The 144,179-nt window shown below is 43.0% G+C and overlaps 1 protein-coding gene and 2 pseudogenes across 8 annotated transcripts; 1 reads left to right on the forward strand and 2 right to left on the reverse strand.

Annotated features, from left to right (window-relative positions):
- Positions 1-26,684: 26,684 nt before the first annotated feature.
- TAB3 (TGF-beta activated kinase 1 (MAP3K7) binding protein 3) lies at positions 26,685-114,580 on the reverse strand. Of its 8 annotated transcripts, none has more exons than XM_047076043.1 (11): positions 114,423-114,579; positions 84,817-84,927; positions 79,295-79,371; positions 78,923-79,051; positions 56,718-56,909; positions 51,519-52,980; positions 50,261-50,421; positions 45,325-45,418; positions 42,432-42,515; positions 35,181-35,282; positions 26,685-30,877 (listed from the first exon to the last, which is right to left on the reverse strand). In XM_047076043.1, exons 5-11 carry the CDS (start codon positions 56,817-56,819, stop codon positions 30,729-30,731), a joined length of 2,154 nt encoding a protein of 717 aa, XP_046931999.1. In that variant the 5' UTR covers positions 56,820-56,909; positions 78,923-79,051; positions 79,295-79,371; positions 84,817-84,927; positions 114,423-114,579; the 3' UTR covers positions 26,685-30,728. The 8 variants fall into 8 exon arrangements, 6 of the variants coding, with proteins under 6 accessions (XP_046931999.1, XP_046932000.1, XP_046932001.1 ...); XM_047076044.1 differs by lacking the exon at positions 114,423-114,579 and adding an exon at positions 113,998-114,370; XM_047076045.1 differs by lacking the exon at positions 114,423-114,579 and adding an exon at positions 93,001-93,016.
- Positions 80,933-82,288, reverse strand: LOC124509217 (B-cell CLL/lymphoma 7 protein family member C-like; annotated as a pseudogene).
- LOC124509218 (PAT complex subunit Asterix-like) lies at positions 84,764-86,277 on the forward strand (annotated as a pseudogene).
- Positions 114,581-144,179: the final 29,599 nt, after the last annotated feature.

Raw genomic sequence — 144,179 nt, forward strand, 5'->3', positions numbered from 1 at the left:
TTAACTCGCTGAGCCACCCAGTTGCCGCTCTCTTGCTGCCCTGAAAATTCTCCCTTTATCACTACCTTTTGCCCTTTTAATTATTACGTGTCTTGCTGTGGACCTGTTTGGTTTTAATCTTGTTAAGGGCTTCTCTGTGCTTCCTGGCCGTGAATGTCTGTTTTCTTCCCCCGATGAGGGAAATTTTCAGCTACGAATGGTCTTCACATAGGTCGTCACCTATGTTGGCCACCCTTCCCCCCTTTCTCCTCTGGGGTCCCTAAATGCGAATGTTACTTGGCTGGTTGATGTTGCTGAGTTCCCTTAACCTCTTCTCATTTTGAGATGCTTTTCTTGCTGTTTAACTCCGTTGCTTTCCACTACTTGGTCGTCCAGATCACCGATGATGTTCTACATCATCGAGGCTGCTGGTGGTTCCCTCTAGGGTATTTTTTTACTTCAGTTACTGAACTCTTCCTCTCTGATTGTTTTTTTTTTTTCTTTTTCTTTCTCTTTGTTGAAGGTATCCTCCACTTTTTTCTCAAGTCTATTAAGTGTCTTTACGACCATTGCTTTGAATTCTTTAAAATAAATTTGTTTAATAGCTCTTTATTTTTTTTTAATGTTTATTTATTTTTGAGACAGAGAGAGACAGAGCATGAACGGGGGAGGGTCAGAGAGAGGGAGACACAGAATCGGAAACAGGCTCCAGGCTCTGAGCTGTCGGCACAGAGCCCGACGCGGGGCTCGAACTCACGGCCCGCGAGATCATGACCCGAGCCGAAGTCGGACGTTTAACCGACTGAGCCACCCAGGCGCCCCAATAGCTCTTTATTTTTGAGAGAGAGACAGAGACAGAGTGTGAGCAGGGGAAGGGGCAGAGAGAGAAGGAGACACAGAGTCCAAATCAGGCTCCAGGCTCCGAGCTGTCCGCGCAGAGCCCGATGCGGGGCTCGAACTCCCCAACTGGGAGCTCGTGACCTGAGCCGAAGTCGGACGCTCAACCGACTGAGCCACCCAGGCGCCCCTGCCTTGAATTCTTTATCAGGTCTATTGCTTCTCTGTATTTCCTTTTAGCTTCTTTTGTTGGGATTTTGTCCTGTTCTTTTATTGGGAAAAACAAAACAAAACAAAACAAAACTCCTCTGTGTCCTCAGCTTGTCTAACCCCGTGTGTGTTGCTCTCTGTTGCCGGGCCCTTTAGGGGTGTCTCCTCTGTGGGCTGCGTGGTTCCTGCGACCATGGCTGAGCCCCATTCGTCTCCAGTCTGCTTTGCTGACTCGCTTTGTGCCCTGAACGGCAGGGCGCTACCCCTACTCGCCCTCCCCAGAGGCTTTCGTCGGTGGCAGTCACCTCAGTGTCTGTCATCGGCCTCTGCACGACACCTGCAGGTGCCCGGCCGAGAGGCGGGGCTGCTGGAACTGTGGCCGCAGTGGGGTGTGTGGTTATCCCCACCTCTCCCCAGGTTGGGAGTCAGTCTGGAATGACACCGGTCCCCGCCCTGGCGCCTTGCGGGGTGTGGCTGGGCAGCGTTGCTTTGGAGGGACACGTGCCCGTATGGGTGGATCGGACCCGGCGTCTCCACGGGGGCCCTGGGGGCGGTCCCACGGTGCTCGCGAGGTAGGTGGAGAGTTTGCACTGGTTCTGGACGGGAAACACATGGGCACCTGCCCGCACTTTCGTTCCTGGAAGTTTCTCCTGGAAATCCCTGCCCCTCCTGGGCATGTTCTAAGGCAATGAAGTGTCCTCCACATAAACCCCAGGTACTTGTGAAAAACGTTTTTTTTTTTTTTTTAAAGTTTGTTTACTTGGAGAGAGAGAGCATGTGGAAGGTACAGAGAGACAGAGAGAATACGAAGTAGGTTCTACGCTGTCAGGAGAGGGCCTGAGCTGAAACCAGGAGCCGGTCGCTTAATGCACCGAGCCCCCCAGGCACCCTTACCCTGAGTACCTTTTAAAGGGCTCTTCTAGTGTTGTGCTGAGTGAAATAAGTCCGTCCGAGAAAGACAGATACCTTACGTTTTCACTCACGTGTGGATCTTGAGAAACTTAACAGAAGACCATGGGGCAGGGGAAGGGGGAGAAAAGAGGGAGGGAGGCAAAGCACAAGAGACTCTTAAATAAAGACAACAAAGTGAGGGTTGATGGCAGGTGGGGGAGAGGGGAAGCTGGGTGATGGGCAGGGAGGAGGGCACCTGTCGGGATGAGCGCTGGTGTCGGAGGTAAGCCAATTGGACAATAAATCACATTCATAAACCAATAAATTGTGGCTTCTAGGACGTTTCTCTGCTGGTTTATCTATCATCCTGTGATTAATTGTGGAAGCTCCTTCCCCCCCCCACCCCAGTCTTCAGGTCATTTTTAGAATTAGTTGTGTAGTCGAGCCCCTCCCTAAGGAACGTGGTGGAGGTTTTCTCAGCACAAAGGAAGGCAACGTGCACTTGGCCCCATCAGCTCCTATACACGATGGCGTAACTCCGACACAACCCTGACTTGGACCGTGTCTACTCAGACGACATGTGTCACCGTATAGGGGAGACAAAGAGGTAGACATTGCGTAAAAGGCTACGCCCTGGCTGCATCCGGGGCTCAGCCTTTTTTGGGGTCTTAACCTGCTGAGCGGGTTCCAGCACGAATAAGGCTGCTTCCTGGAAAGAAGAGCCTTGGTGGCCCATCTCGGTATCGCTGTTCCCTTGTGTCTGTGGGACGAGCTGAGCTCGGGGACCTTCTTTTCTACCATCTTCCTCCCTTCGGTCACCAAGAATCGCTTTAAACCCTTGGGACCCGTCAGTGCAGACTGGGCATTCTGATCATAAAAGCTTCCGGTCTCTAGTCACAACTCAGAGCAACTGTCTTAATGACTCTAGCTTGTATCCCATTTATTTCTGCAGATACATCCGTATCCCCCTGAAATATTAAAAAGTCGCTTTCGGCCGATGAGCCTATAGTTGTAACTAAATCCCTCTTTTCAACTAAGCAGAGTGTCTTCCTTACCTGCTATGAGAAGGGTTTTGGGGGGAATTTTTTAAATCCCAGTTAGGGAGGCTACAGTGTCCTATTGGTTTCACGAGTGAAATTCATTCATTCGTAACTCGCAGTGCCCAACATAAAAAGTGCCCTCCTTACTACCCATCACCCGCCTAGCCCATGTCATGTCCTCTGGGCTACAGTATTCTTAGCTAAAACTGTCCTCTCCACAATGGGGGGCCTGGGTGGCTCGGTCGGTTAAGCGGCCGACTTCGGCTCAGGTCATGATCTCGCGGTTCATGAGTTCGAGCCCCGCGTCGGGCTCTGTGCTGACAGCTCAGAGCCTGGAGCCTGTTTCAGATTCTGTGTCTCCCTCTCTCTGACCCTCCCCATTCATGCTCTGTCTCTCTCTGTCTCAAAAATAAATAAACGTTAAAAAAAAACAAAAAACTGTCCTCTCCACAAAACAAAGCAAAACAAAACACACACCCAATCCGTATCATTTCTTCATATGAAGTTCAAAATGGGAAAGATCGATCGATGATAATAAAATAATGATGACCCTTGGGGGAGAACGAACAGAAAAAGGTCACAAAGGAGCCTCGTAGGTGCCGGAAACGTTCCGTCTCTTGATGTGGTTGGTGATGATCTGAATGCCTATATATGTAGAATTGTTCCAATTGTACACTGAAGATTTATGTACTTTTACATACCATCATTAACATAAATCGGCCAACGGGCCGAAAATATTAAAATATTTTCTTACTAGTTGTGATATTTTGATTTAGCGTGAGAACTACGTATTTGGTCTTTGTCCCTTTCTGGGTACAGAGCTCCTAAAAGCATTGGACTTTCCTGTGATAAGAGCACTTTGGGCGAAGCAACCAGGCGATGGGAGAGTTGAATCTTTCAATCTGACCCCCTGATCTCTGGGGAGAGGAGAAAGGCTGGAGATTGAAGTTCAGTGGCCAATGAGTGAATCATTCCTGCCTATGTAAAGAAGCCCCCGTAAAGACCGGAAAGGTGGGGTTGAGAGAGGTTTTGAACTGGTGAAAAGCTGGACCTTAAGGGAAAGTCGTGTGCTGGCCGGAGCGTCTCCTCCGTCCAGCTGGTGCCGAGTCCTGTCCTTATTTAACACACTGCTCGTGTGGGAAGGAAGATGTCTGAGTTCTGGGAGCTGCTCTGGCGAACTAATTGAATCTCCGAAGCGGGTCGTGGGAACCTCCGACGGCCGGCCGGTCGTGCGTGAAGAGTTGGACTTGGGACAGGTGTCTGAAGGGGCAGGGCATCGTTTCGGGACGGAGCTCTTGATCTGTGGGACCCTCTGCTGTCTTTGGGTAGATAGTGTCCGAATTGTGCCTACTGGTCTTTCTCGAGGGTTGTTCCACTTAATCTTGTGTTTATTTACCTGTGCACGTTTGTTTTCAAATCAAGACTGACATCAAAACCTTTTCTTCAGCTTTGCATTATAGCACACTAGTAAAATCCCTGATATGGTAATATGGTAGAAATTCTGAAGTAGGTGGGAATGGTGCGGAGAAAAAAAAAATCTCTTTTAGACGATAAAACCCCTGGTACCTACCACAAACAGAAGATATCCACTTTTTTTTTTTTTTTTTTTTTTTTTTTTGCCATAAACTTGAACTCGGGGGGTTTCTGTAACCATGGAAGAGATAGAAAATGAATCCGGTGGGACCGTTACCGGGCGCTAGCCGACCACATGTTTGTGGAAATGGTCAAGACCCCTCCCGAGGATCCACAGTTCCGCCAGGTAACTTAAACATTGCTCCCACCATTGAGTTTCTGGAAAAAAAAGGCACAGGACACTCTCTGTGTCTGTGTTTTGCTCAGTAGGAGGGTGACCCCATACGAGGGTGCCCGCACCTGAAAACATTGCTGTTAGTTTAGTTCACGCGTGCCCCCTTCGTTGTCAGGGGACAGCATACCTCCTTGGTGGCTTAGTCCAGGGCTGCCCTGGGCCTGCCTTTCAGCCCGAGGGTCAAGGCCATCGCTTCCTTTCAACCCTTATCTGCAACCAGCTTGGTGATCCCAAGCTTCTGTGTCCCTCGTGATACAGTCTCTCCGTGGTCTTTGATGTTCCTTCATAAACTATGGTTATTGTACGTTCCCTACCCCCACTCCCGGAAGCCGGCTACACTCATTAACCCAAATATCCTTGACAGTCTTTGACCCGAGTCTTTATTAAGCATCTCTTGGTTGCCGGGCACTGTGCACAGGTATATGTGTCTATAAAACACCTCTGGGGACCCTGGTTGAGTTTTTCTTTAGTCCTGAGTTGTTCCCTCTGCAGTATGTAAATCAGGGCCTGAAATTAGGCGGTAGAGAGATGTTGCTTAAATCTACCTAACCAGGAGAAGCTTGAAGGCCTAGCCCCAAGGTAGCCCAAATGCTCAGTTACGTTTTCATGTAAGGGAGAGAAAATCTAGAATGTTCGCCCCTGGAGAGCTTGTTCATTGCTTCAACGTAACGTGTTTATAGCAGTCCCAATAACTGATGATCAAAAACCAAGCCAGGATTCTGAAGGTAAAATTAAAAACGGTGTGTGTGTGTGTGTGTGTGTGTGTGTGTGTGTGTGTGTACATGAAACAAAAGGGAGAAAGAAGGAGTGCTCTGAATTTGACCCTTTCTTGTGCCAAAAACAGCAGAATTTGTCACAGTTGAAAAAGAGACTTAATGGTTTAAAGGTACTTTGGGCCAAATATGTTCTGATGAGCCTGTGATTCAACCAAGTCAATGACTTATTTCCGATGAAGATACACTTAAGTCTCGCAGGGAGTAAGCCTCACTCGCACAGAAGCGGCGAAGTCAAATTATCGAGACCGTTGCTTCGTGCACACAGGATCTCTGATATTTCACTAGGTCTCAGGTATTTGAGATACGCGATGTATCGGGAGGATAAAATGCTGGTGCTCAGACTTTCTAAATAGGCTAGCCTGGTCTAGTCGTTTCTTATCCTTGGCTGGAAAGTAGAACTACCCTTGGAGTTTTGTTAAAATGCTGACTTCTGGGCCCGACCATTCATAACTTCTGGTTCACGCACACTAGGGTGTTCCTGGAGAACAGCACTGTGACTTCTATGACTGCGGAATAAATCAGAGTTGTCTACATTCGTTTAAAAAGCTAATAAGGGCGCCTGGGTGGCTCAGTCGGTTGAGCGTCCGACTTGGGCTCAAGTCACGATCTCACGGTTCGTGGGTTTGAGACCCACGTCGGGCTCTGTGCTGACAGCTCAGGGCCTGGAGCCTGCTTCGGATTCTGTGTCCCCCTCTCTCTCGGCCCCACCCCTGCTTGTGCTCTGTCTCCCTCTGTCTTTCAAAAATGACTAAACATTAAAAAAAAATTTTAATAATAAAAAAATAATAAAAGGAATAAAACAATCCATTCATCACTTGAAATTCCCTAAGTCCAGCAATCTTAGGAGACATAATCATTAGCTATCATGCTCCAGGCAGACATCCTTAAAGACCCCACCAAGGACAAAGGTCATCTGCGCAAAGTAGACGGGGCAAAACTTAATCTCGTCAAGTTCATAGAGGCTAGATGAGCCAGTTCTATTCCACTGCTGGAGATGAGACATGGGGCTCCCTCAGAGGAGACCTAGAGAGCAGAAATGACATCAGTAGATGGTTTTGTCAAAATACTCACGTGTGAGAGTTAGATCGAACTCAGAAACCTGAAAAAGCAGTCCATTGGATAGTCCTAACTTCACACATTTGTGAAGTCATCTGCCAGTCCCCCTCCTGTAAACAATTATAATCCTTTTTTGCCTGGTTTTTAAACCATGGACTTCAGCCAAGGTTTAGAATTAGAAACTTTGGGGGGGGGGGTGAAACAATTCAAAGGCCCTAAAAATCCAGACACATTTTAAGTGAGGACAGTGGCTTCATTCCGATTTCACTTCCCCGGGATGGAGCGTGTGAAAGAATGAATTGCCAAGTGGGGAAGTAAGGCATAGTCTGTAAGAATTTTTAGCAGGGGGCACTCGGGTGGCTCAGTCATTTAAACATCTCACTTAAGCTTGGGTCATGATCTCACGGTTTGTGAGTTCGAGTCCCACATCGGGTGACTTGAGTCCCACCTCCGGTGAGCTCAAGACCTGCCTTGAGTGAGTCCCCCTTGCCCCTTGCTCACTTGTGCCCCGCCCCACTCTCAAAAAGATTTTTTTATCAGGGTAGGTACAATTAATGATTCAATATTTATATACGTTTTGCAGTGATCACCATAAGTTCAGTTCACCACGCATAATAACAGATTTTTTTTTTCTTGAGAATTACTAAGATCTGCTCTCTTGGCAGTTTTCAAATACGCAATACAGTATTAAGTATAGTTGCCTTTGTGTACTTTACATCCCCATGAATTACTTTAAAGTGGAAGTTTGTGCCTTTTCACTGCCCTTACCCGTTTGCCTCCCCGACCCTGTTACAGCCACCAATCTGTCGTCTGTATGTGAGCTTTTTTTTTCCTTTCGTAATTCCACATGTGAGATCACACGGTATTTGTCTTTCTCTGACTTAATTGCGCTCCGCGTAATGCTTCCAAGGTTCATACATGCTATTGCAAATGGGAAGACTTCCTTTTTTATGGCTGAGTAATATTTCATTGTACATATACATCACATTTTCTTCACCCGTCTGTCGGTGAGCGCTAAGATTATTCTCCTGTCTTGGATCTTGTAAATAATGCTGCAACGAACATGGAGGGACGGAGCTATCTTACAGTTAGTGTTTTCATTTTCTTTGCGTAAATGCCCGGAAGGGGAGTTGCCGGGTCGTATATGGTAGTTCTGTTTTTTAAGTTTTGGACGAAGCTTCATACTGTTTTCCGCGGTGGTTATACCCACTTACATTGCTGCCAACAGCACGCGAGGGTTCCCTTTTCTCCACACCCTCACAAACCCTTGTTATTTCTTGTCCTTTTGATTCTAGCCGTCCGGACAGGTGTACGGTAAGTTCTCGTTGCGGTTTGGATTGACATTGCCCTGATGATGAGCGGCAGCGAGCGTCTTTTCGTGGATTGCTGGCCATCTGCGTGTTTTCTGTGGGAAAATGTCTCTTCACGTGTGCCCGTTTTTAACTTGGATTAATGACTTTCCGTTGACTTGAAGGAGTTCTTTATATATATTGGTTATTGACCCATCACCAAATACATGATTGGCGAATATTTTCTCCCGCTCAGTAGGTTGCCTTTTCATTTTGTTGGTGGCTCCCTTTTTTGTCTGAGGCGGGTCCCACTTTGCTTTTGGTGTCAGATCCAAAAAATCATCACCGAGACGGACGTCCAGGAGCTTATCTCCTCTTTGCCTCTAGGAGTTTTATGGTTAAAGGTCTTATGTTCACATCTTTAAATCATTTTTAAAAAATGTTTCATGTTTACTTACTTTTGAGAGAGCACGAACAGGGAAAGGGCAGAGAGAAAGACAAACGCAGAGTTCGAAGCAGGCTCTGGTCTCTGATACATTTACTTACATTTACTTTGATACATTTACATATAGTAATAAGACTGCTCTTGTAGTGGTACATAATTTTTCTTTGTTTTTACTGGTGGGATTAAGCACCTTAGTTGAAAAAAACCGTTAGAACTGACAAAGGAGTAATGAAATAATTTTAGTATGTCGTTTAGTAGGAAATATCTGTTATTAACTTTAGAAATTGGAGTGGAGGGGCACCTGGGTGGCTCAGTCAGTTAAGCGTCCAACTCTTGGTTTCAGCTCAGCTCATGATCTCGCAGTTTGGTGAGTTCGAGCCCCGCGTCCAGCTCTGCACTACGTGGGGCCTGCTTGGGATTCTCTCTCTCTCTCTCTCTCTCTCTCTCTCTCTCTCTCTCTCTCTGCCCCGCCCCCGATCGCACTGTGTCTTTCTCTCTCAAAATAAGTGAAAATTTTTTTTTAAATTGGCATGGAAATTTTTATGATTCCCTGTATTAACATGAAATTCACTTGGGTCTAATTAAGAGTTTTGAAAGTCAGCATTACAGAGCATTCTGTTTCCTTTTTTTTTTCTTTTTAAGCTTTTCTTTGTTTTGTTTGGTTTTGAGAGAGAGAACAAGCAGGGAGGGACAGAGGGAGAGGGAGACAGATCCCAACCAGGCTCCGCACTGCCAGCACAGAGCCCGATGCAGGGCTCGAACTCAGGAATCACAAGATCATGACCTGAGCTGAAGTCACGAGTTGGAGGCTTAACAGACTAAGCTATCCAGGTGCCCCTGTCCTCAGAATTTTAGTTGAATGTCTTCTATATCCGGTTGCCTATAATTAACGTGATAATGCTTAAGTCATGTCATAAGACATTGAATTCTGTAGAATAAACTGTGCTCTTCTAAGATGATGTGACAGTTTAAAACCTAATGACACTCCTATAGATTAATATTTCAGTATGAATAATCATTATATTCACTACTTGATATCGGCTTCATTGAGGTATATATATTTTGGCAAAGCAACCTATCCACAAGATGGGTGAAAAGAGGTAAGATTTCCAGTATCTTAGTTTATAATCTATTCTGTAGACATCTTAAATTTGCCTTTTACGGATGCTGAGACCTTATTGATAGGGACCAGAAAAGTTAAAGAGAAACTGACAACCATCAAGGTCCTAGGGAAGCATGTTTCCATTTTTAAATCCATGGTTTTCCATAACTTGAACCTTTAAACGTGTTGGTATGACCTGTGCATTTATTTTGCAAGAGGAGGAAGAAAAACCCTACTAATTGGCAGAAAAAAAATGTCCCCAGTTTAGGACCCATCATTTGCTTTACCTTTTTATGTAACCAAGAGAGTTCGAGGTAATTCCAACCATATTTTATTTTATTATTTTTTTTATACGGTAAGGATGCAGTGAACTTGGTTTTCATTCACTGCTATTTTTTTTTACCATTTATTTATTTTTGAGAGACAGAGCATGAGCCGGGGAGGGGCAGAGAGAGAGGAGACAGAGAATCTGAAGCAGGCTCCAGGCTCTGAGCAAGCTGTTAGCACAGAGCCCGACGCGGGGCTTAAACCCACAAACTGTAAGATCGTGACCTGAGCCGAAGTCAGATGCTCAACCGACTGAGCCACCCAGGCGCCCCTCCAACCATATTTTAAAGACACATCTTTTACATCGGGGATTTTCACGGAGCTGATGTCAGCATTTTATGGATGGTGGTATGCCAACTCCTCTGGCTGGGGTTTGGGACATAGTCTGGATCAAGGGGAAAAAAAAATACTTTCATAGGACAGAGGAAATCTCTTCTGATGAAAAGAAATCATGGTATTGACTTATTTTGGACTGTATCAAAGCCTGCTTTTATATATATATATTATATATATATAATATATATATAATGCGTATATATAATATATATATATAATGCATATATATATACGCATTATATATATATATATATATTGCTTTCCTTAGCATTTTAAAATGTATCACCTGAAATAGTTATTGCTAGAGATAAGTTGAATTTGCCAGGAAAGAAAGAAATGCTAGATAATAAAAGTTTAAACGCTCTGAAATGAGTATTTCAGAAATTGTAGCATTGCAGCTGGAAACGGCAACCACTGGAGTGACACCAACCAAAAGTTATTTCATCGAGGCAGTTAGATGCTCACATGCGCATTGGGAGAGCTGGAAGTGTGGAAGTCCAGAGAGTCTGCATCATCTTCTAGATCAACTGCGCGCCAGAAATGAAAGTCCAGGAGATGCCAAATAAGCATCTAGATTTCACAGCCTGCTCCCCGCACAGCTGGTGTGTAAACAGTGATGCGTGGCATCTGGCCACTGCAAAAACTCACACGCGCTGGAAACTCTGAGCCACCCCGCTGCAAGATTTCTCTCTCCTCAGCCATCCAAATGCCACATGAATTTGCTAAAGGGGAATTGCATCCACTGCCTTAATGGAAGGCTATCTGTTGAATAAAAATTCAAGTTCTTATAAGAGAAGAAGGGATAGAGAAGGGACGGAAAAAATGCCGAGTGCTATCTGGCAATATCTGGGACAGAAGTAACGCATATACCCTTGGAAATACCATATGTGTATACGATACTTGGTTTAGCCTGTCCCAAAGAGTAATTCATGGAACACTGATTCTGTGCATATCAATCAGGAAGAAATAGGACTCATGATCCAGAAGTCTTTAGAGATCCCCACGTCCCCATCTTTTGGAGAATCCTGGTGCAAATTAGCACATTCAATACTGTGAGAAGGCCTGCAGCAGAGGACTTTCCTTTTCTTCTCTGGAGGACACACCATATATTGTAACAGTGGTGATCTCTGGGAAGTGGAAAAGGGCATCAAAAGACCATTATTGGTTACTCTCTACTCTTTTAAACAAATAGAACTTGGTAGAATGTTAAGAAATTATCATCTCTGATAAAAATAAGGTACGGGGGCACCTGGGTGGCTCAGTCGGTACAGGGTCCGACTTCGGCTCAGGTCATGATCTCGTTGTTCATGAGTTCGAGCCCCACATCAGGCTCTCTGCTGACAGCTCAGAGCTGGGAGCCCACTTCTGATCCTGTGTCTCCCTCTGTTTCTCCTCTTCCCATCCCCTGCTCACGCTCCGTGTCTCTGCCTCCGAAAAATAAATCAATATTAAAAAAATACGTTTTCCTCCTTTTTAACATTGAAATAAGAAGTTTCGGTAGAAGAGGCAAAGGTACGAGTCCCATGGGCGAAGGGACTCAGCTGCTATTTACGACAGAGGAAATAGTAGCGTGTTTCCCGGTGAGATCTTTGTGCTCCCTGGATCAGAATCGCTTGGGGAAGAGTGGCTTCCTAAAATGAACATTCTGGGCCCTTCTTGAGATCTACTCAGTCAGCCTTCTTGACAGTGGGACCTGATTATTTGCATTTTTAATTTTTTTTTCATCTTTTATCGTGATAAAAGTAACAAAATTGACCTTGTTAGCCATTTTTTAAGCTTTTATTTTTAAGTAATCTCTACACCCGACGTGGGGCTCGAACTCACAACCCTGTGATCATGCTCCTCTGACTGAGCTAGCCAGGTGCCTCTTGTTAACCATGTTAAAGTGTACCATTAAGGGACATTAATAATATTGACACTGCTGTGCAGCCATCATCACTGTTTCCAAAAATTCTCCTCACTTTTAATGGAGACTCTGTAATCCTTGAGCATTCCCCCGGTAGCATGAAGTCTACTTTGTGTCTTGATTAATTTGGCCTACGCTAGGTATTTCATGTAATTGGAACGATACGATATTTGCCGTTTTGTTTGGCTTATTTCAGTTAGCATAACGTTTTCCAGGTTCATCGATGTTGTAGAATGTATCAGAACTTCATTCCTTTAAAAACAAAACAAAACGGGTGAGTTGGTGCCTGGGTGGCTCAGTCACTTCAGCGTCTGACCTTGGCTCAGGTCATGATCTCGCGGTTAGTGAATTCGAGCCCCGCGTCGGGCTCTGTGCTGACAGCTCAGGGCCTGGAGCCTGCTTCGGATTCCGTGTCTCCCTCTCCTCCTTCACGCTCTGTCTCTCAAAAACAAAGAAACGTTTAAAAAAATTTTGTAAATAAACAATAAAAACCTTAAAAAATTTTTTTAAAACAATGGGCGAAGTATCTGTTGAATGGATACACCACATTCCTCTGCTGGTGTTTCCGTGTTTTTGGCCGTTGTGAATAATGCCGCACGGATCATTGGTGTGCAAGTAACTGTTTGAGTGTCTCTTCAATTCCTTTGGAGTGCGTGCCCAGGACTGGATTTGGTGGGTCATGGTGTATTTGATGTGTTTTCCTTTTTCTTTTAGAGAGAGAACAAGTAGGGGAAAGGGGCAGAGGGAGAAAGAGAACCTTAGGCAGGCTGCACACTCAGTGCAGAGCCCGATGCGCAGGGCTCGACCTCACCGTCGGAGGCTCATGACCTGAGCCAAAATCAAGAGTCGGCTGCTCAACCAGCTGAACCCCCCAGGTGCCTCCATGTTTTGCTTTCCGAGGACCCACCAGACGGTTTCCCAGCACGGCTGCACCGGTGGACATTTGCTGGCAAACGCAAGTGCTCCAATTTCTCCTTATTCTCAGCAGCACTTGGTATTTTCTGGGGTTTTTTTGTTTTTGTTTTTGTTTTGTTTTTCGTAAATAGCCATCCTAGTAGGTTTGAGGGTTGTATCTTCGCTGTGATTTTAGTTTGCATTTCCCTAATAATCAGTAACGTCGGACATCTTTTCATGTGCTTCCTGGCCATTTGTCTCTTTTCTTTGTAGAAAGGTTTATTCAAGGGGCGCCTGGCTGGCTAAGTTGGGAGAGCATGCAACTTTAAGTTTTCTTTGTCTTTTTCTTTGTTTTTTGAGAGTCAGAGAGAGAGAGCCCCAAGCAGGCTCCACTGACAGGGCAGAGCCAGACGCAGGGTTCGAACTCACGAACCGTGAGATCGTGACCTGAGCGGGAGACTCAGACGCTTCATGGACTGAGCCACCCAGGTGCCCTGTTTTAACCGGGCCTCTGTTGTTGTAGAATAATTGATCATATAAGCATGGGGTTATTTCTGGCCTTTTTATTCTGTTCCTTTGATCTACGTGTCTCTTTTTTGTGCCCGTATCATACTGTTTTGATGACTACAGCTTTGTAGTATATCGTGAAATCTGGGATTGTGATGCTCCCAGCTTTGTTCTGTCTTAAGTTTGCTTTAGCTCTTTGGGGTCTTTATGGGTCCCATACCGATTGTGGCATTATTTCTTCTAGTTCTGTTGCAAATGTCGGCATGTGGATAGGGATTTAATTGAAAGTGGAGGTGGCTTTGGGTAGTACGGACACGTTAATGATGGTAATTCTTCCAGTCCGTGAGCATGGAATGTCTTTGCGTTAGTTTGTGTGTCTTTAATGTCTTCGTTTACGTACTTGGATTTCTTTCCTTTCCTTTGTTGTTACACCTAAAGGTTTCTGAAGTTTATTTTTCTTTTCAGAGCGCCAAATTTTGGTCTCGTTGTTTCGCGTATTTTTGTATTCTCTACTTGGTTTATCTCTGCTTCGGTCTGTATTATTTACTTTCTTCTGCAAGCTTTTCATCTAGTTTGTTCTTCTTATATTCCTGAAAGTGGAAATTTAGCTTACTGACTTGAGATCTTGGCAAGGTTTTTTTTTCCTAAGACAGGTACTGATGGCTCTAACTTCCTCCAAATCCTTAAAGATGAATCAAAAAGAAAATACAACTACCAAGTCACTGTATCGGCTTTGGCTGCTTAACCCAAAACCCCCAAATCTTAATTGTTAAAAAAAAAAAAAGCTTTGGTAGTTGTATTTTCTCTTCGATTCATCTCTAAGGATTTCCTCTTTTCCGTTGTGATTTCTTCTTTGATGCGCTGGTTGTTGAAGAGTGTGCATTTCCACATACTTGTGAATTTTCCAGTTTTCCTTTTTTTTTTTTTTAAATGTAATGACTAATTTTACTCCATCGTGGTTGGAGAAGATACTCTCTGTGGTTTCAGTCTTTTAAAATTTATTGAGACTTGTTGTGTGGCCTCACATATGATCCATCCTGGAGAAGGTTCCATGTGCACCTGTGAAGACCGTATTTTCCAGGACTGTTGGATGGAGTGTTCTTTGTGTCTGTCGAGTGTAGATAGTTGATAATGTTGTTCCTTTTCTCGATTTCTTTATTGAGTTTCTGTCTGGATGTTTTATCCATAACGTACGATGTTGGACTGAAGTCTCCAACTGTTTGCTGAACGATTTCTCCCTTCGGTTCTGAAAGTTTGCTTCATAGGTTTCATAATAAGAATAGCGTTTTTTTTTTTTAATTTTTTTTCAACATTTATTTATTTTTGGGACAGAGAGAGACAGAGCATGAACCGGGGAGGGGCAGAGAGAGAGGGAGACACAGAATCGGAAACAGGCTCCAGGCTCCGAGCCATCAGCCCAGAGCCTGACGCGGGGCTCGAACTCTCGGACCGCGAGATCGTGACCTGGCTGAAGTCGGACGCCCAACCGACTGCGCCACCCAGGCGCCCCAAGAATAGCGTTTTTAAAGTAAAAATGACATAATGATAATAGCCAACAGCTTTTGAGGATTTAGATTATACTAGGAACTATTCTGTGGGCCTCAAATACAGTAATTCATTTTCTCTTCGCAACAACCCAAGGAAATGGAGTGCTGTTACTATGCATATTTCACAGATGAGGTGACTGAGCTTGAAAGAACCAAAGCAGTTTGGAGAAGATCCTCTAACAAAGACAAAACACCGTTGGGAGAAATTGTGTGGCATCAAATCGATATATACAGTTTGTGTGCTTATAAGTCGAGGACTATGGTTATTTTAGAGAGTAAACACAAACGGAGGCATGAATGCGATGCTTGATTCATCATAGCTGTTCGGCGGGTACGCTTCGGTTCTTTGTACCTAAACGTTAATCCTAAGGGTAATTCGTATTTGCTCTTGGAAACTAGCATGTTGACTCACTTCTGAGATGAAAATGTTCTGGGATAGATCGTCAGAAACTGTAACTTTCTGGGCCCTAGAGAACTACCCTATCGCATTAAAAATAAAATGGACGAGATTTGGTAAGGTAGGAAAGGTACCATATTTGCTTGATCATCTGGGTAGGTCCTGTAATGGTGTCTCACAGATTCCTAAACGAGGACAGTCCCATCCCACATCACCTCTTCATTTTTCTGTACACTTCTTGATACTAATTAGAATGAAACTCTGAAATGCCCATTAAAAATAACAACAGTTCCGGTATGGACTTGATTACATTAAGGCGCGGTCCCTCTAAACTCATTTTGCTCAGAGTTTGTGTCATAAGTACATGTTGGATTTTGTCAAGTGGTTTTTCTGCATCTATTGAGACGATTAGATGGTTTTCATCTTTCCTCTTGCTAATGCGATGCGTCACATTCGTTGATTTATCAATTTTGAACCACCTTAGTATCTCTGGAATGAATCCTGCTTGATCTTGGTGAATGATGATTTAATGTATTGCTGAATTCAGTTTGCTACTATTTCAAGGAGGATTCTTGCATCTGTGTTTATCAGGCATATTGGTCTGTAGTTTTCCTCTTTGTAATGTCTTTGGTTTTGGTATTAGAGTAATGCTGACCTTACACAACGAATTTAGCTATTTTCCTTCCTCTTTAATTTTTTGGAGGAGTTTGAAGAGAATAGGTATTCTTTTTTACATGTTGGCTAGAATTTACCTTTGAAACCATGTGATCCTAAACTTATGTTTGTTGGGAGTTTTTTTATTCCCGTTCAGTTTCATTACTAGCAATTGGTCTGTTGAAATTTTCTATTGCTCCCTGATTGACTTTTGAAGGAGTGTACATTCCTAGGAATTTATCCACTTCTTCTAGGCTGTCCAATCTGTTTGCATATAATTTTTCATAACATCCTCTTACAATTCTTTGTATTTCTTGGTAGCCATTGTTATTTATTTCTCCACATTTATTTCGTTTTTTTCAAAGCCTATCTTTTTTTTATTTTTTAATGTTTCTTTTTTTTTAACGTTTATTTATTTTTGAGAGAGAAGAGAGAGAAAGAGCTTGAGTCGGGGAGGGGCACAGAGAGAGGGAGAACCCACAAGCTGTGAGATCTTGACCTAAGCCAACATTGGACGGTTAACCCAATGAGCCACCCAGGTGCCCCTACTTATTTTCTTTTTGAGAGAGAGAGAGAGAGAGAGAGAGAGAGTGTGTGTGAGCAGGGGAGTGGCAGAGAGATGCAGGGAGAATCCCAAGCAGGCTTTGCATTGTCAGTACAGAGCCTGACTTGGGGCTTGACCTCATAAACCATGAGATCATGACCTGAGCCAGAATCAGGAGTCAGACACCCAAACAACTGAGCCACCCAGGCACCCCTCTCCACCTTCATTTCATTTATTTCAGTCCTCTCTCTCTCTTTCTTGATGAGCCTGGCTAAAGGTTTATCAGTCATTCATTTATCAAAAGAACTAGCTCTTGGTTTCATTGCTCTTCTGTATTGTTTTTTTTAGTCTGTATTTATTTCCGCTCGATCTTCATTATTTCCTTCCTTATACTAGCTCTGGGCGTTATTCTTCTTTTTCCAGGTCCTTCAGGTGTAAGGTTAGCTTGTTGGAGGTTTTTCTCGTTTCTTAAAGTAGACCTGTCTCGCCATAAAGTTTCCTCTTAAAACAGCGTGTGCTACATCCCAAATATTTTGGACACTTATGTTTTCGTTTTCATTTGTCTCCATGTGTTTTGTGAATTCCTTCTTGATCGCATTGTTGGCCTGATTGTTGTTGAGTAGCATGTTTAGTCTGCATGCATTTGTGTTTTCTCCAGATTTTTTCCCCTGTAATCGATTTCTAGTTCCATACTGTTGCAGTTGCCGAAGATGCTTGGTGTGATGGCAGTCTTAAATATATTGAGACTTGTTTTGTGTCCTAACATGTGATCTGTCCTGGAGAATGTTCTACGTGCACTTGAAAAGAATGTGCATTCTATTGCGTTCGGATGGAATATTTCTATATATCTGTTAGCTCCATCTGGTTTAATCTGTCGTTCAAAGCCACCGTTGCCTTGATGTTATATTGGGATGATCTATCCATTGATGTAAGCGGGGTGCGAAGGTCCCCTATTACTACTTTATTACTGTCACTTTCTCCTTCTGTCCTTCTAGATCTGTTAAAAGTTGCTTTATGTATTTAGGTGCTCCTCTGTTCTGTACATGGATTGATATTTCTGTTGTTACATAATGCTCTCCTTTTTTACCTGATGTTAAGTACTGCTACCCCCTTTTTTTTTCCACTCCCATTTGTATGCTATGTTTTTCCAACCTTGCACTTTCAGTCTGTATGTGTCCTTAGGTATGTAGTGAATCTCTTCTAGCCAGCCTATACGTGGGTCTGGTTTTTTTAACCATTCAGTGTTTTGATTGGAGCATTCAGTTGCTTTATGTTTAATGTTTTTAATGTTTGTTTGTGAGAGAGAGAGAGCGTGGGAGCAGGGGAGGGACACAGAGAGAGGGAGACAGAGAATCTGAAGTGGGCTCCAGGCTCTGAGCTGTCAGCACAGAGCCCGACGTGGGGCTCAAACCCCTAACAATGACATCATGACCTGAGCCGAAGTCAGATGCTTAACCAACTGAGCCACCCAGTTGCCCCGAAAAGCACTGCATTGTTACTCCCCCCTCTGACTTTTACCAGTCTGATGTCACGTTTTACATCTTTTCTTGTGTATTCCTTGACTACGTTTTGTAGGGCTTCTTGATTTTGCTACTTTTGTGTTTTATGCTCCCTATCGGCTTTATAAGTGATTACTCGCCTACCTTTATGTTTGCTTTTACGTGTGCAATTTTCTTCCTTGCATAATTTTCTACTTGGGGTTTTTCCCTCAAAGAATCTCCTTTAATATTTCTTACAAGGCTCGTTTAGTGATGATGAACTCTTCATCTTTTTGTTGGGGAAACTTTTTCTCTCTGCTTTTAGTTTGAGTGATAACCTTGCCCGGAAGAGTGTTCTTGGTTGTAGGTGTTTCCCTGTCAGCACAGAGGATATATCTTGCCGCTCCTTTCTGGCTGGCAAAGCGCTGAAAAAAAAGCAGTTGACGGCCTTAGGGGCTTTCCCTTGTATGCGATGGAATTGCCCTTTTCTCTTACCACTTGTCAAGTTTTTTCTCGATCATGGCTCTTTGCCATTTTCATTGTTACGTGTCTTGGTGTGGACCTCCTGGGATTGATTTCATCGAGGGCTCTCTCTCCCCCTTGGATCTGGTGGTCTTTTTCCTTCCGCGGTAATTTGGAAAGTTTTCAGGTATTACTTCTTGAAGCAAGTCTTCTTCCCGCTCCTCTTTTTGGGACCTCTGTAACGCAGACGTGGCTGTGCTGGATGACGTTGCCGACTTCACTCGCCGCGTTCCCGTTTTGCATTCTTGGCCTGGCCTTTGCTCTTGAGCTCGGTTGCTTTCCATTCCCCCGTCTTCCAGATGGCCGCCCGGTTGTTTCTGTATCCTCTGATTTGCTGTCCAGTCCTTCTCGTGTATTGTTTTTAATTGCATTTGGCTCTTCTTTACATTTCCGTCTCGTGGCTGAAGTTGTTGCTGGGATCTCCCAACCTTTTCTCCAGTCCAGTGAGTATCTTGATGACCATTGACCGTTACTCTGAATTGGACCAGGCACATCGGTGATCTCCGTTTCGTTTCGCTCTTTTACTCTGGTTTTGTCTTTGTTCTTTTGTTGTGGAAATACTCCTCCGCCTCTGTGTGGTCTTTCTTTTGGTGTTGGTCTCTTGAAAGCAGTGGCCTTGTTGTTTCTTGTGGCCTACCATCCCCCACCCCCCAGTCGGCAGAATCAGGTGCTCCGTGGGGTATCCGTTCTGTGGGCTACACAGACAATACTGTGGTAGCTGGGCCCTGATCGTCCTCGGCTGAGCCAGCTGCAGTGAGCTCCTTCGACGGCTATGGGTGCACTGCCCTGGCTTTGGCCCCCACGTTGTCGACAGGTCTGAGGCCACCGTGAGCTCTTCGGTGGACAAGGCTGGCAGTCCGCCCCGGTGTCTGTAATTAGCCTCTAGGCCACAGTTACAGATGCACCAACCATCAGGGTTTGCTCCCTGGGCAGCCAGCTAAGAAGCAAGGCTGCAGAAACTTCTGGCGTGTGGGGTTGTACCACCTCTCCGGAGGGCAGGAGTCACTTGGGAGTGGCACTGGTCCGTGCTAGGGCTGCCTGAGGTTGTGGCAGGGCAGGAGCTGCTTTGGAGGGGACATTTACTCTGGCACGTGGGTCGGATGGGATGAGTCCGTGTGGGACCATGGGCTTCCAGCTATCTAGGCTGGGGGAGGAGAAGGAAAATGGTGCCCACTAGCACTTGTCTTCCTGGAGATACTTCCCGAAGATCCCTGCCCCTCCAGCATGTTCTAGGATTAGTCAACACCTCTCCTTCACATAAGCCCCACGCGCTTTTCAAACTGCCGCTTCTGTGCTGTGTCTCGGGGGCAGTTATTTGACTCTCGAAGGGCAGGGACTCCGTTTCTTAGAGCCCTCCTGTTCTGCTGGAGGTAAGCCCTCTGATTTTTAAAGCTCTCAAACCAAACTGGTTTTCCTCCCTCTCTCTCTCTCTCAAAAACAAATAATTAAAAAAAGGAGGGGGATTGGGGCGCCTGGGTGGCGCAGTCGGTTAAGCGTCCGACTTCAGCCAGGTCACGATCTCGCGGTCCGTGAGTTCGAGCCCCGCGTCAGGCTCTGGGCTGATGGCTCGGAGCCTGGAGCCTGTTTCCGATTCTGTGTCTCCCTCTCTCTCTGCCCCTCCCCCGTTCATGCTCTGTCTCTCTCTGTCCCAAAAATAAATAAACGTTGAAAAAAAAAATTAAAAAAAAAAAAAAGGGGGGGGTTGCCTGGGTGGTTCAGTCAGTTGAGCGCCCGACTCTGGCTCAGGCCATGATCTTGCTTTTGTGGGTTCGAGCCCCCACGTCGGGCTCTGTGCTGACAGCTCGGAGCCCGGAGCCCGCTTCAGATTCTGTGTCCCCCTCTCTGTCTCTGTTCCTCCCCTGCTCGTGCTCTCTCTCTCTCTTTCAAAAATAAATTAACGTTTAAAAAAAAAAAACCAACTGTTTTTCAAAGCCAGATGTTAAGGGGAGTCATCTTCCCAGTGTGGGTCCCCAGTGGCGGGGGCACCCCAGGTGTGGGGTCTGCTCTTGGTGGTGTGGGCTTGTGGTGTCTCTCCTGTTGGTGGCTGGTCTTACCGTGGATTGGGTTCCCAGCTGCGTCTCCTCATTCCTGTGTTTTTTGATGTGGCCTCTTCTCTACGATTAACTGGAAGATCTACCAGTCTCCAGGTCATTTGCAGAGTTAGGCGCATACATGGATGTGTCTCGTTGTGTCCATAGGAGGCAATGAGCTGAGGATCCTCCTACTCTGCTATCTTTCCCCGCAGTCTAGCCTTTCTTCTTTTTCCTTTTTCTTCTTTTTCTTTCTTTCTGTTTTTTTTTTTTTCTTTTTAGAAAGAGAAAGAGGACGCGCTGCAAGTGAGCACATGCTGGGGTGCGGGGGGCAAGGAGAGAGAGAGAATCTCGAGCAGGCTCCACCCCCAGCACAGCCCAATGCAGGGTATCAGGCTGTGACGACGCCCTCGGCTGAAACCAAGAGTCGGACGCTTAACCCACGGGGCCCCGAGCCTTTCTTGGCGATGAGATCAGTGGTTTTGGTGGAACTGAAGTTCTTCCACAGATAATCGCCTATTTATGGTTTTTTCCTATATGTGTGTGAGAGGAAAACTAGAGACAACACATGCCTGTCTGTGGGTATGACACACGAAGGGCTTCCGTCTAGTATTCCTGTGACCTGATAGGCCAGTGTGCTGGCGTGGGCATAGTTTTGTCATAGACCTATGGCTTCTTACTGCCATGTGTCCCTGCATGAATTTTGAGATTAGCAGAAGTTGTAAGTTGTAGATAACATACATCATATTTATGGGGTTTTTTTTTCACCCCAATGCTTGGATTCTGGATGAAAAACCAGCTTTTTTTTTTTTTAATTTTTTTTTTACAGTTTCTTTATTTTTTAGACAGCATGAACGGGGGGGAAGGTCAGAGAGAGAGGCAGACACAGAATCCGAAACAGGCTCCAGGCTCTGAGCTGGCAGCACAGAGCCCGACGCGGGGCTCGAACCCACGGACCGCGAGATCATGACCTGAGCCGAAGTTGATCGCTTAACCGACCGAGCCACCCAGGCGCCCCGAAAAACCAGCTTTTTTTAGCAAAGACTTGATCACATAATTCACTTTCGTATGGTTTCTCAAGTGTATGGCTGGCTCGTGACATGACTTTTGAGCTGGTTACATGGGTGACTATCTTTCCACACACGTGGCAGCCATAGAATGTGACTCCTTTGTATTTATTCACATACCTTCTCAAGCTCTGGGCTTGTATAAACACTTTGCCATATGTTATGCATCAGCCTGGCCTTGGAATATGGGGATCGCTGGCTTTTGTGCAATATCCCGCTTCGGTTTTAAAAAATTCATACAGGTTTTTGCTGACCGAAAGAATCAGGAAGAGGACTTGAACTCTGATCAAAAAAAAAAAAAAAGGCAGCACCAAGTGTTCGGCATGCAACCCAAGTGGTGAGAGGGGCCCCACCAAGTCCCCTTCCTGGGAACCACACTCAGCAGCTCAGCGTCGAGCCAACCATAGCTTTAAAGTGGGAGCACCTGTGCTCGATCCCGATTTATTTTGTGCGTCTGTTAGCAAGATGTGTCCGAAAGGTATCAGAAGAACCTTAAAAGATGTTATTTGGGAGACGGTGCCGGGCAGGGCGGGGGGTCTGGGAGGGCTCAAAAACCGTTGCCGAGAAATGCCGCTTCTTTGCTCTCTGCCATCTTGGCTTGCAAAGGTTTTCGTAGGAAAACTGGACTCTGATCTGGCTTTTCCTCAGGATTCCCGACACTGGTCACATTAGATGCAGCGCGTTCTTTCAGAGCGCAGTCGACCTGCGACTTGCCGCATGTCTCCTTGGCTGTTAAGAGTCGCCACCAAGACGCCTTGTGCCGCAAATGTCTTTCACTGAGTTCGGAATGATCGTGTCTTGGTGCGACTGGTTCTGTTACGGGTGTGGACAGTTGATTTGCATGTAGATCTTCAACAGGTGCGTTCTCTGAAACAGAGACGGTGTCATCTTTCATTCTGCCCCGTCTTCTGGGACCTGAAGGCCGCCTTGTCAGTCGGAGACACCATCTGGCCTCACGCCCCTTGTTGAGGATTTGCCTCCTCTAAATCTGGTTTAATTCCAGCTCTTCATCAAGAGCTGGGTAGAATTTTTCGTTTTCTTTCTGGTGGCTTGATTGGTTTTCAGACACCGTGTCTTGCAGTCAGAACCATGGGGCCTGAGTGTTTGAAAGATTGGGGTTCTCTCGATTGAAAAGAATCAGCAAACATTGGAAAGAACATTTAGTTCACGTGAGCTAGGTAATTTTATCGTATGGAGATGGAACTAAGCTGACTCCCATACGTCGTTTTGTCTGTTTTGCACGTCAAACTTCGTCCCGTTCAAGTTGTACCGAAATGTGGGACGATTCTGATACCACGTGCGTTCATCTCTGGAGGTAAGTGTTTGTTTAACTGCCCCACCCCCCCGTTTTTATGTATTGCTTCTTGGTCTGCTGTTCATTCCGTCTTGCGTTTTTAACGACTTCTTCTCCGAGGTCTGGATTTCACATTTGTTGTGGGTCAGCTCTTCATTGCTGTCGATTGTGTTTGGGATTGACGTGAGAAGTTCAGGTTGCCTCTTGGGCTCCGATTCTGGAGGATGAACTCCTTCTTTCAGAGGGCTGTATCTTTCCATACGGTTACTCATTTTTAAGGAGTTTTAGAAAAGATTATGTGGGTCACACTGTTCTAACCTCTTAATCCTTGATGAAAAACGAAGCTCAGAGCTTTCTCCTTTGTTCCTGGGGATTGTCCTTGATGAGAAGGTGCTTGGTTACAGAGTATGGGAAAGTTCAGGAAGTTTCCTGTTCTCCTAGGCACTTGTTTCTAGCCACTCAGTAGGCAAGCAGCACGGGTACCGCGTTAGGTGTTTACTGGGGGGGTTGAAAATTGTTCGCTGGAATCCTTAGCGAGGCCACACCAGGTTTTCCCCCACGTTGGTCGTGGGACCTTGAAGTTACTCAATGCGTCCTGCCCCTTATCTCAGGGACCAAACCACGCCTTTATGGGCCTTGCTGTTTTCTTTTTTTTTTTTTTTTTTTAATGTTTATTTTGAGAGCAAGCATGTGAGCCCAGGAAAGGCAGAGAGAGGGAGGGAGAATCCCAAGCAGTCTCTACGCTGTCAGCACAGAGCCTGACAAGGGGCTTGATCTCACGAGCACGAGATCATCACCTGAGCCGATGCCAAGAGCCGGACGCTTAACCGACTGAGCCACCCAGGGGCCTTGGCTTCTCGAATGAGCCATGCCGCAAGTGAGGGAAAGACAAAAGCGGCTGTCTCCGTGCTTCCTGTCCAGCACAAGCATTCTCCCATTTGTGTGCTGCCCAGGGTTTGGGGGTCTGCACAGGCTCTACTGGGGAATCCCCCGGCCCTGCTTTGCCACTTTTCCTCGATGGCTTTCATCCGTGACCGGAATTGTGGGCTGGCTCATACTCATGGCCTACCACCTTCAGCGTGCCCCCATCTGTGCCTGTCATTTCTGACCCCGACAACCCTTCCCTGTTCTTCAGCCATTAAAGACGTTTTCATTACCTACTTTACAAGGTGGGAAGAACCACTCAAATTGTCATCTTAAGGTCGTTCCCCTGCCCCGTGTGACCATTTGATTCCTTGTCAAAGCGTACAGGGAATGGAAGCGATTTCGGTACGCTTCACCCAATTTTCCCCTCCCAACCCGAAACGCCGTTCAAATAAAGATCTTTTTTTGAATAAATAAACGCAAGGTGGCAGGCCATTCTTAGCGATTTAAAAGAAATCAAAATTGGAGGATGGGCTTTTAAAAAGGCTGTGTTCGTGGTTCTTGAATAGAGGCACCGTACTACCTAAAACAACCTGTGTCCCCAGGAGGGTACATGCACACACAGGTCAGTGAACACCAAGCACAGTAATAGAGAATAATGAGCACTTGGTTGGCAAACCACAATGCAAAACTGGAGGAAGCGAGGCTGTGGAAAAATGACCCGATTTCCCCCCAACATTCTGTATTTCTGAACCAGCAGAAGGTCAGGAAAAGGCGGTCAAAGGCGAGCCGTCACCCTTTAAGGGGCAGAAAAAGGGGAGGTGGTCTGCCTGATGGGAGACCCTGGAACTGGTGAATCAGAATATCATCCACGTATTTATATACCTTTATTAAACCCTATGAAACCCCTATCACAAAACGTGACCGGGGCAGTGTCCTAGGAAATGGCCAAAAGGCCAATGTTAAGTAGAAGTCCTTGGAGGAATGCAGAGGGGAGACGGACACCAGGTGCCCCGTGTCCCTTCTGTGTGGGAAACCAAGCTCCCCCATACCCGGAGAGGCTTGCACCAAGAGTGGGATTACAGTGTAATTCTCACAGATGCCTCTTCATTCCAAAAACGAGCACCGTAAGGAATCAGTGTTGTTAACACATTTGAAGTAATTTTCTATTTCAAAACAAATCCATTATTTATTAAAGCTTGAGAGAAAGAGGAGAGAGAACGAACCAGTGGGGGAGGGGTAGAGAGAAGAATATGGGGGACAGAAGAGCTGAAGCGGGCTCCGTGTTGACAGCCTGATGTGGGGCTCGAACTCACAAACCTCGAGATCATGACCTGAGCCGAAATCGGACATGTAACTGAGCCACCTAGGCACCCCACTAAATCCATTATTTAAAAGGGACAACCTGTGCTGTGGGAAATCATGAGAAAGGGGGATAAAAAAAGTGTATATGCTGCTTTTAAAGTTAACTTTGCTGTTCTTTCTATGCATTACTGTACTGGAAGATGTGGTGGGAAGGTAAGTACATAGTTACAGAAAGTTTCCTTAGGATTTCAGATACGCAGACAAAACACGTATGCAGACTCAAGATGGAAAAGACAATTTCAAGTATTCTACACAAGCCCTAATTTAAATATGCTTGTTGAAAAAACCATTGTGAGGCTCCTTGGAAAACTTAACACTGGATATTTGATAATATTTTGTCAGACATGATAGGAGTATATGGTGCTTCTGTTAAAAAAAAAAAAAGTTTATTTACAGGGGTGCCTGGGTGGCTAAGTCGATTAAGCATCCGACTCTTGGCATTCTGCTCGGGTTATGATCTCGGAGTTGGTGGGATGGAGCCCTGGGTCAGGCTCCTCGCTGACAACGTGCAGCCTGCTTGGGATTTTCTCCGTTCCTTGCTCTCTGACCTGCCCCCAGTGTCTTTCTCAAAATCAATAAACTTAAAAAAAATAACGTGTATTTACAGACGAATTGCTACGATGCCTGGGATATGATTCAAAATAATCTGGGGTTAGAGGGATAAGAATACAGATGAAATAAAATTGCTTTTTATAGGGATAATTTTGGAAGCTGGGTAATGAGCAGAATGAAGGATGATGCTACAGTTCTTCTGTATTTGGGTAGGTTTACACATTTTCATATATTGAAAGAACGTAGTAGAAACTTTTTCAGATATGCTTACTGAAAAGATTAGAATTGATCCGTGATTTCTGTGTAGACGTTGGAAGGTTGACTACAGACTCTAGCACGAGGAGGGTCACGTCCTCTGTGACTGCTGACCTCTGAAAAGCTATCGCTGACCGTTGCACAACATGGGGGCATGGATGCCCTGCATGGTTGTAAATCTTGTGGGTAACGTTGGAGGCTCCCAAAACTTAAACTAATAGTGGATTGTTGACTGGAAACCTTACAGATGGTAAGTCATTTACTGCATCTTTTGCATATATATTATATACTATATTGTTAAAGTAAGCTAGACTAAAGGAAAAAACAGGAAAATCATAAGGAAGACAAAACACATGGGCAGTACTATGCTGGACGTAGGACACAAACCCACATGTAAGAGGACCTGTGCAGATGAAACCCCTAACGTTCAAGGGTCCACTGTAGCTATGGAATGATAAGTTTGTTTAATCTGGATCTTGCAAGTAATATATTGAAGTAGAATGCAAAATGTAAGTTCCTAACATATTCCACTTTATTAAAATAAAGTTGGTTTTTATATACTTCTACCCAATTTCTAAAATTAACGAAATCTAACATTATTACAGGTATTAACGGAGGAATCGGAAGAGGAGGTTTTGCAACAGCCTATTTCAGTCGAGTGTGATACTGTATACTGTAAATCATTTCTAACTACACAGAAAAGAAGCAGAATGTAGTGTTTGCTTTTAGTTTATTAATTTATTTTGCAGGAATCTTTGACTTTCCGAATATGTACTGTTTGGAAGTACGATGCATGCATAGCCTTTTAAAATGCCTTTGTACAATTTCACCTCAAAATAATGATTCACAGCATACACGGAAACCTAAAAGAAACATGGTATTTACAAGATTTAATAGGTTCTTGCTGTTTCAATGAAGAAACTGATCAATTCTTTTACAGTAGGGAACCATGGACATTGGGTCTCATTATAAATAAGAATTCAGAATTGTTCAGTCTCAAAGCAACTTTTCATGGCTTTAGAAACTAAAATCGAGTCATCATCCTATTAATCTCTGAATGCCCAAGCCATGCAAAATTCTACTTGTATTAAATATTTGGGGATGCAAATAATAAAGAAAAAAAAGGCAGGTCTAGTGAATGTGAAAACATCATCAGAATTAACTTTCACACTAAGAAAATTCTGTCAATTCTTTCAAAAAGATACAGTAGTGGTGCAACAGACAGTGCCCAATTTATTGATTTTTTTTTTTTATAGTAACATTTCAGTGGTCATGGTTCTTGCTCGACTGATATACCAATATACCCTTTAACTACGAAGGGACATCTTCACATTCCAGGATACATGACTGATGTTTTCCAAGGACAATTTTTTTATGCCTTATATTCTTGCTTTTTTGTTTATACTGTCAAAGACATTACAGTTACCTTTTAAAATACTATAGAAAACTGAGTTGCCACAGAAAGTTGGATATGAACCCTAGATCATCGGGACAAGACGATGACAAAATTGAAGGAAACGATATTTTTTTTAATAATTAAAAAGTACTAAAACTGAGACCAGCTCCTTAAAAATTAAACTGCCTATCACACTTCCCACTTCATTCAGGGAAATAAACAAATGAGCAACACTTTGCCCCCCTCCTTTTCCTCGTCTAAAACTACCTTTCCTACGACGCAGTTCTTCTGTTTAAAACCCCCTGCCTCTTTGCTCTCCCATACAAGGTCATTATCAATGCAAACATTTTACAATGCTTAGGAAGTTTCTGGCTCCTCTATTACCACTTTAAACTCTTAAGACCTACTCCACACGTTAAGGGACAATGTACTTGGAACAAAACAGCACGTGTGCTTTCTAAAAACCCAGTTTACAAAACCATGAAATAGTGTAAAACGTATAGTCAGGTCTATGTGTTACCAGATACATCAAACTAGACACGTTTTAAGAAAAAAGACGTTTCGCCAGCAACCAGCCGCGCCCCGGCCTACGCGAAGAGCGGCGGGCCTAGGCGGACAGGTGCGGCCCGGCGTCCGCCGTCCTGCCGCCCTCCTGCCGCCGGCCGACTGGGCAAGCGCTTCAGTCTGACCGGGACGGCCTTTCCAAAAGGCACCTTGAAAGTTGACCGAGTCCTCCTTCAAAGTGGTCAGAGGCAGGAAGTCTAGAGAGCGGACACAGTTAAAGAGCTCAAATGTGTCCGTGGAAAACAATTTTGCTTCCTTTAAAAACTGAACGCAGCCTAACTTGGCCTATGAAATTCGGGCCCAACCAGAAATGAACACATACGGAACTTCTTGAAAAGCCATCTCTGATGCCTCCTACCCCACCGTCTACACCTATCCCAGAGACTGGTTTCTTCTCCTTTTTCCTGGCAGGGGCAAACAACGATCGACTAGATAGGTCACCAAAGGACTGGAACCATGCATCTACCGTATGACGACAGCTTATTAACCTGGATGTGTGTTCATGCAATAGTTGTAAAGTCACCTACGTGGTTTCAATACGGCATCCGACTGTCTCCAGACATGCTACTTTCATTCTGAACGGACAGGTGCCCAGTTAACTGCTGCCACTTGAGCATATCTAAGAAAAGAATACTGGTAAACCTCGAGCTAGAACACCAAGCAGGATATAGATTTTTCCCCCTAAATTGTTATTTAATACCAAGCAGGGTGGATCGTCACTGAAGAGCTAGGAAACCATACAAAGGCAAAGGCATTGGCATATTACACAAGAGAAGGACTGAGAGACGGCTGCTGGAGACGGACAGACACCAGTGTCACAGAAGCTTTTAAAGAAGGCGATTTTCAGGTCGACGCTTTTAAGCCCATCTGCTTTCTCTCCGTTCTTTTCACAGTCTTGCCGCAGTCAAGTGAGGGATGTCTTAGCGGTGTAATCACAGAGCCACGGGTACTTGGCGAGACGAGTGGCTATTTTGGGAATTTTCCACATACGAGACGTTGGCAAAGCGGTAGGTAGAGGGTGAAACGATGATTTTGAGGGAGAATGGCGATGGGTTACGATGCCTTTGGTTTCATTGTGCATTTAGGGACAGCTGGTGTTTCCAGGTCTGCCCGACACCCCTGGTACCTTACAATACAATGACAGCTTCAAGAGTGTGGGTGTGTGTGCGCGTGCACGCGCGTGTGTACAGGGGGGCACGTGGCATGCGAGGATGGCTACTCCTAAAATCTGAGCCTCAGGTAACATCCTGCGGGATTCAAAGCCCTACTGATCGTATTGCCGTTTACATTCACCCAAATGATGGGAAGATTCCAAAATCCAATTCTAAGCTAGGAAGGAAATTCAATGACGGAGACCTTAAAGAAACGTCCTATGAACAGTCTTCCAGTGGTGCACCCTAGGGGGCCACATGGTTTTCTCTCTCTTCAGTTACTCATACCCTAAAGTTTTGGCTTCACAAATAAGGAGTGCTTTAGTATCACCTGAGCTACCCGAACAAACTCATTATTACCTCTGAATACACCCTGTTAACTTTAAACAGTTCTGAGTTGTCAAGTCCTTTGCGCTCGCCTCTCTCTAACCTCATTTCTTCACCAGCCTTCTCCTCCTCCCAAGTAACACAGTATGCAACTTGATGACATCGGCCAACTGTAATTTCCCTCACGCTGGTTTATTAACATGTGCAAATAAATCTGTACTGAACAGCTAATAGTGATTTTTTTTTTCAGCTAAGTTAGGATTGTGGCACAAAACACTGTGCTGTAAACATCATGAATTCATCACAAAATTGGAAGGAGGAAAAAAAAAGGCCCTATGGACTGCACACATTTCTTACAGAACCGCAGCTGAGCTCAAGATTTCCAAATGGATTCTGGAATGGATTTACATTTGGCATACATTCACTGTGCTATTGGCAAAGCGCAGTTTTATGAGAAGGTCATTCATAAAATTGTTCTTGGTAAGGACTTGTTATTTTTAAAGCCAATGGCCTAATAAAAGCATGCAGTAACATAAAAATTGTATCTATCGTGGCATAATTAGGTCTTAGTTACCAGTGTTGATTTAGCTTGATGAATTACTGTACAAGCAACAGGGATCTTCTCACCTCTGATTGTACTCTGGAACAAAGGGCATGATGTGCCTCATTCCTGACAGTTACAAATCACATTTTGAACTATCGTTGTGTGTTTGAAATTACCTCTGAAAAAAGCAGCAATTAAAAATACCCTTATTACTTAGCCCCCCCCCCCAAAAAAAAAAGTTGTGGGTGCTTTTTCCTGTTCTTCTCTTTACTAGGAAACACCGGGAAGAAGCATGGGGAACCTGGGTTTTCCAGAGAGCTGTGACCAGGTGAGTCTGCTCTGGGAATTCACAGTTTGTCTGATAAACTGTAACAGGTCACACCATGACTGAAAGTTCTAGTTTATAAAGTAAGGGCTACTCAGCAGTAACTTTAACAATTGGGATTCCACAGAAGAGCGCTTGCCCTCTCTGTGTACATTCTTTCAGGAGTGAATCCTTTCCCGGTTTCAAGTATCCCTTTCTCTCTCACTCTGCAATGAGTTAAGAAAGGAAAAAAAAAAAAAAAAAAAAAAAAAACCCCACCAAAAAAAAACCCCACCAAAGAGAACTCCCCATTTTTCCTTTAGTGAGCACAACCAGCTCCAGGGTCCTTCCTCCTCCCCCCGTGGAATCTGCCATGGAAAGGCTGGGCAGATGAACAGCTTCCCAAGGTTTTCTTTTCTTCGAGTGGGGGCTCCAAGTTTCACTCTCGAACTGACGCGGACCCATCGGAGTTCAAGTGTACCGCGGCATCTCGCACTGCTCACAGCGGTTGAGGGCGGGGTGGTTCAGGAAGGTGCAGCTGTCACAATTCCACGGAGCCCCTTCGTAGTCCTCGTCTCGGGGCTGTGTCCGAGGACTCTGCTTGGAGCCGGATGGATGCTCTGAGGGAAGTTAGGATGAAGAGAGAAAACAGACTGAACATTGCCAGGTATAATCCAAGCTGAAACACTACGAGAAAACAAGGGGGGCAGGGCGCAGTTTGCTACTTGACCTCCTGTGAAAGCCAGCTGGTATACGGAGCAACTAGACACAGGCAGCTCAACGGGTTTATGAGACAAATTCTACTTTGTTCAACATAATTGACTTTTTTGCTTTCAGAAGAAGATAAACAGAAGCCCAGTACATATGACCTTCCTCATTCATGATCCTAACAGCAGTTACGCTACGTGGCAGCCAAATGAACCAAACGAGAAATCTCACAGAACACGGGAGATTCTTACCATCTCCTTCGGTTTGCCCTGACGTCCCCCAGTACTAGCCAAACTGTCATCAACCTCTGCTAGGCTGGCCTCCTCCCATGAGACCTTCAGCCTCACAGTATGCATGCAGAGTTTTAATCAGAATGGTAAAAAGAGAGACTCCACAGGTTTTCATAAAAGCTAAACTCATTCAAAATAAGATTATTTTTGATCCTTAGCTTCTTTCCTACCTCTTTGGCATTATAATTTCCTTCAGATATAGTTTTTCAAAATGGACATATCTGAGGGTGCCTGGGTGGCTCGGTCAGTTAAGCGTGAGACTCTTAATTCGGCTCAGGTCATGAGCTCACGATTCTTGAGTTCAAGCGCCCCCCCCCCCCACCCGGGCTCTGTACTGACAGTGTAGAGCCTGCTTGGGATTCTCTCCCCCCCCCTTCTCTCTGCCCCTCTCCCACTGGTGCGAGTGCTTGCTTTCTCAAAAAAAAAAAAAGGGGGGGGGCAGTCTATGTGGCCATATAAAATGCTGGCAACCCTTGGTTGGTCCTCAGGATTTTCTTTATAAACACTTGAACCTTAGATTCCTCTTAGGGCCTCACTCCCTCTGGCCTTGTGTTCAAAAAGGCTTTTGTCTTCTACAGTTACTTTGGAAATTCTGCTTGTTGAGGAACATCCCTACTGAACGTGGTATCTGGGAGCAGGAGGCTAGAGACCTCTAGACAGAACTGACCCTGGAATCCGGAGCAACTCAGGAGGCTGGGAAAAATCTACCTGTAAAAAACAGTCCAAATCCTCACTGTGAACTGGAAAGGAGGTGAAGATCTAAAGTCAGCAGCCTTCCTAAGCAGGTAACAAACTAAGATGAAAGGCTTTAATCAGCCACCATTTGGGGTTAAGTGTATATTCTTTTGGAAATTAATGACCTGACTTGGTGTTAGCAATGTGCCTTTCCTGACAAATGGCTGCAGTGAACATTCATTCCCCAACAGGTAGAACGGAGTTTCAGACCCGAACCTTCCAATGGTCATAGTAGGGCTCAGGTTCACCCAAGAAGGAGCTGTTAGCTTGACAAGAGAACAGAAAACCACTGGGTTCGGCAGCCTACTTGGGGCTTCTCTTGTTGAATACTATAGGAAAAGAAAAAATAACTTTCCCTTTATCTTTCTGAGTTCTTGACAGAGACCCCTCCACCCCAGGTAAAAAAAGACAAGCGAAAAAACAAAGTTCATCAACGTGTGTACCTCACATATCAGGGCAGAGACCTAGGAAAACTAACTCCCCAAAGGGGGCCAAGCGGCCGTTTAAATATCATCTTCAGCTTAAGACCAAGCAAAATGGTAGAGGGAGGGCAGGGGAAGCCTGTTAGAGGAGGTTATCTGACAAGCACGGGAAATAGGGGTCTATTCCCTAGGCGAAAGTCCCGTCCTTTCTCCACTGATAACCATTCTTTTGATTCAGTCACAAGGCTCTCTCTGGTACAGACAAGGAGACTCCTCTAAGTGGAGACTGCCTTTATAAAGGTCACCCTCACGCATGTGTGGAATTTGAGAAAAAACAGATGGACAAAGGGGAAGAAAAAGAAAAATAAGATAAAAACAGAGAGGAGGCCAATGGTTAAGAGACTCTTAAATACAGAGAACAAGCTGAGGGTTGCGAGGGGGGGGGGTTGTAAATGGGTGAAGGGCACTAAGGAGGGCACTCTTCGACACGAGCAACAGGTGTTGTATGTAAGAGATGAAACACTAGGCTCTACCGAAGCCAAAACTACACTGTATGTTAACTAACTTGAGAATGAATCAATGAATGGAATGAATGAATGTATGAACGAACGAGTGAGGGGGAGTGGTAAGTGTACATGTAACTGTTCCTGACAAAAGGGTAACTTCTATTCTGTCGTCAGAGCTTCTCCTGCCTTTGCAGTTTCTTACAATAAATCTTGACGCCAAAAATGGCCTATTTTATGGTGCCATATTCTCCCCTTCAGGACCACCATGACTGAATTTGGAATCAATCACTCTCAACTGACTTACCAAAATAGTTAAAAGGCACCTAATTTAGAATTACTATTGGTAAGACACTGTGCATTTCATCCCAAGGAAGTACTGCTGAAATAGAAGCATCTAAAACCCAAAAGACATTTTAGATGTCTGTTTTCATTTGATTTACAGTTGTGAAATCGTTTCTTGCTATGGCCTGTGTAAGAAGCAAAATCTTTCAAGACTCCTAGAAAATAAAAACTTAAAAAGAGAACTGAAGTAAATAGGCTTTTCCTTTAAGACTCATTATTTTTAGGGGTGCCTGGCTGGCTCTGTCAGAAGAGCATGTGACTCGATCTCGGGGTCCTGAGTTCAAGCCCCACATTGCACGTAGAGATCAACCCATTTAGAAATGAGCAGGGTTTTTTTAAAGTTTAATTTGAAGAGGCCAAACTTCCATACAAATAACCATCTTCACAAATCACACAAATCAAAAGTTAAATCAATGTTTATAATATACTCATTAGAATATAGAAAACAAATTGCCTAAAAGGATGCTAGTAAAAACTTCAAAACTGGTAAATAACTTCTACCCAAAGACAAAAACTCATTTTTCCCTAATGGGAAATATGCCAATGGTAAAAGAGGATTTTTTTTTTTTTTTTTTTTTTTTTAAGTACAATAAAGTACAAGGTACTTTCATGTTTGGTTGGTTCTTAGGCTGGGATTTTTCCCCTACTTCTGTAATAGTCAAGTAAAATACTTGCATAAACTCATATATATACAATACTTTTAGAACCCTTATTTCAACTGAATCCCAAGGTAAAATTCAAGAAGCAGGAGAAAACTGCAGTGAGGGGTTATAAAAAAGTAATTAAAAAAAGCTTTTTTAAATGTTTATTTATGAGAGAGCGAGAGCACATGCATGTGAGCAACTGGGGGAGGGGCAGAGGATCCAAGGCAAGCTCCACACTGACAGCAGAAAGCCCCATAAGGGGCTCTCACTCCAAAACTGTGACATCATGACCTGAGACAAAGTCAGACAAGTAACCGACAGAGCCACTCAGGGGCCCTCAAAAAGTGATTTTTAAAAGAATCTTTTTAACCTTTATTTTTGAGAGAGACAGAATGAGAGGTGAGAAGGGGCCGAGACAGAGAGGGAGACACAGAATCCGAAGCAGGCTCCAGGCTCTGAGCTGTCAGCACAGAGCCCGACGTGGGGCTGGAACTCACGAACTGTGAGACCATGACCCGAGTAGAAGTCAGATGCTTAGCCAACTGTGAGCCACTCAGCAGCCCCAAGAAGTCAAGCAATCCATCCAATGTGGTGGACTACTAGCCACTTAAAAAGCGGCCACTTCGATGCGCTCTTACTGCCAAACGTACACCAGACGGCAGCACCTGGGTGGCTCAGTCGGTTAAGCATCCGACTCTGGATTTTGGCTCAGGTCACGAAGTCACAGTTTGTAAGCTCAAGCCCCGTGACGGGCTCAGGCTCCAAGCTCTGCAATGACGGTGTGGAGACCTGCTTGGGATCCTCTCTCTCTGCCCCTCCCCCACTCGTGCAGGCTCTCAAAATCAATAAAAAAAACAAACAAAAAAAACACACCAGATTACAAAGACTGTTTGAAATAACATGAAATATTTCATAATTTATGTGGACTTGCTACTGAAATATGTTGTACATACTAAATAATCTAATGTCACTTTTTAACATAGGAAATTTAATATATCTAGCTTGTGTTGTATTTTTATTGGGCAGCGCAGCCTTAGAAACTCATCAGAGAAGATGAGTTTTAATTTTTTTATTAAGAATCTCTACATGCAATGTGGGGGTCACACTGCCAACCCTGAGGTCAAGAGTCACATGCTCCGTGGCCTGAGCCAGCCAGGCACTGGGAGAGAATAATTTTCTAAACGGAAAAAAAAAGGCCTTTCCTTGTGGTAACTCTACGTGGGTGAACACGTGTGTTTGGACGTTGTGCACAAACTCCGGACACACAGGTACAAACCATCTGCAGCTGCTGCCTGGGTGTCATGGACGTCTGCCTGTACTTTGGAGGTCACGCTAATTCTCCGGGCTTTCCTCTCAATTGTGCAAGGGTCTGATGAGTCTGCATGAAAAGAAGCAAAGCCAGTAGGAAAGGGATTAAAGCCGTTCATGAGAAGAGTGGACAGGCTCCCAAGGATCTGTCATGGGACACGCACACTTGAATAGTTACCCTATGACTTCATGTCAGCGTCCGCGGTCAGGTCAGGGTGCGTGCCCGATTTCATACTGCTTCGACAACCTATGTAGAACCGTGGCTCTTTCGAGCTTTTCCAGCCTCTACAATTACTTGCAGTAAATGTCTCATTTCACCACTTTCCACTTTCCTGGTGTAAACTCGGTGAGAGTAATTAAAGGTCCACGTGAAGGCAAAATTTGGGAGGTGATACTTGAGCCAACAGCCTGATTAAGCAACAGTTCTTAGAAAATCATGGGTTGAAAGCACATGATCTGTAAGGCTAGCCGAAGAATCCATTACAGTAATAACAGTAAGCTACAGTACTTCATAATTAATAAGAAGAGCAGTGATTGAAAAATCAGCACCAACTGAGAGTAGTACGGACTGCAGGCATCCCTTGCTAGAACACTGTTTCTGTGAATGCCCACCTTATTCGGAAGCAGTCCTTTGTGTTATCTGCCCTTAGAAACCAAAGAAGGATCTTGGCATTTTCTGATTAGTTCTGAGCCCAGAGGCAATCCCCTAGTACGATCCACCTTTGGAAATTACTGCCCCTGAATCCTAAGCCTGGTGCCTAGGTATTTACTCCACTATCAGCGTAAACAAAAGCAGACTAAATGGTCTCCTTAGGCTCCAAAGAATACTATAAACTTCCATTTCTTAAGCTTCTAAAGCACTTTTATAGTGTCATATGCTTACTACTCTCATAGACCCTTAGGACAGCCATGTAAAATACATAAACTAATGAGGATTTGGACTGATCGCCTCTCCGGTGCACAGACTAGACCTGAACAAGGTCAGGTGGCCGCAATAAGCAGGACCAGGGCTCAAATCATGGGATGACAAGGTCAGTGCTCTCACGGCTGTGTTACCAATGAAAGGTTGGGGAGGACTTTCTAAGGCAGCTGAGAAGCTTACATGTACATGGAAATGCTTCGCTACAAAGTTCAGTCCAAAAAGGGTTCTTGGTCTCCTTCTTTTTCCTTAGGTTTCTTTTTCTTCCTTCCCTTCCCGCCCCCCCCCCCCTCCTCGCCCCCCGAGAGAGACAGACTGTGACCAGGGCAGAGGCAGAGAGAGGGAGACACAGAATCCAAAGGCAGGCTCCAGGCCCCGAGCTGTCAGCACAGAGCCTGATGCTGGGCTCGAAGCCACGAACCGCAAGCTCATGACCTGAGCAGAAGTCGGATGCTTAACAGACTGAGACACCCAGGCGCCCCTCATTCTCTTTTTATTATCATACTTCCTATTCAGATAAACATCCATATTCCACTTGGATTTATACATGTAAGAATGCCAAGACATTTATTTTAGCCAATAAACCAGTTCTGTCAGTTATTTATATTTTATCTTAAGTGGCACTGCAGGAAAATCTACCTTAAAGTACATAAATGTTTTTGAGAAGAGGCCAATTTAGTTTTTGAAATGTGAACGCTTAGAAGACAACACACCTGACTTCATAGAGAAAACCAAACAGCTTTTGATTTCAGCTTAGGTCATGATCTCATGGTTCCGGAGACTGAGCCCTGAGTCAGGCTCCGTGCTATCCATCACATTTCATTACAACTGTCTCCTCTCTCTGCCTCTCCCCCAGGTGTGCGCGTGTGTGCTCTCTCTCTCTCAAAATGAACACACGGTTCACCTTTTGTTTTTTTTAGTAAGTTTAAAAACTACAAGGTAGGGTACATAACAGGACACTATTACACTAGTGCCATTGTATGTTCTCACCAACAGTATATCTAATGAAAGCTCAATCGGATTTCTCAAGTAGAAATTCATTTCTAGTGAGGATGTTAGTTTTCTAGTCTACTTTGTATTAAAACTGTATGTAGGGGCGCCTGGATTTAAGCGTCCGACTTCGGCTCGGGTCATGATCTCACGGTCCGTGAGTTCGAGCCCCGCGTCGGGCTCTGCTGACAGCTCAGAGTCTGGAACCTGTTTTGGATTCTGTGTCTCCCTCTCTCTCTCTCTGCCCCTCCCCTATTCGCACTCTGTCCCTCTCTGTCTCAAAAATAAATAAACGTTAACAGAAAAAACAAACGTATGTAGACTAGGATAAGCCACTTGGGGTAAGCGTGAGGGAGCATCAAGCACCTATGTAAATGATCCATATACCTACTGACTATTGGATACATACTTTGAAGTTGACTGCAGTTGGAATTTAATTACAGCTCACTGTGAGGACTACTCAAAGCTGCAAGGAATACAGCCGCCTTAGTAAAGGTACTTAGAGTCACGTGAAGCTGGATATTACGGCATCCTAACGATATTCCTAGCTGAGTAGTCCAGCAAAACAGGAGCTTCCCACCTCAAGTATATGCTGTTGGTCTCCAAGGCAGAGGCACAATGACCGGTCTGCAACACCGATAGGACCACTGCTAGAACACTCTTCGGGCTCCTGGCAGCTGACCTACCACGTGACGTCAAGACATTTTCCTCATTTCTTTGTGAGTGTTTAAGGTAAAACTGAGTGCAATACACATACCGTAAGCGTGCCATCTGAGTACTTTTGAAAATTGCATATACACCTCAATAATCCGAATCCCTATCAAGACATTACCATTAGCCCACAAAATCCTCCCATGCCTTTTCCCAGGTAATCCCCAACCTCCACTCCCAGAGACCAAAGCTGTTCTGTTTTTTAATATAAACTAATTTAGTGTATGAATTGCAGCATGTAAACAGAATCATACAGTATGTATTCTTTTGGATTTGCTTTATTTCTTTCAGCATTATGTCGCTTAGGTTTCTGCACGTCGTGTGTGAAAAGAGTTGATTTGTGTTGCTGACTGGTATTCCCTCATGTGAATACAGCACAGTCGGTTTATCCACTCACCTGCTGAGGGCCACTTGGGCTGTTCCCAGTGTTTGCTCAATCTGAACACATTCGCTGTGAATCTTCTACTACAAGCCACATTGTGGACATGGTTTTAAATTCCGTTGGATAAATTTTTAGAAGTAGAGTTGATGGGCTACAGGGCAGGTGAATCAAGGTGTGCTTTTACAAGAAATGGTCACCCCATCTTTAACTTGTACCAGAAATGTAAGAATTCTGATCGCTCTACATTCTCATTAATGTTTTAGACCTCGTTCTTTAGGAATCTAAGGATTTGAATTTGCATTTTCTTAATGTCTATTCAAGTTGAGCGTTTTCATGTGTTTACTAGGCCATTTATATATGTTTGTGAAGTGTTGACTCAAATGTTTTGATCGTCGTAAAACTGGATTGCCTTTTAAGTTTTTTTTCCCCGTTTATTTTTGAGAGAGAGTATGTGCGCGTGTGCCTGAGCACGTGGGGGAGGAGAGAGACAGAGGATCCCAAGCAGGCTCTATGCTGACAGCAGACAGCCGGATGCAGGGCTTGAACTCACAAACTGTGAGATGGTGACCTGAGCCAAAATCAGACGCTTAAGCAACTGAGCCACCCAGATAGATGCCCATGGCTTGTCTTGTTATTACTGTGCTATAGAGGTTCTCGATACATTCTAGATACCACTTTTTTTTTTTAACCGGGTAGGTTTTCAATATTTCGTCCCAGTCCATGGCTTGCCTTTTCACTTTCTTCACAGTGCGTCTTGACAAGCAGAAATGTTCAACTTGAACGAAGGCCAGTGTACCAACTATTCTTGCTGTGTTGCTCAAAATTCTTAGCTAAACCCAAGTTGCAAGTATATGTTAGGTTTTGTTCTGGAATCTCTGTAATTCAGCACTGACACTTACATTATGTATGACCCATCTTACATTTCTGTGTATAGTAAGAGGTAAGGATCAAAACTGGGTTATTTTTCCATATGGTTAACCAGGTTCTTGAATTAGTTGCTGGAAAGACTTCCCTTTCTCCCTTCACTGCTTTGGTGCTTTTGTCAAAATCTGGCAGTGTAAGTGAGGGTCTCTATCTGGGCTCTCCATTATTCTCTATCTACTTTTTATCCCTATGCCATTAACATACTACGATGACTGTAGCTTTATATTAAGTCCTGAAATTAGTTAGGGCTAAGACTTCCAATTACATTCTTTTTAGAGATTGTTTTGAGTATTCTATGTCTTAGGCAATAAGGTATGAATTTCAGAATCAGTTTGTTACTTTTGCCCAGTACAGTTAAAATGGGTATAAGTACAAATGACTAGGGGAAGAATAAGTTTCCCACTTGTGATTTAACTGCAGACATGGTGTATTACCCTAATTTCTTCTGGCAATGTTTTGTAGTTTTCAACATCTATCACTGGTGTTGAATTTATTTCTCATTTTTGACTTGTTTGCTGGTACATAAAAATAGGGTTCTTGTAGATTCACCTTCCATCCCAAGACCTTGTTAAAGGCACTTATTAGTTCTAAGAGTTGTGTTTTAGTCTCCCTATAGCTGGAATAGGGGCTGACTTTTTCCTATATCTAGTAAAAGGAGCATGAACTTTTTCTCCTTTACTGATAGCACATTCCTGAGCTAAAAGAAACTTGGTCATGATCCATTATCCTTTCTATGTATGGTGAAAATTACGTTGTTTTTTTTTTTTTTTTTTTTTTTTGCTTTAAATTCTGGAGGGGGTATTGATGTGTAATTCTGGTTTTTTTCTAGGGGTGTGGGGGGTGGTGAGTAGATAATACCTTTATCAGGTTTTGGAATCAAGGCTCTGCTGATGACACCCAAAACAAACGAAAAACTGAGAAGCTATCCTTCCTCATCTATTTTCTCAAAAAATTTGCATAAGGTTGGTAGTATCTTTTCCTTAAATGTTTGACAGAATTCAAGTACCAATGAAAGCATCTGGGTATAGAGTTAATGGATTCAAATTCTTTAATAGACAGCTATTAATATATCCTGTATCATCTTGTCAGTTTAGGTAGATGTGTCCATTTCATATAAAGTTCTGAGTTTACTGGCATAAAGATGTTGATCACATTCCCTTATTATGTTAATGGATAACCATTATTTCTCTTACTATTTTGATAATTTGTGTTCTTTCTATATTTACCTTTCAATCTCCTTGACTTTATTCTTTCCTAAAGGTGGAATTTTAGGTAACTGATCATTAATCTTCATGGCTTGAGTGTGTCTTCACAAATGTCCTTCTAAACACTGCTCAAAGAATTTGGCCTTCCCTGGCATGCATGGGTGGCTCAGTGGGTTAAGCATGCGATTTTGGCTTAGGTCATGATCTCACAGTTCGTGGTTTGAGCCCCACATCTGGATCTGTGCTGACAGCTCAGAGCCTGCTTTGATTCTGTGTCTCCCTCTGCCCCTCGTCTGTCTCTTTCGTAAAAATAAATTCACATGTGGGGCGCCTGGGTGGCGCAGTCGGTTAAGCGTCCGACTTCAGCTCAGGTCACGATCTCACGGTCCGTGAGTTCGAGCCCCGCGTCAGGCTCTGGGCTGATGGCTCAGAGCCTGGAGCCTGTTTCCGATTCTGTATCTCCCTCTCTCTCTGCCCCTCCCCCGTTCATGCTCTGTCTCTCTCTGTCCCAAAAATAAATAAACGTTGGAAAAAAAAAAAAATTTAAAAAATAAATTCACATGAAAAAGTAAATTAAGGAAGGTAGGGGCGCCTGGGTGGCTCAGTCGGTTGAGCATCCAACTTCGGCTCCGCTCATGACATCACGGTTTATGAGTTCCAGCCGCGCGTCGGGCTCTGTGCTGACAGCTGGGAGCCTGCTCCCGATTCTGTGTCCGCCCACCCCGGCTTGTGCTCTCTCTCTTTCAAAAATGAATCAACATGCATACATAATTAATTAAGGAAGGCCAACTTCTTCTTGTTTTTTTTTTTTTTTTTTTTAAGAGAGGTAGCGCTTTAATGCCCAGCTCCCGAGAGATAACCACTAAAATCTTGAAATTTCCCCAAGGGATAAGGAGTGTCTCTGTTATTTACCGTGGGCCCTTCAGACCATACCGGAGATGGCTCGTGGTGGACACACCGCTCACCAACTTGGTCGCTATTTCCAGATTAACAACTTGTCAATGCATTCTGTTACATAGGGTGATTCTTTGGTAACAGCCCTTAAATCAATTAACTGAAGTCTGTTGGATTACCAATAGGTAAGACTTCTTTAGTAGATACTCAGGCAACACCGAGTTTAAAGAGACCCATATATATCATTGATGACTTTATCCATTTAGATTAAAAATGTAACTCAGTGACTTTCAACTTGAAACTGTATAGAATGTTGTCACAGTGCCAAACCTGATACTTGGTAGTCATCCACTACATACATACATAGAAAGCTATTCAACTAAAATCAAGGTAACGTTATTTAGCACAGAATTTATACATTACCTCCTGAGTAGGAAGTCTAACAAGATTTGTAAATATTCTACTGGTCATTTAAAAAAAGGCATTCTCAGGGTGCCTGGGGGGCTCAGTCAGTTGAGCAACGGATTGTGGGCCAGGTCATGATCTGACAGTTTGTGGGTGCAAGCCCCAGGTCGGGCTCTGCACTAACAGCACAGAGCCTGCTTCGGACTGGCTATCTCCCTCTCTCAAAAGTAAATATGGAAAAAAAAATTAGGGGCGCCTGCTTGGCTCAGTAGCTTGTGATCTGTGGCCTCAAGCCTGTCCGTGTGGAGTCTGCTTCAGCTCCTCTTTCTGCCCCTTCCTCACTCGAGCTCTCTCAAAAAAGAAACATTAAAAAATAAATAAATAAAACACCTCATCCCTAACTTAAGAGGCTTAGATCTACAACTCAAACTTTGCATTCTCAGGTAAGACCTTTCAAGTTCTCATTATTTTAGAAGAAGGATTACAGTTAGGATCTAAACTAGGATCCTAGAGTTTAGGATTACAGTTATGACAGAGGTTAAGTCATTTTACAATGTTAGCTATATATTGTTTCACTTAAAAAAATTAAATGGTATATCCCACTTAATTACCAACAATTCCAGGAGTCACTAATTGGTAGTGCCTTTGAGAAATTAAAATATGGGGGACACGTGGCACAGTAGTATCACTATGGTAACTTTTTTTGTGCTGAAAAGTTAATCTGGCTAACGGAAATTTCTTCAGCTAAACATTCTGATACTTATTTCTCTGTGGCATTTCCCTACTCACCTTTTTTAGATGGCTTGGGTGGTACAACTGGGCCAGGTTCTATGTTGTCATAAAAATTATTCATGGCTTTTGGATCAAAGTTTCCTATAAAGAAAATAAAATCACCATATGCATTTAGGGCTCTTGTTCCTATTTGGCTTTTTTGTTAAAGAATATATAGAAATAAAATATGTAAGAAGGGAAACTTTTCCAGGGTTCAAAACTCCTATCCTCTTGCCACTGAAAATGTTTTCCTGATCACTGTGAGGAAAGACCCAAGCAAACTACCCCATCAGTGTTGATCAACAAACCATCACCTGAAGGGATATTTTTCTAACTGCAAAGCTACTCTCTTGCAGGAGGATTATGTATGTGATACACGTAGGGGAGGTCAATGAGGAAAAAGGATGGCTGAACTATTTTGCGTTACTCTTGATTTTAATGAACAAACCGTGAGAAAGAAGGTATCTTTCATGCCATTCATGGTTTACCTTAACAAGTTACCCATGATAAAGTAAACTGTGGAAGAAGTGAAACAAATTTACAAAGAGGAATCAAGTTACCGTAGCAGCGGCTCACAGTTTTCTTATCTTGAAGAAAAGGAGAATACTGAATGGTGCCTACAGATTTATCCAAGATAATAAGGTGCCAATTTCAGAGTAATAAAGACGACAATCCCTGAGAATTTTGTCTTGCTACAAAATTTTCAACTCTCTCAGGATGTTCACTCCCTGGCCTAGTGTCTATTTCAGCCCCACCTCCTGCCGTGAGTCCTCCAAGGTAGGTTGTGACCCACTGTCAGCTTTGGGTCCCGCTTCGACTTCTGCAAACCTATCACCGTAATCTGCCTGTTCTGCGCAATTCCAATGAAGGTTCAAAACTACTCCTGCTTATGAGGTACAGAGAATGCTGTAGGGTACTGACAATTCAAATATATTGGATGTCTTGATGTCTAGACATTATTTTGCCCCCACGAAAGTTTGCCAACATTAAAGTTTTTCCGGAGTATGGAAGAGTAGCATTCAGTATAAAATGGATATATTTGGACCCCTTATGAAAGGGGATTTAGAAACACTTCAGCACCAAAAAGAGCTGTGTGTGGCCCAATGAAGACCAAAAACCCAGCTCTCTGCTTCTAAAACCTTAATAGTGCTTTCCCTTGCAGGTTTTATCACAAATGCGTTTTTGCATTTGGAAGACAAATGAAAGCCACAATGCTGTAAGATGCTGCCTATGTATTTCCTCAATTAAGTTACAGCTGATGTTTTAATTTCTAGGTCTCATAAGGCTTACTACAAATGTCCCAACCAACCGTTTCAGTGTTCCTTGTTCTGCTTCAAAAAAACACCCCAGCCAAAAACATGGACGTAGTCTTTCAAAACAGTGACAATACTTAGTATCCACCCCCCACCCCCCACACAGCAATTCTTCCAGGGCTTAAAGCAAGGAGTCTCTAGGATTACCTTGGGGGGAAAAGTGAAGGGTAGGGGACCAGACTGTGCACCTTTCACATTCAAATTTGCTTCTATTCAGACTGTTCCCTATCTTTTACATCTTGCCTAAACACGGCAACAGGGTACGTTATTATAATACTCTTAAAATATAGTAGAAGCTCTCTTAGCTGCCATAATTAAGAAAAGGAAGTGGTGGTAAAAGTGGAGGGGCTGAATCAGACGTTGTAAGAAAAATGACTTGTCACCTTCCATGTTGGCACAAGACTTTAGTGTGTGTTGACTAAAAAGTTTTCTATGGTCCTTCTTACATAAACTGTACACCTCTAAGGTCCCCCAGGGGAATGGGCCAACTCTTTCTCGTGTAAGGTCCGGGGAATAAACGTGTCAGGCTTGGGGGACCTGTGACAGTCTGGAGGCAGCCCTCACCTGTGCTGCAGAAGCCCAAAAGCAGCCCCAAACACCATGTCAACAACAGAGTGTGACCGTGTGCCACCAGAACCACCAAAAGAGGCGGCAGGCTACTGCGCCGAACGCTGAATCTACAATTTTGTCTTATTTTGAGTAACGGAAGAGAAGCCTCTGAGGTTTTTATGACTTATCCCCTTAACCCTGGGCAGTTTTCACCGGTAACTAGCTCGCAGACCTCCTCCTGCCTTTTTTCTTTTTTTAGCGATCTGCCTTTGGTTTTTTTTATAGGAAGAGCAGATCCTCCTGCGTTCATGTGAGCTCAAGAAAGAATAGAGAAATACAGGAAATGGCATATACAGGCGAGGGAAAGGGCACGACTAACTCCCGCGGAGCAGACCGTTGAACTGCTACGAGCAACAGGACAGGCACAGGCCGGTGTGTGGCCTCCCGCTCAGGAGTGCGCAGCGGCTGCGGACTCGGAGCAGGTATCTCGTGGGGGGAATGAACACCTCCGGCCCGGGGAGCTGGGTACACGAGAGTCAGTTAAGAGAGCTTCTACCGTAATACAATTCTATAAAACAGCCAAACCAGAAAAGAACCTCAAAATCCAGAAAGTATAAAACGTAGCTGGATGTTTTCATGTGATGGATACACAAAAAGGACATGGAATTTCTTTTAAAACTGAGGAATCAGATAGTCGGATACATGATTCCTGATTTTTACAGATACTTTCGATGAGTAACACATCAATCTAGTAAGTTTTATAATTAAGACCCATCAATATAAAATATTCACAGTAAAGGACTAAAACAGGAGAAACGCAGAGTAACAACACGGAACAGTCTAAACGATAAAAACTTAATGATGAAACTGCCCAAGTAAAACTATCTTGGATCCCCCAAATGTATGGCCATGGAGCAGAGGGATCTCTTTACCAGGATTATAATGGATAAAAACTGTCTCTTAAATCTGTAAAACCAAAATGATGGCTATTTAAGCAGCTTAACACACCACACTATTACTTATGGTTTACCAAATAATCAAGTCTATACCTCTAGATTGAAGGAGGTCAACTTCTTTCAGTGTACAGTCAACATTTATCTGGAGTTGTCTGTTCATGCTTCTCAATCTTGTCATTTCCTCAGGCTAGTAAGAAAGGACCCAAAATAGCAATTGTGGGAAAGTCATTATCAAGCCCAACATTTAAGAACTGCTATTCACGTTAATCGTTCTGACTGGTTATTACCAAGAATATGGCCTTAGTCCAAAAGAGGGCACGCTGAAGAAGTCCTAAACGCTGAAAGGAACAGTCAGGTAAAATGGGGACATCAGTATGGCCACATAAACACAAAACGTGCATTGTAATCACAGAGCATGGTAAGGGAAGCTATGAGGACCAATCTGTAAAACAAGCAATGTCCACGATTGTAGTCTCGTCCAGGCTTGTAGAAATGACCACAGTACTAAGTTAAATTAATGTGGAGTGTCAGACACTGTTCACCAGAGGTTTCTTACTCGTTCCTCACCACCATCTTCCAGGGCAACCATCGCCAGTTTATAAATGAGGAAGGCGATGCCCCAAGAAGACCTAAAACTTTTCCAAGGTTATCGAAGAAAGGAAGTGGTAGAACCAGGATTTAAACACACTTTTTCTCCTACATCAACCAAGTGGGCTCCACTCTGCCTCCAACTTCCTTTCCTTCTTCATTGACTTCCAGCCCAACCTACTCCCCCCTTAGGCGTTTCAGGGGCATACATGAGACAAATGTAAAGAATGCTCTATTCTTCAGTTCAAGTTTTCTGGAAGACTTGACTTCCTCTGACCTTCTAAGGTTCTTTACATATATACAGGAAAAAAATAATTGAGGTTTTAAATTCCAGAGGCATAGGGACTAAAGCGTTCACCACAGCCCAGATATTAACTCAGTTACTAATGTGCTTTGAGCTATATACGGTAAAAGATGAATATCTGTTAGGACAGAAGTTGTTAAAAACCTGTATTTTTCTACACACCATGTTAATATAAGAGTCAAGAAAAATGAGCAAAAAGGCTCTCCATTTACAATAATACAAGCTCTCACACTGGAGGTGTTCTCGGAATAACTGGCACTGCCCCTTACATTCGCGAGTATGAAACCTTTAAAATAAGGGATAGAACACAATATAATAAGAGCTACAATTCCTTACACCGCTGTGGGAACACGAAAGTCATTCAGAAATATTTATTAACGACTGCCTCTTTCCTATCTGCAAAACACAGGACATTACCACATAAAATGCTTATACCTTGTCTACCAGGCAATATCAAGAGTTTAAAATATACGTGGGCATTTTCACTAAAGATAAAGCCCTTGGATCAGTGCTAGGAGTATGTAAAAAAAAACTCATTCTTTGTAGAATCTTACCCGGAAAGTCAAGTACCTAAACGAGTTGAATCTTCCTATGAAGGTGCAGGAGGAAGGGGGGTGTTGCAGACACAATGGTCCTAAATAGTGAAGCTACATAAGTAACTATGGAAATACTAGAATACACTTGATAGTCCAGAGGCTACGAGCACATTTCCTTGTAAGAATACCAGCAGCTCTAGTCAACAGGATCATTTCCAAAGACAGGAGAACCACCAGAATTCCCTAAAGAAATAACTTCCCTGTAAGATTCTTAGGTCCTTTTTCATAGCTTCTGATGAAACCAAGGGGTGGGGGAGCTATTTCTGAAAAGTCAGTACCATTTGTAAACAAGTGCACTGTATTTTCGAGGAGGACTTTCAAGATTGGCTGTGTGTAATTTAGAGTCGTTGTAAAAGATCTGACAAAGTCAAAAATTCTCAGCTTTTTTTCAGAAGGTGGCAGAAATACCTTAAGTCAACTGAGCACTTGAAGAAGTTGTTATCACAGAGAGCAAGGCTGACGACCACTGTTGTTTGGTGGCTTGGCCCTCATTATGCATCTGGGGCTGTAAAATGTCAGTTAGTCCAAAAACCCGCTTAGAACAAGATGAAGGAGAGGAAAAACTTGGGTGAGGGGGAACTGGCAGCTCTCTGCTTAATGAAACCTTATTTATCCTTCAAGGTTTAACTTGCATTTTCCCCTCCACCATGAAACTGTCTCATCTTTGAACCCTAACAGCAAAAAGCTAAAACATTTCTATCGCAAAACTCTCAAAGTACTTAATATCCCTACCATTTAGCTGGCCGACCCTTCCGATTCTCTTTTCTCTCACACAAAAACACAATGCTTTGCAAAGAACAGATTGAGGCCATCTGGCACTTGTGCCCTCCTTAGATCATTTCACTCTTTCTCTAAATTCTACAACTGCAACCTGTAGCTGGTAACCAATGTGCATTTCAGGCTCCCGAGGTACACACTTTTTTTTTTTTTAATGCACTGCTTGTTAAGAAGTTGATTTGCAAACTTGAAGGTAGAGATAGGAGCTTAGTAGCACACACACACACACAAAAACCCCGCAAAACGATTCTCTTTTCTGGAATCCCACATGTGAGTGGGACAAAGACAGCCATTTACTGAGCACTTCACTCCATGCCAAACACTTTTACATATATTGTCTCTTTGTCTTGACAATATTAAAATGTAATTCCCTTTTACAGATAGGGAAAATCAAATGCACGGAAGAGCCAGTGGTTGCCAAAACTATTCTGCCTCCAGAGCCTACGTGAACACTCTGTGAACTATGTCCTGGTGCCTCAAGTGAGCCTCCATCAACAACAGGGAATTCTGACTACATGCTTTATTTCTGGATTAATTTCCTCTGTAACATACCCTTATGTTATACATGTTCCTAAAGCTACAGTTTTGCAAAATGGTTCTCATCTGTGTGTTTTTCCAGTGTTGTCCAACTACCACTTATAAGACTATTCACTATTTGCTGGGTACTACATAAATTCATTACTATGTATTATTTAATCCTAACAAAAATCCCAAGAGATAGGTATTCACAGGTATCACAGATAAGAAAGATCACAGTGAAGAGAGAGCCACTGTCTGAACATCCAGCTAGAACTGTCCCTCGCCCATGCGTTGTTAATAGTCCCTCCTTTTACTCTAGGGCTGGCAGCACACACGGAAGGGGATCACACGCTTAAATTTCTCGTCTCTCAAATACTGTCAATTACTTAGCAGGAATTATCCAACAGCCATAGGTCAGTAAACACAGGGCCCACGGTTAGGTTAGGGAAAATGCCTTTTATGCTAAGAAAATCTGTTTATGCTCCATAAGTACCTAAAAGACTGCAAAGTGCCCAACCACCAGGGTAGATTCTCATGTGGGTTATATTCTTCAATACCTCCCTAGTCACAGAATTCAATGAAGATTTTGAGTGGAGGAAAAAAATGAAGAATTTATCACCTTTTATTTAAAGACAGCTTTATAATTTTCTAAGCATTTGAAGTAAAATCCTCCCTTCTTACTTATAACACTATTCTTTGAAATTCTTTCTAATACTGACTAAATTCCTTTCAATTACTAAACATACCTGTTTATCAATTTCTTTCTGGCAAATTCCACCGGTTTCCCCAGGACCAGCAGAATAATCTTCAAACACCTCAGCCTCAACATCTATGCCCCACCAGACCGATGCACATTAACCTGTTAACAATCCAGAAACCTCACCTTACGAGTGAGACCTGGATGTGCTACCTCCTGAAAGTCTGCGTGTCTTAACTTCACCCCTTTGTGAGCTCAGTGCTCTCTTCCCTTAGCAAATGCCCTCCCTGAGGAGTGGGTCTTTGGCCTTTTCCCCTTCCCTCTATTCACCGTAGGAAAATCAGATGGAAACCAGGGACCTGCTTCCATATAAAAACACATTATGAAACTGCATATAATTTCCGGAGTTCCCAGATTTCCTGAGAAGCCACAATTCTCCATTAAAAACTTGTCTACAAAGGCAGAGCCGCATGCTGTCTGCAAGAGGCCCGACATGCCGGCTACTTCTCTAAACTTGGAAATGCTCAGAAACCTCCCTCAGTTTTGACACGTTGGCAAAAGAAGGAACGGCCCTATGGAAAGAAGCCAAGTTTAAGGTGAAGCCCTGAAGAAGACGCAGGACTTACCCATTTAGAGCTCCAGAAGAGGATACGGGAAGGCAGAAGTGCACAGAGTACACACACAGACGAGGGGCCGGGGGAGTTGTCTCATCACCCGCGAGCGTAAACAGCACTGACCCCACTGGGTTAGAATTATCTGTTGACAGATCTACTCGTCTTGCTGGCGGGTATGCGCTAGGCACCCGGCACAGGACCGCATTCATCAACTAAAAACGGCCTGCTGCACAGATGAAGGTTCCAAGGTGAAGTGACAGATCGGATCACAGCAAGCTTGTGTTGTCACAAGATTTTAGGAAGCTGGTTTCAAAACTTTCCAGGTTGCTTAACATTTTTTAGAACTCATCAGCAGTGCTAAACATGTTAAAAACATACCGTCTGACTCTTTGCGTGAGAGCAGTGACTGTTAGGACTGCGGTCAATACTGCTATCTTAGTTGCTACAATTATTTACACTTAACAACACTTCTCTGCCTGGAAATACTCTATAGTCAACACTTTCCCAGATTCATCTCGACAGCGTTCTAAGTCATTTGAATTAATGTGCTTAAATAAGTAACTTCTAAACCTTGGCAATTTATATGTGTATTACATGCTTCAAAGAAAAAATGGACACGTGAGAACAAATGACAAAATACTTAGTAGGGTGCACTTTCCTACTTTGACAAAAACTTACGGTTAATGAGATGCCATACCTTGATTAGAAATGTCAGTTATTTGAAAATACGGATGAATCTATGGAATTCATACAGGTGAAAAAAAAAATACAAGCATCGCATTAGTTTGATGAGAGCTACTGAAGGCCACAGTCCCTTGTCCATCGTTTAAAAAGCACAAAGCCCCTGCAGGGAAGAGAACCTACAAGAGAAACGAGTGACCTGGACAGCCACCATCCCCACCTTCCCATCCACACACCGCCACCGAGGACTTACCGTGGGAATCGCCGTGGTACAGCTGACCCTTCGGAGCCGTCTCTGCATCAGGTCATGCTCCATACCGTTAACTTCGGCCTTCAAGCGCTCGAGCTCCTCTTTCTCGAGTTTCAACTGCTTTGCTAACCTCTCCATCCTTGCTCGCTGATGTAACAGCAAGGCTACAGTGTTACAGACAGAGTCATCGCAGAGAGGAACAGTGAACCAGTGACTGGGAAAGTTCTCCATGCACTGCCAACGCATAAAATACTCCAAAGGAACCCTGTCCTCAACCTGAGCGGGCACTTAGTCTTGTGTCTTGCTAATGCTGTCTTACCTTTCCCAGGTCTGCTTGAATTTGGCTCTCGTACCAAAATGACACCCTCTGTAGGTCCCGCTGGCTCTGCTGTCCTTCGCTTCCCTAAGACTGTGTTTTTAACTATGCCTGCGTGGGTTTTAAACAGGTTCACTACCAGGCATATTTAATTACAATCGTAATTACTATCCGCCTCACATACTGAAAGAATAAATTCTCAGCTAGCTTGAAATCTGAATAGACTTAAAAATCCTGTCATCTTTTTCTTTAGTTAGGCTATTAACTAATCCAACAACGTTCTTCATCACCAGTCCCACTTGTAAGTAGACAGTGCTTATAAATATTACACGCTCCAGGCCATTCTCTAAAACAGACACAAATTCTTTGACTTTGATCAACTACAGCCCACCCTCTTTTTCCTACTCTGTAGTTTGTTTTCTGACAATATCGATTTCGCTTGTCTGTATTTTTGTCCCAATGCACGTTCTTCCTAAAAAACAGCCTTATAAGGTCACCATTATCATGCCTACGCGTTCATATTTTAAAACAGAGAACTCTGAAAGCAATAACCCTATTCTTGACAGCTATGCTACTGCCCAATATTTAATCAACACTAAACATTTAAATAAAACTAAACAGCTAATACGGGGGCGCCTGGGTGGCTCAGTCGGTTCAGCATCCGACTTCAGCTCAGGTCATGATCTCGCAGTTTGTGAGGTTCATGAGGTCAAGCCCCGCATCGGGCTCTGTGCTGACAGCTGGGAGCCTGGAGCCTGCTTTGGATTCTGGGTCTCCCCCTCTCTCTGCCCCTCCCCGACTGGTGCTCTTTCTCTCTCAAAAAATAAACGAAAACATTAAAAAAATTAAACAGCCAAGAAATGTGTTGTTTTTTTTTTTTTTTCAACAGGAGACTGCCACCTCACCACAAAGATGAAATTTCACAGTAGGGCTAAATGAAATTACCTTGTGTATAGGCATAGTCATCTGATCCAGAACTAGAACTCCTCTGGTATTTATGGCTTCCCTTTTCTCCCCCAGAACCAGGTATCACTGAAATGGGCTGAATCGGTTCTGGGGCTGCAGAACGTTCTTCTTGGTCCACTAAATTTAAGAGATTTTCAGTCGTTGCTCGACCTACGGTAATTTTAAAAACTGTAGTTGGGTTTGGTATCATTCGAGGAGATGGTGATGGAACACATGAAGGTCCGGTTGGCTGTGTATACGTAATATACACAGGATTAACACTAAATGGAGGTTTGGGCTGCCCGGATATGCCTCTTGAAGGGGAACTTGAAGGTGGCGTGGTGGCTGTGTACAGTGAGTGCTGATTCCGTGGAGACGGCTGATTACCGATAGGTGAAGGACTCCTGTTCATGGCTGTCCCAGGTCTCTGAGAGGGTTCAACTGTGATTTCTATCTTCTTCATGGATCCTTTGGGTAAGCTGGACGGTGTGTATGGGAGATAGGCGACCGAATGGCTCCCCTGTTTCTGATAGCTAGGAGGTCCTTGTTGATACGGATGGGGTGGAGTGGTGGAAGGACTAGGTGGCATAAAGACATGGGAACCTGGATGGCCCAACTGGGAAGGCTGCACTTGATGTTGTGGAGAGCTGAAGGGTGAAGGACACTGAGAAGGAGGCGGTGAATGGTAAGCGGGTTGAGGAATCTGCTGCTGTTTGGGAGAATACTGAGAAGGCTGATAGTTCTGTTGATGGGGATAAACGGGTAAAGGACGCTGGCTGTAATGAGGCACCGGGCCCTGGGGGGAGGACTGCCATGGCGTACTCTGAGGAGTTTGTCTCCCTGATGAACTCTGAGATGTCTGTCTAATATAAATAGAACCAGGAGGCCCATAGAGATTGCTTGGAATCTGTGGCAGGATTTGTAAAGCTCTTGGTACAGTCTGTCCGGAAGGGAGGTTCTGGGATACCGTAACAGTAATGGGATTGGTGCTATACCGAGGTATGTGCATGTACGAAGGAGGAGGAGGGGGTGGCGGTGAAGGCCCTTGCATAGCAGAGGGATTCATTCCTGTTTGCATGGAAGACGGCTGTTGAGGTGGCTGTGAAGGAGGAGTAGCTGCACTTCTGTTCTGTTCATTCATAAAAAAGGGATTGTAGTTCGGAGCAGCAGCCACAACAGCCGGAGCCGAGTGTGGTTCCTGAACTAAGCAGATCAGCTGTTTACTCGCCGCATGCTGTGGGTCAATATGTCCATCGCTTGAGCTGTGTACCAGTGTTCGACCACCGTTAAGTTGGGCTCCATCTGCTGGGTGGTAGCTACTAGGAGAATGGATACCCAGGTTAATATGCAAAAGGCGATTTCGATTCATCCGGTTGTCCTCTGGACTATGGTATTCCATATATAAGTATTTGCTACTCTCCTGGGAAAGGGCTCGGCAACAGGCTTCAAGATTGTTGTTGTTCTAGGGGAAAAAGACAGGAACATTGGCAAAATTAACAAATCTTAATAGCGGAAGTGAAACTTCGCCGGTCACGCAGATACAACTGTCCTAGAGAATGGTACTTTCAGCAGAAAAAGCTTCGCGGTCATCTTTTCTGACCAGGAGATCCCAAACGATTCATCCGGTTCCGCAGACCGGAAGCTCACAGGACTATTCCTACCACGACTGCTACAGAAATGTCAGGAACCCGCCAATGAACTTTGTGACTCAACTCCCAGGTTTCTGACTCCAAGTCCAGGGCTCATTTTATGTTTGTTGCATCTCAGCAAACTAAAATGTTGGGCTAATCTTGGACTCACCACAACCGCTCTGAAATACAAGTTAAAGTAATACTCGTCATTAATATTTAAACTGAAAAACATGAAAACAACCATGCTTTAGTTTTCAAAAAGCACTGAAACTACAGAAGGAGAAAAATTATAATAAATTCCTGGAGTCAAAACAATAAAACTCTAAAGCAGTCTTTTTTTAACCAAATTTATCCCTACATCACTTCAGTTATCATTATGAAAGAGTAAGCTAAACAAATCAGTAAAAACAAATACACTTTTTGAACTATGGTTCCACGACTTTGCCCAAGTTAGGGTAAATTTTAACAGGAAACCAGGTCTCAACTGCCTTAATGAAATTCACTCACACTCCCAGAGTCTCAAAATTTTTTACCCACTGAAAGGTTGGTTGCTTGGTAAACCTTCAACATCTCTGGAGGGTTTCAATTTTTTGAGTTAGGCACATACTCACAGAGGATAATAGCAAAGTGACATTTTAGACACTCAACAATAATCATTCTAATGAAGGATTCCTTTTTTGATTTAAAATACTATAAGGTAGTTTTCCGTTAAAATACAAAAATCTCAACTATTTTATTAGCCTCAAGCACCGTGTTATTTATTGCCTTCATAATAATAAAGTCTGTCAACTACTGGGACTTTGTAGTTCAGAAATATACACACAGATATGCACATACATATGTGTGTACTACTACCTATTTTAGGAAAAAGCACATTTTATAGAAAAATGAAAGGAAACACTTTTACTTCTGCTAAGAAGCACATAAGGTTAAACCCAAAACAGAACATTGAGTGCTATAATTTTGCCACTGGAATAACTTCTGGGTTCATCTATTTCAACTCATTTCCACATGAGGAAAGAAATGCCCGCGGAGTTACACGGCTTGACAACAAGCACTCGACTAATTCACGGGGAGCCAGTTTGAGATTCTTGGTTTCTTGCCTCCCACGGCTGCTTCCACTGTAACACAGTCATTTCAAGGGAGAGGATGTTGGGCCAACAGCAAATTGTTCTAAGGCTTCAGAGGAAGTAAACGCAGATTCAGTTAAGCAAACCTTCATAAAATGAATTCTCAGAAATGTAAAGAATTGGGTTTATCAAAACTCCATACACAACTGGTATCTTTTTCCTTACATAAAGCTTCTGATACTAAAATTCTGAGCCAGAGAAAAAAGTAATTGTTGAAATTTAAGAAGAAAATTATTAAAACTCGCAGTCTGGCCTTTTTCTTATCCTGCTTGAAAATCACTCTGATCTGATCAAGGAAGAAAAGCTAGATATTTAGCAAATTGGGATCCAAAGGATTCAAATCGATTGCCAACTAGAAAATGTCACTGACCGATATCTGAGAGAAAAGAATATGAAAAGTGAAAATAAAGTATCTCTGCAATTGGATTAAAAGGAGAACAAAAACCAGACAGTTTTATATGAAACCTAAAGCAGTCGTGGGTACTTCACGATTTGACATTTGTCTTAATACTGTTGAAATTTCGTGTTTTCTACAGTGAATTAGGCAGCCTAAGTAAAATAGTATCCTCACAAGAGGATCCAAATGCAAAATGATACAAGGCTGACTTGCTAGCCTGTTCAAATGCGTGTCTACAGTGACAAGGTAAGTCAATTTTCTTATCAAGAAAAAATGTAAACCAAAAATACAGATATTTAAGTATTATTTTTATGAAAGCATTTTTAAAATAAAACCACCAGAATGAAATGTCATATTTAACCTGCTGACTACCTTCAAAGAAAAACATGGATATAAAATATACCAGTCAATATGAAGAATAAATCAAAATTATTTAGTCGGATAAAGACATAAAAATAATTAAGAAAACACATAAAAGGTGTTGAAAAGACTGAGGCAAAAAAGCATATTCCTAAAGTGATTGTAAATTGAGAGGACAGCTCAGAGAGACTTTAAGACTTGTATATTAAATGCAAACTACTGAGTCTTTAAATGTAAACAGAAAAACTTTCCAGAGCCAGTAACTGGTAAGTCTCTCTACCAATAAACTATATTAATCCCAAAGGAACAAAGAAGAGAAAGACTTGGGTCAATGTAAAGTAATAACAAATGATCATTAACTTGAATTTAAAGTCCATTCCTTCAGTTTAGAAAGCGTGATAAAGGCACTAAGCCATGAAAAAATACAGGTGATAATGGGAAAAATTAAATTTGAAAAACAAAGTCAGAGCTGGGGGGAGCTGGTTAGGACAGGTAAGGAAGGTGATTGCTTGGAAACGGTTTTAACTAGAAGCCTCACTCTTGCTTGATTTCATTCCAGTGGGAAGCACCTTTACTCTACCAGAGACCAAAATGGGGCTAAAATAGACAACAGAAAGACAGACTGGGAATGTGTGCTAGAAAAAACAAAGGCAAGCTATAATACAAAAATCACAACCCAAAGGTCTAGACCCAGTAAAAGGGCTATGAAGCACCACTTTTGCCACAGTGATTCTGTGAGTCCCTACTGGCAATTAACCTCAACTGTATATAGGCTTAGGTGATATCCTGAGCCATTCACACTGCATTTAGGTAGTGTTGGCATATTACGCAGTAAGGTACGATTTGAACTGACTGCGTGTGACAAAGACCAGTGGGCAGCAGGATAGTAGTGTAGACCCAAGCGTAAACCAAAAAGGGAAATTCTATAACCCAAAACACACCAAGATCCTGTGGAGGATGATGCAAAATCCAACAGGGAGAGAGTATCAGGCCTGTTTCTCTGTTGTCCCTTGAATGGGAAAACATAGTTTATCCAATATGAAAGATTTATTTTAATATAAGACAACAAAACCAAAGGACTATGGTTAAACTAGAGAAAGTGGCCTTATACTTAAAACTGCATCTTAGTAAGCATTTATTAACGAGAAAAACACTAAGAAAGGGACAGGACTCTCCACAGACCTTTAAACATTGGCTCAAAGTTAAAATGATAACTCTGAGATTCAAAATTCAAATATAAGAATTTGGGGACTGATGAAACAAACTCCAATATGTAAGAAGGCAAATTGTGAACTGAATCATTTTTCCTTTTGCTACATGCCTTTACTCTTTTCTTAACGGGTTCTTAATGGGGTAGGTTTTGCCTCCCATGAGGCCTTTATCAATGTGTGGAGACATTTTGAGTTGTCACAACTGCAGGAATACTATCATCATCTAGTGGTAGAGACCAAGAATGCTGCTCAACGGCCTACGAAGTACAAGGCAGGGGGGCCCCACGACAAAGACTACCCACCCAAAATGTCGATAGCACCAAGGTTGAGAAATCCTGCTCTGAATGCTTCCCACTGCCCTCCTCCACACACACAAGAAAGGTGAACTGACTTCTAGTCACTACAACACAAAGCCAGCCCTAATAAGGAGAAACGTAGCTTAATATCACTATCGTTGCTGGGTAATCTACCTGTAACATGCATTGAGACACAACACCCTCTGGAATCTCCGGGAAACGTTGTCGGAGGTCATGGAGAACCTGCATATCAAGCTGTGGACTGCCTTGCGCCATGCCAGAACAAATGGTGGTCAAGTATCCGTTAGGAAATTGATGCTAACCGGCCTTCCAGTAGTAATGATCTTCCAACACCGCAGTCATTTTCTATTGAAAGAAATCAAAGTTAATCACTGTGCTATACACCTAAAACTCATGTAACATTGTGTGTCAACAATACTTCGATAAAAAGGTAAAAGAAATGAAACTATGGTTGCATTTAAGTACATATTTCACTTTACTCAAAAAGAAATGACCAATATGTTAAAATGGAAAGAGCCAACATGAGCACATTTGATTCCAAAGTTATAAAATTGAGTTCAACTCAGCCAGACTTTTCTGATGTAATACAGCCAATCACCGGTTTCGAAACAAAAAAAGCCAAACTGCATCCCCAAACTTCAGTTTCATTTTAATGCTTAAAAAAAAAAAACTGCAGCAGCTAGTTTAAACTACAGATTATTAGTTGGCAACCAAGTTTTTCTAGCCTTGAGAAATGCTACTTCAATATAATCACTTATGTTTTACCAAGGGCTATTACATCACTCCTCTAAAGCAGAGTAATCATTTCAAATGTCTGAAAACAAGGACTTGATAACACCACCAAGCTTACTTGTCCTGTCTGCCTTACATTCTGCTTGTATTTTGAGGCCAAAAGGTTTGAATTTCAAGTGTGAGTAAAGGAAACCCAATGTCTAAAGGAAGTAACTTAGCAAACAAAAATGAAAATGTAGACTCCTTTGTTTTTAAAGATGATGCTAGTGGCCCAGCATGAGCCAGACCTAACTAGGTAAGCTTTCACCTACTTCTGATGCCACCAGCAGAAAGGCTAAAATGGAAGGATTTGAGATTACAATTTGAGTGTAGAAAATGAACATCTAATCTCACTGGCACTACTCAAATTAAGTACTCATATAAACAAGGCAAGGAGTGAAATAATAATGAAATCATAAATTAACTGGCACAGTCAAGGATCAATAAGCCAGTACACTTTTTAATACAGCTGACCTTTGAGTGACAGAGGGATCAGGGGCACCAACCCGTGTAGTCGAAAATCCACATATAACTTTTGACTCACCAATAACTTAACTACTAATAGCCTCCTACTGACCTTACTGATAATGTACACAGTTGATTAACACATATTTTGCATGTTAAATGATGTATTATATACGGTATTCTTACAAAAGTAAATTCAAGAAAAAAATGTTAAGAGAATCACAAGGAACTGGGGCGCCTGGGTGGCTCAGTCGGTTAAGCGGCTGACTTCGGCTCAGGTCATGATCTCACGGTCCGTGAGTTCAGGCCCCGCGTCGGGCTCTGTGCTGACAGCTCAGAGCCTGGAGCCTGTTTCGGATTCTGTGTCTCCCTCTCTCTCTGACCCTCCCCCGTTCATGCTCTGTCTCTCTCTGTCTCAAAAATAAATAAACATTAAAAAACATTTTTTTAAAAGAAAATCACAAGGAAGAAAAAATACATTTACAGCACTGTACTGTATTTTTAAAAAATTTTCTTTTAATGTTTATTTACTTTTGAGAGACAGAGAGTGAGCGAGAGAGCGGGTAAGCGGCAGAGAGAGAGGGAGACACGGAATCCGAAGCAGGCTCCAGGCTCTGAGCTGTCAGGAGACAGCACGACGCGGGGCCCGAACCCACAAACTGTGAGATCATAACCTGAGCCGAAGTCGGACGCTAAACTGCTTGAGCCACCCAGGCACCCCTGGACTGTATTTATTTTTTAAAATCCGCATACAAGGGCACCTGGCTGGCTCAGTTGGTAGAGCATGCAACTCCTGGATGGCGGGGCTTTGAGTTCAAGCCCCATGTTGGGTGTGGAGATTACTTAAAATCTTTAAATAAAAAAATAAAAAAATTTTTAAAAATCTGCATATAAGTGGACCCATACAGTTTTAACCTGTGTTGTTCAAGGGTAAACTGTACATATCTCCCATTTTTTTAACGGGAACAATGAAGAATACACCATACAATCTCATAATATTTCTGCTGTGTTCACTCACTACGCAGTCAAATATTTTTAAGTATAAGAAGTAAACACTTGCATTTTCATAAGAGGCATGGAAACCATGATCATATGTATCTAAACCACACACATAAGGGAGGGTCATTCCACACCAAATCTTCTATTTCTTGCAAATAAGCCCCAAAACTTTAAATTATAGCATTACTTGGGGGCAATGTAGACAACTACAATCAAGGTTTTAAAAATTAAAAATGTTTGGATCGGTCCGAGATCCAAAGCACCACAGGCAGACCCTGAACTCATCTCCTCCCATTGACACACTACATTTACACCTACATATAGATCAATTCCTCCACAAGAACCGAAGGCTGACTGAACACCTTACGCACAATAAAGGCTAGAGAAACCTCAATCAGAACGGCAAGAGAGACAGATGGCACGCTACCAAGGGCAACTCCACCCCGATGTTACAGGATGCGGTAGTGACATCACTGATAGACTGATGCATAGATTCACCTGCCTGGGGCACAGAAAATAAGCTGCAGTTTAAAAGGTAACTAGACGAGAAGTGAAGAAAAACCACTTATTAACTCCAGAACGTCCACCCAACAGTGGGGTAACTACTGGAACTCTCCGAGGGGTTGGAAATGCTGGTGATCTCCGCTGTTTACCTCCCCTCTCCACCTTGGGAGTCCACCCAAGAGCAAGGTCCGGGTGTTCTCGCTGCCCTGCCACTTTGGCTAGTCCCGGCCCCCAAGCACACACCAGCTCCAGCCATCCAAACAGGGCAGCCCCCGTGGGGCACACACCGGGGCACGCCAGGCCTTTTTCCGCTACGGCTCCAGTCATCTCACCAAGGGGGCTAAGTGCAAAGCAGCCTGACGCCTCTCCCTCCACACCAGCATCGCCCACAGGGGCAGCCCTGATGCAGAGTGCCCCGGGACCCACAGACCACGCGCACTACCGCTCCAGCCAGCCAGCCAGCCAGCCAAATGTGCGAGGAACACACAGTCTGCACAGGGGATGTTCCTACACAGGGCCACTCCTTCAAGACCGGCAGAGGGAGCTGTTCCACCTAATTCATAAGAAATAAGCACAGAAAATCCAAGAAAAAAGGGAGCAGAGGAATATACACAAACAAAATTAACACAAAGTTTCAAGAAAATAACTAAATCAAAATGAGATAAGCAATCTACCTGACAGAAATTTCAAAGTAACGATCATAAAGTTGCTCACCAGACTTGAGAGAGTAGATGAACTAAGAACTTCAAGAAAAAGATTTTTAAAAACCTGAAAGACTGAATAACTGAAACAAAAAATACACTACAGGTAATCAACAGGAGATTAGAGGATGCAGAAGAAAAGATCAGCAATCCAGAAAACAGGGTAAGAGAAAACATTCAAAACTGAGGATCAAAAAAAAAAAGGAATTTTCAAAAATGAAAAGGGTTAAGGGACCTCTGTGACAAAATCAAGCATATTAACATTTGCATTATAGGGATTCTCAGAAGGAGCTGAGAGAGAAAGGGGCATAAAACTTACATAAAGAAACAATAGATGAACACTTCTCTAACCCAGGGAAGGAAATAGACATCCGGGTCCAGGAATCAGAGAGCCCCAAACAAGATAAACCCAAAAAGTTCCATACCAAAACACATAATAATTAAAATGTCAAAGATTAGGGTGCCTGGGTGGCTCAGTCGGTTGAGTGTCTGACTTCAGCTCAGGTCACGATCACGCCGTGAGTTCCAGCCCCACATCCAGGTCTGTGATCACAGCTCAAAGCCTGGAGCCTGCTTCGGATTCTGTGTCTCCCTCTCTCTCTGCTCTTCTCCTGCTCACACTCTCTCTCTCAAAAATAAACACGAAAAACATTTTAAAACATAAAATGTCAAAGATTAAACAGAGAAAAATCGTAAAAGCAACGAGGAAACCAATTATGAACGTACCAATTAGGTATAATGGTGATACCCGTGAGGCTATCAGCTGATTTTTTCAGCAGAAACTTTGCAGATCAAAAGACAGGGACAAGATATATTCAAACTGCTGAAAGGAAAAAACTTACAACCAACAGTCTACAATACAAGGTTATCACTCAAAATAAAAGGAGAGACAGAATTTCCCAAACAAGTTAAAGGAGTTTACCACTTTGACCTCTCTTACCACGAGTGAACCAGCCTTACAAGAAATGTTAAAGGGTCTTAGCCAAGACCCAGAGTTAAGAAAATTACGAAAGGAAAAACTTTCAAGGGTAAAGGCAAACATATAGTACATCAACGACTTACAATGCTAGTATGGAGGTTAAAAGCTAACAGGAGTAAAATTATTTGTATCTAAAAAATTAAGGGATTCACAAAATAAAAAGATATAAAATGTACAGAAAAGATAGACAGGAAAGTAAAATGCAGTGCTTTTAGGAAGTATTAGAACTTAAGCAACCATCAACTTCACATAGACTGCTATATACTTAGGATTCCTGTTCTATATGAACCTTTTGGTAACCACAACACAAAAACCTGTAATAGATACACAAAAAAAACTAAAAAGAAAGGAATCCAAGCATAGTATTAAAGAAAGTTACCAATCACAAGGGAAGAGAGCAAGAGAAAAAAGAAACGAGAACTACAAAAGCAATCAAAAAAATTAACAAAATGACAATAAATACATACCTATCAATAACTACTTTAAATATGAATGGTCTAAATATTCTGATCAAAAGCCACAAGGTGACTGAATCCATTAAAATTGACACCCATCTCTATGCGGCCTATAAGAGACTTAACTTCAGACAAGAAGACACATACAGACTGAAAGTGAAGAGATGGAAAACATTTCATACAGATGAGAGAGAGAAAAAGAAAAAGCTTGGGTAGCAATACTTCTAATACTTCTATTGGACATAACAGACGTTAAAACAAAGACTGCAACAAAAGGAAAAGAAGGACATTATGTAATAATAGAGGGATCAATCCAACAAGAGATTATTACAATTGTAAATATACACCCAACATTAGGGCACCTAAATACACAAAACAAACAAAAAGGGAGAAACTGTGAGTACTACAATAACGGTAGGGCATTTTAACATCCCGCTTACATCAATGGATAGATCACTGGCACAGAAAATCAATGAAGATACACTGGCTTTGCATGACACATTAGACCAGATGGAGCAAACATATACAGAACATTCTATCCCAAAACAGAAGAATACGTAATTCATCTCAAGTGCACATGGAACATTCTCTAAGACATCACATTTTAGGCCACAAATCAATTCTCAATAAAGTTAAGAAGCCTGAAGTTATATCCAACATATTTTCTTTTCCTTTTTTTAAAAATTTTTTAGTGTTTATTTATTTTTGAGAGAGAGAGAGAGACAGAGCACAAGCAAGTGAGGGGCAGAGAGACAGGGAGACACAGAATCCCAAGCAGGCTCCGGGCTGTTAGCACAGAGCCCGCCGTGGGGCTCGAACTCATGAACCGTGAGGTCATGATGGGAGCCGAAGTCAGATGCTCAACTGACTAAGCCACCCAGGCGCCCCTCAAACATACTTTCTAATGACAATGATATGGAACTAGAAATCAGTAACAACAGCAACAACAAAAATTAGAGAAACATGACCATACAGAAGCTAAAAAAATATGCTAATAATCAATGCATCAACAAGGACATGAAAGAGGAAATTTAAAAATACCTAGAGACTGATGAAAATGAAAACACAACAGTTCAAAATCCTTGTGACGCAGCAAAAGCACTTCTTCTAAGAGGGAAGTTCATAGTGAAACAGGCCTACCTCAACGAACAAGAAAAATCTCTACACCTAAAGGAACTAGAAAAAATAAGAACAAAGCCCAGAGTTACTAGAAGGTAAAGACAGTAAGAAACAGAGCGGAAATAAAGGAAGTAGAGGCTAAAACTCAATAGGAAAGAATCAGTAAAACCAAGAGCTGGTTCTTTGAAAAGAAAAAAACAAAACCGAAAGACGTTTAGCCAGACTCATTAAAAAAAAAAAAAAAAGGACACAAGTACATAAAATGAGAAATCAAAGAGGAGAAATAACAGACACCACAAAAATACAAAGGCTTGTAAGAAACTACTACCATAAATGATATGCCAAGAAACAGGACATCCCAGAAGAAATGGATAAATTCCCCAAACAAAAAAGCTTCCAAGAATGGATCAGGAAGAATAGAACATTTGAACAGAGTGATTACTAGTAACAAAACTAAATCAATAATCAAAAAACTCTCCCAAAACAAAAGTCCACCACCATATGGCTACACAGGTAAATTCTACCAAACATTTAAAGACTGAATACCTATATGTTAACTACTTGGACTTAAATAAAATTTAAAAAAAAATAGATAATTGAAAACAAAAAACTTAATACCTAACCTCAAAGTATGCAAAAAAAAAAAAGAAGGAAAACTTCCACATTCATTCTATGAAATAAGCATTAATGTGATATCAAAACCAGATGAAGACACTATAATAAAATTACAGGGGCGCCTGGGTGGCTCAGTCAGTGAAGCGTCCAACCTTGGCTCAGGTCATGATCTCACGGTTCTTGAGTTCGAGCCCGGCATTGGGCACTGCCCTGACAGTGCAGAGTCTGCTTGAGCTACTCTCTCTCCTTCTCTCTCTGCCCCTGTCCCGCTCGCTCGCCTTCTCACTCGCTCTGTCTCTCTCTCTCTCTCTCTCACACACACACACATACACACACACTAAATAAATAAGCTTGAAAAAAAAGGAAAAGAAGGGGCACCGGGGTGGCTCAGTTGGTTAAGCGTCCTACTTCAGCTCGGGTCATGATCTCGCGGTTCATGAGGTTGAGCCCCACGTTGGACTCTGTGCTGAGAGCTCAAGAGCCTGGAGCCGCTTTGGATTCTGTGTCTCCTTTTCCCTCTCTGCCCCTTCCCAGCTTGTGCTCTCTTTCTCTCTCTCAGAAATAATAAATGAATCAACTGTATTAAAAAAAAAAAATTAGGGGCGCCTGGGTGGCTCAGTCGGTTGAACGTCCGACTTCAGCTCAGGTCACGATCTCACGTTCGTGAGTTCGAGCCCCGCGTCGGGCTCTGGGCTGATGGCTCGGAGCCTGGAGCCTGCTTCCAATTCTGTGTCTCCCTCTCTCTCTGACCCTCCCCCATTCATGCTCTGTCTCTCTCTGTCTCAAAAATAAACATTAAAAAAAAAAAATTAAGGGGCGCCTGAGTGGCTCAGTTGGTTGAACAACTGACTTTGGCTCAGGTCATGATCTCATGTTTGTGGGTTCGAGCCCTGTGTCGGGCTCTGTGCTGACAACTCAGAGCCGGGGGCCTGCCTCAGATACTTTGTCTCCCTCTCTCTCTGCCCCTCCTCTGCTCACATTAGGTCTCCCTCTCTCTCTTTATACGAATATAAAAAATTCTTTTAAATTAAAATTTAAAAAAGAAAATTACAGAGCAGTATCCCTGATAAATATAGACACAGAACTCAACAAAATATGCGCAAACCAAATTCTACACATTGAAAAAGTCATTTACCACAATCAACGGGGGTCTATTCCAGGGATGTGAGGATGGTTCAAGATCCAACAACAAATGAACGTGACACACATTAACAGAATGAAAGATAAAAAGTATATGATCATCCTATGGGGCGCCTGGGTGGCTCAGGTGGTTAAGCACCTGACTTCAGCTCAGGTCATCATCTCACAGTCCATGAGTTCAAGCCCCACGTCGGGCTCTGTGCTGACAGCTCAGCCTGGAGCCTGCTTCGGATTCTGTGTCTCCCTCTCTCTGCCCTTCCCCTGACTGCACTCTGTCTCTCTCTCTCAAAAATAAATAAACGTTAAAAAAAAAAAAAAAGTATATGATCATCCTAATAGCTGCAGAAAAAAATAGATGACAAAATTCAATAGACACTCATGATAAAAACTCTCAACAAAGTGGGCTCAGAGGGAGCATAACTCAACATAATAAAGGCCATCTATGAAAAACCCACAGCTAACAGCACACTAAATGGTGAAAAAGTGAGAGTTTTTCCACGAAGATCAAGAACAAGACAAGGATGTCCACTCTCACCACTTATACTCAACACAGACTGGAAGTCCTGGTTGCAGCAATTAGACAGTACAAATAAGAAGCATCCAAAGTGGTAAGGAAGAAATAAAACTGTCACTATTCACAGATGACATGACGCCATATAGAAAAAATGCACACTGGGGCGCCTGGGTGGCTCAGTCGGTTGAGCGTCTGACTTCGGCTCAGGTCATGATCTCTCGGTCCCTGAGTTCGAGCCCCGCGTCGGGCTCTGTGCTGACAGCTCAGAGCCTGGAGCCTGTTTCAGATTCTGTGTCTCCCTCCCTCTCTCTGCCCCTCCCCCGTTCATGCTCTGTCTCTCTCTGTCTCAAAAATAAACGTTAAAAAAAAAAATTAAAAAAAAAAAACGCACACAGGCCACCAAAAAATTATTAGAATAAATGAATTCAGTCACGTTACAGGATATAAAATATACAGAAATCTGTTGCACTTTAATATACTAATAAAAAACCAGAGAAAGAAAAGCCCATTTACAAGTGCCTCAAAAAAGAAGGAAATACCTAGAAATAAACTTAACCAAGGAGATGAAAGACCTGTAACTCGGAAAACTGTAAGACATTAATGAAATAAAATGAAGATGATGCCAACGAATGGAAAGATAACACCATGCTCATGAAGTTATACAATGAATACTGTTAGAATGTCCACACTACCCCAAGCAATCTACAGGCTCACTGCAAACTCTATCAAAATACCCACAGCAAGGCACCCGGCTGGCTCACTCTTAAGCATCTGACTTTGGCTCAGGTCACGATCTCACAGTTTATGGGAGCTTGTGCCCCACTTCATGTGAGCTCGAGCCCCACTTCGGGTAAAGACAGGAACCGTGCTTCGAGTGAGACCCGCTTCTCTCTCTCTCTCCCCCGCCTCGTGGGATTCTCTCCCTCTCTGATTCTCTCCCTCTCTGCCCTTCTCACTTGTGCTGTCTCTAAAATAACAAAAATAAATACACAAATACCCACAACATTTTTCACACAACTAAACAAATAATCCTAAACTTTGTATGGAACCACGAAAGGCTCATGAGAAAGAAGAACAAAGCTGGAGCTATCACAATCGCAGATTTCAAGCTATACTACAAAGGTCTAGTAATCAAAACAGTACGGTACTGGCACAAAAACAGACACAGAGATCAATGAAACAGATTAATCTACAATAAAGGAAGCAAGCATATACCATGGGGAAAAAGTCTCTTCAATAAACAGTGCTAAAAAAACAAAACTGGAGAACTACAAGCATAAGAATGAAACTGGACCACTTTCTTACATCACATACAAAAATAAACTCAAAATAGATTAAAGACCTCAATGTGAGAGCTGAAAGTATAAAACTTCTAAAAGAAAACATAGGCAGTTATGCCTTATACTTTGGCCTTAGCAACACTTTTCTTGATATGTCTCCTTAGACAACAGAAACAAAAGAGAAAATGAACTATGGGGACCACATCAAAGTAAAAAGACTGTACACAGCAAAATAAACCATCAACAAAACAAAGACAACCCACTGAAGGGGAAAAAAATATTTGCCAATGATGTATCTCGTAAGGGGCTAATATCTAAAATATACAAAGAACTCATACAACACCAAAACAAACAAACAAACAAACAAACCCAAACATTCTGATTAAGACACGGGCAGAAGACCCGAATAAGCATTTTTGCAGAGACATATGAATGGCCAACCGACACGTGGAAAGACGCTCAACATCAATGGTCGTCAGGAAAATGCAAATCAAAATCGGAATGAATTATCACCTCACTCTAGTCAAATGTCTAATATCAAAAAGGCAAATAAGTATTGGCAAGGACGCGGAGAAAAAGAAGCCCTCGTACACTACTGATGAGAATGTAAATTGGTGCGGCCACTCTGGAAAACACTATGGAGATTCCTCAAAAAACTCAAAATATAAATACCATACAATCCAGTGATTCCACTGCTGGGTATTTACCTGAAGAAAATGAAAACCCTGATTTGAAAAGTTATATGCACCCCTATTCTTAGTGCAACATTATCTACAATAGCCAAGGTACAGAAACAACCCAAGTGTCCACTGACAGCTGAACGCTCAAGAACATGTGGTGTATGTACACAGTGGAATATGACTCAGCCATAAAAAAAATAGTAAAATCTCGTCATTTACAACAACACGGACCGAGAAGGCATTATGCTAAGTGAAATAAACCATTCTGAGAAAGACCTATACCATATGATTTCACTTACATGTGGAATTAAAAAAACCCAAAACAAATGAATAAGCAAGCAAGAAAACAGAAACAGACACCGAAACACAACAGAACAAACTGGTAGCTGCCAGAGGGGGAAGGGGATGGGCAAAACACATGAAGGGGATTAAGAGGTACCAACATCCCGTTATAAAATAACTAAGTCAGGGCAGCTTGGGTGGCTCAGTCGGTTACGCGTCCAACTCTTCTTCATTTTGGCTCAGGTCATGATCTCAGGGTTTCTGGGACTGAGCCCCATGGTGGACTCTGTGATAACAGCGTGGGACCTGCTTGGGATTCTCTCTCCCTCTCTGTCTGCCCCTCCCGTGCTCACGTGCATGTGCTCTCTCATTCTTTCTCTCACAATAAACAAACTTAAAAAATAAATAAAGTAAGTAAGCCACGGGGATAAAAAGTCCAGCATAGGAAATACAGTCGGTAATACTGCAGTAACGTTGTATGACGACAAATGGTAGCTACACTTATCACAGTAAACACTCCTAATGTATGTAATTGTTCTATCACTGTTGTACACCTGAAACTAATGTGACATGGTAAGTCTTCAGTGAAAGAAAATGTTTTTAAAGAAGTGAATGAATCTTTGAAAAACAAATGAAGAAATACAAATGTTTAAGGCAACTACTCAATTACTTTTGCTCGTTTATAACCAAGTAGATACCCGAAAAACAACCATCCTGTAATCTCAAACTTGATGTTAATTACAGGCAGGGTATTTCATTTTGCTTGCAATCTGTCGGCTTCTACTGGACACCTAGCTTGCTCTCTTCTTCCTTCCAAGCCAAGGCTGTCAAAAGTTATGTACGTTCTTTTTGTCTACAAAGTGGCCACAAAGCCCCTATGTATCAGACTCTGCTTAGCCACAAGTAAAAAAAAGAGTTATTAGTTACTGTTTTAATAACTCCCAGCCACCACATGGAAGAGGTCTAATTAACAGGAAGAAATACTGACAAGTTGGGGATTATAATAGGTACCCAGATGGGCTTTCTGTCGACCCTGTACTCTTTTGCTCCCTGCAATTCATTCCTTAGTCTGCTTTTATCTAGCTCTTATCACTGTTCCACTGACATGCCATCATCTCCCTGATGCTAAATCCAGAAGATACACTTTCTGGTCCCTATGCACCCTTGACCTCTGTACCATCTGACAGTACTGATTGCTGCTTCTTTTTTTTAAGCCTCTGTGACAACATCCTAGCCTGGTTTCTTTCCACCTCTTTTGTCCCATTAAGGTTCCTAGGTTTTCGCCCTAAGCTGCTTCCTCTTTTCATTCTACATTATTTTTTTTTTTTTTAAGTTTATTTATTTTGGGAGAGAAAGAGAGAGAACACGAGCACAAGCGGGGGAGGGGCAGAGAGAAGGAGAAACAGAATGCCAAACAGGCTCCGTGCCATCAACACAGAGCCCAAAGAGGGGCTCGAACCCACAAACTGTGAGATCATGAGCTGAGCAGAGACAAAGAGTCACACACTTAACCGACTAAGCCACCCAGACGCCCCTACATCCTTTTAAACAGCGATCACATCTATTAGTAAGCTTTCAATAACATTTAAAGGCTGATCATTTCCAAACTGGGATCTTGAACATCATGCTCTCTCCAAGACTCCAGACGCATACAGCCAAGTGCCTACTCCAGAGCACCATCTGGATACGCCCAAAGATAATTGTCAATATGTTCAAAAAGGAAACCCTCACCACAACCCTTCCTCAAATGCTCTCTGTTCTGTCCATGAATGTCACCACCATGGAGTCAGTTAACGATACTAGAAACCCGACTGCGATCCCTGACTTCCCATTCTTGTACGACCAACTAGAGTGTGAAATGAAGCGGTCAGGCTTTCTACCCCAGTTCTGCAATTTGTTAGTCTCTATGAAATATACTCAACTCGTATGCCTTGGAAACTTCACCTATAAAATGGAAAGAACGGTAGAGCTGTCATCAAATTCCTACGTCAAACATTAATAAGTCAGAAGGCATTAGTTACTATTATTCAAGGCATTTCTGAATGTTGTGGTCATCGGCATTAGAGCTGCAACTTCCTGCTGTGCCCTCACCTGTGATCTTGCCTTCGTCCCTCCACATCATGGCCAGAATATTGGATTTACAAGATGCCACACTGAGCATGTCGCCTCCACTCTGCGTCCCAACAGAGCAGAGCCGGGTGTGATCCTGTGCCACCTTCTCTTCAGGCATCAGACTATGATCATCCACCTGCCGTAGATGTTTTCGTATCGTCCTCCCCCTACCACACACACGCACGGTTTCTCGGAGCCACAATGATCCTGTCCATATTGGTACTGATGGTGCTCCTTCTAAGGAGGCTTCTACAGACAACCTCCTCCCGAGTCCTGCTGCCAGGCCTCTCCTCCCCTCCGCTGTGCTAGAGGACCCTCCATTATGCTGCCACAGCAGGTTGGGCTTATCTTCACGGACGCACCAAACACATTATACTGAAGCTGCCTGTGTATCTAAAGGACTCTCATATAAAACTGTAGCTCTACCTGGAACGTGTTGTTATGCCACAGTGGGGAAGTACTCAGAAAATGATGGGAGCTTGTCATAAGGACCTGGGAGCCAGCTTGAAGAGGCACCCATTGGCCAAACCTGTGACAATCGGAGTACCCAAATAATTAAGGACAGTAATGAATTACAGGCCTGTAGAAAAGAGAAACCCATGAGTCGCTATCAGTATTAAATACACACATACATAAGTGGAGAAGGGAGGGCTTTTGTTTACAGTAGAATCCAACTGGTAAACACGCAAGGAGTGGTAAGACCTAAAAAATCATTTTGCAGACAACACACTAGAGACCGCTTTAAGCAAAAATCATCAATAGATGCTACATCTTGGAGGAAATTTGGATGAAGAGTAGGATGCATGAATGATCTTAAAATATCTCCCCCAAAGACCTGCTTATTAGTTTCAAGGGGTAAAAATTATGTGGTAGACAAATCAAACAATGTCATGCCTGGGTGGTCAAAATTAACATCAATGAGGGAAAGACAGACAGTGGGCACTTCCAGATGTGACACCCTGAGAAAACAGAGTAATATGGTTTCTATGCTATACTATTCCCGTCGGGAATGCAGAACCTGAAACTAGTTATGAGGAAATAGACAAACACAGAATGACAAATGTTCTATTATTTAAAAAAAAAAAAAAAAAAAAAAAAAGAGGGGTGGGGACAGGGTGAGGATGTCATCTGAAAAATTTCAATGTCATAAAAGAAAAAGGCAAGACAAGTATCACAGATTAAAGGAGACAGAGTACATGACAACTAGATCTAATAACTGATCTTACACTGGATCCCATATGAGGTGGGGAAAGTGTTAGAAAACAATCTGTTGACAAAATTGAAATGGAGATGACAGATGATGAGTTTTAGGAATTAGGCAATGAAATATTTAGGGGTAAAGGGCATGACAACTTACTCTCAAACGATTCAGGAAGAATCCATACACTATGTATGTGTACACGCACGCATGTACACAAACACACACGCACAGAGAGAGGGAACAAATAAAGCAAACAGGGACGAATGTTAATGATAGGTGAATATGGACAAAGGATATAAAGTCTTCTTTGCTTAATTTTTATTCTTGCAACCGCTGTACTTTTGGAATCATTTCCAAATAAAAAGTCAAAACAAAACAGAACAGACAGAAAGTCTGTAGTTGTATTCAGGGGCTGTGCCTTGTTCGCCCACACACTCCCACAGCCTGACGGAGTACTTGCTCAAATGTCTGTTAAATAATGAAGAATCACTCTTACTGTATGTAGCAAACCAATCTACACATAGAGATGACTCTTGCCCCCTACCTCCTGCACACACCCCCAATAAAATACTGGGGCCTCAGGGACCACTGATGTAGAACAATCTGTCAATGCTTAGGAAAAAGGAAAAATAGGTTAAGTCACTCCATCAGTGGGTATTTCTAGCTTTTCACTTTTAAAATATCCCAAATTTGAAATGCTAAGCTATTCCCCCAGATTAACAACCTAGGCTTAATTTAAAATAAACATTTCAAAGTCCTGGGTGTTAATTCAAACCTGTTTGAATTATCTACCATTGTGATCAAGACAAACATAATTTGCCTTTTTCACAGTAAAATAATCTGTAATTTGCACTAGCCACAGGAGTCCTAACTAGATGAGTTAACTCTGCCCAATCACTGAGGCTGTAAGACAGCAGTGTCTAATAAAAATATAATGCAAGTTAAGTGTTCTAGTAGCCATGTGAAGGAAAACAAACAGGTGACATTTTAATAGATCTTATTAAACCGGATACACCAGAAATAGTACCGTTTTTACATATGATCAATATAAAAATCACTGATGAGCTATTTTATTTATTTCTCTCAAACTAAGCCCTTGAACTCCAGTGTGTATTTTATACTAACAGCATATCACAGTTCGGAACGGCCACATTTCAAGGGCTCAGCAGTTACCGCCAGTTACCGGCGGCTACCTTACTAGACAGCACACCTCTAAGGCTTTGCGATTTTCATTCGATTAAAAGACTAACATGGGGGGCGCCTGGGTGGCGCAGTCGGTTAAGCGTCCGACTTCAGCCAGGTCACGATCTCGCGGTCCGGGAGTTCGAGCCCCGCGTCGGGCTCTGGGCTGATGGCTCGGAGCCTGGAGCCTGTTTCCGGTTCTGTGTCTCCCTCTCTCTCTGCCCCTCCCCCGTTCATGCTCTGTCTCTCTCTGTCCCAAAAATAAATAAACGTTGAAAAAAAAAAAAAAAAAAAGACTAACATGGAAGTGCCTGTGGGGCTCAGTCGGCTAAGCATCTGACTTTTGATTTCACCTCAGGTCACGATCCCAGGGTCATGGGATCGAGCCCCGTGTGGGGCTCTGCAATGAGCATGGAAGCTGAAGATTCTCCCCCCACCGCACCCCCAGCCTCTCTCTCCCTCTGCCCCTCCCCCTGCTCATGTTCTCTTTCTAAAATAAATAAATAAAAGGCTACCAGGTACAACTCTTTGATTCTAGAATTCAGTAGCTCCTCTGACGGTAGACAATCAATTAGGGACAGGGCCTGGCAGAGACTAGGTGTTCAATGAGTCTCTGTAAGGTCAAATAGAAAAGAAAAATAGAATTCACTGAATTTAAAGGTAGGAATGACTTTAGTAATCAGATCCGCTTTGATTTACAGAGATAATGACAACTTTCTCACAGGAAATGATACTTCGATACTCATACTCGAGGGGCTAACCACATTCAGAACACTTGATGGCTACTTAACTGTCATCGCTAAAGAGCTTTCTTTTGAAGCACCCAAAAGCTTAACTCAAGCTGTCCCAGTGGCTCCAAAAACCAGTTTTGCTCACTTCTCAACCCTAATTTCAAGGGTTTAAAATGTAAGGATAATACAGTTGACTTTTTGTGAAAAAGAAGCCAAGGGTCCCCCAAAACAAAGAGGCTCCGGGTGGGAAGGGCTTGGGTTCGCTCCGCTTCTCGTCTCTGGAGCCGCCGTCGCCCCGCCGGCTCCGTCCGCCTTTAGAACCTCAGGCGCTACGGAAGCCAAAGTTCCCGTTCATTTCACCGCTACTGCTGTCAGACACCAAAGACGGAACCCGTGTGCCCTAAAAGGCAGATCTGATGATCTGGAGTCTACAAGTAAGAAAACAAACTCAAAGGACGGGCCTATGGCAGAATCACGACTCAAATCCAAGCCTGCCTTCTCCAAAGGCTGTGTCCTCCCCAGGGGCAGGTATCAAGGACACTGCCAGCAGGGTGAGGATGAGCGCCTTTGACCGGGAAAACAAAAAACAAGAAACCCCACCAGCTTATCAACCAATTAGGTGGTTATAGGTGTGGGGGGTAGGACTGGGAGGGGAGGAAAGAATCCTGATATAAATAAGCTGTTTGGGACACACGAGAAGCAGAGCTAAAAGGAAAAAACTGGCCCTTTTTTAAAGGTTACAATTACTGTACTCGCCTTGGAAAAAAACACTGAAAGGCATCTTTCAAATCAAAGCCAACAACTTACATACCCACAAAGACGGCTACCACCGGAAAAGATGATTAACAGTAGACCTGCTTTTCACAAAGATGAGCCTAAACTGGTAAAAACGTCTGCGCTTAAAGGGATTATGTACATAATCTGAACAGTGGACAGCACTCTGCCCTATACAAACACTCATTCACAGTTAGTAAGCACTGACTGACACGGATCATCATTAAGCGTTCCACAATATACAGCACTCTCAAACTTAATAATTTCCTGATAATTAGAAAATGTTACAAGACTTCTTTTAAAAAAAAAAAACAATTTCCTTTCTGCTCACTGGGAGGCTAAAACAGATAGTTTACCAACAGAAAATATTCTAGCCAGTAAGAGGGGCCTCTTTTCCTAAAAAACAAAGTGAAGCACTACACTACATTTTTGCATTTCATCCCACAGAACGCAACTAAAATGAAACACTGCCATATAGCATATTATAGATTTCAATATGACGCTCATCAAAACACACCATCTATTCTTGTCCATATATTATCAACATGTGCAACGACCATGCAAAATACATACGGACTTTGTTTCTTAACAACACTTTAATGGGCTGCTACTCTTTATACAATTCGAAAGTGGTGAGTGATGATCTGAAACCAACCAGAGGACTCCGGCAGTATGTGAACTGTACTGGCTAGGCTAGGCTGTGACCTAACTCCTGGGACACCCTTGAAACCCCACCACCACCCACTAAAGCACAGATGGCCACAGCTGTGGACTGTGGAACTGTGTAGGCGGTAACCCTAGATCAAAAAAGAAACACTGGAGGCATAACCCCACGATCGTCCCAGGGTTCCAAAGCCAGATAAACCAAGAGGTTCTGCAACGGGAAGCCTTTCTTGTCTGTCGGCTTTGCCGGGACTCCCAATTTCTGAGGGCAGGGTGGAGGTGGGGTCGGGGGCTGGGCTCTGACGCTATGCTTAGCAGTGGAATCACTCTGAGGTTTCCTTCAGTGGGGAGGCTACCCTGCCCCCTGCATTCAGGAACGTCGGCACCAAGGCGCAGTGGGTTCTGTTCCTCCAAAAGCAGCTACTGGGATTTCTCCCAACAGAATTATTCCTCCCGGCGGGAAAGCTCCCCCAGAGCTCTGCTCTGATGCTGCCGTTCTCCACACTCTAGAAAATGAGCTCACACCTAGTGCTTTGTGTCCACAGCCTTCTCTGAGATCAGCAAGTACGCAGGGTAGTGCGGTTCCAGGTCTGAGTGTTTACTTCTGCCACATTTTAGCTCACTTCCTAAAATAATTATAGCAGAGGTTACAAACCAATGGTCTGTAGGCCAATCCAGCCCGCTGATCTGCCTGGTCTGACCTCAGCAGTGTTAAAGAAAAAAAGCAAAAAAAAAAAAAGTTGAGTCGTATTTTTTAAAAAAGATGTTTTATTTCTTTAAGTAATCTCTACATTCAACATGGGGCTCAAACCCACAACCCCGAGATCAAGAGTGTCATGTTCCACCGACCGAGCCAGCCAGGTGCCCCAAACACACTTTCACATAGAGAAATTTTACATAACAATCTGGCTATCCAGCTTTCCTCAGAAAAAATGAGAAGCTGGAACAGTATCAAGTGGCTAAAAGTGCAGCATGGAAGAGACACATACTTTCCAGCCTGCCTACTCTGCACGCTCCCTAGGGCGTCCCCAAGTCAGAGGCCCGACTTTGCTGTTACCCGCAATGTGTTCCATAAAAGGTGCAAAGCCAGTACTGTGGAAGTCCAAGCCTACTGTGTCTCAACAGTAGGCTGCTGATACAGTAATGTGGGGCACAAGAATTCTTCATCGTGCAAGCCTATCTGGTGTATCATAAGGTGGTTAGCATCCTGGCCCCTCTTGCGAAATTGCCAGAAACACCCCAGGCTTCTTTAGAAAGGCAAAAGCATCTCAGGCTGACACCTACTGCTAGCATGTTAAGTTTGGTGACATGACAACTTCGGAGGATTGAAGAAAAGTTAGCCTGGTCTTGGGAGGACTCATAAGTAAAGGCATCATTCATTTTTCTGATTAGTCTGGCCCAGCTAATAACCAGTGAACAAAAATACGTATACTAGTATAAGACTTTGGAACTTTCATCCATTTCTTGCTGCTTCGGAGGTTTTGGCTTTAGATGATACTTACTGAGCCCTATGTATGTACCAGGCACTGTGCTAAGTGCTTTGTCTCATTTAATCCCCCTTATCCCACGGGAGAGGCCATGATATCACCCACAAATTTGAAAACGAGGAAATATGAGGTTCAGAGAGGGTAAATAATTTGCCTGTAGTCACATAGTTAATAAGCAGCAAAGCTAGGATACAAACTTAAACATCATTTTCCTTCCACCTCAAGTCAATTAGGACTTAAAATTTCCTTTATTTCCGGGTACGTGGTTAAGACAATGATGTCAAAACTCTGATGATGTCAAAACTCTTTTTTTTTTAGTTTTTTAAAATGTTTTTATTGCTTTTTGAGACAGAGAGAGACAGAGCATAAGCAGGGGAGGGGCAGAGAGAGGGGGAGACACAGAATCTGAAGCAGGCTCCAGGCTCTGAGCTGTCAGCGCAGAGCCCAACGCGGGGCTTGAACTCAAGGAGTGTGAGATCATGACCTCAGCTGAAGTCGGACGCTCAACCGACTGAGCCACCCAGGCGACCCTGATGATGTCAAAACTCTTAAAGACAGTTTGTTTGTTTGTTTATTTATTTTTAACATGTGTTTATTTTTGAGAGACAGAGCGAGACAGAGCACGAGTAGGGGAGGGGCGGGGGGGGGGGGGCAGACACAGAATCCAAAGCAGGCTCCAGGCTCTGAGCTGTCAGCACAGAGCCCAACGCAGGGCTCGAACTACAGACTGCAAGATCATGACCGGAGCCGGTCAGCCGCTTAACCAACTGAGCCACCCAGGCGCCCCAAGACAGTTTAAAGTTCAAACCAAAACCTGATTATAAAGTAGAAGAGTTTTTTCAGATGAACATAAGGGAAGGAAGACAAAAATAATATAAAAACAGGGAGGGGGACAAAACAGAAAAGACTCATAAATATGGAGAACAAACTGAGGGTTCCTGGAGGGGTTGTGGGAGGGGGGATGGGTTAAATGGGTAAGGGGCACGAAGGAATCTCCTCCTGAAATTATTGTTGCACTATATGCTAACTAATTTGGATGTAAGTTTTAAAAAATTAAAAATAAAATGAAAAAAAATAAAATAGAAGAGTTTTCCGTAGTAGATAAATTCTTTGAGGTAAACAGCAACAAGAAGTGGCCTGAACAGTGAAACATAACAAAGCATCTTTTACTGGTACAGGTAAGGGTTCCAATTTCAGGACTTTTCATGCATGTATGTAAAGGTGTAACCAATTAACAAGGGAGGGACAGGAACATGATAGTTGGTATTTCCCCTACATGAGGCCTTCCAAATAACTTATATGATAATCGTGTCACAGGATTCTGATTATAGGGAAAAACGTTTTGAAATAGTCACATTTTCACTGCATCTATCTCATATTCTATTCTCAAAAAATATATATGATGGATCAATATAATATTCATATTAAAAGAATCAAGAGCATTTTCATGTTAAATATAGTCCCCCAGATGCAAAAAGAAGCAGATTCCCTTTTAACTGAACTTAACACCTCCTCGCAAGTGAACATCTGTTTGCCAGCTGTCCCCTATATAGGATCTATCATACATGTCACTCCTGCCTTCCCCCACCAGCCTCCTCAACAAAAATACCAACGAAGGTACTTGGGATCTCCTCCCAATTCTGAGTCTGGTAACCAAAGAGTAGGGTATAATTATTTGTTTTTTTAAGTAAGCCAAACGCCCAACATGGGGCCTGAACTCATGATCCCAAAATCAAGAACCGCACTCTCCACCAACTAAGACAGCCAAGTGCCCCAAAGAAGTAGGATATTAAAAACTAAAATGAAATGATGTTACGCAGTGGTATATGAAAAAAGAAATGAGAAAGCCTTGATTCTTATTAGAAATATTTTGTTCGTTTAGGAATACTGAGTTGGTTATAGGAAAAAAAAAAAAAAAACAGTATCTAGGTTAGAAAAATCAGAGATTTCCTTCATAAAATGACTTTAAAAATATCTCAAGAACATTCTGGAAAAGACAAAACTACAGAGTCAGTAAAAAGATCAGTGAATGCCAGAGGTCTGTGGGGAGGAAGGGTTCACAAGCGAAGCAGAGACAATTTTAAGGGTGGTGAAATTATTCTGTATAATACTCTAATGGTAGATACATGACATTTATGCACTTGTCAAAACCCACAGAACCTGATAACACAAAGAGTGAACCTTAAAGCATGCAAATTTTAAAAGAGGTCAAGGGATCCCAGGAAGGAACAGAGACCATATGATGTAACCTAATTGTATTACAAATGTATGAAACAATATCACTGCAGGTGGTAGAGGGGAAAGGTGCTGACCTAAATAGCGTTGGAAATGAGTGGCACCTCTAAGAGTAAAGTCAAGGCAAGAGGAACTATACATAAGCACTGTACTCTAGTTGATAAAGTTGTTTCTTATGGGGGTAGAGGTTAACAAAACTGATATACATCTATACACGTATACTAGGAGAGAACAATTAAGAACATGGATGGTGAACGTTGGGAGCCAGGTCTTACTGTTAGAAGTGGGAGGTCACAGACAAGCAACAGGAGAAGACTAGTATGATCCATGTAGTAATGGATTAGGTTGGAGACATCAGTAGCAACTCATGTTTAGCTTAACAGCTTAATACTAACACAGATATATAAAAACAGACATAAAGAAACGTTTATAGACATGCATAAATATATAGTCTATACATGGGATTTCAGCTAGCAGAGTCCAGAAGCACCAACACCCTGAAAAGGCAATGAGCACATCTAGTACTCAGATCTTTATTTTTTTTTAATGTTTATTTGTTCTTTCAGAGAGAGAGACAGAAGCACGTGCGAGCTAGCGGGGGAGGGGCAGAGAGGGAGAGACAATCCGAAGCAGCCTCCAGGCTCCGAGCTGTCAGCACAGAGCCCGATGTGGGGCTCGAACTCACACACCATGAGGTCATGACCTGAGCTGAAGTCAGTCACTCAACCAACTGAGCCACCCAGGCGCCCCATCAGATCTCGATTTCTAATAGCATTCTCTAATAAAAGGAACCAGGGCTTTGTGGAGAAATGGCTGATTCTAGGACTGGAAGGGAGATACACAGGATAAGCCCGGAGTATGTTATAATGGTAGAAACTTATGAAGTGCTCAAAAGACACAACCCCTCCCCCCCCATCACTGTGGAGGCATGTTAAAGTGACACAGGGACCATCCAAAAGAGTTCATCAATGGCCAAAGCTAGAAAAAGTTAAACAACAAAATAAAGTAGTAATGGATTATGATCCAAAGTATAAAATAATTATCCATGAACCCATACTGATATAAATAAGTGACTAAATGAACAACTAAATGGGGGAGAGGGGACAATCTTCCATGCAGAAGACTTCCCAATAATTTACGTAGAACACCCTCAGGAGATGGACCATAACTTCCCACTCAAGCGGGGACCACACGGTGACTTTGTTCCAAACAACACAGTGCGGGAAAGAATTTAAAAAAAAGAAAGAAAAGTAACACTACAGTGGAGAACCCTGACATAAACCTTAGCCAGGTGACCAAAGTGAACATGAACAGTGACAAATCATGTTGAAGCAGACACTCCTGATGTGCTAAGAATAGAAGAATGGCACTTTACCTCTGTGGTCTTCCTCCCCCAAACCCACAACACCAATCTAAATAATGAGAAGAACAGGAGACAAATCCTGACTAAAAGATATTCTACAAAATACCTGATCGGTTCTCTTCAAAACTGACAAGGTCATCAAAACAGTGAAAGTCTGAGAAACTGTCACAGCAAGGGGAGCCTAAGGAGACATGGTGACCACACGTGATGTGGTGTCCCGGGGGGGGCGGGGACCCTAAAACAGAAAAAACACATTAGATAAAAACCAGAGAAATCTGAATAAACTGTGGAGTTAATAACAATGTTTCAATATTGGTTAATTAACTGTAATAGATGTACCGTTGCTAATGTAATCTATTCATTAATTAGAAGAAACCGGGTGCTGAGTAGACAGGAACTCTGTGGATTACCGTCTCCGTTTTTCTGTAAAATTAAAACTGTACAAAACAAAAAATCTACTTAATTAAACAAAATTTACCTGAAGATGATTTATAAGCTCTGGCACGGCAGTCTTATTCACATCTCCAGCTCGAAAAGCACCTTCTTTTCAGTAGTCTGTAAAGGTGACGAAACGAGGAGATAGTTATCCTTGTGCTGACTTCCCAACTCAGTATGGAAAAACGACAGAACCCCACAGACTTCTGGGGCCTTAAGGTGACAGCAGACGGGATGCCAGACCACACTCTGAAGCCAGGTGGTTCTCTCCCAAGTATCCTCACAGGCTGAATCACTGTCCTTTTTGTCAGGTCACAAATCTCTCCCACATTAATTCTACGTTATTCCAAGAGAGCAGCAGTTCAGGAACACAAGAAAATAATCCACCACTTGTTTTCTTAAGGCTTTTGTAGCACGCCTGGTTGTGACTTACCATCCTGACCCCCCATTCATCACAGAAGATAGGAGGAAGCCCAGACCTCACAAGCTATGTATGAAACTTTAAACTGTATGGTCAAAATAGTAAATACCTTCATAAAATATGTGGACTACAGGGGCGCCTGAGTGGCTCAGTCGGTTGAGCGTCCAACTCTTGATCTCAGCTCAGGTCACGATCTCACGGTTTTTGAGTTTGAGTCCCGGGTCAGGCTCTGAGCTGACAGTGCAGAGCCTGCTTCAAATTCTCTCTCCCTCCCTCCCCACCTTCCTCTGCTCTCTCTCCCTCACCACAAATAAACTTTAAACAATTTTTTTTAATGTGGACTAAAATAGAAACTATTTCTGTTCCCCAAAGGGCAATTTATACAAAGAAGAGTAACCTTACAGGCTTCTTTTGACAGATGAGCATTCTCTCTCCCCATCATTCAGAAACTACAGTAGTCCCCTCTGACACATGGTTTCATTTCCTGTGGTTTCAGTTACCCATGGTCAACTGCAGTCCAGAAGCAGATGATTCACCTTCCAACTTACCATGAGAAGGTCAACAGCAGCCTAACACTATGTCACAACGTCTACGCCTTTCATCTCACCATAGCTCATCACGTAGGCATTTAATCATCTCACATCATCACAAAAATAGGGATGAATACAATCAAATATTTTAAGATGCCACATTCACATAACTTTTATTATGGTACATTGTCATAAATGTTCTCATTTATTATAGCTAATCTCTTCCTGTGTCTACTTCATAAACTTTATCATAGATATGTACAGAAAAAACCATAATTTACATAGAGTTCGGTACTATCCATGGTTTCAAGCATCCATTGGGGGACTTGGAACATGCTCCCTGTGGATAAAAGGGGAGCTACTGTATCTTCATCCCAGTAAACCTGATAATCCAATGTTAACTTTACCATTTGGGGGTAAACACTGGGTTCTATAAGAGGTATCATGGATACAAGTCTCTACTTAATCTCCTGACTGAACCTCATTTTATGACCACAGGAGAGCTAAAATAACACACCCTGTTTATACTGTATATTTTTAGAACTTAACCATATTCTTCTGGGGCACCTGGGTGGCTCAGTGGGTTAAGTATCCGACTTCAGCTCAGGTCATGATCTCATGGTTCGTGGGTTCGAGCCCCATGTCGGGCTCTGTGCTGACAGCTCAGAGCCTGAAGCCTGCCTCGGATTCTGTGTCTCCCTCTCTCTCTGCCCCTCACCCACTCGTGCTCTGTCTCTCAAAAAAAAAAAAAAAATTAATGTAACCACATTTTTCTTGTTTTTTAATTTCTCAATTCCTTTATCTTAAACATTACCCCAAAAATGAACTTCAAGTAGGAGCAGAAATCCCAGGCATCTACATGAATGCTGCTTCTTCCATATGTAATGGCTTTTTCAAACCTGATAGAACACAAAATCCACCCCACATTCACGTGAACTTTCTCAACCTTAATCACCATAGCTCTCTCCCCTTCCTAAATGCCCAACAAGTTGAGTGTGCATCACCCCTATCTGCACCTGAAATAACGTGTGTTAACTTTTCATCGTCCTCTAGGGTTCAGCACTGTAAATCTTGAGAAGAAAAATCAAACATGCTCTTTTAGTTACAGTGCCTTATGCACACTAAATAGTGTAAATGATTAAATACAGGATTTTAAATTAATTGGAAATCTAATTTGCTCTGGTTGAGGTGTTTTAAATTTTTTGTTTTCGGTTTTTTAAACAAAGAGGTCTTTATTTGTAAAAAGCCAAAGGGCTCCTGGTCGATAGGACAGGCCAGCTTCTCAGGGTTTGGGGGCATTTGGGCAGATGTGCTTGGGGTAGGGGATGCCCTGTGAGCGTCTGTGTCACCCAGGGCTGCCCTGGAGACAGGTGGCACTGACTCAAAGACAGGGTAAGCTGGCGGGGGGCAGGGGGGTTGTTCAGGCTCTAGCAATTCTGGAACAGGATCCTCCTTGGTCAGCAATGGGAGTGCAAGAGTGCCGCCTGCAGTTAGGCCCCCAGGATCTGTCTCTTGGCACAGCCATGGGGGCTGAGCATGCTCTGGGGCCGCTTCAAGTGGTGGGGCAGGAGCCACGGGGAGGCTGGGCTGGTGGGTGTCCCATGGGCTAGACTCAGTGCCCTTTTGCAGGGAGGTCTCCGAATGGAAACTGTGGTTACTGTTTTCATCACTGAGACCCAGCAGGATGAGGGGGCCACCCTAAGGGACTAGCGCCCCTACCCCGCCACTCCAGGGCTCAGAATCTCTCTGTCCCCACCACCTGCCCTCTGTCGCTCCCCCTCCTGGAGATCCACCACTGGCACCCAACTTGAAGATACAAAGGGAAGTGTGGCCTACAGTTGACCCAGCACTCCTCCCATCTCCAGACTTTCTCTACGGTCACCATCACCTTCGTGAGGTCATCCTTGGCCCAGCTCCAGGTCTTAGCCTGCAGGGTCCCACCAGCCCTGCTGGTGGGGCTGGAGCAGAGACCGAGGCCACAGCTGGGCCGCCTCCCGTCCCACGGGCTTGGGCTCAGGGCCAGAGCCAGGTGCCACTCTCTCGGCCCGCCGGCCCTCCCTCCAAGGTCTTTAGTCTCAAATAACATTATTTAAAAAGAGAGACAGGACAAGTGACTAGTAACACATGCCAGAGGCAGATCATCTCCACATTTTGTAACTTAAACAGATTACTTAGCACACTTTTTCAAAAGGTAGGTTGTGGCCTATTAGTGAAACGTATAATACATTCATTGGGTGATGGTAAGTATGAAAGAAAAAAAAAGTCACAGAAAATAGCAGAGTGCTTGATACACAGTAATGGTAAATCTGGATTCAAAAGTCTTGTATGAGGTGTAGGTATGTATTATTAGATCATGATTAAAATGTGTTGTGTTGTTTTCCTCCCCCCCACCCCCACTGTGGGTTGTTATGAGAAATACTTAGAACATGGTGAGGTATTCTAGGCTACGTAAAAAAAACAACAAACATTTACTACCTTTCTATTTTACTTTTATCTCAACAGATGACGATTTTCTTAATGTTTTAAAGGTTTATTTTGAAAGCACATGCACACACCAGCGGGGTAGAGCAGAGAGGGAGAGGGAGAAGAGATGGCAGCAACTCGGCGTGGAGTTGAGACACGTGTGCATATGAAAGCTGAAACAACTCTTGATGTTACTAATTTCTGTGTGACTTTGTCTTTCTCAAATGCAGCCTCAATGGGTTCTGTGTGGCTCCCTCACGTACTACTGGAGGGTTCCTGCCTCCTAAAAAGATTTTTAAAAGGTGAGCCCGGGCGGCTCAGTCGGTTACGCATCCGACTCTTGATCTCAGCTCGGGTTCATGGGATTGAGCCCCTTCTTGGCCCTGTGTTGACAGAGGCGAGCCTGCTCGGGATGCATTCTCTTTCTCTTTCTCTCTCCCCCTCCCACCCCCAGCCCCTTCCCTGCAAGAGCACGCACACACTCTCTCTCTCAAAATCAATAAATAAACATTAAAAAAAAAAGATTAAAAAAAGTAATCAGTTTCCTGGGGCACCTGGGTGGTAAGTCGGTTGAGTGTCCGAATTCGGCTCAGGTCATGATCTAGCCCTTCCCGAGTGTGAGCCCTGAGTCAGGCTCTGTGCTGACAGCTCGAAGCCTGGAACCTATTTCAGATTCTGTGATTCCTTTGCACTTTCTGCCCCTCCCCCACTCGTGCTATCTCTCTCTCTCAAAAATAAACAAACATTAAAAAAAAAAAAAAAAAAAAGTAACCCGTTCCCTAAACCCAGAAATTCAAGATCACAAACCGTGGGAACTTCATACTGGAAGGGTATGAAAGATGAACAAAAATATCGTTTATAATCATTTCTTTAACAATGTCAAACCTGATGATCCTCCCGAATCCACTGTTCATTCATTTAACAAGATCTGGGCAGTCAGGTTAGAGGTACAAAAGACCGATGCCCTCAAAGAAACACAGTGACAGTTATAGGAGAGGGGTTAAGTCATATAAAGAAACAAGGTAAGACAAGGAAAAAGCTTCATGGAAGAGATGACATTTAAACTAGGTTGCAAAGAATAGGATTTTTTTGAAATAAAAACAATAGAAATATAAAGTTGGAAGGAACTCTAGATGTCACGTAACCCAGTGGTTCCCAACTGGGGATGCTTTTGCCCCAAAAGGCACATTTGGAAATGTGCGGAGACAATTTAAGTTGTCATCCTGGGGAGGGACGCTTCTGGCATTTTGTAGGCAGAAGCCAAGGATACTGCTCACCATCCTACAGGCCACAGACAGCCCCCGACAACAAATTACCTGGCCTCAAACGTCAATAGTGCCAAAGGTGAGAAACCCTGAATCCAGCCTCAGTATAATGTCCTTGTTTTACAGAAGATGACTGAAAGCTGCAGGGATTTTAAAAACTTGCTAAAAAGCTAAAATCACACAACCGGCCTCACAACATCTTGGCCGGCGTTTAATTCACACACACAGCCACACATGTTATTATACTAGGAAAGAGATGTTTTGTAAGAGTGGCAAAGTTTCTGTCATGTGGAAAAACTAGGTGGAAATCAAAGCTGATATTACTATTCAGTCTTTCTTGAAACGGATCTACCAGTGGCTCAAAGAACTACAAAACCATATAAAAAATTATACCCGTACATGTTCATTATAGGAGATTTATCACCTCCACAACTCTTGTTATTGAGCATGGACCGAAAAGAACAATTACCACAAAAGCTAGGCAGGTGGAAGATGGGCATGTGCACACAGCACACTCAATTACTCCGCAGGGCAGGTCTTTGAAACTCCACCGGCTCCAGCCACAGTCACCGAGGGTCTGGGACCTGGGTGGGATTTGCCCCTTTAGTTCAAAACCATATGCTAAGTTACCCTTCCCTTTGCTGATGAGCTTTCTAGTAACAAATTACATGTATAAAGACCTTCTCGGGGGCCTGATTTAGGGCCCAAATCCGAACACATCAAGTTTCCCGGCCATCTTTTATTTTTCCATCCTTGCTCTTCCATGCCTAAAGCGGTGAGAGGGAGGGCATGGGGTAAATACATGTTAACAGCAGTACAGATTAGATTTCGGAATGGTTTTTGGCCCTAGTAACTACCGAAATGAAGATACATATACACTCCTTACCTCTCATTTTTCGATTGCTGAAACTTCAACTAAGATGCCTTGTCCAGTTTGACACACAACAATTCACGGTGAAACGCCTGAGAAAAGGCTGCAGACACTACCCTGAAAAAACTGAAGACCAAAGAGGTTTCAATTATAAAATGTTTAAAGACAGCCTGAGCAAATGATAGTAGATAAATCAAAGGTCACGAAACAGAAAGCAGTGTTTGTACTCCTTTACTGCCTGAAATTTCAGGGAATACGTTTACATTCAATCAATACCAACAGAAAGTTCACCTGACTGCATCAGCCACCCTGCCCCTCTTCCCACTAAGTCACGTCTAGTGCCTAAGGGAGAGCCAGCAACAGCAGGGAGGACAGCCACGGCTCCTCTGAGGTTTCCGTCTTCACAGAAAGCTAGCGAGGCTGGGGGACGCCTGGGGAGCTCAGGCACTTAAGCGGCTGGCTCTTGGTTACAACTCAGGTCATGATCTCACAGTTCATGATTTCGAGCCCTGCATCAGGCCCTGTGCTGACAGCGAGGAGTCTGCTTGGGATTCTCTCTCATTCTCTCTCTCTCTCTCTCTCTCTCTCTCTCTCCTTCTCCCTCTCTCACTCACTCACTCAAAACAAATAACATTAAATTTAAAAAATTTAAAATTTTTTTAAAAAGCAAGCAACAGGAACTTTACTTGCATCCCCGGCAAACTATCGGGGGTCCCTGCAGCTCCCCATTTATACTAGTCATTAAAATGTAATGAGTTTCAGGCTCTTTAAGAGCCAGAGGTCTTAAAATTTAAATGACTCCATACTGAATCTAATTTACTCTCTGGTAAAGTAAAGGCATTTTTTAAATTTCCAAAGCCCCAAAGGAGCACCACACCCACACTGCAAAGCCCAACAGCAAAGGGGGTATATGGCTTTTTGTCACCTGCTCTATCTTCTCAATAGAATTCAAAATGCTCACTGAAGACTGGGAGGCCCTTTCCATAACCCAACTCACAAAATCACACATCATTCAAAAATACAGAAAAAAAAGTATTTGATCATAAGCCTCAGTGAAATAATAAATAGTCTTAGATACAGAGGAAACAATACATACCGATCAATAATTACTTTAAATGTAAATGGACTAAAGCTCCAATAAAAAGATACAGGGTGGGTATCTACTAACAGGATGCTAGACTCACAGGGGCTGAACAAAGTGCCGGGGTACAAGCCCCCACAGAGCCAGTGTAACCTGGCCTTGGACGACCTGACGCCGGCCTACATGAACCTGTTCGGCATTATCTTCAGCACGTGCAGCCTCGTGCCCAAGGTGCAGTGGTACGCCTGGATCACCGTCTTCCGCCCCTTCATCGGCGTGGCCAACGCCTAGAGCTCTGAGGACAGTGCACGGATGATGAGCAGCCATGCTGTCCCATCTCTGCCACGGTGATGTCCTATCTGCAGAACCCTCAGCCCATGACGCTCTCCCGGTGATGTCAGCAAAGGACTACTCTAGCCACCTTCCCCCAGGCCCGGCCCCCTGGCTGCTCAGCTTGCTACATCACCTGCTGTCCTGGGTTTCCCTGAATGAGAAAGTCTCAGGGTCCACACCTGCATGGAGGGAACCTGACCCTTTCCCTGGGGTTCCACTTCAGCTGGGCAAAGAATACCCTAGGCCTACCGTTCCTGCCTACCTTCCCCAACCTGCCTGCCAGTGAGGGAGATGCTATCCATGTTTCTAAGTGCATCCACTTGTGTTTTTTTTGTTGTTGAAAACAGTGAATGATCAAGTTCTGCATTCTGGCAAAAGAAAAAAAAAAAGATATAGGGTAACTTGAATAAAAAAAAAAACAACAAGACCAGAAGCACCTGAGCGGCTTAGTCAGCTGCACCTCCGACTTCAGCTCAGGCCATGATCTCACATTTCATGAGTTTAAGCTCCACATCAGGCTCTCTGCTGTCAGTGCAGAGCTCCCTTTGGATCCTCTGTCCCCGGCTCTCTCTGCCCCTCCCCCCACTCATTGTCTCTCTCTCTCTCTCTCTCTCTCTCTCTCTCCCTCTCTCTCTCTCTCTCTCAAAAATAAATAAAACGTGTTTAAAAAATAAAGCAAAGAACAAGACCATCCACATATGGTCTTACAAGAGACTAACTTCAGAACTAAAGGCACATGCAGAATAAAAGTGAAAGAATGGAAAAGCATCTATCATACAAATAGAAGTGAAAAGAAGAGCCAGGGTAGCAATACCTATACCAGACAAAACAGATTTTAAAACAAAGACTGTAGCAAAAGACAAAGAAAGACACTACATAAAGATAAAGAGAACAATACAAGATGATATAACAATTGTACATATCTATGCACCCAACACAGAAACACCAAAATATGTAAACCAATTATTAACAGACACAAAAGTAGAAACTAACAGTAATACAATAACAGTGGGGGAGTTTAATACCCACATACATCAATGGACAGATCATTCAGACAGAAAATTAAAAGGAGAGTGGCTTTAAATGACACATTAAACCAGATGGACCTAACAGATATACAGAACATTCTATCCAAAAACAATGAAATACAGTCTTTTCAAGTGCACACGGAACGTTTTCCAGAATAAATCACGTTAGGCCATAAAACAAGTCTTAGTAAATTCAAGAAAAGTGAAAACACATCAACTATCTCTTCTGACCAAAATAATATGAAACCAGAAATCAATTACAAGAAAAAATCTGGAACAAAACACCAGTACATCTCTGCCCCTCACTCAGTTGCACCCTCTCTCAAGAGCAAAAAGATGCAAAAATCCTTAACAAAGTATGAGCAAACCAAGGTCAACATTACACTAAAAAAAAAAAAAAAAAATCATATTCCAGGAATGCAAGGATGGTACAATATTCACAATTTAATGTGATACATCACAGTATCAAGAGAAAGAATAAAAATCTTTATGATCACGTCAAGAGATACAAAAAAAAAAGCATGTGACAGAGTACAACATCCATTCACAATAAAACTCCCAACAAAGTAGGTTTAAAGAGAACATACCTCAACATAATAAAGACCGTATATGAAAAGCCCACAACAGCATAGTGAGTGGTAAAAAAAGTGAGAGCTTTCCCTCTAAGATCAGAAATAAGACAAGGATGTCCATACTGAACACTTTTGCTCAACATAGAACTGGAAGCCCTAGTCAGAGCAACCAGACAAGGAAAAAAAAAAAAAAAAAGGCAACAAATTGGTAGGGAAGAAGTAAAACTCACGATTTGCAGATGACATAGTGCTATATAGAGAAAACCCTAAAGACTCCACCAAAAAAAAAATAGAATTGATAAACGAACTTAATAAACTGCAGTGTATAAAGTACACAGAAATCTGTTGCATTTCTCTACACTAATAATAAAGTAGCAGAAAGAGAAATTAAGAAAACAATTCCATTAACAATTGCATCAGAGAGAATAAAATACCTAGGAACAAACCTAACCAAGAAGGTGAAAAATCTGTACTCTGAACACTCTAAAACACCGATGAAAGAAACTCAAGATGACACAAATGGAAGGATACTTCATGCTCATGGATCATTAGCTCATGGATTATTAGCATTGCTAAAATATCCATACTACCCAAAGGGTTCTCCACATTCAATGCAATCCCTATGAAAATACCAAGAGCATTTTTCACAAAACTAGAATACTACTAAAATCTATATGGAACCACAAAAGACCTTGAATAGCCAAAACAATCTTGAGAAAGAACAAAGCTGGGGGTATTACAATCCCAGATTTCAAGATATATTATAAAGATGTAGTAATCAAAACAGTATAGTACTGGTACAAAAAGAGACACATAGATCAAAGAAACAGAGAGCACAGAAATAAATCCACACTTAAAAAGCCAATTAATGTATGAGAAAGGAGACAAGGGAGGCTATACGATGGGGAAAGGACAGTCTCTTCAATTAAACAGTACTGGGAAAACTGGACAGCTACATGTAAAACAGTGACACTGGACCTCTTTCTTACACCATACACCAAAATAAATTCAAAAGGGATTAAAGACCAAAGTGTGAGACCTGAAAATATAAAACTCCTAGAAGAAAACATAGGCAGTAATTTCTTTGGCATCAGCCTTAGCAACATGTTTCTAGATATGTCTCTCAGACAAGGGAAACAAAAGCAAAATTAAACTACCGGGACTACACCAAAATGAAAAGCTTTTGCCAAAAAAGAAAAGCATCAAGAAAATGAAAAGGCAACCTACTGAATGGAAAAAGTTATCTGCAAATGATATTAACTGATAAGGGGCTAATATCCAAAATACATAAAGAACTAAAACTGAACACCAAAAAAACCATCTGAGGGGCAGGCACCTGGATGGCTCAAACATCCGACTTCGGCTCAGGTCATGATCTCGCAGTTCGTGAGTTCGAGCCCCACACTGGGCTCTGTGCTCACAGCTCAGAGCCTGGAGCCTATTTCGGAATCTGTAACTCCCTCTCCCTCTGCCCCTCCCCCGCTCATGCTCTGTCTCTCAAAAAACAAACAAACGTTATAAAAAAAAAACAAATAATCCAATTAAAAAATGGGCAGAAGACCTAAATGGACATTTTTCCAAAGATGACATACAAATGGCCAACAGACACATGAAAAGATGCTCAATTATCAGGGAAATGCAAATCAAAATAACAATGAGATACCATTTCACACCTACCAGAAAGGCTATTATCAAAAAGACAAGGGGTGCCTGGGTGGATTAGTCAGTTAAGCATCTGACTCTGGATTTCAGGTCAGTCAGGTCATGACCTCATGGTGGTGAGATCAAGCTCCACATCAGGATCCGGGCTGATGTGGAGCCTGGATAAGATTCTCAGTCTCCCTCTCCCTCTGCCCCTCCCTTGCTAAAGAGCGCAGGTGCTCTCAAAAAAAGAGAGAGAGAGAGAGAGAGAGAGAGAGAGAGACAGACAGACAGACAAGAAATAACAAAAGCTGGCAAGGATGTGGAGAAAAGGGAAACTTCATGAACTGTTGGTGGAAATGTAAACAGGCATAGCCACTGTGGAAAACGGTATGGAGTCTCCCCCCAAAAATTAAAACTAAAAATAGTATACAATACAGTAATTCCACTACCAGGCACTTACCCAAAGAAAATTGAAAACACTAATCCAAAAAGATATGCACCCTTATGTTTACTGCAGCATGATTTATAATAGCCAAGATATGGAAGCAACCCAAGTGTCCATCCAGAGATGAATGAATGGAGAAGATATGGTATGTATGTATGTATGTATGTATGTATGTATGTTGTGTGTGTGTGGAATACTACTCAAACATAAAAAAAAAAAAAAAAGGTATCCTACCATTTGAGACAACATGGATGGGGACCTAGAAGGTATTTTACTAAGTGAAATAAGTCCAAGAAAGACAAATACCATAGGATTTCACTTACATATGGAATCTAAAAAGCAAAACAAACAATAAAGCACTCTTAAATAAAGAGAACAAACTGCTGGTTGCCACAAGGGAGGTGGGTGGGGAAATGGGTGAAACAAAGGGGATTAAGATGTGCAATCTTCTAATTGTAAAACAAATAAATCACTGAAATGAAAAGTAATGCAGGGAATAGAACCAGTACTATTGTGATAATGTTCTTTGGTGACAGATGGTGACTATACTTGCAGTGAGCACAGAGTAACGTACAGAATTGCTCAATCAATGTTATACACCTGAAACTAACATAATGTTATACACTAATTAAACTTCATTTTAAGAAAGGAGAAGAAAACAGTCTTCAGTTCCCCAACAGGCAATATTAACAACTCAAGAACTGACTAGATATTGCAGGTTAACCAAGGAGCCCTAGTGAATGAGGGAAAAATTCTCCCAGAGAAAGATTTCAGCTAATAATGGCAGAAGCGAGCAAATTCGCACAATCACAATTTTGTAACTTATTTTATTTTTAAGTAAACTCTAGCCCCAATGTGGAACTCGAATTCACGACCCCACGATCAAAAGTCTCATGCTCAACCAGCCAGGCAGCCCTCACTTTTGAAAATTTTAATTAAATAATCCTTGCAATGGTAATCGGTAGATGGTAAAAGAATTAGGTAAAAAGTGGGGCTTCACGAAGGGATCAGGAGGTTATCACCTGAGCCCTCTGACAAATCAAACTATACAAAAACACTTGTTAGGGAACTGGGGAAACTTGAACATGGACTAAGTATGGTATGAGCTATTAAGAAATCATTACTGGGGCACCTGGCTGGCTCAGTCGGCTGAGCATCTATCTGACTTGGTGTCAGCTCGGGTCCTGTTCTCACAGATCCTGGGATAGAGCCCCGAGTCAGGCTATGCACTAACAGGCGAGCCAGCTTGGGATTCTCTCTCTTTCTCTCTCTCTGCCCCTCTCCCACTCAGGAGTGCATGCAGGTGCAAGCTCTCTCTTTCAAAATAAGTAGTTAAAAACAGAAAAGACATCCTTATCAGGTGTGTTGTGTATGCTACTGCACTGCAGTAATACAGAACAACGTGTCGTTTTATAGACATATTTAGGAATAAAACAATGTCTCGGATGTGGTATAAATTCTCAGCGAAAGAGACATTTGGAAATGTTCACAAATAAAAAAGTAAAAATAAAAGCACTTCATAGTCACTACAGAGTCCTTTAAGGAGAAAACATCAATGAACTCAAATTAATATTTAAAAGATCATTTTCATTATTTAGTAAAGAGATTGTAGAATAAGAAGCTAGAGATATAAAACTAATGCAAGGGTTCTTAAGGCAGTCCTGAGATAAAACCCTTAAAAAGCCAACACCATTATATTTAAGTATCAATTTAATAACCTGTTAGTAATTATAATTATCAATATTAACATTTATAATTGATTATAATATTAAACATGTTAATTTAAGCACTTATTGAATTATTATATGCAAGGCTCTGCAATAAGCAATGAAGCAAGACTATGGCACCCATGCCCTGTTTTAAAGCTTCCACTTGCGCTGGTAAAAAAATAACATACTCCATACCCCGGTTGAGGTAAAGCAAGTTTACTGAAGAAAAATAACCAAAGCAGACAAGAGAAAAGATACAGGATTTAAAAAAGAAAAGGAAAGAATGCCAATACTCTGATGAGGATATTCAAGAGATAACAGCACCGGTAGCAGTTCTATCAGCAGTTTAAAGCACGACAGGTTTGTCAGTGGGACAAGAGGGGACACTAATGAATGAACTTCCGAGAAAAGAATCCTCAGGGATTAAAAGTAACTAGTTCTTGAAAGAAAATGGAGTAATACTGAATGTGAGGAGGCCACATCCTCATACCCTGAAATCCGTAGTAACTGAACACCATACTGACTGACTACTCCCAGTAAACAAGGGCATTTGACCTTCACAGACCTACGTAACTGTTCAAAGTTACCGTAACAAGGACACGGTATGTGGAATGTAAGCACCATGTAGAAGCAGAAGCACCGCCATATTTCTGGTGACGCACTGACTGCAAAACGGGTCCAAGGCAGAAAAGCTTTTTGTTCTCCCAAAGATTCAGATGATCAGAGCAAACAAGATTTTGGCTAGGATCTTCATCAAGGGTGATTACAGAAGGAAAAGAAGCCTTACAGAAGATACCCAGTAAGGGAGTTAGAGGGTTTCAGTTTAGCCATATGAATGACAAGGATGGCAAATGTATTGGAAAGAAAAGAGGTATCTTTTTTGCAACTGGAAAAATGGAGGCACGTCTAAAGACAGGGGAAAGAGACTGATGGTACACGTGATGAAAAAGGACTAGTGACAAAGCAAGCTTTTCAAAAGGACAGAGGAGTTGGCCAATTCCAGAGCCAGTGGAATCATGAACTAGAAATGGGGGGGGGGGGTTACTGAGGATGGGTTATGAAGGAGTAATCTCCCCATTGTCCCAATCTTTAGGACATGAGTCACGAAGTCACTGTATCATTTACTTTACAGGAAGAAGAAAGCAGAACATGACAAAACTGGGACATCAGTGAGTATGCACAGGCAAGTGTTAACTGGTCACAAGAGGTAAAAAATGCCCAAGTGGTCCCAGACAAAGAACATATGCCATTAGCCAGGTGTGAGGCCACAACAAGTCACTTAACTTCCCTTAGGCTTTGTTTCCTATTTTTTTGCTTAAAACTGCCTAACCATCGCACCTCACAAGGCTCCTGTAGAAATTACACAAAGAAGGAAAATGGTTCTCACCTGTAAAGAACCACATTCGTTCCCAAGGCTGTCTGAGAGCTCTCACAGGACAGCAAAGAGGAATCTCAGCAGAAATATATCCGTGTTTCCTATTTCAAAAGGACAGATATGTATTATACCTACAAACAGGTCAACTATGACAGATGTAATGATGGTACAAGCACGGCTGGGAAAGCTTTCTTTTACGTGACAGAAAAAATTAGCTGACACTGTGCCACCCAATAGCCATTAAGAAGGATTTCATGTTCCAAGAGTAACTCCAGACACTATTTTTTTTTTTTAATATTTATTTTGAGGGGCACCTGGGTGGCTCAGTCGGTTAAACGGCCGACTTCGGCTCAGGTCACGATCTCACACCTCAATGGCCCCTGAGTTTGAGCCCCATGTCAGGTTCCGTGCTGACAGCTCGGGGCCCGGAGCCTGCTTCCGATTCTGTGTCTCCCTCTCTCTCTGCCCCTCCTCTGCTCACGCTCTGTCTCTCTCTCAAAGTAAATATATATATTTTTAATGTTTATTTATTTTTCAGAGAGAGAAAGGAAAGACAGAGCGCGAACAGGGGAGGGGCAGAGAGAGAGGGAGACACAGCCTCGGAAGTAGGCTCCAGGCTCTGAGCTGTCAGCTCACCGCCCGACGTGGGACTCAAACTCACGAACCGTGAGACCGTGACCTGAGCCGAAATCAGACACTCAACCTACCGAGTCACCCAGGCACCCCCCTCCAGACACTATTTTTAGCTGAAACTTAAAATACAACAAATCTGTCCATTGTCAGGATCTAGAAACTGCCTAAGGTTGAAGGGACTTAAAATGCTGCTGAGTATTGTTATAATTTTATTTAGATTTATACACACGCATAGACACAGAATATAAACTTTTAACACAAATCTACAAAACTAGCCAAGTGAGTACAATTCCGTAAAACAAAACTTAAAGAGAACTAGCGGCTGAGTCTGAAGTCTTAGAGAAACACGTCCAAAGCGTACTCTGCCATGAAGAGCCAATAGGACTTCCTCTCTCAGTTACAGCACATTAGAGGATTTGAACCAACCTGCTGAAGACCTATAAATAGAGCTGCACAAAATGTAAGAAAGGACTATCTTAAAGGACTGAAGAGCCAACAGGATAGTGCTTTCAGATGGATTAGAGGACCAGAAAATTCAGAGAGGTGACCCCAACAATCCAAAAGAAACCAGAAGCTAAACTGCATCGGACAGCCTGACAGGCTTTAAGGGACAAAAGGAAAATCCTCCCCCCAGCTTCAGGTTAGGAACCTGAAGATCAGCACTTTAGAAGTAAGGGTGAACCAGAAATGAGTCAGTCCATACACTGAATGCACTCTGGCTTTGAGTCATCTGGTTGGCCCAGAAAAATCTTGACAGAGATTAGACTAGGTAATCCTGGATTCCCTCAAGCAGATGCCACAAAAATAAATCCTTTCTGGAAGATATCATCCCTGGTCACAAATAATTTGTCAAATAACTCTTCAAATCCAATGCCCAGCATACAATTAAAGACAACAGAGCACTTGAGGAGACAAGAAAGCAGGATCAAAAGCCATAGAAAGAGCAAACAACAAAAAGAGATTCACAGGAACTCCAGATACTGGAATTACCAAACAGAAAAATTTTTTTTTCAAACAAAATTTTAAATTACAATTTAATCTCAGTAATCAACTAAAAAACCATAGTAAGTGACATAATCGATTTTTAAAAGAAGCAAAAAGTTACTGAAAAATACAAAAACTAAAATTATGAATTCAAGAAAGAGGTTCAACAGTCAGTGAGAGAGTAAATCAGACAGTGGAGGCAGTACCTCAAAGGATAGATTGGTGGGAAAAAAGCTCAGAATGAAGAGAGGGTAAGAAACATGAAGATACAGTAGAAGGTCCACCACACAACACAGTTAACTGGAATCCAGAAGAGGTAGTATGGGGCGCAAGCAATATATAGCTAAAATTTTCCAATAATGATGAATAATGTCAAAGCACAAACTTAAGATTCTCGATGAATTCCTAGCAGACAATCAACAAAGAAACACTTAAAACTGTCCTGTGGGGTGGGGTGGGGGGAATTACTTTTTGTCGTTTTGTTTTTTTTTTTTAATGTTTATTTTTCAGAGAGAGAGAGAGAGAGAGAGAGAGAGAGAGAGAGAGCGCGCGTGCGCATGCGAGCAGCGGAGGGGCAGAACAAGAGAGGGACACAATCCGAAGCAGGCTCCAGGCTCTGAGCTGTCAGTACACAACCCAACGCGGGGCTCAAACTCATAAGCCGTGAGATCATGACCTGAGCTTAACCAACTGAGCCACCCAGGCACCCCTAAATAGCTTAGTTTGCAACAATATAAATCAAAGCTAATAAAACAATCTCTAAGGAGCAGAAAGAAAAACTGCCAACCTAGTATTCCAGTGCAGAGAAAATATCCACCAAAAATGGAAATGAAGGGGCTCCTAGGTGGCTCAGTCCGTTGTGTTCAACTCTTGATTTCGGCTCCAGTCATGATCTCACAGTGTGTGGGTTCCAGCCCTGCATCAGGCCCTGTGCTGACTGTGCAGAGCCTGGTGGGGATTCTTGATCTTTCTCTCTCTGCACCACCCCGCCCCCCATCAAAACAAATAAACATTAAAGAAATGGAAATGAAGTATATTCTCAAATAAAAACAAAGTTCACTTCCAGCAAACCCCACTCAGAAATCACAAGCAAAAGAAAACCGATCCAAATTGGAAGCTCAGAGATGCAGAAAAGAATGAAGAACCATGCAAGTGTTAAGGAAATGGGTTTAAAATCTAATGGAACACTGTATAAAATACTGTCTTGTGGAGTTTAAAATGCATATAGAAACTTAACTCCAAACTCATTATGTATATTAAATATGTATGCCTTTTGTAAAAAAAAAATTTACAGAAAATGAAATTACAGGACAAAGCATGTATGTCAGGAGGTGGTTAAATGGAACTAAGGAGTTTTAATGTTCTTGCTTCAACCAAGAGGAAAGTGAAAGTATCACTTAACACTAGACTTTGATAAATCAAATACACATGCTGTACATGCTGGGGTAATCACAAAAAGAATTAAAATAAATATGTGGTATCTGAACCAATAATGGAAAAACTGATACAAAAATAACGGAAGAGAAAAAGAAATACAGAACAGGTAAACTGGAATGTTCAGAAATGCTGGAAGTAATCTCAAAATAACAGTAATCATATTAAATGTGAATCAATTAAATGTTCAAAAAAAAAAGAAAAGAAAGAAACATTATCAGACTGGATTTAAAAAAATCCCTACAAATAGAGGTTGTTTTCAAGAGAGTCACCTAAAATATAACACAAAAAGATTAAAAGGAAAAGGAAAGAAAAATACATCATGCAAACATGAGCCACAATAAAGATGCAACAGCTAAATTAGTTTCAGACACCAAACAGACATCAAAGAAAAAGCATCCCTATAGTTAAAAGAGTCACTTCAAAAATGATAAAATGTTGGGGCGCCTGCAGTGGCTCAGTCGGTTAAGCGTCCGACTTCAGCTCAGGTCACGATCTCGCGGTTGGTGAGTTCGAGCCCCGCGTCGGGCTCTGGGCTGATGGCTCAGAGCCTGGGGCCTGTTTCAGATTCTGTGTCTCCCTCTCTCTGACCCTCCCAAGTTCATGCTCTGTCTCTCTCTGTCTCAAAAATAAATAAACGTTAAAAAAAAAAAAAGAGAGAGAAGTTATCTAAGGAAAATGTGATAAAGCCAGAAACCAATTACAAAATATGGATACTTAGAAAATTCTCATTATTACTAGAATTTAAGAAATATTTTAAAAAAATATTTACTTATTTTGAGAAAGAGAGAGAACGCGTGTGGGGAAGGAGTAGAGAGAGAAGGAAACAGAATTGCAAGCAGGCTCTGTGCTGACAGCACAGAACCCAACACAGGGCTCGATCTCACAAACTGTGAAATCATGACCTGAGCTGAAATCAAGGGTCAGATGCTTAACTGACTGAGCCACCCACACGGCCCAAGAAGTACAGTTTTCAATAACTCGCTGATCAAAGAAGAAACTGCAATGGAAATTAGAAAATGATGTGAAATAATGAAAATATTACCTATCAAAAATTATGGGATTCAGGTAGAGCAATACTTGAACATGAAATGATAGTTTTAAATCCCTGTGTTGGAAATGAGGTTGCGAATTAATACCTAACTACCACTGTTAAGCAGTAAGAAAAGCAAAATAAACCCTAAAGAAGTAAAAGGAAATAGTGTACATAAAAGCAGATATTAACAAAATATAGTGTTTTTTGGGGAAAATTACTATTAATTGCTAAACCTCCCCATGCAAATTATTTTTAAAAAGCAGGAAAAGATACACTTACTCAGTAGTAAGAATGAAAAATGCCCGAGAGATGAAAATATACATTTGGACAAAAACTTGTACATGAATGTTCATGACAGCATTATTCATGATGGCCAAAAAGTAAAAACCACCCAAATGTCCATCAACTGATGAATGAATAAAATGATATATCCACCCAGTGTACTATTTTCTCGCAATAAAAATATAAAACTGACACATGCTACAATACAGAAGAAACTTAGCATGATGCTCAGTGAAAGAAGCCGGTCACAAAGTAGCACATATTGTATGATTCCATTTACGTGAAGATTTCAGAAGAAACAAATCTATAAGGGGCAAAAAAGATTTGTAATTACCTAGGACTGATGAGGAGGGAAGGGGCTGGGGGATAATAGGGAATGAAAGCTAATGTTCTAAAATTGCTTATGATGATGGTGGACAACTGTGTGAATGTATTAAAAACCACTACATTGTACGTTCAAGTCTATTTAAAAAAAAATAAAAAATAAAAGGGAGTTTTATCACTAAGCCATCCGTACACATTAAATGATAAAAGAGTATAACCGTAATGCCAATACATTTGGAACTCCAGCTAAAACAAATTTTAATAAATATGAGATTTACCAAATGGTTATAAGAAGAAATAAAGCCATATTAAGCATCTTTTCCCAACTACAATTGTATGAAACTAGAAACCAACTGCAAGAACAAAAACAGCAAATTCACAAATACTGAAGTAATGTGTCAACAAAGAACTCAAAAGAGAGAAAAAAAAAATACCATGAGACAGCTATCTACACATTTAATGCAATCCCTACCAAAATTACCACCAGCATTTTTCACAGAGCTAGAACAACCCACCCTAAAATTTGTATGGAATCACAAAAGACCCCAAATTGCCAAAGCAATGTTCAAAAAGCAAAGCAAAGCTAGAGGCATCACAACTCCGGACTTCAAGCTGTATTACAAGGCTGTAGTCATCAAGTCAGTATGGTACTGACACAAAACAGACACATAGATCCATGTAACAGAATAGAAAACCCAGAAATGAACCCCCAATTATACAATTAGTCTTCAACAAAACAAGAACGAATACCCAATGGGAAAAAGACAGTCTCTTCAACAAATGGTGGTGGGAAAAGTGGACAGCAACAGGCAGAAGAATGAAACTAGACCACTTTCTGACACCATACACAAAAATGAATTCAAAATGGATAAAAAACCTAAACATGAGACCTGAAACGACAAAAATCCTAGAAAAGAACACAAGCAGTAACTTCTTTGACATCAGCCACAGTTAACTTCTTTCTAGATATGTCTGAGGAAGGGAAACAAAAGCCAAAGACAACTCTGGTGACTATATCAAAACAAAAACCTCTGCACAGCAAAGAAAACAATAAAACTAAAAGGCAACCTACTGCATGGGAGAAAATATTTGCAAATGATGTAACTGATAAAGGGTTAGTATCCAAAATATAACTTATAAAACTCAACATCTGGAACACCTGGGTGGCTCGGTTGGTTAAATGTCCAACTCTTGGTTTCAGCTCAGGTCATGATCTCACAGTCTGAGGGTTTGAGCCCCATTTCAGGCTCTGCACTGGTGGTCCGGAGCCTGCTTGGGATTCTCTCTCTCTCTGCCCTTCACCCAGATGCATGTGCTCTCTCAAAATAAACTAAAAAAACAAAAACAAAAAAACCCTCAATACTCAAGGGGCAACTGGGTGGCTCAGTCAGTTGACTGTCTGACTCTTAATCTCAGCTCAGGTCATAATCTCACAGGTCCTGGGATGGAGCCCCGTGCTGGGCTCTGAACTGAATGCATAGAGCCTGCTTGGGATTTTCTCTCTCCCCCTCTCTCTGCCCTCTCCCCTGCTCATGCTCAGTCTCATACTCTCTCTCAAACATTAAAAAAAAAAAACAACCCTCAAAAACAAATAATCCAATTAAAAAACAGGCAGAAGACACGAATACACATTTTTCCAAAGTAGACATACAGATGGCAAAAGACACATGAAAAGATGCTCAACATGACTGATCAGAGAAATGCAAATTAAAACTACAATGACGTATCACTTCACACCTGTCAGAATGGCTAAACTCAACAATACAAGAAACAACAGGTGTTGGCAAGAATGAAAAGAAAGGGGAACCCTCTTGCACTGTTGGTGGGAATGGAAACCCGGACAGCCACTCTGGAAAATAGTATGGAAGTTCCTGGAATATATAATGAAATATTACTCAGCCATAAAAAAAAAAAAAAAAGAATGAAATCTTGCCATTTGCAACGACATGGGTGGAGCTAGAGAATATTATGCTAAGCTAAATAAATCAGAGAAAGACAAACAGCTTATGATTTCACTCATGTGGAATTTAAGAAACAAATGAGCAAAGGAAAAAAAAAGAAGAGAGAGAGGCAAACCAAGAAACAGACTCTTAATTATAGAGAGCAAACTGATGATTACCAGACGGGAGGTGGATGGAAGGATGGGTGAAATTGGTGGTGGGGATTAAGCAGGGCACTTGTGATGAGCATCAGGTGACGCATGGAAGTGGTGACCTATATTGTACACCTGAAATTAATACTAGAGTGTATGTTAACTAGAATTTAAAAACTTTTTAAAAAAGTACCTTGAGTCAAATGAAAATGTAAAATACAATATACCAAGATTTATGCAATGCAGCAAAAGCGGTTCTAACAGAAAAGTTCAAAGCAACAAATACCTATATATATTTTTTAAAAAGAGAAAAGAAAGGAAAGGAAAGGAAAGGAAAGGAAAGGAAAGGAAAGGAAAGGAAAGGAAAGGAAAGGAAAGGAAAGGAAAAGAAAAGAGGAAGCTCTCAAACAGCTTAACAGATCTCAAGGAACTGGGACAGGGTGGGGGCAAGTCCAGACTCAGGACAATGAAGGATAACAAAGAACAAACCAGAAACACGTGAAATAAAGACAAAAGAAACAACAGTAAAGATCAATAAAACTAAGAGCTGGTTCTGCGGAAAAAATAGAGAACCGTTAGCTAGACTCAACAACAATAAAAAGAGGGCTCAAATACATAAAAATAGAAATCAAACAATACATTACAACAGATACCACAGAAATACAAAGGATCATAAGAGACTACAATGAACAATTACATGCAAACAACCTGAAAAACCTAGACGAAATGGATAAATTCCTAGAAACATGCAACCTTGTAAGACTGAATCATGAAAGAATAAATAAGTGGAACAATTACTAGGAAGATTGAATTGATAATCAAAAACCTCCCAATGAGCAAAACGCCAGGACAGTGACACTAGTGAATTCTACCATTCAAAGAACACCAATCATTCTCAAACTCTTCCCCCCAAAATAGAACACTTCCAGACTCATTTTATAAGGCCAGCATTATTCTGATACCAAAACTAGACAAGGACACCACAACTGAATAAAACTATAAGCCAGTATCATTGATGAACATAGATGTAAAATCGTCAACAAAATATTAACAAACCAAATTCAACAATACGTGAAAAAGACCATACACCAGAATCAATGGGATTTATTCCAGGCACACAAGAATCCAAATAAACCAACGTTATATATCACATTAAGAAAATAAAGGATAAAAATCATATGATCATCCCAATAGGTGCAAAAAAAAAAAAATTCAACATCCTTTTATGATAAAAACTCTGAACAAAGTGGATATAAAGGGAACACACCTCAATATAACAAAGGACATGTATGACAAGCTCTCAGCTAATATCATACTCCAACGGTAAATAGCTCAAAGCTTCTCCTCTAAGATCAGGAACAACACAAGATGCCCACTCTCACCACTTTGATTCAACATAGTATCAGAAATCTTAGCAGAGCAATTAAGCAAGAAAAAAATAAAAAGCATTCAAATTGTTAAGGAAAAAGTAAAAACTTGTCACTATCTGCAGATGACATGATATTATGTAGAGAAAACCCTAAAGACTCCACCAAAAAATTGTTAGAACTAACGAACGAATTCAGTACTTGCAGAAAACAAAATCAATACACGGAAATCTGTTGCATTTCTATTAACTAATAACAAACTATAAGAGAAATTAAGAAAACAAACCGATTTACAATTACATCAAAAAGAATAAAATATGTAGGAAAAAATTTAAAGAGGTGAAAGACCTGCCTGTACACTGAAAATTATAAGACACTGATGAAAGAAAGGGAAGACACAAATGGGAAGATATTCCACGCTCATAGATCGGAAGAATATTGTGAAAATGTCCATAACCATCCAAAGCAATCTACAGAGTCAATGCAATCCCTATCAAAATACCAATGGCAGTTTTCATACAAATAGAACAATCCTAAAATGTGTAGGACTGACCTCAAAAGGACCCCAAAATGGCCAAAGCAATCTTGAGAAAAAGGAACAAGGCTGAAGGCATCAAACTCCAGGATTTCAAGCTATATTACAGAGCTATAATCATCAAAACAGCATGGTATTGGCATAAAAACAAACACACAGACCAACAGAACAGAATAGACAGCTGAGAAATAAACTGAAGCATATATGGTCAATTAATTTATGACAAGGGAGCCAAGAACACACAGGGAAGGAAGGAGAGTCTCTTTGATAATCTCTTGGCAGGTTGCTTCAGATTCTGTCTCCCTCTCTCTGCCCCTTCCCCACTCACACTCTCTCTCTCTCTCTCAAAAATAAACAAATATGAAAAGAAAAATTAAGAAAAGAAAAAAGAATGGGGCACCTGGGTGGCTCAGTCAGTTAAGTGTCCAACTTCGGCTCAGGTCATGATCCCACGGTTAGTGAGTTTGAGCCCCACGTCGGGCTCTGCACTAACAGCTCAGAGCCTGGAGACTGCTTCACATTCTGTGTCTCTGTCTCTCTCTGTCCCTCCCCCGCTCATGCTCTGTCTCTCTCTCTCTCTCTCAAAAATAAACACTTTTAGGGGCGCCTGGGTGGCGCAGTCGGTTAAGCGTCCGACTTCAGCCAGGTCACGATCTCGCGGTCCGTGAGTTTGAGCCCCGCGTCAGGCTCTGGGCTGATGGCTCGGAGCCTGTTTCTGATTCTGTGTCTCCCTCTCTCTCTGACCCTCCCCCATTCATGCTCTGTCTCTCTCTGTCCCAAAAATAAATAAACGTTGAAAAAAAAATTTTTTTTTTAAATAATAAAAAAAATAAACACTTTTTAAAAATTTTAAAAATATAACGTCTGTCAGGAAAACTGGACAGCTACAGGCAAAGAATGAAACTGGATCACTATCTTACCCCATATGCAAAAATGAACTCAAAATCGATTAAAGACTTGAACATATAACACACGAAACCATAAAACTTCTAGAAGAGAACATAGGCAGTAATAAGCTTGACATCAGAGTTGGTGATGATTTTTCTCAATCTGGCTCCAAAAGCAAAGGCAACAAAAAGCAAAGCAAACAAGTGGGACTACACCTAACTAAAAGGCTGCTGCAGAGCAAAGGAAATCATCAACAAAAGTGAAAAGACAACCTACTGAAAGGGAGAAAAGATTTGCAAATCAGATCTCTGAGAAGAACTCCTACAACTCAACAGTAAAAAAACAAACAACCTAATTTAAAAATGGGCAGAAGTTCTGATTAGTCAGTTTTCTAAACAAGGCATGCAGATGGCCAAAAGCTACATGAAAAGATGCTCAACATCACTAATGATCAGGGAAATGCAAATCAAAAGCACAATGAGGAGTACCAAGTTGGCTCAGTTGGTAGAGCACGTGGCTCTTGATCTCAGGGTCATGAGTTTGATACCCACATTGGGCACAGAGGTTACTTCAAAAAAAGAAAAAAGTGGAAAAAAAACCCACAATGAGATAATATCTCACACCTGTCACAATGCCTAATGTTGGGGTGTCTGGGTGGCTCAGTTGGTTAAGCATCCAACTCTTGATTTTGGCTCAGGTGATGATCTTGTGGTTCATGAGATCAAGTCCAATGTCAGGCTCCGGGCACTGACAGCGCAGAGCCTGCTTGGGATTTTCTGTCTGTGTCTCTCTCTCTCTCTCTCTTTCAAAATAAATACTAAATAGGGGCGCCTGGGTGGCTCAGTCGGTTGGGCATCTGACTTCGACTCAGGTCATGATCTCACGGTTCCTGAGTTCAAGCCCCGTGTCAGGCTCTGCGCTGACAGCTCAGAGCCCGAAGCCTGCTTCAGATTCTATGTCTCCCTCTCTCTGACCCTCCCCTGCTCATGCTCTGTCTCTCTGTCAAAAATAAATAAATGTTAAAAATTTTTTTTTCAAAATAAATACTGAATAAATAAACATTAAAAAATAAAAAAAGAATGGCTAATATCAAAAAAAAAAAAACAAGAAATAACAAGTGCTGGCAAGGATGTGGAGAAAATGGAACCCTATCTACTGCTGGTGGGAATGCAAATGGAGCAGCCACTATGGAAAAGAGGTTGGAGGTTTCTCAATAACTTAAAAATAGAACTATCATATGATCCAGCAATTCCACTTCTGGGTATTTACCCAAAAATAGAAAAAACACTAACTCCTGTATTCACTGCAGCATTATTTACAATAGCCAAGAAAGAAAGTAAAATACCATATGATCTCACTTATATGTAAAATCTTAAAAAAAAAACAAAACTCAGTGACACAGAGAACAGATTAGATTAGAGGCTGCCACATACAGCAAGTAGAGGGAGGCAAATGGATGAAGGAGGTTAAAGGTACAAAATTCCAGTTATAAAATAAATGAGTCCTGGGGATGTAATGTACAGCATGGCAACGATAGTTAATAATGCAGTACTGTACACGTGAAAGTTACTAAGACTGTAAATCTGAAAAGTCTTCATCAAAAGTGGAGCACCTGGGTGGCTCAGTGAGTTACAATGTCCACTTCAACTCGGGTCATTATCTCATGGTCTGTGGGTTTGAGCCCCGCATCTGGCTCTGTGCTGACAGCTCGGAGCCTGGAGCCTGCTTCAGATTCCGTGTCTCCCTCTCACTCTGCACCTCCCCTGCCTGTGGCCTCAGTCAGTCTCTCTCTCTCAAAAATAAATAAAGAGTTTTGAAAAAAAGTCTTCATCAAAAGAAAAAAATTAGAGTAATAACTATGTACGGTGACAGATGTTAGCTAAACTTATTGTGGTGAACATTTTGCAATATATACAAATATGGAATCATTGTGTTGTGGGCCTGGAACTAAACTGGTATGTTATACGGGGCGCCTGGATGGCTCAGTCGGTTAAGCGTCTGACTTTGGCACAGGTCATGTTCTCAGGGTTCGTGAGTTCAAGCCCCACACTGGGCTCTCAGCTGACAGCTCAGAGCCTGGAGCCTGCTTCGGATTCTAGGTCTCCCTCTCTCTGCACCTCCCCCGCTCATGCAATGTCTCTGTCTCTCTCTCTCTCTCTCTCAAAAGTAAACATTAACTTTTTTAAATAGATAAATAACTGGTATGTTATAGGTTATGTTTATACCTCAATTAAAAAAACCAAAAAACCAAAAAAACCCTGAAGTATACTACTACTACTTTAAAAATTCAATCTGTACTTAAAACCTTTCTGACAAAGCAAACTCTAGGTCTAAATGGCTTCAGGACTCAGTTCTATCATAACTTTAAAGAAGAAATAAAACCAATCTTATCACACGCTCTGAGAAGATACAGTATACAACTATACACAATATATAAATAAGTCCCACATTCATAATGTTGCCCAAGAGTATACTAGGATTCCATTTATATGAAGCACAAAAGTAGGCAAAACTATATGATGTTAAATGTCAGGAAAATGGTGAAGGAAAGTAAAAGGTACAAACTTCCGGTTATTTAAAAAAAAAAAAAAAAGGTCAGGGAAATGCCTGGGGGTGTAGGGTAGTAAGTGATCAGACAGGCACACAGAGGAGCTTCTACACGACTGATAATGTTCACTTTCTTGATCTGGGACAAAAGTGTGCTCGGTAAAAATTCACTGAGCTATTTACCACTGACATATGCTTTCTGCACATTTAGTGAACTTTTAATAAGTTCTTTTTTAAGTATGAAGGAGTACTTATTTTTCAAAATCTGTTAAAGGATGGGGGAGTAAAAAAGTCTGAAGTTCACTGCTTCAGGGCAAAGAAATCAAATAACTAACAAGAACTTCAAAAGCAGGTATCAGACAACATGCTAACTAGCAAAAAGTATTCACAGAGGTGCCAAACCAGCTAGGAACTCTCAAACTTACAGTAAAATTGGTTTGATACTACTCAAATCCAAAAAGGTAAATTGATTTATATCTAGACTTAGTGAGTAGTATTGGTTCATACAGATCTAAGACAAGCCACTTGATATTTTTATTAAGTAAGAAGGTCTTTGAAATGTTAGAAATCAACTAACAGACTCACACCTATAGTCAAATCTCCTAATTTTATAAATGAAGAAAACAAACTCCTTTGAGTCGGGCGATTTGTCCAAGGTCAGAAGCAGCTCTCCCTAAGTAAAAACAAAGTTATTTAAGTTCATCACTCTCCCAATTTCTTTAAGTTCTAGAGGACTGCCACCCAGCAAGAGAATTTGTTTACTGGCAGTGTCCCTCAATAAGGCTATATTCAATTTAAACATTTTCAGCCAAGTGTTACCAACTCAAAATTAATTTCTGTGCCATCCAAGACTTATAGCCAAAAGCTATTTCTGGAGCAGAAAAGATAAGACTTTCTAAAAGTAAAGTTCACGATGTGCAACCAACCGATAACTTTCTGTTTACACTAAATAACTCTGTGTGGCATGCGTCGTCATTTAGAATGACAATGGCACCTATAGCATAAAGTGTCCCTGAAAAAGACCAAAAGAACCAATAATGATAACCTGAAATCCGTACACAGTGAAAAAAAAAAAAGTGCTAAATCTGTGACAATAAATTTTTGTACTAACTTAATATTAATTTTCTTATTAAATCAGTTTTAAAAAATTAACTTCTAAAATTCATTCCAGTTAACTTCTATATCCAATATGAAGAAAGTATGCTTTCTATGTAACTTTAACATTTTTAAATTTTTCTTATTTTACAGAGAGAGAGAGAACATGAGCAGGGAGGGGCAGAGAAATAGAGAAAGAAAAAGAGAGAGAGAGAGAGAGAGAGAGAGAAAGAGAGAATTTCAACCAGGATCCTGACATGGGGTTCGATCCTACCACCTTGGGATGATGAGCCAAATTCAAGAGTTGGACGCTGAACCGAATGAACCACCGAGGCACCCCAACTTTATCAGCTGGAAAAGAATGGCTTGTCATTGTGAAGCTAACTCCATCAAAAGTGTACGCATACAACAACCCATTTAGTCCTGTAAAAACATATTTTTAAATTCTATACATGCTTTGGTCTCCACTCTATCTCCATAGCATTCTTTCCACTATCATAGGACCCTCTCTTTTTATTTCAAACTATAAAGTTCAGCACCAAGATGTATCCCTACACTTGCAATCCCCAGGGAAACGCCTGGCCTTCTGAAGATCTGCAGAAAACTTAATACACAACATGGTTTTAGGGCCACAGACACTTATTCACTAAAGAAATGGGAGGTCTTAATGATATAAATACAAACATTAAAAGTGACTTAACAGGGGTGCCTGGGTGGCTCTGTCTCTCTATGTCTCTCGAAAAATAAATAAATGTAAAAAAAAAAAAAAAAAAGAAAAAGAAAAAAAAATCACTTAACAATTGGGGAGCCTGGGTGGCTCAGTCGGTTGAGCTTCCGGCTTCGGTTCAGGTCGTGATCTCGCAGTTCGTGGGTTCTCTCTCTCAAAAATAAACATTAAAAAAAAAAAATTTCTAATGACTTAACAACTAATGCAACATGGTATCCTGGATTGGATCTTGGCACAGAAGAAGGACATTACTGGAAAAGCTAATGAAATCAAATAAAATTGCACTTTAGTTGATAGAAATGTACCAATGTTAATGTCTTTAGTTTTGACAAATATACCATGGTTCCGTACACCTGGGTGAAGGGTATATGGAAACTCTGTACCGTCTTTGCAACTTTTCCGTAAATCTAAAGTTATTTCAAAATAAAAAGCTTACTGAAAAAGAAAATTTTGACAGCAAAAACTACTAAAAGTTGAGAAATTTTACATCAATTCTAAAACAATCAAAATGTCCAGTCAGTATCTTCACCAGGCCTAAACAGGTGAGATGGGCACATTTATGAAAAAAGACTTTTTAAAAAAGTGTTACCTATTTTTCCAATATTACTAAATAAAGCCTGGAAAAGCTTCAAAGAAAAAAAAAGATGCTTACGTTAGGCAGTTATGAAAATGAAAAGCTATGAAACCATTTCTCAGTGGAAAGGGGGAACAATACTATTTAAGTATAGAAGACACAGGCAGTGGACAGCCAAGCAGAGAGGGGTATTTTAGAGGCTGTAACACAGTAACACTTAATAATAAATATACGTGTAACATTACTTGTGCACTGGCCTATGGGCTAGCTGGTATTTTAAGTGCTTTATATATATTACCACGCCGAACCCTCCCAAGAACCTATAAGGTAGGCAGTACAGTACTAATAAGTACAATCTACAGATGAGAGAAGTTCTGTAAGTGAAGGAACAGAGGTTTGAGGGCAACCGCTATACTAAACAGCCTTTTGAAGACCCACACCAGGAAAAAAGTTGGGCCTTCTAGAGACTAGGTCCCACTACTCACCCCGTCCTCTGCATCCACTAGAGAAGCAAGCCCTCTGCCCACGACTTGGGAGTCCTTGCTAGGATCCTGAAGGAATGTGACTCCCCCATCCCATCTTCAAGATTGTATTCATAATCTTACAGTACCTCCTGCACTCAATGCAGACTCTTGTTGAGACACTGTTATACAAAGAAGTTAGTTTGTATACCACTATCAGTCTTCAAATTCAGATATGTGGGACTGGCCTGGGAATCTGAAGGCCTTACGTGACATTATCTCTGTGAGAAAATGGTGATGAATTGCAAAAAAATAGTCCTATAAATGGACCATTTAGAAACTGAGGCTCCCTCCACACAGAATTTGGCCTTATAGATGCCGAGATAATTAAATGAATTTTAATAAAAGACACTGCAGTTACTCACACAATCCAGTTTTGCTCATATACCAAGGCGGCACAGTTTCTTATACTTAACATAATAGGAATGGTGTTACTGAAAGAAATTAGTTCAATATTTTACGCATTTCCTATACTACAGCCAATTTTGGATGTATCCAGCAGTTAATATGCGGCTCTCCCTGCCCCCCTCCATCAGCTTTGCGCTAAAAAGGACTACCCAGGGGCGCCTGGGTGGCTCAGTTGGTTGAGCATCCGACTCTTGACTTCAGCTCAAGTCTCATGTGACCCCAGGGACAGGGGATCCAGCGCTGCGTCAGGCTGCACACTGAGCATGGAGCCTGCTTAAGATTCCCTCTCTCTCTGCCTCTGCCCTTCTCCCATACTCACGCGCTCTCTCTCCCACTAAAAGAAACAAATAAGGGGCGCCTGGGTGGCTCAGTCTGTTGGACGTCCGGCCTTGGCTCAGGTCATGATCTCATGGTTTGGGAGTTCGAGCCCCGTGTCAGCTCCGTGCTGACAGCTCCGAGCCCGGAGCCCGCTTCCGATTCCGTCTCCCTCTCTCTCTGCCCCTCCCCTGCTCACACTGTCTCTCTCTCTCAAAAATAAATGAACATTAAAAATTTTTTTTTAAACTTTATAAATAATTTTTAAAAATTACTACCAAATACACAAATGTTTTCTTTCTCTCTCTCCCTCTCCCTCTCCCTCACTCACACACACACACAGACACACACATCCAGCACAGAAGGGGTCTCATCTCAGAAGTTAGTAATAGCAGTAGCGACAATGATGATGACCGTGTACTACGAAAAACTGACTCTTCTTGAGTCTTTACCATTGCTAGTTATGTTGTAAATATGCACGATACATCCTCTGTCTGGCTCATTTCATCCTCACAAAAACCCTGTGAGGTAAATATTACACTACCCCAATTTCAAAAATGAGGAAACAGGTCAGTGATTAAGCAACTTGCCTAAGATCACAGAGCTAGTGTCAAAAGTAAGATTTGAACATTTGAGCATTTTACCCCAGAGATGTTTTTAACCACTGTGCTCTGGGTATAATTAAATAATTTGGCAAACTCTGAAATAAAGGGTGCTTACTCCATTTTTAAAACAAGAGTGATTTGGAGATTTAAAAAAAAGAGAGAGAGAGAGAGAGAGAGAGAGAGAGAGAGACCTATCTTGCCTTTCAGTAGAAATGCATCTTTCAACCAAGCCAAGACTGAACACATTTATACGGAACAAATTTAAAATGTATTCCGCTTTGCTTTTAACACTTCGAAATCCTTCACTTGTCCGAACACTGCAAACAGTGGTAACGGCATGGAACTCCAACAACAGACTAATAAAACTTTATTTTAAAACCTTCAGGTAAAACAAACACAGTCCTGGTTTACCATTAAGTAAACGGGTCTAAAATAACTGCTACAGTTCAAATACCCTTGAAAAGTTTCAAAACGGCAACAAGAGATAGTGGGAACAAGATACGGCTTTTATGACAAAGCAAAACTCTGTTCTTTCCACAACACGGTAACATCTGCTTTGAGAACAAATATTAACCTGGGATAGACTGAACAACTATATTTCAAAACATGTGCATGAATTCAAAACTGCTTCATTGACCATCTAAAAAGGCTATCTGTTTATCTCCCAGAAGAGCCACCTGATCTGCACAACACATCTAATGTGGACAGCGAAAAGGTGTGCTCCATACCATCCCACTGAGTAATTAACAAAAAGCACGCAACCCTCAACAACTTCTAGAGCACACACGGATTTCCTAAATCATCTACTTGAATCTCAGAACTTGACTTCCCAGCAAACAAAGGTCTTTGTGGCAGGATTCCAAACCAGTCCACAAAAACTAAAACACCCATAAGGTTACCGAAGTATAATAAAATACCAAACCTGCACGGGCAACGCTTCTCTGGGAAAACTCATTTTGCAATCGCCTTTAGAATAAAACCAACTACTCCTGCCCCACTCAGCCCTCCAGTAGCAACCAATTCTTCACCCCCCGCCCCAGGACCACAGGCCCAGGCTTCCACGATCAAGGCAGAGCAGGAGAAAAGGCAGGGAAGATGGCAGTTGGCAGTGCACGAGGCTTCCGAGTTAGGACAAAAAGGCAGAGCTGCGGCGGGAGGAGATCCTGGGATACGGAAGGGAGGACCTACTCGGGAGAGCAGGATGAAGGGCGGGATGGCAGCAAAAAGGGGCAAGAGAAAAGTGTGAGGGTCAGGATGGGTGACAGAAGAGGACAAGAGAGCAGGGCCCACTCCTGGAGCAGATGAGCTTTCACAAACTTTCCTTCTTCATGCCTAAGAGAGGGAAGGAAAAGAAAAAGAGAAACGGTGGCAAAGATCTTGACACTGCCCCTCTCACTCTGGCTACTCTCACTCTCCTTTTCAATAAAGGATGGAGGAGGTTCGCTAAGGGGTCTTGTCCAGGTCCTTCTTGATCCCATAGAGCACAGGGATTCGGAGAAGGGGAGTGGACCTAGAGGAGTTTTGTTTTCCTCCTTGTCAGCATCCACTCTGCCAACGACTTCAGGGACAATTAAAACCAAGGGGGCTAAGGGCTCCCAGGTACCAGCAGGAACAACTAGTAGTAAAAAGAGAGGAAGGAACCCAGGGAAATTTGGCACAGGAAGTGGGATGGTGGAGGAGGGCCAAATAAGTCAATAGAATTGCCAACGAATTAAACTATAATCACCGTTCTCAAATATTTAGGATTAATTCATTTTGACAGTTTCCAGTATTTCATCAGGTCCATTTCACTTTTAAATAAACAAGTATTTGTGGCCATAGTAATAGATTGATGTTTATTATGTGGAAGATATACTTCGAAATACATATGAGATAATTTCCTGGTGCTTTTTTTTTTTGTACAATGGCACTATAAATCATTTCAGAAAAAGCTTTTTTGTTTACTGAGTGAGCATTCAGTTACTTTATCATTTGTCAATTTTTTCACCCCAATAGCCCAAATATCATGAGTAATTACCTTCACAAATAAGGAAGGATAGTTAACTCTTTCTTGGGAGTATAACTATAATGAAAAACTTGCTCATTCAGACCAAACACTGCCTGGCAGGACTGAAAGTTACTATTTCAAGCAAAGCTCCAAACCCATACACACAGATGCATCCTGAGGAGCACAGGACTTCAGACTCTACCACCAGCCTCTAATGCCCACGTTTCCATCAGACAAGGCTACTTAACCGCAGGTCCCCCCCCAAACAAGTTACTTCTTAAAGGACGGCCCCGTAAATCCCAAACTCCATAATCACATTCCCATGACTCCCCACCAGGGATAATTAATTCAAGAGGTAAACCTAACGAAATGACCTGCTGGAGGATGAGTGCCAGACACTTCGCATCCTCCTTCCCCCGTGTTATTTTAGCTGCTCCCCTTCCAGTTGAAATCTCTCCTGAGCAGAGATAATGGCCAGGAGGCAAACTCAGCAGCACATCAAAGATGCAAGAACAGAGACCATCAGAGGACAAAAATGACCATCGGCCATGCACTGGCAAGATGTTCCTGCTGTTTCACCGACATCTCAGATACTGCTTGGGAACCGGGAAGATTTTTCACCCCCTAGCCCTACAGAAGATCACACTGGATCCCAGAATGGCTGCCACATTTTCTGCAAACGACAAAGTGGATCCAAAACCTCTGGACTGGGGCACCTGGGTGGCTCAGTCCGTTAAGCGTCCGACTTCGGCTCAGGTCAGGATCTCACGGTCCGTGAGTTTGAGCCCTGCGTCGGGCTCTGTGCGGACAGCTCAGAGCCTGGAGCCTGCTTCAGATTCTGTGTCTCCCTCTCTCTCTGACCCTCCCCCGTTCATGCTCTGTCTCTCTCCGTCTCAAAAATAAACATTAAAAAATTTTTTTAAAAAACAAAAAAAACCCCAAAACCTCTGGACTAAATTAAAGAGAAGAAAAACAGCGCCTGTTATCAGATACTCCACTTGTTGGAGAAGGTAGGTGGGTGGGTGCGTGTGTGTATATACCTCCAAGCTATGATAAAGCAAATTCAAACCCTTAGAAATAGTTGGTATTTTATTTTAGTAATGTAATTTGAAAAACTATGCAGGACCAGAATAAACGAAATATTTGATCTTTGAAGTATCCTGGCATGCTGAAACTAGAGGCAAAGTTACTGAAAACATCTGAATTTCACATAGGTCACTACCGGCTACTGGGAATCCTTACTAATCAGCAGACTTCTGTTAAAATGTTACCTCTGGCTAAAAAATGAACACGTCTGAAAAGAAGGGAAAAAAAAACCCCAAAACCTTGAGATTATCTTCAACCAAGAGCACTGAAATCTTTCAAGATTACCGACAGAACTGAAAGGTTTCTTTGTAACAAAAATTTCCATTTCATGAAATTTTTATCACTTAGCACACACACTTCTGCAGGGTATAGTAGAAAAAGCCCACATTCTAAAATCAGACACACATGAATGTGGGCTCCAGGTCTGCAATTTTCCAGCTATATAACCTCCTGAGGAAAATTACTGAAGAATACGAGAGGTTAGCGTGGTTATGTGTACAACAGGCATAACGTTACCTGCACAGGAGAGCTATAGGTAACCCACCAAACCCGGTGCCTGAATATACACAATACCAGCTTCCTTAGCTGCAACACACGCTGCACAGAATATGCCAATGAAAAATATACGTAACTGAGAAGGCTGTGTCAAATCAACATGTGAAAGAAAATTCAGAGTGACAGAACACAGATTATTCTGTTCTGTCCAATATAAAGATGAAACTCATATATTTAATATTTATCTTCACGGAAGTCGTTTCCTTTGATTAAGCCAGTGGTAAGCAAATGGGGCTAGGGGACTAAAGTTGAAAAACTTCCTATGTGACACTGCTTGAAAACGTGTACATGGATTTGCTTGCATTCTTCACGTCATCACAAAATTTACCATGGGTGACGATGCCTTTAATAATACTGTTAAAAGCTAACCTCTCATCTCAAAAGCCTTTTCTTGATTGACACGTTTGTTTCTTCTTACAAACGTTCTGGTGTACGATTGCAAAACGTTTAGAAGGCAAAGAAAAAAATAAATCCCTTTATTCTTCTAAAATGAGAAAGTGAGGAGAAGAAGCTAACTTTGTCAAATTGTTCTTCTTTCTCATTCATTCTTGTTCTTTCACAAACCAGAACTAAATAGATCGCATGCCAAAATTATTGTCGGATTGACAAACGTCACTGAAGAACACATGGAACTGACAACCCGTCTGGACCAAAGGTGACAAGTATTCTTAAGCAATTTAAATAAATTAAATTTCCGTAAAGACAAAAATGCTTTTTATCAACACTATGAACTTTTGACTTTATATGCAGCCTACTTGATAACCCACCTTATCCCTCATCCCAACGCCCCAAATCCTGTTTCTTACGCCCTTTTTAATGAGCTGGCACACAGGACTAAACTACACAACTCCAACCGGGAATAACTAATCTGTTGTCGGACCTCAGAGGATTGTCGGTGCGATCTTTGTTTTTTAAAACAAAACAAAACAAAAAACGGACACCAGGTTTTCGCCTTACTCCACACCTGCCACCAACTGCAACCCCCCGTTTAGAACAATTACTATTACTACTAACCTTCCCCCACATCTCTCAATAGCCTCAAGAGACTCAACCTTGATGCTGATTAGTCCTCATCGGCAAACGCCTTGCTGGGGCTTGAAGCCCGTCCACCGACGTTCACTCTCCGCAATGTCCAGGGTGCGGCGAGGAAGGACATCATCCCCTCTGCTTGGGGGGCGAAGGCCGAGCAAGGCCCCCGGCCACTCCCTCTCTCCTCGGCCTCCCAGGGCGTCTGGGGCGGGCGCGCCAGGCCCTGCGCAGACCTCCAGCAGCCCCGCAATTCCCGGTGTCCGCCGCAACCCCAGGCCGAGCCGAGCCCCCGGGACGCCCGCATTCGAGCGCACACCTAGCGCCCGGGCGCTGGGTCACCGAGACGACCCAGGGGCCACCCCCGACGCCCCGACTGGGACAGGTGCCGGGCCCTTCTTGGGGACACTCACCCGGCAGCCGCTGCTCCCTGTCTGCTGCTGCCGCTGCCTCGCCTTCTCGCCCGCCGCCTGCTCCCGCGGGGGGGTCCGGGCTGGCGCCGCCTCCCCGCCCGACCCCCCTCGGGTGCGCGCCGTGCGGGGCCCGGTCTGGTGAGAGCCGCCGCCGCCGCCGCCGCCGCCGCCGCCGCCCCCTTTCCTTCCCTCCCTCCTCCCTCCGTGCGTCCCTCCCACCGAGGCCCGCCTCGTATTTCCTGGATCCGGCCTCAGCGAGAGCTTGGCAAGCGAACCGCCGGCTTCAGGACTCTCGTCGGGTGCCGTCGCTCGCCAGGCACAAAGATGGCGCCGCTGGGGACTGCCGAAGGCGATCTCGCGAGACTTCTCCTACAGCGACTGGAGAGCGGGGGCCCACAGGAAAGGTGGTCAATTAGGGCAGCCTCAGCTGCCCTCAGAGCAAACGCTCCTCCAAGGCGAAAATGGGCGGTACCGGTTACAGCGGAAGTTATTGCGGCTGCGCGGAACGGGGAGTGACGCATGCTCAGAACGGCTCCTGAAGTAAGACCCAGTTCTCCGTGTTTTACCTGTTTCCTCCCAGAGGCAAGGGGCGGAGAAAGGGTGGGCGGAGGAACCAGAAATGAAACCCGGGAAAGGGTTGGGCAGGACTGATTGGGAAGTGGGAGGTGTCCCTTAAGACCGGGTCCTCCCTCCAGAGCCTGAACGGCCAATTTGGCGTCCCCAGGAGTCCCAACCCTTTCCTTCTCCCTTCTCTCCCAGTCACCAAGTATTCTTTGGAAAGTCTCAGCTGCCCTTTCATCCTGTTGTCCGATTCCCGTTGTGGTGTTTTTTCTTTCTTTTCTCTTTTTCTTGTTTTATTTGAGAGCTCGCTGTGTGCTCGGAGCAGCGTTCGCTGCTGGAAGCCACAGCCCTCCAGTTTCTCACATTACCAAATAACTTTCTCTTTCATTTTGGCGCTACGTGAGCCTTCCAAATGGCGTACACTTAACTGCTTCTGCTCCTGTCTTATTTTTTCTCTCTCATTCATTTATTCGTTGATTCAAACGTATGTTCAGAGTTTCCTGCGTGCCAGGGACTGAAGACACGGAGACGTGCTCTGACCTCAGGGAGCTATTGGCCTGGGATAGCGATGGATGAGAAAAAAACAATGATGACAGTTCAGCACAGTGAATTCTGTAACAAAAATAGGTACCGAGAGGAGTGACAGGTCCTGGGAGCAGGGTATCATGACATGCATCAAAAGAGAAAATTCTTTGAGGGCAGTCTTACAGGCGTGGGATTTAGTCCATTGGATCAGGGTAATGTCAGGGAACAAGCCACCCGATTATTTAACAGAATTTAATATAAAAAAGTGATAATTAGGTAACTGAAAATGCAAGAGGAGAGCTTAATACACGACGGAGATAGCAACTGTGCTACAGTGGCCCAACAGCCACTCTGCTGAGAGCCAGGGGGACCAACCAAGGGGAGACGTTGGGATTATTACAATTTAAATATTTAGAGAAGGGGCTGCGTGGAGCTGAAATTCAGACCACTGAGGAGGGAAGCGCACCTACCGGTGCTGGTGTCTCTGATGGGGGCTCAAGATGCTGTGTCTGCCCTTGTGGGGAAAACTGCAAACTGGATCCAACCGCTGCTATGGGAAGGAACTGCCGGTGTCCTAAGAGTCCCAATCTCCCTCTGACCTGGGTCTGAGAAAGACACTAGAGTGGAGCTGGACTTGACCCACAGCCAGCAGCAGAGCAACTCTGGTGTTGAGAGTCATTTTAGAAGCTGGATGTGGCCCAAAAGGGAGCCGTTCGCTCCTGTCTCCCTCCCCACGTGGTGGGCACCCTCGTGTTCAAACACGGATAGAAAACTTGCTTTGAGGGGCGCCTGGGTGGCGCAGTCGGTTAAGCGTCCGACTTCAGCCAGGTCACGATCTCGCGGTCCGTGAGTTCGAGCCCCGCGTCAGGCTCTGGGCTGATGGCTCGGAGCCTGGAGCCTGTTTCCGATTCTGTGTCTCCCTCTCTCTCTGCCCCTCCCCTGTTCATGCTCTGTCTCTCTCTGTCCCAAAAATAAATAAACGTTGAAAAAAAATTTTTTTAAAAAAGAAAACTTGCTTTGAGTTCAGGGTTTCGTACCGAACAAAGCTGCCCCTGGGAGAGCCCGCTCACAAAGCCATGAGTGAGAAATAAATGTGCAGTGTGGTATGCCGCTGAGACTTTTGCTTATTACGCGGCAGAAGCAGAGTACTAACGGCAGCTCTGTTCCGCAGAGTGAGCGGAAGTTTCTTTTCTTTTCTTCTTCTTCTTCTTTTTCTTTTGTCTTCTTGCTCCACCATCCCTATAGTGCTGACCTAGCATGTTTGGTCCAGAGTGGCTCAGCACCGCATCACATTCCAGTCATCAGGAAGGGGAAGATCTACCCGTTTCCTTGAAGGGTACACCCCAGAAGTTGGTAACATCATTTATGGTCACAGCCTGTCAGCCCGAACTTATTCACGTTAATGTATTTACCCGCAAGGGAGACCGAGAAATGTGTTCTTATTTTAAGCAGTCTTATACCTGAGCTAAAAATGCCATGCCTCTAGAAAAAAGGTTGGTGGGTTGCTGGCGGGAGGGGGGGACAGTGGGGAACGAGCGGCCCCCTAAAATAGTCAAATCTCAGAACTTGATCTCAAGTTATGTCTTGTCCTCTCTCCCATTTGGGTCCTGCCCCCAGTGAGGGGCTTAAAGTCAAAGAAGCGAGTATAATCCTCTTTCTGTTCCTTAGGCTTCTACTTCTCCTTCCCCATTTTTCTTTTTTTTTTTTTTTTCAACTTTTTTTTTTTTTTATTTATTTTTGGGACAGAGAGAGACAGAGCATGAACGGGGGAGGGGCAGAGAGAGAGGGAGACACAGAATCGGAAAGAGGCTCCAGGCTCTGAGCCATCAGCCCAGAGCCTGACGCGGGGCTCGAACCCACGGACCGCGAGATCTTGACCTGGCTGAAGTCGGACGCCCAACCGACTGCGCCACCCAGGCGCCCCTCCTTCCCCATTTTTCTAACTAGGAGTTTCTTCTCCTCCAAGCGTGAAGATAGCAGGAACGGAGACAGCCAATTTCCTGCTTTACAGGTTACAGTCGCAAGATGCTTTTGTCCTCTCCGGACACAGCAGATGGCCAAATTGACTCTATCTCTTGATTGCTTTTGGTTCTTCTTAGGCTCCCACTGGGAAGATTTGATAGTACATCCTAGGGCCCATATGGCGTTCTTCCCTCTGTCAGGCCTCTCTCTCCTCAATCCCTGGTCTCTTACTTTTTGATGTTGCTGAAAGTCCTCTCTTGGTTGTCCGTGTCTTCCGTGTGGCCGGCACCCAAATGCTGGCTCTCTTAGGAGGTGAGTGTGATTCTTCAGCACCCTCCTCACGGCCTGGTTCTTTGATATAAACTCCCTTTATGGGATACCCACGACGTCTCACTGCCAGGATCCCCTCACCCCTCAGCAGGGCCTTTAGCAGGGCACAAGCAGGAGGCTCAAGCTTTTTTGCATTCTGGGGCCATCACGTGATCCAAAGGAACCGTGCATATCCTTGCCACGCTAAGTAACAGCCAGGCCGCCCTGTCACTGCTGCACCTGCAAGCTTCCTGTCTTTAGAACTCTTCCGGCGCAAGGCAGGCAGCAGTGTCTGTGGTGACTCTGGTGTCTAAACTCCAAGGACACGTGGCCAGCTCTCGCTGAAAGTCTCCGCCTCTCCCCTAAATTTCTCAAATAGCTACCGTTCAATCAAGCAGCCGCAGCGTGACACATCTTTAAGACCCTCCTGACTCAGCTCTTCCGAGAGGCCCCCCTCCCTTTGGCTTTGCCTTCTCCAGGGGGAGAGAAAATCTACAATAATTCCTGAGAGGTGAGAACTACCGAAAATCTTCCTTCGAGACTTCTCGTATGTCAGCTGGAGGAAGTGTTCGGGTTATAGTTCTAGACCCGGGTTTGCTGCCTCTTGGTGAGCCTCTAGGGAGGGACCTAGAGCTCTCATTACCATACGAGAGAGCTTAGCAGGTATTTTCTTCAGCTGTGTCAGATACCTCTATGTACCGTTGCAGATATTTTTGGCCTCATTTGTGTTAATAATCTATCGCCACATAACACACCTTTCCAAAAAACATAATAGTCTAAACTAATAACCATTTGATTTGCACATTATACAGTAGGTCAGCAATTCAAGGATTGGTTCTTTTTTTTTTGGTAATCTCTGCACCCAACGTAGGGCTTGAACTTCCATAGTGTAATGGTGAGCACTCTGGACCCTGAACTACAACTCCAAGATCAAGAGTCACACACTCCACCGTCTGAACCAGGCAGGCGCCCCAGCGGTCAGCAATTTAGACTGGCCGCAGCTGGGCTGCTGTTCGTCTGGTCTCACCCAGGGTGACTCATGGTGACAAGAGCCTCTCACCAAGTTGCCCGACTCCACAGGGTACAGTCTAAAAGCTAAAAGGTTGCTTGTGCTCGCTCTGGCAGCACATGTACTAAGAGCTAAAAAGGGAGTTGGGCCTGTGATGGGCCATTTCGTCAAACCGTCTGCTTCTGAGTGGTCAAGTATATGATGAGACCACGGATTCTCAGGGTCAGGCGCAGCTCCTTTGCGGTAACGCGGCCCGTCGGTTTTAAGCAACACTGCATGGGATACCATGTCAATGGATGACCATCTCCTAGACTCTTCAACGGTAGCACTGCTGGGGGAACTGCGGATGGGAAAGGCAAACTCATAACTGGAGTGTGAATCAGTCCTGAAGAGAATGAATTCCTGCCTCGCAGTCACACACACACCCCACGTGGAATCGATCCAAAGTAATTATTTGCCCAAGTGGCCGTCTGGTCTCCTTGAGGATGGTGCCATGCTGTGCCTCAGTGCTGGTTTCTGCAGGTGGGGGGTTGGGCCGGTAGCAGCTAAATGAGCCTTAGTGAGAGGGAGTCCTTGTTGGACCTGAAAGGTGAGCCTGGGTTCCACCGGCAAGATCCCTTGTCATAGAGCAAGCCTATGACGAACCGTGTTGGTGATGGACTGTTTGGACAGCTTGGTGCCAGGCAATCTGGATTTGGGGTACCTGCTGTTTATAGGAATTCTCCGGGACCTTAAGGTCAATGGGATGTCTCAGTCCTCCTGTGAGAGGAAGAGGTCCCATGGGAAGCTAAGCTTGAGTGCAGCCTATCTCTCCGGGAGAAGGGCAGATCTCTGGTTCCAGTTAGCTTTTTGCCTGCAAACCAGCATCATAATTTGTCAGAATCACTTTCAGACGAGTGTGCTCTTTGTACGAAAATATTCTATCGAGATTATGTTAATTTTCACTCCTGTGTGGACGCCCTGATTGGTTTTGGCCTTGCGATTTGGTGATTCTCAATGGGAAAGAGGTTGCTCATGACCTAAATGGCTCCCTGTGTTCTATCTCCTATTTTGCTTCCCGCCTAAACTTCACCTAGCACTTGTCCTGTACTGGCCAGTACCATAAATAACGAGTGTGTCGAGGCGCCTCCTGACCTTGCTGGAAGAAGTAAAGGCAACCGATTCTAATTGCTCCTGTCAGAACCGCAAGGAACAATAGAATTCAGCCTCTTATACCAAGACATTTGAAGAGGAAAAATGAAATTGGGAATTAAGTGCAAAGGAGCGAGAAGGAAGAGTTACCAGTTGCCCAGCCCCAGCACCTTTTCACCCCTGGTTCCAGGGCAGGACATGCTCATTGTCTCATGTTTCAGCATTCTCTCACTTGGGAGTTGTGATCTGGTGATGGATAATGGGTTAGTGCTCTTTCTGGAACATGACTCATCTATACTCACTAGAACTCTTTTTAGAACGGGCCAGACAAATAGGATTGGTCTCAGGCCATCTCCTGAACTGGATGGACAGAATACACCGATCTCTGCGATGCCAGCTGTTGACCAGGATCAACCCTTTCACGTCCATCCCTTTGCTTGCTAGTCCCCATTCCTAACCACCTATGCCCCATCCAATGGCCAATTCCCTGCTGGCTCATCTCTACCAAGGCTGTCATCTCAGGAGTGGAAACCTGCTTCTCTTAATGTAGCTTAATTCAAATAGGCTCAACGTCTTTTTCTCGTCTAAAGTCAAAGGTTAATTAATACTAGGAATAGGGACCTGGATGGCTCGGTTGGTTAGGCGTCTGACCCTTCATCTCAGCCCAGGTCACGATCTCATAGTTGGTGGTTTGGAGCCCCACGTCGGACTCTGTGCTGACAGCGCAAAACCCGTTAGGGGTTCTCTCTCTCCCTCTCTCTCTCTCTGCCCCTCCCCTGCACTCACGCTCAATCTTGCTCTCTCTCTCAAAAATAAATGAAGAAACATTTAAAAGGACATTTAAAAACAATAAAGTGAGAAAAAAAAGATTCCCTCTCTGTCTGCCTCCCCTCAAAAAAATAATGACACTAGGAATAAAAACATTTAAGGGTATAGTTCTTTTGACCAGTACAAAGTAAGCTCTAATTCCTTTTCCAAAAGAGTCCATTTCAAATAGAAAATACACTCGGTATTTACTTCTAAATAAATTCACTGTGACTCTCAACCTATCTTTCCTTGATGCTAGATAATCTCCACAATGCTCTGAGAGAATCCTAATGCACAGGCTGACAGTTGCCCACCTTGCTTCACTCTCAAGTTGAGGGAATCACAGATAGATTTCTTTTAAAAATCTCTGTGGGGGTGCCTGGCTGACTGTCAGTAGAGCATGCAACTCTTGGTCTCTGGGGTTGTGAGTTCCAGCTCTGTGTTGGCCATAGAGATTACTTAAAAAAAAAAAAAAGTAGTTTAAAATAAGTAAACAAGGGGCGCCTGGGTGGCTCATTTGGTGGAGCATCTGACTCTGGTTCAACTCACGATCTCACGGTTTGTGAGTTCAAGCCCCACGTCGGGCCCTGTGCTGACAGCTCAGAGCCTGGAACCTGCTTAGATTCTGAGCCTCCTCTCTCTCTCTCTCTCTCTCTCTCTCTCTGTCCCTCCCCCACTCGTTCTCTCTCTCTCTCTCTCAAAAATAAACATTAAGAAAAAAATGAAATAAAATAAGTAAGTAAATAAATAAAAATCTCTTCTCTGGGGCGCCTGGGTGGCTCAGTCCGTTAAGCGTCCGACTTCGGCTCAGGTCATGATCTCACGGTCCATGAGTTCGAGCCCCGCATCGGGCTCTGTGCTGATGGCTTGGAGCCTGGAGCCTGCTTCGGATTCTGTGTCTCCCTCTCTCTCTGACCCTCCCCCATTCATGCTCTGTCTCTCTCTGTCTCAAAAATAAATAAACATTAAAAAGAAAAATTTTTTTTGAATCTCTTCTCTAACGAGCCAGCAAGGTAGATTTGCACAGATACAGTGGGTGGCAGATAACAGTGGTAGGAGAAGACAGGAGCGTTAAATACCATTTTTGGCCACGCAGGCAGAAGAGACTGAGTGAGGAGGGAAATTAGGAAAAGTGCATATAGAGTGACCTAAGATCATAGCAATGGTAGACAGCATTTATAGTGGACACTGTAGTGCTCCACTGAGATCCCCTCTTCAGAGCCATGCGCCTATCCCCAAGTCTCTGGGCCTGTGACATCCGTGACAAGTGACATCCGTGTAGCTCACCGGGAATTGCCTTTGCTTCAGGGATCTGCGGCGCAAAAGTTACGTGCTTTCCCGGTGGGTGGCCCACGGGCCGATGACTGGCTGATGTAGAAATGCAAAGGCCTGGCAACCTTTCATTCATTTGGGACAACTCTGAAAGACCATTCCAGTTTCAGAGCTCCACGTGAGGTAGGCTGAGGTCTTGGTTGCATCGTCGTCGCGGATCAGTGTCTCCCCCTGTCCCCTTTTGTTTTGCCTTCCTCACTGGTGTATTTTCTAAGAGAGTTTCTCACTGAACCTCCCGCACTCAGGTATTCATCTCAAGACGTCTCTCGAGAGAAGCCAATCTATGCCGTCTGTACAGTAAACCCATGTGTATTTGACTGAGTTGGTTTTATTGTCAAGCACTTGCAAACCCTTCTAATAATTGTCCCAGATTTCCCGTGGTGAGGGATGGAAGAGACTACTCCCTTTTATTAGTGCGTGTGCCTCTAATGAAGTTCCTCCACCTCCAGCTCGAAGGGTCATCATATGATTCACTTCTGACCAATCAGAGCCTCATAATCCTTTGGCCACCACCTTTCGGGGGTGGCACATGACTTACGCAGAGCAACCCTGATGCCGCTGTGAGGCTTTTGCTGAGGCATCTGGGAAAGACTTTCCTGCTTCTTCTAGAGGATGGAAGGTGGGGAGCTACAACACCCATCTCATGACTACGGACGGAACTCCTGTCCGGAACTACGGAAGGGTAACAACCCAAAAGAAGTGACTTGAGAGGTGAAGAGAGAGACAGAAAGGAAGTAGGTCTGGGGGATATAATTTGAACTCTTGTATCACACAGTACTTAAAACCAGCCCTATCCCCTATGCCATTCAGTTAGACGGATCAATACGTTTTCCTTTCTGCGTAAGCCCGCTGAAGATCAACTTTCCGTTGCTTGCAAGCAAAAGATTCTAAATCGATAGACCACGAAAGAATGAGCATAAGAAATGAATGGGTGGAGCACGCAAGACCATCGTTGAGATGGGGAAGGCCAGTTGACTGAAAATACTTATATTCTGTGTTAATAAAATGAATTCTATCTTTTCCGAGTATCTTTGGGTCTCAATATATAAGTGCTCAAGACTAAGTGCTCCATGAGCATCTGTTAAATTACAAGTAACTCTACAAAAGGAAGCAAACCTGGAGAACTCAAGGGGCACAGTGACTTTGGGCAGAGGCAAGATTTAAACCCCTCCTCACCAAAAAAGTTGATGATTTCTGGATTAATATACTTTATAAAATATTGTACCTGAGAATCTTCCTTGCTCTTGGGAAGACTAGAGCCAACCCCTCAATACATATAAAAAGTGGCTTCTGTTTTAGTCACTGTTTTCCCCAGATGGTCTTGAGGTCTTTCTGAAGCACAGAATTGCCTTTTCATAGTAAACATGTGGAGGGGAGGAATCATTTTATTCTAACCTTCAAGATTCAAACCAATTTGTCAATAAACTTCATATAAAAAAAAAATAAATAAAATAAACCAATTTGTCAATAAACTTCATATAAAAAAAAATAAATAAAATAAAAAAAAGAAAACAAAAAAAAAAAAAAAAGATTCTTCTAGCTGGCCTAAGAATACACGAGACGGATTAACGGGAGAAAAAAAAATGTTTAATGATGTGTACATCGAGGACGAATAATAAAATTGAGACCTAAAAAGAATGAACAAGGCAGGCAGTTTTTAATACATTTTTTAAAAAAGCTTTATTTATTTAAGTAATCTTGCACCTCACGTGGGGCTCAAACACAGGACCCTGAGATCAAGAGTCACATGCTCTTCAGACTGAGCCAGCCAGGTGGCCCCAGTTTTATGCTTTTTAAACAAGAAAATAATAACTTTGTGAGGAATTGACAGGACAAAGAAAACTTATGTTTGTGAGGTTCAATTCGTAAGGAATTCTAAGCAGATTTTGGGCTGGGGTAGAATATGAGTAAAAGTAACACAGTTCCTGGGATGCCCGGGTGGCTCAGTCGGTTGAGCATCTGACTTTGGCTCAGGTCATGATCTCCTGGTCTGTGAGTTCGAGCCCCTCATCAGTCTCTGTGATGACAGCTCAGAGCCTGGAGCCCCCTTCGGATTCTGTGTCTCCCTCTCTCTCTGCTCCTCTCCTGCTTGTGCTCTGTCTCTTTCTGTCTCAAAAATAAATAAACATTAAAAAAAAATTTTTTTTTTTTTTGAAAAAGTAACAGAGTTCCTTTAGACAGCCTTCTTGGCTGTGAATTCCCTATCTCTGGTGATAAGGTTGTCTCTTTACCTCCTGGTACAGGGAGGGTTCCTTTCTCATGGGAAATTTATTTTCTGCTTTCTGGCAGCAAAGGTCAGGGTGTTCTTGCACTGGTTGTTTCTTTTTATTTTTTCATTTATTTTTAATTTTTTAAAATTTGCATCCAAATTAGGTAGCATATAGTGCAACAATGATTTCAGGAGTAGATTCCTTCTTGGCCCCTGACCCATTTAGCCCATCCCCCCTCCCACACCCCCTCCAGGAACCCTCCGTTTGTTCTCCATATTTATGAGTCTCTTCTGTTGTGTCCCCCTCCCTCTTTTTATATTATTTGGGTTTCCCTTCCCTTGTGTTCATCTGTTTTGTCTCTTAAAGTCCTCATATGAGTGAAGTCATAGGATTGTTGTCTTTCTCTGACTGACTCATTTCACTTAGCATAATGCCCTCCAGTTCCATCCACGTGGTTGCAAATGGCAAGATTTCATTCTTTTTGATTGCCGAGTAATACTCCATTGTATATATATACCACATTCATCCACCGATGGACATTTGGGCTCTTTCCATACTTGGGCTATTGTTGCTAGTGCTGCTATAAACATGGGGGTGCATGTGTCCCTTCGAAACAGCACACGTGTATCCCATGGATAAATGCCTAGTAGTGTAATTGCTGGGTCGTAGGGCAGTTCTATTTTTAGTTTTTTGAGGAACCTCCATACTGTGTTCCAGAGTGGGTGCACCAGCTTGCATTCCCATGCACTGGTTGCTTCTTAAGTAACTTCAATTCATCATTTTTTTTTCCAAATATTTCAAAGTAATCTGTGTACCCAACGTGGTCCTCAAACTCAGGACCCTGAGATCAAGAGTCACATGCTCTACCAACTGAGCCAACCAGGCACCCTGACTTTAATTCAAAATAATCAATATGCCAGAGTAGCACATTTTGGGCCAGACTGCCCTTGGTAGCACAGATGGAGAAGTACAAAGAAAATTGAAAATGAAAATTGAGGTTAAGAGAATTGCCTGAGGTAATAGGTAACCGGACCAGTCAATATGGGACTTTGATCCTTTCCTTCCCAAATGCCATAAGCTCTCTGCCAGGAACACCAGAAACAGCAAGTGTCATTTGCTCACATCTTAAGAATTTATTCATCGTTCCACATATATTTATCAAGCCAGATTCTGAGGCTACAGAGATGACTAAGACAAAGTCCTTGGCCTCAAGGTCTATTGGAGAAAAATGTCACAGGAACAAATGAGCATAATAGAATGAAACAAATGAAGCTATAATTTATACATTTGATGTTCTAGAAACTATGGTTAAAAGGAAGTGTTTGGCATAGTGGGGAGTGGGAAAAGTTATGGGAAAGAGACGATTGTCTGGGGAGAGTGTTCCCAAGGAGGTCTTGTGTAAACTCATCATGAAAAGGAATAAACAGGGCACCTGGGTGGCTCAGTTGGTTAAGCGCCCGACTCTGAATGTTGGCTCCGGTCATGATCTCACGGTTCCTGGGTTCGAGCCCCACAGTTGGGCTCTGCGCTGATAGCGCGGAGCCTGCTTGGGATCCTCTCTCCCTCTCTCTCTGCTTCTCCCCCACTTACACTTTCTCAAAATAAATAAATAAACTTTAAGAAATGTAACGATTAAATATATGTTCAGTTATCATAAGTGAAATAATAAATACTCAAAATTAAAGCTTATTATTATTTCAATTTTACCAGGGAAAAATTATGTATAGTCTCTAAAACTTCTCTTTTTGGTATCCTGTTTATTCTCAAATCTCATCCTCCCGATCAGAGAGTAGTGACATCACAGGAATTCTTTTTAAACTTCTGATTCTATAATTTTCTGACCCATTGTCATGAGTCTAGAGATGTGGGGGGTAACAGCTAGGAGATGATAAATCAGGGTGCATGTGACTAGATCCTCCTTATATTTTGATTTATAATAAGAAATACATATTTGGTCTCGGTCCCCATTCCTGGCATAAAGATCTAAAACCCTTGGAATTCCTAAGTGATAAGAGCTATAAAAGTGCCTTTTGTTATTCATAACAAGCTCCTTTCAACCACACCTGAGTCTGTGTATAAAGGTAACTTTTGGAAAACCCCTAAGGATAGGAGCTGGTTGCCAAGGGAACCGACCTCGTGATTAAAGGGTACTTTCAAAAAAAAAAATAAATAAATAAAGGGTACTTTCAACCCCACCCCCAAAACTCTGGGGAGGAGAGAGGGGCTGGAGGTTGAATTAATCATCAATGGCCAAAGTTTTTTTTTTTTTTTTTTTTTTTTTTTTAGAGAGAGAATGAATGCAAGTGAGAGAGGGGCAAAGGGAGAGAGGGGGAGAGAGAAAGAACTGGGGCTCCCCTGAAGCGGGGCTTGTGCTACACCCAAAGTGGGGCTTGAACTCACAAACTGTGAGATCATGACCTGAGCCAAAGAAAGCGGGGCTTCTGCTACACCCAAAGTGGGGCTTGAACTCACAAACTGTGAGATCATGACCTGAGCCGAAGAAAGCGGGGCTTCTGCTACACCCAAAGTGGGGCTTGAACTCACAAACTGTGAGATCATGACCTGAGCCGAAGACAGATGCTTAACCAACTGAGCCACCCAGGTGCCTCCAGTGACCAATAATGTCATCAATCATGTCTATTTAATGAACCCTCCCCAAAACCCCAAAAGACAGGCTTAGAGAACCTCCAAGTTGGTGAATCTGTGGAGGTGCCCCATGAGTTGCATTCCAGAGAGGGCGTAGAAGCTCCACCCATGCCTCTTCCCCACACCCAGGTTTGGGGTGCCGAGGGGGTGCGGCCAGCCCCTCCCCACACCCAGGGGGAGATTCCAGGAGAAGCTCGAACTTGTCTTCAAGGATGGCGGACTGTGGTGTTGAGGGGGGAGCGGCCCCACCCCCCCCCCGGGGCTCCTCAGCTCTAAAATGGGGGTGACAATAACCAGGTGACGAGTGAGCTCTTTCCTTTTTCAGCAGAAATGTACTGAACACCCAGGTTGGGTGGGAGCCTGTGCGGGATGCTGGACACAGAGGACCCTACACAGCTCTGCCGTCTGGCTGTTCCTGAGTTATAGCCTTTTATAACAACCTGGTAATCCAGTAAGTAAACTGTTTTCCTAAATTCTGTGAGTGACTCTAGCAAATTAATTGAACTGGAGACGGGAGTCATAGGAACCTCTGATCTATAGCTGGTTGGTCAGAAGCGCAGATGACAACGTGGACCTGTGTGATTGGTGTCTAAAGGCAGGAAGGGTAGTCCTACGGGACAGAACTCATAACCTATGTACTCCGATGGCGCTTCCAGGCAGATAGTGTCGTTGATTAGAATTTAGTCATCTGGGGGCACCTGGGTGGCTCACCCGGTTGAGCGTCCAACTTCGGCTCAGGTGAGGATCTCACGGTTCCTGAGTTCGAGCCCCGCGTCGGGCTCTGCGCTGACAGCTCGGAGCCTGGGGCCTGCTTCAGATTCTGTGTCTTCTTCTCTCTGCCCCTCCCCTGCTCACACTCTCTCTCCCTCTCTCCAAGAAAGAAAGGAAGAAAGAAAGAAAGAAAGAAAGACAGACACATTAAAAAATTAAAAAAAAAAAAAAGAACTTAATCACATGATTACATCCAACTCCATATGCCCAAGAAACAGGTTAGAATGGATTGTGATGGACAGCTAGCAGACCGTACCCCAATAGTGTATGTAAAACGTTTTTGTAAATTTTGCTTATTATGTTAAACATTTTCCATTTTTCTTCATAGCCTTCATTATCGTCGTAGATTAGTTTATTGTTCAAACGTATTTGTTGCCCCCCCCCCCCCCCCCCCCCCCCCCCCCCCCGTCCTCTGGGTCTTTTTCTACGGGGCCAGTTCCTGGCAGGCCTCCATGTCGGAGCAGTATCTGTCTTGCTGTATTTTTTTCAATGTTTATTTATTTATTTTCGAGGGAAAGAGAGGGCGGGGAGGGACAGAGAGAGACAGGGAGACGGAGAACCTGAAGCAGGCTTGGAGCTCTCAGCACGGAGCCCAACGTGGGGCTCGAACCCATGAACCGTGAGATCGTGACCTGAGCTGAAGTGGGGTGTCCCTGCCTCGTTGATATTAAGCTTCGTCATTATGACTTGCTTTGGAGAGTGGGATTTGAGCAGAAATGCCATGTTCCACATTTGAGCTTACGCTTTAAGAGCTATTCTATTACCCCGTCCTTGCTTTTTTTTCTCCTGCCCGGAGACCAACATGAGGCTGGTCCTTCCAACTGGGACCTGGGGTTAAACAGAGCTGCAGCTAGCCTGCCCAGAATAGGTACCTGAGTGAGAAACCTGCGATAAATTAGACATCTGGGGATCATCTGTTACTGCGGCATAATGTGGCAAAAGCTGACTGATGCAATGATTATAATGGCTGCATATTATTCCATTGTGTTACAGATTCCAATTTTTTAGTCCATTTTCCTCATATTGAACATTTAGGTGGTTTCCAGGGTTCTGCCATTATAAATAATGCTGAAATGGACATCTGTGAGCACCTTTTTGTTACTGTTTCTATGAAATTATTTCTTTAGGCTACTTTATTTTATTTTTTTTTTAATTTTTTTTAACATTTATTTATTTTTGAGACAGAGAGAGACAGAGCATGAACAGGGGAGGGGCAGAGAGAGAGGGAGACACAGAATCGGAAGCAGGCTCCAGGCTCTGGGCCATCAGCCCAGAGCCTGACGCGGGGCTCGAACTCACGGACCGCAAGATCGTGACCCGAGCCGAAGTCGGACGCTCAACCGACTGAGCCACCCAGGCGCCCCTGGGCTACATTTTTAAGGGCAGGAAACTGGGTCAACATGTATGATCGGTCATCAAGATTGCTCTTATTCCCTAAAGGTGTGTGTCGTCTGTATATTAGGTCAGGTTCCAGCAAAACCCCACAAAGACCCCTCTAGTACTTTTGACAGAAGGAAAATAAAAGAGGAAAGTGACTTTACAAGTAATGGAGAAGCTGAAAAGTCAATGGTAAATGAGCTCAGAGATCGGCAGCAGCAGAAAGATGCAGCCACCCCCGAGGGCTGGACGGCCACGTGGATGGGGTAGTATTGCGAAAGCTCAGAAACCAGGGCCAGCGGAAGGGGAGCTAGAACCACAGCTAGGTATGTCCGGTCAGAACTGTCCAGTAGTAGCTTGAACCTTCAGGGGAGGTTTGGTCTAGCAGTGCTGGGTTCATGGAAGAAATGCTACAAGCAGCAGAGACAGGGGGAAAAGTCCTTTGAACTCTTGGTTCTCACTCTCCAGTCTTCTGCAGATATTGTCCACCGGGCAAAATGACCCAGAAGTCAGAGAATAAAGGAGTCGGGGAACTTGGGTTTCCTATGATACAGAACAGAGCACGAGCAGGGCGGTAGGGTGTCTGAGAGCAAACTGGACAGTATTGAATGAGTAAACTACTTTGCTAGTCTTGCCAGGTATTGTACGTTGTCATCATTATAAATGTTCTTTTGGCATGGAGACAATATAGTTTAGTGGTTGAGGTACTGACTCTAATGTCAGACATGCCTGGCTTTGAAATCCTGCTCTAAGCATTTCCTAATTATGTGACCTTGGGTGAGTTGCTTAAACTCTTCAAGTGTGACTTCTTCATATATAAAATGTCGTGAAGATTAAATGATCTAATGCACGTAGCACAGTACCTAGCATGAAAGAAGTCCTCAATAAACCCGAGCTGATACAAGTACTAGGTACAACATGAAATCTGTAGATGAGTTGAATTTTCATCTGTTTGATGTCTATATAGGATAAACGTTTTCTATGTGACTTTCCTTTCCCGTGTGTATTTCCTCAAGACTCAGTTGACTGTTCATTCTCCTAACTACGGGGTTTAGGTGTCTTTCTTATAAATTTGCGTGACTTCTCAAAAAACTTTTTTTGAATGACTTCTTAACATGGTATAGCTGGGAATTCTTTGTCACATTGTTACATTTCATGTTGCTTGAAGCTACAAAAGTTGTCCTTGTTACACAAAGCTGAAAAAGACTCCATTCTGGGTTTCTAGAGCTGGATTATGATATATTAGCATATTAGTATATTAGCATATTAGTAATTTGATAAGTTTGACTATGTATAACAGAGAAGTGACATCTCTTCTGTACAAGTCTAGGCCAGGGCGGTACTTTATAGTATCAGAAAACCAGATTCCTTCTATCTTGTTCTGCCATCTGTAAAGTGCTGCCACCGTCTCCTGACCCCAGATGGCTCTCTACAGCCTCCATCTTCCAACTAATGGGAAGCAGAACAGGGAAGGACCTGTGTCCTCCCTTTAAGGGCATCACCTGGAAGTTGCCCACATCCCGCTACTCACATCTCATTGGCCAGAGCTTAGTTTCATGACCGCATCTAACGACAAACAAGACTGAGAAATGAAGTTCGTATTTGAGAGGCGACGTACTCAGCTCAAAATTATATTACGATCAGAGGAGGGGGCAAACAGATTTGGGGGGAAACCGGTGGCCTCTGGCATTCTGATTTTCTGGACACACGAACATCTCTGTGTACCCTTCTTCCCACACACAGAACATGCCCATTGCAGACTCACCAGTACAATCCCATTTCTACTAAAGGGGGGCAGATTATGGCACCCTAAAAATATTCCTCTTCGTTATATGGACCATCTTGAGAGCTAGTTAGTTTTAAGAAACCCCAGACACAGGAGAAGCTCTGAAACCCAGTAGAAGTTACTCTTTTGTAAGGGACATTTACATTTATAAAGGAAATCTCCATCTGTAAGCCTCTCTCCCTAGTACCCGGAAGAGGGGGATAACTGAAACCTGAGACTTCAGCTGTAACGACCTTATCCTTGTTTGCTGGGCTTTTCCTCCTCACTTCCCATAAATGGCTCCCCTCTCCCCTAATGCCTTTCTTTTATCTTTATCTGAAGGTATTTAAGGGGGTGGCTTGGGCCGTTTCAGGGACTTACTCAGTTTTCCTGGGTCTCTCCCAGGTGTACGGGAGATACACATGTTATTAAACTTCTGTTTGTTTTTCTCCTGTTAATCTCCCTTTTATGATGGGTTGGAGGCGGGTCTCAGCCGAGAATCTAGGAGAGTAGAGAGAGAATTATTTTTCCTTCCCTACACTACATACATTTCGATGTTCAGGATCTCTGAGGAATGTGTGATCCCCTGTGTTAGGTTCAAATGTATCTTCTTGTGATGCTGCGATCTGTAAAAAATAAGACAAGCAGTGTGTCCATCCACAGCATACTGGTGGATCAGGGGCAAGGTAACAAGAACAGAAACAGTGATGCTGGAAAGAGAGAGGTAGAAACCCCCAGCAGTCATCAATTTGAGGGGATTTTTGGAGTGATGGGTGGGGTTCGAAGCCGCAGGCCAAGAAAGAATTCTTGAGATGCCTTTGGTGCAAAAAAGTTGATTTTTTTTAAAGCACCAGGACGGGACCTGTGGGCTGGAAGGGCTGCCCTGGGACCAGGAGGTGAGACTTATATACTTGGGAGTTGGGAGAGATGAAGTCGAGGGGAAGTTTCCAAAGGGATTTTCTTATGTTAAAGAAGATTCACCAGATACTGGAGGCCTAGCTATTATCAAGCTAAGCTTTTTTTTTTTTTTTTCCCCTCTAGCAAAGCGTTCACATTAAGACGGTAGGAGTTCCTGGAGAAACGTTTTCCTTTGCCTGCCTCAAGTATTTGTCGATGGGCTGCAGGTTATAAGGAAATTTAACTGTCTGCCATTTCCTTCTTGCCTTTGTTCCCCACATCAGGTTCAGGGCAGTTATTGAGTGCGACTGGCTTGGAAATGCAAAAGCTCCTTGTCCTAGCCTTGGGTCAAACTCCTTAGTTAGCTCATCTGATCGCCCTTAACTCTGTTCCCTTAAAGAAAGCCCTTGTCCACTGTCCTCTATGGCCCTCCAGAAGGTTCATTTCCATTGATTATCATGGCCACATTTGCAGTGGGCCTTTCTTGGGGATTGATCAGTTTTCGCTGTCTGTTCTTTGGTGAGCAGTTTGGGGGTCCGAACACTGCTTGAAGGTGAGCAGAATTTGCCACCCCAAAGCATACCGCTTTGGCATAAGGATTATTTGGGGCTGATTATTTTTAAGACACTGCAGACATAGGAGAAGCTCCGAAAACGAAGTAGAAGTTACCCTTTGGTAAGAGACAGTTCCAGGTATAAGGGGAATCTGCAAGTGTGAGGGTGTCTCCCTCTTTTACCAGGAGCTGGTGGTGAACTCTTAAGTCTCTAGAAACTGTCCTCAATGGAAAAGGCAGGGATTTAAATCTGCATAACAACTACGCCCTTGTTTACCGTGCTTTGCCTGCTGGCCTCCCATCACCGACTCCCCACCCCCAACATAGTTTGTCTTTTGCTGAAACTGGTATTTAAAGGATGGCTGCAGCCATTTCTGGGAGTTAATCCATCTTCCTGGGTCTCTGCCGTGTAGACAGGAGGTATGTATGTCATCAAACTTCTGTTTGTTCTTATCCTATTAATCTGTATTTTATTAGGGGGAGGGGGGGTCTCGGCCAAGAACCTAAAAGGATAAAGGGAAAATGATTTTTCCTTTCCTGTGCAGGATCTAATCATCACAGGCATTTGCAGACCCTGCGCTTGGTTTCTTTGGCTTTCAGATGCTAACATTTAATAGGCTTCTGGTCTATTTGCTGCTTGTCAATTACATCCAGAAAAAACCCATCCCAGGGGGTCAGCCTCAGGGCAGCAAGAGTCTGTCTTGGCCACGAACTCCTCCAGAGGAAGGAGGCAGGAAGCTGCAGGGTCCAGGAGTTGAAGGGCTCACAGACCCCAGGAACTTGACCGAGATGCGCAACTGCCCAAGGCTCTCTCCTATGCCCTGCACCCCTGGGTGCCCTCCCACAGCCACCCCAGTTCCACACCTGTGCAGCTAGTGGTGGCGGTTTGCCCCCCCCCGGGGTCTGCCTAGCTCTGACTGGGTCCCTTCCCTCTGGTAGGATTTTCCTACAAGTAGCAAGATGTAGCGGACGGAAGCTGTTCAACCTTATAAATGTTTCTTACTTATCCCAATGCTATTCTTCTGAGGCCTGTGAGCTGCTTTCCAAGATCTTGCTGACCTTTGTTATTGCTGTGCCTAGCTAAAATTTCTTTTTCCTTAGAAGAAAGAGAACATGGATGTTGGGGGGAGAACTAGCCCTCTGCCACAAGTGCCTATTGATTCAGACAGGTTCTTAATTCCACTCCGTCAAGTGAGTCAGCAACTTGTAGGAGGCATGGGGCCAGTGAAATAGAAAACTGGCTCCCTCAGATTGCCATATCGTACAGTGTCAGAGGACTCACTCTGGGAAAAAAGAAAAAAAAACAACAACCCAGACAGCCTCACCCCATGCCCTCACCCCGCAAAGCTGCAGCTAGTTTTGGTCTGATTGATATAAACGCTCAAAGATTATGTTATAACTCACAATGAGGCTGATTTTCTGGGGCCTGTCAAAAACTTGACTTTGAAAGCCTGGTAAAACAGCTACACAGCGACTTCAAAAACGAAAGTTGAGAAAACCCAGGTACTGTTCTAATTTTTCGACATGGTTGTCATATTGCTTAAGATACTTCTGAAATTCTTTTATTCTCTTTTAGGTATATTTCATGCGGATCTGTAGCTTGTAATATATTCTAAATGCTTCATGATGTTTCCTCCCTTCTTAAAATGTAAAGTAAACCTTTAAAGAGAATGAAAAATGAATGATTGTCACAAAGAGATTTTTCTTCCTCTTCCCAGCATGTTCATTTTCTTTAGATGTCATTTTCTGGATGTTCATTTCATCTAATAAATCTACTCTAGATTCCTTCATCTCTAACACTAAAGATAGCTTCATTAGTTTGCACTGTCAAAATACAAATTAAATACCAATTTTATCTGGGAATGGAGACGGTGGCCGTTCTAAACAGAAGTTCTGAACCAAGTCAAGAGACTTTGAGAAGTTTGTATCATTATAGTTGTTTATGCTGGTGTGAAATGTAAGGGAGTTGATCTATTTTGTTCCCTGCGATACAGCTGGCACATAGAGCAGCACTTGGTGGGCACTCAATAAATAGCTATTGGGTTTAATAAATTAATGGGTTTTCCTTTTTCATAATGCTAAAGTACACTGGAAAATCTTCAACCAAAGTAGTTGAATAGAGCTGGATCTTTGCGATTCCTTACAAGGAGAAGGCATGGTGGCATTACATAATTCAGACTATTAAAATTCATGAAAGCATTCAGACTGGGTGAGAAGATATTTAACCTCAATTTGATGTCTCTAAATATTCATACCAGGAGAGAGGAAGAGGGGCACAAAGTGTGGGAACACAATTATGTGATACGACAGTGTTTCAGATGTGCCTCTGGTGAAAGATAATGGCCGAGAAGACATTGACCCAAATGATTGGCAACATAGTATTGAAATAAATATTTTCTTTAAAAAAGTTTTTTTAAAAATATTTGTTTATTTTTGAGACACAGAGAGACAGAGCATGAACGGGGGAGGGTCAGAGAGAGAGGGAGACACAGAATCAGAAGCAGGCTCCAGGCTCTGAGCTGTCAGCACAGAGCCCGACGCGGGGCTCGAACTCACGGACCGTGAGATCGTGACCTGAGCCGAAGTCGGACGCTTAACCGACTGAGCCACCCAGGTGCCCCGCGAAATACAGATTTTCAAGTGTTCTTCCTAGAGTCTCCTGGTCTCACAACAAAGTTGAGAGTGGTTTTTATTACTGTTCTCATTTTACAAATGTGGAAATTGAGCTTCCAAGATGTAACTTGTCCAAGGTCCCCGGGGCTGATGACTGGTAGAGCCAAGACCTGAAGGTCTTTGACAATCAAGGTCACGGTGGGTTAGAAGGCCTTCTTTTGTTCCTGGCATCCAGCTGCTCTGCAGTTCTCTCTCCGCCCCTCAACCCCCTTCTGCAGCATATCTCTCGTTCTTTTTGTTAAGGATATTGTACTGATGTTGTAATTTCATTATGTGCCCTGAGTTAATAGAGGACTTCTTTCGTCTTCAAGTGTCCGAAAGGATATATAATATTTGCTGGGTCTTCTAGAAGAAAATAATGATAATTGGAAGCCAAGTTCCATTGTTCTCCCCAAGCAACCTGCCACATTATGGATTCCTGGGAGAGCTATTTAGTAGGAACTCTATTAGGGGCTGAAGATTTGTGCCTCCCTCCTATTCATATATTGAAGCCCTAATGTGATGGTTTTTGGAGACAGGACCTTTGAGAGGAAGTTGGGTTAGGTGAGGTCATGAGAGGGAGGCCCTCATGATGGAATTGGTGGCTTTATCAGGGCGAGAAGTGAGAGCTCTTTTGGGCTCTGTGCATATGCACTGAGGAAAGGCTGTGTGAGGACATAGAATTTGGCCATCTGCAATCAAGAAGAGACCTCACCAGGAACTGAGTTGGCGGGTACCTTGATCTTGGACTTCCCACCAAAATTGTGAGCAAATATATTTCTGCTTTTTAAATCACCCAGCCTATGGTGTTGTTTTTTTTTTTTTTTTTTTAAACGTTTATTTATTTTTGAGACAGAGAGAGACAGAGCATGAACGGGGGAGGGGCAGAGAGAGAGGGAGACACAGAATCTGAAACAGGCTCCAGGCTCTGAGCGGTCAGCACAGAGCCTGATGCGGGGCTCGAACTCATAGACCGCGAGATCATGACCTGAGCCGAAGTCGGACGCTCAACCGACCAAGCCACCCAGGCACCCCCCTATGGTGTTTTTTTAAGGCAGCCCAAGCAGATTAGTATACACTCCGCAGTGCTTTGGTCCCCAAACCTCTGTGTGGACATCTTGGCCCAGGGGATGTAGTTATATCACTAGTGCGGAGTGAGCACTGTTTTTGCCTGGACACACGTGGCTTTTTCCATGTGTTCTTCAGAGCCTGAATCTAGGCTTCTAAGGGGGTGGAAGTAGTGGTGGGGGGGCTTCTTCCTAGCCAAGAGGGCAGTGATAGAAGAGGTGTGGCCTCTGTCCTCTTTGGTCACTAAAAGAGGCCAAAAATAAGAATCTCGAAAAAGAATCCAGGGGAAGAGAATTCATATACAGAGAATGAATCTCTGTACAAATGGCTTGTTACAGTCCTTTAACTTCCCAGCTAATCATGGAAATTGAGGCCGTTGAGTTCAGACTTTTCTTCTTTTGCCAGAACCTTCTTCCCTCTAAGCACTGTTTAAGGTACATCCAGCAAATTTTAATATGTCCTGTTCCATTTTCATACAGTTCAGAACACTTATCTAATTTTTCTTGATTTCTTCTTTGTCTGTGGACTATTCAGAGTTGTGTTATTTGGGAATTTTCCAGAGATCTTTCTGTTTGATTTCTAATTTAATTCCATTGTGGTCCTGTAACACACTTTGCATAATTTGAATCTTTAATTTATTGAGACTTGCTTCATGGCCCACACTGTGATTTATCTTGGTAAATATTCCACATATACTTGACAAGATTGCATACTCTGCTCTCGGTGGAGGGAATATTTTATAAATGTTAATGAGGTCATAGGAGTTGGTAAGTTCACCTCTCCACGTACTTGCTGATTTTCTGTTTACTTGTTCTATTAATTATTGAGAGGGGTATGTACATATATGTATTTTGAGAGACAGTGCGTGCACATGTTTGAGCAGGGGAGAGGGGCAGAGGGAGAGAGAAAGAGAATCCCGTGAGATCATGACCTGAGCTGAAACCAAGAGTCAGATGCTTAATCGATTGAGCCACCCAGGTGCCCCTCCAGCTTTATTTTGATTAGTGTTGGCATGGTATATAGTTTCCCATGCTTTGACTTTTAACCTATGTGCATTTTTAAAATCGAAGTGCATTTCCTGTAGATAGCATATTTGGATCTTGGTTTTCATGCAGTGTGATGATCTCAAAAATTATCTGAAGTTCTATACATACGTAGTTTATGTTTTAAACTGAATGAAAATTGTGTGTGTGTGTTGACACATGTAAATATTTCTTAAATAAAGGTGTCTACGTATATTGGAGATTGTGATTGAAAATCTTTTTACTGATGAGGCAAACAATCCAAAAAGCATAGAAACTTTTACGGCTTTAACGGCAATGCAAACAAATGACCAATCCTCGTTTCATGTGAACAAAAATAGAACAGAGGGAGGGACAGGGCTTAGACACCACACAACTCTGGTTGACTGGCTCCCCTTGGATCATGTATGTGAATGGTGCTCCCTGCAATTGGGTTAAGCTATGGCTTTTGCCAGAGAACCCATTTGGAGGGAAGAATTAGTCACATGTGGAAAAGGCTGAGAGGAGTCTTCCTGAGCGGACACAAGGCCAAGCAAACTGTCTCAATGCACATCACTGCCCATGTAGGTGAGGAAAAATAATTTTACCTCTATCCTTCCACGTTCTTGACTGAGACTGCCCCCCCACCATAATAAAAGATTAACAGAAGAAAAACAATTTCAATGGCATGTATATCTCCTGTATAGACGGGAGAGGCCCAGGAAAACTGAGTAACTCTCCAAAATGGCCCAAGCTACCCGCTTAAATAACCATCTCCAGCTAAAGAAAAAAGAAGATGGGGCTCTTGGGTGGCTCGTTGGTAAAGCATGTGACTCTTGATCTTGGAGTCCTGAGGTCAAGACCCAGGTTGGGGTACAGTTTAATTAAAAAAGGAAAGATGTTAGTCTGGGGAGTCAGTTCTGGGGAGGTTACCAGGACAGCACCATAAACAAGGTTATGGTTGTTCTACAGATTTTAAGTCTTTGCCTTCTCCATTGATCTATTTCTAGAGATTTAGAGACATTCTTTTCCTGGTACAGAGAGGGAGACACAGGGACAGATTTCCCTTATAAACGTAAATGTCTTTTACAAAAGAGCAGCTTCTGGGGCACCTGGAGGGCTCAGTCGGTGGACTGTGTGACTCTTGATCTCAGGGTTGTGAGTTCGGGAGCCTCACGTCGGGTGTAGAGAGTGCTTAAAAATCTTTAAAAACAAACCAAAAACGCCCGAAAGGGCAAACGTCTCTGTTTTTAGGGATTCTCTTGTGTCTGAAGTCTCTCAAAAATACTCAGCCCCAAATCATCAATACGCCGAAGAGGCTTCTTTTGGGGTGGCAAATCCTGCACCCCTTCACCCGTGAAGTCCAGAAAGACTGTCCAGTGAAGAGAGGTGTGTATGCCGCACAAAGTACTGGAGGGTGAGGGGACTAGATGGAAAAAGATCCCAAAACCTGCATAGGGATCCCTTTGAGGGCTATAGCTGAATACTAAGCTGTGCATGTACAAAGTTGAAGTACACAGTCTGTCCAAAAGTCATGAAGGCAAAAGTTTAACTACTGCCTCTGAAAAGGAGATATTTTATAAAAGCTAATGCTTATAAAACATGCTATTCAAAGAGTTTACGCTTCCTAAACAAGTACATTCAACTGAAGAACGTTGGTAATCACCTATGTTAAAAGGATAGTTTTAGGGTCATCTGGCTGGCTCGCTTGGTAGAACGTGACTCTTGATCTTGGGATCATGGGTCTGAGCCCCACACTGGGTGTACAGATTACCTTTAAAATAAAAGGATGGTTTTAAAGGCTAAATGTGTATGTGGACCGTTTAAAGATCACCTCACTCAGTATCAGGGTTCTTGAATTTATTCTGTAAACTTCCAAAAGTAATCTAAAGCCTGACATTTTCCAAATTGTGGATTGAAGGTGCACATTTCCCTCTGCCCTTGTAGGGAAGTCCTTTTGAACTCTTTTGCTCTCTCCAAAGCAATTTTGGAGGGAACCATTAAGTGTTTTTAATCAGAGCTGTGTAGGAGCCCATTTAATCACTATGTAATAGAAGATATTAAAGGGAGGCGCCTGGGTGGCTCAGTCAGTTAAACCTTGATTCTTGGTTTTGGCTCGGGTCACAATCCTGTGGTTCTCCTGGTTTGTGGGATCGAGCTTCGCATCGGGCTCTGTGCTGACAGGGCAGAGCCTGCTTGAGATTCTCTCTCTCTCCCTCTCTCTCTCTCTCTCTCTGCCCTCCCCCCACTCTCTCTTAAAATAAATAAACATTAAAAATTAAAGACTTTAAAGGAACAACATTTTGTTTAAGGGACTGAATTGACTGAGGCGTTCATTTAAACTAGGTCTTTCCTTCTCTGGCTTCCCATTTTGGACACGTTCAGTCGAGACTGAACGAAATATTTGTTTGCTGGCTATCCTGCAGCCCACCCCGACCACCCCACCTCTATCTTTAGCCTTCATACTCTAAATGGAAACTCACATGTTTTGGGTTTTGTCCTTGCAAGTTATAGTTGCCTCTGACAATTCCCTTTCTGTTTGAGAAAAGCCAGAGTGGTGCTGTGTGTTTTCGGTCATATTCTCTTTGGTATCAAATGTCACAGCTGGGTTGCATGAGGTTTATTTATATTATAATAGCATTTCCTTTAGATCTCAAGGGGCCTCTATCTCTAAAATCACTTGTCTACAGGAACTTCGGGGAGAATAACTTGACCTTTTTAAAAGTAAACTTTCCAACTGAATGGCTCCCTCTGGATCTAGGTTCAGATGGTTCTGTGTGTGTGCGTGTGACTTGAGCTTTTAGGTTAATGTAGCTTGTGACTTTTCAAAGTTACAGAGTGCGTCACCTAGAAAGGTTTTGTCGATTGTGGTGAAGAGTCAACAATAAGCATTGTGGGAGGATAATTTTTGGAGATTTTAATGTACGGTCTTCTCCCCCCTCCCCCCCCCATTCCAGAAAGTTAGTCAATTTTTTTTAGTTAGTTTAGTTGATAATTCCTTCCTCCAATTATATTTATAGGCAGAAAGGGTGACCAGCTGTCCCAGTTTGCCCAGGATGTGGGGAGGGGGAATTCCTGGCATGCAGAACTCTCAGTACAAAAACCAGGAAAGTCCCAGGCAAACCGGGATAAGTTGGTCACCCTGGGCAGAAGTCCTATGCGAGGCACACCTCCCAACCTGGAATTTTTTCTAAACCCTGAGTTCACTGAAGGGACGTGTCCCTAGGGCAAAAGGAGAGCAGAATAGCCCATTAATGTAAACTTGTTAAAAATTTTTGATTCCAGCATAGTTAGCATGCACTGTTAGTTTTAATGCGGACGACACAGTGATTAAACTATTGCAGAGGTCACCAAGGGCTCATCATGACAGGTGCACTCTTTAATCCCCACCACCTGTACCACCCATTCTTCTCCCATATTAATTCGTCTATCCTGTTAATGTAAACTTTCTAATTCAAATGCAACATACGTGTCATGTACAAATCCCAAGTACGTAGATCTACAAAATCTCACCAAGTGTGCGCCCACACGGAAGTACGTACGTAGTATCCAGATGTAGAAAGAGAATGTTTCCAGAATCCTAGAAGCCCCCTTCTGCATCCTTTCACTAACTACCTCCCTCCTTGTATAACCACGTAAGGGAAGAGGGGGGGTAATTTTCCCTCTACCCTTCTGAGCTCCTTCTGAGCTCTTGGCTGAGACCACCTGTAAATAAAAGGCAGATTAGCAGGAGAAAAACAGAAGTTTAACCATACGGACGCCTCCCCTATACATGGGAGCGACCCAGAAAAGGGAGTGAAACTCCCTGAAAATGGCCGAAGATGCCACCTTAAGTAGCCAGGTCAGCTAAAGACAAAAGAAAGACTTTGGAGGCTGGAGGAGGCCTGATAAGGAAACTACCCAGAAAAACACAGATTGTCGTACAGATTTAAGGCCTTGCCTTTTCCACTGATGAGGTTCTTGCAATCGAAAGTCATCCTACCTTTCCTTGCAAACGGAGATTATCTTTCTAAATGTAAATTTTTCTCACAAAAGAGTAAATTCTACTTTGGTTTTAGAGCTTCTCCAGTGTCTACTTTTTCTCGAAAATACGCCACCTCAAAATAATTCTTGTGCCAGAGAGACATATTTTGGGGTGGCATATTCCACTGTTCTTCAACTATTATCCTTACTGAAAATAATTTAGATTAGTTTTACCTGTTTTTACAATTGATACTAGTTTCCTTCACTGAACAGCAGGTTTATGAGATTCATCCATGCGGTGTGTCACTTAGTTTGTTCACTTTTGTCGCTGTGTAATAGCCCATTGGATGGCTATACCGCAATTTACTTACGATTCTACTTGTTTTCAATCCATTCTGCTTAAACAATGTTTTTCAGTTTATTTATTTATTTTGGGAGTGAGAGAGCACAAGTTGGGTAGGGGCAGAGAGGGAGGGAGAGAGAATTCCAAGCAGGCTCCGCGCTCTCAGCACAGAGCCTCATGAGGGGCTCGAACTCATGAACCGGGAGATTACCTGAGAAGAGATCAAGAGTCAGACGACGAACTGACTGAGCCACCCAGGCACCTCTATCCATTCTACTTGTGATGGCCATTTGGATTGTTTCCAGTCTGGGGCTATTATAAACACTGTCACTATGCGTACTTTCGATGTCAAGGAGAAAAAGAGGACAGCGGTGTGGCAGAATCTTGGTGCGGGGGCAGGGGTGCAGAAATACCCAAAAGGGTTGGTGAAAGGTGGACATAGACACTAGATAATAGAGGTTCTCACTTCTGCAAATTCTGTGACCCACACAGGGCACAAAAGCAGGGGATCGCTGTACCTTAAGGGAAACTCGGCCTTTGACAACAGAACAACCATGTACAATGAAATGAAGTTTAGTGGCCTCCATGTAGTTAGTCAAACTGCAAGTTTAAGGGTACAGTTCTCCATGACGTGATATGAGGTCAGGAGTGAACGGGTCAAGGCAGAATTCTTGAGACGTTTTCCGTGCAAAAATGGTTTTATTAAAGCACTGGGAGAGAACCCTGGGGCAGGAAGAGTTGCACCGGGGTTGTGATGAGCAATTGTTTGTATACTTGTAAGTTGGGAGGGGCACAGATACAGGAAGTTTCCAAAGGATTTCCATAGGTTAAAGGAGACTTACAGGCTTCTGGATTTGCCTCTAGCAAAACATTAACCTTAAGGCAGTTGTGAATTCCTTGAGGAATGTCACGCTCTGCCTATCTCAAGTATTTGTCAGTGGGATGCAAGTTGTGAGGAAGTTTAATTTTATCTGCCTTTCTTTCTGAGCCCTTTTTTCTTATCACTCCAGACTGCCACATCTGTCCAAGACTTCCGGCATCTACTTCAAGGAGTTTCTTTCTTTCTTTCTTTCTTTCCCTTTCTCTTTCTTTCTTTCTTTCTTTCTTTCCTTTTTTTCAGTTTTATTGGGGCACTGTGTGTGCGCGCGCGCGCGCATTTTCTTCATCCATCCATTGATGTGCACTTAGGTTGTTTACTTGTCTTGGCTGTCGTAAATAATGCTGCAGTGAATATGGGGGTACAGATAGCTCTTTGACGTAGTGATTTATTCCTTTTAAATTAAAAATGGTTTGTAAGTAGGCTCCATGCCCAACCTGGGGCTTGAACTCAGAACCCTGAGATCAAGAGTTGCAATGCTTTACCAACTGAGCCAGCCATTTCTTTTAGATATATACCCAGAAGTGGAATTCCTGGATCGAATATTTTGAGGAACCACATTCAGGTTGGATAATTCCCTGGAAAGACGCACAGAACCCATTAAAACCTATTATACCCGCAGTTACATGTATCACGGGAAAAGGATACATTGAAATCAGTCAGAGATGCGTAGGGCACAGGCTGGGAGGGGCCCAAAGTGCTCCAGATCCAAAACTTCCCTTTTTCTCGACCCGCTTTGCCCTTCTGACATAGACGTGCGGCAACGCGCACAGGGCATTGTTGACGCTCTTCCATGTCTGTTGTCCATCCGGGAAGTTCACCCGAGCTTTGTTCCGACTTTTTATTGGGATTTAATTATGGTGGTGTGATGGATTGATCTGTGGTCAAATTCAGTCTCCACCCCGCCTCCTATCACATGGGTAAGTCTTTAAAGTCTTAACCTACCTCCGCCCTGATTCATCTTGTTAGCATAAACTATCCAGTGTGGTCTAAGGAGCTCACTGTGAAAAAGAGACAGTCCTATCACACAAGATTTTTTTATTTTTATTTTTTAATTGACGCGAGGCTCCATCTCACGGACCGGAAGATCACGACCTGAGCCGAAATCAAGACTTGGACATTCAACCGAATGAGCCACTCAATTGCCCCTCCCCAGAATTTTCCAAAAGGGCACTGGGGGGAGGACGGTTTACGGCGCCTGCACGGTTATTGTCTACAAAGTTTGGACACTAGTTCACAGATTTTATCGAACAAGGGGACACACAGAAAGCGGCACTGTGGTGAGATCAAAGGGTTCTCATGCACCTAATTGACAGCTGGCTTAACAAATTTTTTTTGTTTTTATTTACGTTTGAGAGAGAGACAGAGGGCAAGCAGGGGAGGGGCGGAGAGAGAGGGAGACAGAGAATCAGAATCAGGCTCCACAGCGCAGAGCCCGACACGGGGTTCCAACTCCTGGACCGCGAGATCATGACCTGAGCCGGAGTCCGAGACTTAACCGACTGAGCCACCCAGGTGCCCCTTGATAGCTAATTTTTAATTACATCTTGTGGCACCACCTGTGCGTTGGGAGTGGGAAATACTATGTTATCTCTAACAGATTCAGGGGAGGCCGAAAGAAGCCTCCCCCTATCGCAGCCTTGGTGGGCATTTTTAAGCTATGTACGCTGATCTCCGAGGGACCCAGAACACATAGCCCCAAGACAGGTCATTGACTGAACATGAGCAAGATGGAGGGCCAAAGATGGAGTCACTCTTGTCAGCATTCCTACAAAAGGAGAAAGAAAGGAGAATCATTTATTGTTGTGGTACCAAATAGGCTTTTGAAGTCTCTGAGCTGAGATTCATGAGAGAAACGGTTTTTGGATTACAAAACCCTGAGTGGTTCGGGTGTCAAAAGCCAAGGCCCTGAAGGCTTCAGGGTAGACCCAGAAAGATCTGGAAAAGACCCGATCAGTCAAAACAACCTAAAGCCATACAAAGGCTTCCCAGGACTAG

This window comes from Lynx rufus, unplaced genomic scaffold (genome assembly GCF_022079265.1).
Source record: "Lynx rufus isolate CCGP_SWC_20201006 ecotype Redwood Valley unplaced genomic scaffold, mLynRuf1.p SCAF_14, whole genome shotgun sequence".
NCBI classification, from domain to species: domain Eukaryota; kingdom Metazoa; phylum Chordata; class Mammalia; order Carnivora; family Felidae; genus Lynx; species Lynx rufus.

Excerpts from the sequence above, each read along its gene's own strand:
- TAB3 (XM_047076043.1), bottom strand. The coding sequence starts at position 56,819 with ATGGCGCAAGGCAGTCCACAGCTTGATATGCAGGTTCTCCATGACCTC. Across the intron at positions 52,981-56,717 it reads TGTCTCAATGCATGTTACAG|AACAACAACAATCTTGAAGC; the intron begins GTAGATTACCCA and ends TTTTTCCCCTAG. Across the intron at positions 45,419-50,260 it reads GTACCACGGCGATTCCCACG|CCTGAGGAAATGACAAGATT; the intron begins GTAAGTCCTCGG and ends CTTTCTTACTAG.